Source organism: Schistocerca gregaria, chromosome X, assembly GCF_023897955.1.
Source record: "Schistocerca gregaria isolate iqSchGreg1 chromosome X, iqSchGreg1.2, whole genome shotgun sequence".
NCBI classification, from domain to species: Eukaryota; Metazoa; Arthropoda; class Insecta; order Orthoptera; family Acrididae; genus Schistocerca; species Schistocerca gregaria.
In genome coordinates, this window is record NC_064931.1 from 422,037,210 (window position 1) to 422,181,388 (window position 144,179).

General features: G+C 38.5%; 1 protein-coding gene and 1 long non-coding RNA gene across 2 annotated transcripts; one reads left to right on the plus strand and one right to left on the minus strand.

The window, feature by feature from the left end:
• Window positions 1–20,621: 20,621 nt before the first annotated feature.
• On the minus strand, window positions 20,622–21,950 carry LOC126298114 (uncharacterized protein DDB_G0287625-like). The gene is made up of 3 exons (XM_049989434.1): window positions 21,864–21,950; window positions 21,301–21,821; window positions 20,622–20,940 (listed from the first exon to the last, which is right to left on the minus strand). Exons 1-3 carry the CDS (start codon window positions 21,948–21,950, stop codon window positions 20,622–20,624), a joined length of 927 nt encoding a protein of 308 aa, XP_049845391.1.
• An 18,493-nt stretch (window positions 21,951–40,443) lies between these two features.
• On the plus strand, window positions 40,444–108,947 carry LOC126299394 (uncharacterized). Its single transcript, XR_007552795.1, has 3 exons — window positions 40,444–40,539; window positions 72,259–72,332; window positions 108,803–108,947. It is a non-coding gene; the product is annotated as an uncharacterized LOC126299394 (long non-coding RNA).
• Window positions 108,948–144,179: the final 35,232 nt, after the last annotated feature.

A 144,179-nucleotide genomic window follows, 5' to 3' on the forward strand; every position in this document is an offset into this window, starting at 1 on the left:
TCCCTACCACAGTTCTCTCGTGTTCATTCCATTTCATATCACTTTACAGTGTTATCACCAGAAATTTAAATATATATTTACTAAGATGCTAACTGTTCTTTTGGACATGTCCGAAAGAAAAGATACCATCAGTGACCAAGCAGTTCGTTAGAATGAAATTACAATGATATGAACACCCTTAGCTGCTTACAGGCATTGACATATGTCAACGGGGACAGGTGAAAATCTGTGCCCCGACCGGTACTTGAACCCGGGATCTCCTGCTTACATGGCAGACGGTCTATCCATCTGAACCACCGAGGACACAGAGGATAGCGCGACTGCAGTGGTGTATCTCTGTCACACCTCCCAGGAAACCCACATTTTCAACATGTTGTCCCGCACTACATTCATAGTGCCCCTGCCCATTATACTCATTACTTGAGGCCGCAGAGAAGAAGAAGAAGATGGTCAAGTGGCCGGTGAGCCTTAACTATATATTTACTAAGATGGTATCTGTTCTTTCAGCAAAACGTCATGAGTAATGAGTATAATGGGTGGGGGCACTACGAATGTAGTGCGGGATAATACATTGAGAATATGGGTTTCATGGTAGGCTTGCCAGAGATAAATCCCTGCAGTTGCACTATCCTCTGTGTCCTCGGTGGCTCTGATGGATAGAGCGTCTGCCATGTAAGCAGGAGATCCCAGGTTTGAGTCCCGGTCAGGGCACACATTTTAATCTTTCCCTGTTGGAATATGCCAATGCCTGTAAGCAGCTAAGGGTGTTCATTTCATGGAAATTTAAATTATGTGGCTGTGTCAAGGAGGACACTACTAATGTTGTATCTGAATATTATGGGTTTGTTTTTCCTACACATCTGCATTAACTTACATTTCTCTAGAGTTAGAGCTAGCTGCCATTTATCACACCAACTACAAATTTTGTATGGCATTTTGTATCCTCCTACAGTCACTCAACTTTGACAACTTCCCATACACCGCAACATCATTAGGAAACACCTGCAGATTACTTTCCACCCTGTCTGCCAAAACACTTATGTATACAGAAATTTATTGTGGTCCTATGACACTTCCTTGGGGCACTCCTGATGAGACATTTGTCTCTACTGGACAATTGCTGTTGAGGATTACATACTGGTGTCTGTTACTTAAGAAGTCTTTGAGCACTTGTACCTTCATTAACAGTCTACAGTGGGGCACCATGTTAAATGCTTTTTGGAACTCTAAAAATATGAAATCTGCCTGTTGTCCTTCATCCATAGTTTGCAGTATATTAGGTGAGAGAAGGCAAGCTGAGTTTCACATGAGTGATGCTTTCTAAAACCTTACTGATTCATGGACTTCTCAATCTCAAGAAATTAATTATATTAAAACTGAGGACAAGTTCAAGGATTTTCTGCAAACCAATGTTAGTGACATTGGTCTGTAATTCTGCAGGTCCGTCCTTTTACCCTTCTTACATACAGCAGTCACCCAATCTTTTTTTCCAGTGACTTGGGACTTTTCACTGGGCAAAGTGGCTAGGTAAGGACCAAAAGCCATAAAGTAAACTTTCCTTTTCAACTGCAGTGGGTTATTTATAACAGACTTTATGAGGGAATAAATATACTTAAAACTGTAGCCAGAATGCCCAACGTCTTAAACATAATGTAATTGGATAGATAAAAATCCTACTCACTAAGCAGTGACAGGAGAACATACATACAAAAATTATTACAGTTTGCAAGCCTTTGGAGCCTTTAGCTCCTTCTTCTGGTGAAAGGATTGAAGAGGAAGGAAGAGGGGTGAAGGAAAAGGACTGGTCAGGTTTATGAAAAGGGATAGAGTTCAGAAAATTTGCCCAGAACCCTGGCTCAGGTAAGACTTACTGGATGGGATGAGAAGGAAAGACTGGCTGTTGCAGACTACACTGGACAAGATTTGAAAACTTGACAGCTTAAAGGATGAAGGTTGGGTAATATACAAAACAGAGATTACTGCTAAAATATCATGTACAAGTTAATAAGAGAAAAAAGCTAAGCACATTGTATGTAATAGAGATAGGAATGGGGTAGCCATAAGCAGACAAGTTAAACAATGAAAGATATAGGAAACTAAAAGGGAGTGAAGAAAAGAATAGTTACTGTAAAGAAATGATGAGGCTGAGTAAATTAACGTAAATGGAAGACAGATGTGGGGTTGGGGGGTGAAAACCAAGGACATGTTGTAGTACTAGTTCCCACATGTGGAGTTCTGAGAAGCTGGTGTCTTTGCGAAGATTGTAGATGGTAGATGGCATGTTTGGTGAAATAGGCACCAAAGGTCATGACTTTAATGTTGTAGAGCATGCTCAGCCACAGGGTACTGTGTTATGCCAGCACACACCCCCTGCGTATGCCCATTTGTCCCAACTGACAACGTGATGGCAGTCATGCTGATGTAAAAGGCTGAACAGTGTTAACACAACTGGTATACGGCATGTGGCATGTCAGTGGTGTCTCTCCCTTTGATATTATGTATTTTACCAGTCACAGGGCTTTGAATTAGGTTGATGGGATAATAATATCCAGTCAAGGCTGAGGTGAGACTGGATCTGCATTTGAACAAGTACATTTGCCTCAAATGCGAAGGCTGTATGACAGAGAATTTTTAATATTTGAGGCAAATGTGTTTGCTCAGATGCAGACTCTTTACAGCAGTACTCCATCATTCTCACCACACCCATCACTGGATGTAACATCCAATCCTGTTACTCCTGATCCCTTCAAAACACAACAGCTGTACGCCATTTGTCACTCAGTATTGCCCTGGTCTTCAATGTGCTAATCAGCTAATTTGACAACGCTATGACTTCCTAAAATCATGAACTGAAATGAAGTCCATCCTGTCAAAGATCTTATCCACCACACCTAGAATCTCCACGATAACCTTGTCAGACCCTATACTTCTTCTGCCCCATCTCCCTACCATATGACTCTTACCCCTGGCACTGATCCCCCTGCAAGACTTGCCCAATGCACCCTCCTACCACCTATACCAGCCCTGTAACTGGTAAAACATATAATATCAAAGGGAGAGCGACCATTGACATGCCTCATGCCATACACCACTGATCAGGCTCTTATGTGGGCATGACTGCCATCAAGTGATCAGTTAGGATGAATGGGCATAAGCAGAAGGCGTGTAGTGGCAACACACAAATACTGTTGCTGAGCATGCTCTACAACATGAAAGTCATGACCTCAATGTATATTTCACCACAACCAACAACCACACGTGCCATCTAGATTCACCCCCCACACCAGCTTTTTGGAACTCCGCAGATAAGAACTAGCGCTACAACATGTCCTTGGTTCTTGCCAGCAATCTTGCCCTAATTTAAATTAATTTCTTCAGCTGCATCACTTCTTTACAGTAATTGTTCCTTTCTTCATTCCATTTCAGTTTTCTACATCTTTCATTTTTTAACTTGTTTATTTATCACTGTTCCATTCCCATCTCTATCACATACAATCCACTTAGCTTATTGCTCTTATTAATTTGAACATAATGTTTATCAATAGTCTCTGTTTTGCATATTACCCTATCTTCCACCTTTAAGCTCACAGGTTTTCAAGTCTTGTCCTGTGCATTCACCAACAATCAGTCTTTCCTTCTCATCTGATCCAGTAAGTCTCTCCTGACCTATGGTTTGGGGCAACTTTTATGAACTCAGTCCTTTTCCTTAAACTTGATCAGTCCCTGTCCTTCAACCCTCTTCCATCCCCTTAAACTCTTCTGCCAGAAGAAGGAGCTAAGGGGCCCAAAAGCTGGCAAACTGCAATACCTTCTATATGTGTGTTCTCCTACTGCCACTCGGTAAATATATCTTTTATTTATAAAATTAAATTATATTTTCTATAGCTGATTGTTTTCAACTCTTTTAATCAGTTGTCTACAACATTATCATGGATGAGCACCACATATTATAATTACAGCACATTTTTTAAACTATGAAGCCTTTCTTTCTTTAAGTTGAGCTACCCAGAACATTATTCCATAGGACATTATTAAATGAAATATGCAACATATGTCACATTACTGCTTTGTCTCTCCCCAAAATTTGCAATAATTCTAAGTGAAAATGTGGCTTAAATAGATTGTTTTAGGAGTTCCAAAATGTGCTTTTTCCAGTTCAAATTTTCATCAATTTGACCAGCTAAGAATTCTGAAATTTCTCCATATTTATCATTTCATCATCCTGTGTTACATTTATCATTACTGTAGTACCACTAGGTGTACAAACCATGTTGTGTCTTTTTAAAGTTGAGGGTGAGACCATTCATGAAAAACCAGTGAATGATACTTTTAAGAAAATTGTTTACCATTTCTTCTATTTCTGTATCTCTGCTTGAATTGGGTACAATACTAGTATCATCTACAAAAAGATCTCATTCTGCTTGCTGTGCATTAGACACAGAATCATTTACATATACACTGAGGTGACAAATGTCATCTGATATCTCCTAATATCATGGCAGACCTCCTTTTCTCTGACATATTGCAGCACTGAACATGGCATGGACTCAACAAGTTGTTGGAAATCACCTCCAAAATATTGAGCCATGTTGTCTCTTTCTGGAAAAGTGTTTGCTATTGCAGGAAATTGTGCATGAACTTACATCATGATTATGTTCCACAAACGTTCATTGGCAGCCATTTTGGGTGGCCTGGGTGACCAAGTCATTTGTTTCAACTGTCCCAAATGTTCTTAAAACCAATTGTGAACAGTTGTGGCCCAATTACAGGGCACATTTTTCTCCAAAAAAGTTCAAATGTGATTTGGGAACAAGAAGACCATGAATGTCTTTCAAGTCAATGACTAGCTCAGATGTACCAGAGGATTTAGTCCATTCCATGTAAACACAGCACCAACCATTATGGAGCCACCATCAGCTTGCACTGTGTGTTGTTGATAATGTGGGTCCATGGCTTGGGCTTCATTGGGTTTGCACCACAGTCAAACCCTAACATCAACTCTTACCAACTGAAACTGGGATTCTCCTCATGAGGCCTTGGTTGTCCAGTCATCTAGAGCCCAACTGATAAGGTCAGGAGCCCTTCTGAGGCACAGCAGTGCTGTTAGGAAAGGCACTCGCATGAGTCATCTGGTGCCATAACCCATTAAAGCCAAATTTTGCTGCACTGTCCTAACAGATATGTTCGTCGTATGTGCCACATTGATTTCTGTGGTTATTTCACACAGTAGTTCTTGTCTATTAGCATTGACAACTCTACACAAGTACCGCTGCTTTAGGTCATTAAGTGAAGGCTGTCAGCCACTTCATTCTCTATTGTCAGAGGTAATGCCTGAATTTTGGGATTCTCCACACACTCTTGACACTGTGAATCTCAGAATAACGAATTCCTTAATGGAATGTCTCATGCATCTAGCTCCAACTACCATTCCACATTCAGAGTCCTTTATCTGCTGTCATGTGGCCATAAGCACTTCAGAAACCTTTTGATATGAATCACTTGAGTACAAATGTCAGCTCAACCAATACTCTACCCTTTTACACCTTGTGTATATTATACTAGCCTCATCTGTATATTTGCAGATCACTATCCCATGACTTTTGTTACCTCAGTATATGAGGGAAAAATGTGGGCGTAAGACTGAGCGCTTGGGGAACCCCATGTCTGATTTCTCTCAAGTCAGAGTAAAGTCCCTGGACTACAATGGTTGAATTATTAAGTACAACTTTAAGCATCCTTTTGGTTAGATATGAGGTTGTCCATTGGTTGGTTATACCATTGAAGAGGGAGGTGCAATGGGGTGCTGTGAGGTGAGGTGCCACACAAACAGCAAGCAATTCCAAATTACTTTATTGCGTCTTCCCACTTTGGTTCATTACAGGCAGCATGAGTGTGGCTGCAACTTTCCATGGCCTCCTTTGTGTGTGTGTGTGTGTGTGTGTGTGTGTGTGTGTGTGTGTGTGTGTGTGTGTGTGTGTGTGTGTGCACATGGCCTCCAGCAATGCTGACAGAGGTCAACGGAGGCTGAGCAGTGGTGTGTTGGCAGCTGTGTCTGCCTGTGATGATACTGGGTTCTGGCAGGGTGGCTGTTTGTGGCAATAGGTGTGGCAGTGCATCTGGCATCTCTCGTGCTGGTCAGCAAGTGGTGGCTGGTGACTTAATGATCATGACATACAGCCTCCTGCCTCATATTGCTAGGTGAGCTGAATGTGATTGTGGCTCTGCACCCTTTGATCTCAGGGTGGCCCACACTGGTGCAGAGTGAAACCTCAGTCGTGGAACAGCATTCTGGATGGTGTCCCACTTGTCACGGTCTCTGTGATGGTAGAGCTATAATACCAACACCAGTGACTGAAGTGCAAAATGGTAAGGTATTGATATGCTTCCAGCTGCACTTGGCTGGGCTTTGCTATGCCTTGCAGCACATATTCTAAACATTTCTGTTGCTGCTGGTATGGAAAGGCTGCCACCTTCTTGTGATTATGCACTGTATTCACTGCTGTATCAACTGTTACCACACCTCATCAGGCCAGCTCACCTCACAATGCTGCAGTAGCTCTGTTATTTTTTGTAAGGCATAACGTCTGTATTGCCTGTGGCTGGTGCTGTTGCAATCTACTTCCTACTTGGTGTGTTTCTGGGCACATATGGTTGGTGCACTATATAACCCTCCTTAAGAAGACCCGACCCAGGCAATGGGCTGCTCTTAATTCAAGATTATTTTTATCATCATGTTGTCTTAAGTGCTGCTTATACAAGGTTCTATAAACACCTTTTAGTTTAAATCAGCTTGCAGTTACAGTTCATTCTTCTACTTCCTAATCTCTGGGAATCAAGTCCATTGGGATTTGAGCAGTGGGTGTTTCCAACGATCCTCTTGTGTTTTGCTTTTTGTAGATGCAAACAAGGACTACACTTAGCAAAGTATTATTAGAGCATCTTGTGTGGCAAAGGTCAGTGTTGTTTCACTCTGCTACTGATTCTCCCTGTGCTGACTCCCACACTACATCAAAATCTCCACAGAGTTTCATTCCTCCTGCTCATTACTGAGTTTGTCTGTGGTCTTAATTAACTCAGATCCTAAAATCTGGTTTGACAATTGAATTTTTGACTGCTGATACTTGCACGAGTTTCTTTGGTCAATACAGTTCAGGCTGCGAAATTCTTCTGACAAGTAGATGGAAAGTAGGACACACTATTTCACATGCTGTCCCCTTTATGAACAGTTCACTCCCATTCATCTCCAATCTTTTTGCTGTTGTGTGTGTCCCAGCTCAAGCCAGTCACTACTTCCTTGAAATCATTTCCTGTTTTCTGACCCAGCAATAACTTCACTGCACGGGGATTCTGACCTTCTCTAACTACCCTGTTCGAACAAAATGTTATGTCACTCCTGTAACAGTTAATCAACTATGCTTCATTCATTTGTGCATGCCTGGTCTTGTCTCTTGCAATCAATTACAACCTCTGTACTTTTACCCCAACAAACTTTTCCAGCATCCTGCATTTAGTCAGATACATGTGGACTACATTGGACTACATAACATTGGTACCATGCCAACTTCTCTGCTATTAGAAACGATACTGAAATGTACACCTTTGCTCCATTGGTCCTCTCTTCTTCCTTAGTTAGCTTAAAATAAAAAGGTAAGATTTTATGACTGGATTATAAGATCAACCCTAATTTTAGTGGTAGCTCCTTTTGCATTTTCTGTAGCCCCTGCAGATATTGATCAGGTGACACCAAGTTTATTCCTAGTCATCCTTGCACAGTGTGCTGCATAGGTTCCTGCAACTCTGATACGTCTCTGCATGCTTCCCTTACACTGTTTTCCAAGGACTGCAACCACTTGATTACCACTACTTCTTTGTCCAATATTTCTACTTCAGTTTGTAACCTCTGGATTTTCTGGTTCACTGATTCCTCCACAGTTTTCACATAGTTCATTACTGCCATTGTCAGCTGATGTAATAACTAAGTATTGTTTAAAATACCCTCTCCAAACTTGCAATTTGCATGGTGTGCCACTCAGTCACCACCTTGTTGCCTCTTACCTATTGTTTCATCACTTAAACCATGTCATTACCCTTCTCTAGTCCTCTTAATCAACTGTCCCCATTCATTTTCAGAAACTGGCCTCCCACTTTGTTCCATCATCTCCTCATTCTTGTATGCAGTATAATCCCCAGAACCTGCTTCATCTCATCGCTCAACGGCTTGTTATTCCCATGTATCGTAATATATGGCCATGTTGGAAACTGTCAAATGCTTACCCCACCCCTCTCACCTTGTTCTGAATCTCCCATGTATTAAATATCCCCTGTATCACCCTGTGGTAACCAGTGACTCTGCTACACTTCCTCTCTGATGATGAGCAGTAACATGCCTGTGACTCACATCGCCTTGTCTCCTGAGGCCTGGGATATCTTTTACCCTTTCCTCCCCCTCCCCCCCCCCCTCTCCCCCTCCCCCCCCTCTCCCCCCTCCCCCCTGGTGCTCCACAGCAGTTCATCTCATCTCAACTTCACTATACATCAAGCTATATATATATCTAACGTATTTTAAACATAAGTCTACTCATATCTTCTAGTTCTTAAGGTATATGAACTTATTCTTGGTCCACACACATCCTCTTGCTCACTTCTCCACACACCTTCTGTTACTTTCCCTTCCCAGCCTGAGTCCCCATCTTTTGGGATAATTTCCAGACTTCTCCACAATATTTTCAAATGTCCCACATGTAAAATTGTCATCCTTGTTGACAAATGCAACTGGAGTGTAAGAAGGTGATAACGTTACCTGTTCATTAACCATGTATTGTGGCATTCTTGCTGTACAGCTCACTGCTTCCTGTTGCTTTTCCAGTGCCCATGTATTAGCCTCACACATCCTGATCCATATTCATGGTTATTACTCTCACAAATTCTTTAACCAGTTTTTCTGTCTTAGCCATCTTGGTTTGAACATATTGAACAGTGATGGCATCTTATGGCCATGTACTACCTCATATGGTGACAGTCCTGTATTGGAATAGTGCTTTGACCTGGATAAACTGACTAAACCAGAGGTTGTACAGAGTTTCAGGAAGAGCATAAGGGAAAAAATGGCAGAAATGGGAGAAAGAAGTACAGTAGAAGAAGAATGGGTAGCATTGAGGGATGAAGTAGTGAAGGCAGCAGAAGATCAAGTAGGTAAAAAGACGAGGGCTAGTAGAAATCCTTAGGTAACAGAAGAAATATTGAATTTAAAAGATGAAAGGAGAAAATATAAAAATGCAGTAAATGAAGCAGGCAAAAAGGAATACAAACGTCTCAAAAATGAGATTGACAGGAAGTGCAAAATGGCTAAGCAGGGATGGCTAGAGGATAAATGTAAGGATGTAGAAGCTTATCTCACTAGGGGTAAGATATATACTGCCTACAGGAAAATTAAAGAGACCTTTGGAGAAAAGAGAACCACTTGCATGAATATCAAGAGCTCAGATGGAAAACCAGTTCTAAGCAAAGAAGGGAAAGCAGGAAAGGGGAAGGAGTATATAGAGGGTCTATACAAGGGCAATGTACTTTAGGACAATATTATGGAAATGGAAGAGGATGTAGATGAAGATAAAATGGGAGATACAATACTGCGTGAAGACTTTGACAGAGCGTTGAAAGACCTGAGTCGAAACAAGGCCCCCAGAGTAGACAACATTCCATTGGAACTACTGACGGCCTTGGGAGAGCCAGTCCTGACAAAACTCTACCATCTGGTGAGCAAGATGTATGAGACAGGTGAAATACCCTCAGACTTCAAGAAGAATATAATAATCCCAATCCCAAAGAAAGCAGGTGTTGACAGATGTGAAAATTACCGAACTATCAGTTTAATAAGTCACGGCTGCAAAATACTAACACAAATTCGTTACAGACGAATGGAAAAACTAGTATAAGCAGACCTTGGGGAAGATCAGTTTGGATTCCGTAGAAATATTGCAACACGGGAGGCAATACTGACCCTACGGCTTATCTTAGAAGCTAGATTAAGGAAAGGCAAACCTACGTTTCTAGCATTTGTAGACTTAGAGAAAGCTTTTGACAATGTAGACTGGAATACTCTCTTTCAAATTCTGAAGGTGGCAGGTGTAAAATATAGGGAGTGAAAGGCTATTTACAATTTGTATAGAAACCAAATGGCAGTTATAAGATTTGAGAGGTATGAAAGGGAAGCAGTGGTTGGGGAGGGAGTGAGACAGGGTTGTAGACTCTCCCCAATGTTATTCAATCTGTATATTGAGCAGGCAGTGAAGGAAACAAAAGAAAAATTCGGAGTAGGTATTAAAATCCATGGAGAAGAAATAAAAACTTTGATGTTCGCCGATGACATTGTAATTCTGTCAGAGACAACAAAGGACTTGGAAGAGCAGTTGAATGGAATGGATGGTGTCTTGAAGGGAGGATATAAGATGAACATCAACAAAAGCAAAACAAGGATAGTGGAATGTAGTCAAATTAGGTCGGGTGATGCTGACGGTATTAGATTAGGAAATGAGACACTTAAAGTAGTAAACGAGTTTTGCTATTTGGTGAGCAAAATAACTTATGACGGTCGAAGTAGAGAGGATATAAAATGTAGACTGGCAATGGCAAGGAAAGCGTTTCTGAAGAAGGTAAATTTGTAAACATCGAGTATAGATTTTAAGTGTCAGGAAGTCGTTTCTGAAAGTATTTGTATGGAGTGTAGACATGTATGGAAGTGAAACATGGACGATAAGTATTTTAGTCAAGAAGAGAATAGAAGCTTTCGAAATGTGGTGCTACAGAAGAATGCTGAAGATTAGATGGGTAGATCACTAACTAATGAGGAGGTGTTGAATAGAATTGGGGAAAAGAGAAGTTTGTGGCACAACTTGACTAGAAGAAAGGATCGGTCAGTAGGACATGTTTTGAAACATCAAGGGATCAAAAATTTAGTATTGGAGGGCAGCGTGGGGGGTAAAAATTGTAGAGGGAGACCAAGAGATGAATACACCAAGCAAATTCAGAAGGATGTAGGTTGCAGTAGGTACTGGGAGATGAAGAAGCTTGCACAGGATAGAGTAGCATGGAGATTTGTATCAAGCCAATCTCAGGAGTGACGACCACAGCAACAACAACAACAATATTAATACTTACATTGTATGCTAAACTTACTGGAAAATGGGACCTTTTAAAACTATATATTAAGTTACTCAAAATGATTGGAATTCATCGTATCAATACTGACTGGCCTTGCTCTTTTCTGGTTTATGTTTCCAGTTCAGTGTTGTTTCTTAGAAGCCTCTCTGCTTGACATATCTGGAATGTTGAGTGAAGTTAGGAATTATGTTGGTATTTTGGTTCAGATTGTGTCACTGAAATTAAATACTTTTTCTTCCCATGGTATCATATTCTGTATTGGCTGATTTGTTTGTTGAACTAACTCTTATTTTGTTAAGATATTTTCTCCACAAAAACATTATCTGTTTACATAGATTCCCTTTATAAACAGGTACACTTTTTTGATGACTAGTTTTTTTGCCTTCACTGTGTTCTACAACATTTGAATACATTCATTAACATTCAAGAATATTTGTGAAAGTATGACAACATAATAGAACAACCTATAATTTTCCCCTTGACAAATACATTGATACTAAAGAGAGAAAAGATTCTCTGGTGACCACAATGATGTAATGATGACCAATTCAGACATTTGTATCAGGTCAATCACAATGGCTACTACTGAAAAATTCCTATAGTGCACAATGGGGGGAACCAAGGAGGGCACCCGGCAGAAAAACCATTGAGTGCCAGTGGTTGGTTTTGGAGGCATCATCAACTTCACCATAATATATCATTCCTTTTTACATAGGATGTCTTTTCCAAACTGTCCCCATTTCGTAAACCTCACCAGACCTTTTCCTTCGTCCCTCTTCCTTCTTCTGCAGCTTCCACGTTTACTTTACCTTTATACATGTTTTCTCCTGTCATCATTTGGTGAGTAGATTTCTTATCTACCTATTTCCTAAAATATACAGTGCTGTAAAAAATTAGTACACCTGGAAAGACAATGGCAATTTTGCATCGATGACAGCATATGCCACCTGCTGAATAGTAGATGTAGTGATACTGGTTTTAGTGTCATCCGCCAACAGACAGTATAGTGGCATACCTACTGGAGTGCCATCTGTGTTTAACCTTTAATGGGAAATTCCCACAGTCAGGAAGCTCTGTGTGTTGCAACTGTGTGAAGCAAGCAGGCATTTGTGATTTCTACAGCCAACCAAGTGAGTTTGAAAGAGGGTCAAATTGTGACCTTCTGTGTGGTGGGATGGTCCTTTCAGAAAAACTGTCACACAAGTTGGATGTGCTGCATCAGTTATGCAATGATGCTGACATGAGTGGTCATCTGAACGTTATCACTCCCATACATGAAGTTCTGGACATCCACACAGCTCAGATGACCACCTATATTATTATACTATAAGGGCAGCAATGGCAGATTGCAAAGCTATCACAACACACACAAGAGGGCTTGTGAGCCCAGACATGTCAACACAAACTGTTGCAAACTGGGATTATGGGCACGCACACCTCTAGCCTGTCTTTCACTAACACCATAGCATCAATATCCATGGAGTGATTTATGCCATCAGAGGATCCCTTGGCAGATCGGCTGGTACACCGTGGTCTTCAGTGATGAAAGCAGATTCTGCCTGCATGCAAGTGTTGGTCATCTGCGTGTATGATGTAGACATGGTGAGCTCTGTCTCATAGAGTGGCATTCATCCAAGACACACTGGCCCCAACTCAGGCAGGAAGCCACAGCTTTCATTCACCTTTGGTGTCTCTGGAGGTGATGTTGTTCATTCTGCAATATTGCAGAAAGACTTGGCAGGAATATAGCCACTGTATATGATTGCTGGAAGCAGTGGTCAAGAGAATGTACATTCATGATCAACTGGGCTCCAGAAGGCCAGATGGCGCCACCAAGAGGGAATGCCAACATGTTCAGCATATGACTCCATGCATTGTACTGCATCTGCAGAAACAATTTGATCAGCATTTGGCACCACAGTGACACAACAGACTGTTACAAATTGGTTACTTTTTAGGACAGCTCCAAGCCACATGACCTGCAGCATGCATTCAACTGACACTAGATCACTGTCGTTTGTGACTTCAGTGGGGTCAGGTGGGAGTGCATTCGAGGGCAGGTTGGAGGTTTTTTTGTGTTTTCTGATGAAAACTGGTTCTTCCTTGGTGCCAGTGATGGCCATGTGTTGGTTAGAGAGAGGCCAATTAATGGCCTATAAACTACCTGTCTCTGTGCTAGACACATGGGGCCTACACATCAAGTTAATAACTGGGGTGCAGTTTTGTATGATAGAAGGATCACTCTCATGGTTATCTCATGCACCCTGATTGTAAATATGTATATCTTTATTGTGATTTGGCCTGTTATCTTTCCATTTACTAACAGCTTCTCAGGGGGTATTTTCCCAACAGGACAGTGCTCACTCACATGCCATTGTTCTGACCCAATAAGTTCTACAGAGTGTCAACATGTTGCCTTGGCCTGCTTGATCATCGGATCTGTCTCCAGTTCGGCACATGTATGGGGACATCATTACATGACAATGCCAGCATCAGCCACAAACAGCATTAATTTCCCTGTGTTGATTGGCTAAGTACAATAGGCATCGAACTCCATCCCATAAACTGACACCCAGCTCTTCTTGTTGAAACTGTTTATCATCTCTCAGCTGGATTTTCAGCTGGAGCCCATGGTCAAAGAATAAATAACTAAATAAATAAATCTACATTTCACTTCCATACAAGTGCTACACTACTGACAAGTTCTACACTCTAGACAAATATCTTGAGAAAAGACTTCCTAACACATATATCTGCACATATATCAGTATGGAATGTTGACAAATATCTGTTGTTCAGAAATGTATTTCCTGCCATTTCTAATCTGCATTTGACATACTCTCTAATTCAGCCACTGTCAGTTATTTTACTGCCCAACCAGAAAAATTCATCTACTACTTTCACTGTCTTATTTTCCAATCTAATTCCCTCAGCATTAGCTGATTTAATTCAACCACATTCCATTACCCTTGCTTTGTTTTTGTTGATGTTCATCTTATACCCTCCTTTCAAGACACTATCTGTTTCATTCAACTTTACTTCCAATTTCTTTGCTGTGTATAACAGAATTACAGTGTCATCAGCAAACTTTGATGTTTATATGTCTTCTCCCTTAACTTCAATTCCCTTTCCTAACTTTTCTTCAGTTACCTTCACTGCTTGCTCAATGTTATGGTCAAATAACATCGAGGATAGGCTGCAGTCCTGTCTTATTCCCATCTCCACCACTGTTTCCCGTTCATACCCCTCAATGAGAGCTAACTATCTGTAGTATCGTTCCCAGAACCGATCGCGGTCCTCTGGTTTGGAGACGAGTGGAAGGCTTAAACCAGAGGCTCAGACGATTCTGTAGACATCTGGGGTGCAAATTCCTCGACCTCCACTATCAGGTGGAGAAATGTAGGTTCCCCCTATTCAGGTCAGTTGTGCACTACATGCCGGAAGCGGCTACAAGGGTAATGGAGTATGTGTGCAGTGCCCATGGGGGTCTTTTAGTTTAGAGAATTCCCTCCCTAGGCCCGACAAGATGCCTCCTGAGATGCGGCAAGGTAGGAGTAGGCAAAATGCAACAGGAAATAACAATAGTAATGTGCTAATAGTAAACTGCAGGAGCGTCTATAGAAAAGTCCCAGAACTTCTCTCATTAATAAACGGTCACAACGCCCATGTAGAACTAGGGACAGAAAGTTGGCTGAAGCCAGACATAAACAGTAACGAAATCGTAAACTCAGATTGGAATGTATACAGCAGAGACACAGTGGACAGTGAAGGGGGAGGCATGTTTATAGCAATAAGAAGTGCAATTGTATCGAAGGAAATTGACAGAGATCCGAAATGTGAAATAATTTAGGTGAAGGTCACGGTTAAAGCAGGCTCAGACATGGTAATTGGATGTCTCTATAGGCCCCCTGGCTCAGCAGCTGTTGTGGCTGAGCACCCAAAGGACAATTTAGAAAATATTTCGAGTAGATTTCCCCACCATGTTATAGTTCTGAGTGCAGATTTTAATTTGCCGGATATAGACTGTGAGACTCAAACGTTCATAACGGGTGCCAGGGACAAAGAATCCAGTGGAAGTTTTTTAAGTGCTTTATCTGAAAACTACATTGAGTAGTTAAACAGAGAACTGACTCGTGGTGATAACATATTAGACCTTCTGGTGTCAAACAGACCCGAACTATTTGAAACAGTTAACACAGAACAGGGAATCAGCGATCATAAAGCGGTTACGCCATCGATGATTTCAGCAGTAAATAGAAATATTAAAAAAGGTAGGAAGATTTTTCTGTTTAGCAAAAGTGACAAAAAGCAGATTACAGGTGTCACGAACCTGCTCTACTGTTCAGGAAAAGTTATCTCCATAAGGACACCGTTACGGTGTGGCTAATGGCTGCATAATACTTTAGTAGAGCTGGCCATGATGCCACCTTTGTTGATGCTGCTGAGTCTGCGTTGTCCATGTGGCTTCTCGTTGTCTAGGCAATGATTCCTATGCTGCTCTAGGTCCAAGAAGAGGTGCGGGTTTTTTAATTATTACTGGACTATCGAAAAATGCCGCAGTACTCCACGGTTTCTTTGTATCCAAAATACATTTATTGGCAAAACTATATACACAACTACACTCGACCGTGGCCAACACTCAAGTGCCCGTAAACCCGTTGTAGACCAAAGATCACGGTCGTAAACTACAAATAACATACAATTCCAATATTGATTATTGATCGCAACACCTAACTTAGTATTATCTTAAGCAAAAGCTTTTTTAACATGACTTTAGTGTATAATAAAATAAAATGATGTCTATTTGTCAGTTCCATTACAATAGCCCCCCCCCCCCTCCCCCCAAGAATTTTGTAAGTATGAAAATGCGAAAAAATTCTGACATCAGAATAATGGAACTGCCAAGAATATGATTTTAAATAAATTAAAATTAATAGGATTGTTTCCTTTTAATTATGCTAACACAGAAATTACACAAATTATCAAATATCAATCAAATTGCATAAACATACAGAAATATCAAGAACATGGCAAGTGTATTACAGAGAAAATCCATTGAAAACACTTCATACAATGAATACATATTAAACAAATAATAAACATTTTAAAGGGCACAAAACTGTAACAAAATCAGACATTTTTTTGTATACAGAATTTCCAGTGAAAAACCTTTGTTGAGTTACTTTTTCACTTTCTCAGACTAGTCTTATCCCTTTTGTTTATACAATTTCAACGAGACAATATTCCTTAGCCCGAGAACTTTCCTGGATTTAGGATACACCAATCGGTATGCATTCGGGTGAGGATGTTCTACAATCTGAAATGGACCCATGTCTATATCAAAGAATTTCTTTATTTCAAAAAATAGAATTTTTGATTTCTCATGTGATTTTACTAAAACATAATCTCCAACTTTAAACTTGGTTGCTTTGATCTTGCCATCATGTTATCTTTTTCTCATTTCTCCCTGTTTTATCATGGTTTCTTTGACTATGGCTTCACGTTCTCGCATAGTCATCATTGTGCATGGTGGAAATTTTACAAGTTCATAGATAAAGTTGTTTGGTTTTAGATGAAACATAAATTTATGAGGTGAAAATCCTGTGGAAGTGTGCTGCAAGCTATTCATAACATCTTCAAAGTCTCGTAAATGGTCATACCATGTAGGATGTTTATGACTGCAATATGTACGACATAAATGATCAATCTCGCACATATACCTCTCAGCAGGGTTTGACGACGGATTATATACAGATATTTGAACATGTTTGATTCCTGATTTATCAACAAAGGCTTTCCAAACTTTTGACAAAAACTGAGAACCATTATCTGACAAGATTGCTTTTGGTTTCCCAACATTTAAGAAATAGTCTTTTTCAACTTTTGTGACTATCTCTTTACCTGTGGCTTTTTTGACAGGGTACAACTTGATTTGTTTAGAAAATACATCCACCATGACAAAAATGTAGCAGTGGCCACTCCTACTCCTTGGAAGTGGCCCATAGAAATGAACAGCGACTAAGTCTAGAGGTTGTGCAGGAATAATGTTTTGCATTTCACCTTGACATTTTCTGTTACTTACTTTGACTCGTTGGCACTTGTCACAAGTTGACAATTCTTTTCTAACTTTCTTGGCCATATTGTAGAAGTATATGTTTTCTTGTAATTTCTGCCACAATGACCATAGCTCTCATTAGTATACCTAATTAACCTCTCAGCTTCCTCCTCAGGCCAGCATAGTTTCCAATTGTCGGAGTCTTCATCAATTCTCCTAAACAGAGTACCTTTAAACACCTTATAATACTTGTCTAATTTTTCAAAGTTCTTTTTTCCTAAACAGCTCTTTACTAATTTCCAATCTGCATCAGGGTTCTGTCTCCTCCTGATTTTATCGCACATTTTTCTAACAACTTTTTCATCTGTGACCCCTTTAATATACCTCATTTTAAAATGTTTTTCTTCATTCTGATCAAAAATTTCTGTTTCCCCTCCTACTGGTAGCCTTGATAGAGCATCTGCAACTATGTTGTCAGTGCCTTTAATATACTTGATTTCAAAGTTGAATTGCTGTAAATACAATGCCCATCTTGTAAGCCTATCATGATAGAGCTTGCATTCCTGTATATAGCTTAAGACGTCATGATCAGAGTACACTATTACCTTATGTCCAAGTAAATAGGTCCTGAATTTTGAAAATGACCACTGTATAGCTAATAGCTCTTTTCCTGTTACTGTATAGTTCTTTCATGCTTCAGTAGCATTCTGCTTGCAAATTAAACTGTAGCATTAACTGTCTCCCCATTGACTTCCTTTACTTGAAATAATTCAGCGCCTAGCCCATAATCACTGCTGTCAGTATGTAAACAGAAAGGTAAATTGAAATCTGGTCTGTGTAACAGGTTCTGGTTATTCAGTTCCTTTTTTATTATGTTGAAAGCCTCTTGACAATCTTTACTCCATATCCAAACAGTGTCCTTCTTTAAAAAGTTACTTAGACAGGGTGTGTTTAAGCTTTGTTTACTTACAAATTTTCTGTAGAAGCCACATACCCCATAAAATGATTTCAGTTGTTTTCTGTTACGGGGTATAGGAAACTCTGCAATAGCTTTAATTTTCTCTGGATCAGCCAAAATTCCTTTTTCTGTTATGACATGTCCCAAAAATTTTAACTCAGGTACTGCAAATTTGCACTTTTCTAGTTTTAGTGTCATTCCCCCGCTTCTAAGTTTCTCACACGCCTGTCTTAAAAGCCCAACATGCTCATTTCAATATTGTCCAGTTACTAAAATGCCATCTACATAAATCACTAATTTGGTTACAAGTTCCTGCCCAAGCACATGGTCTAAAGCTCTAATGAATTCTGCTACCGATGAGTTCAAGCCAAACGGGACTACACAATACTGATAGCAATGGCCATTGTACAGAAAAGCAGTGTATTTCTTAGATTTGGGTGCCAGGGGTACTTGGTGAAAGCCTGAGGTTAAGTCTAGACTTGACAATAATTTTATGTCCTTGAACTTGTGCAACAGCTCATCAATGTTTTCAGGGTGGTCTGTTTCCCTGTATAAGATCTTGTTTAAAGGCCTGGAGTCAAGAACTATTCTCACTCCTCCATCCTTCTTTGACACAACTACCAGCGGGTTATTATAAGAACTGATACTCCTTTCAATAATGCCACACACTTCTATCTTATGTAATTCTTTCTCAACTGTTGTACGTTTTGCTATGGGCACACCATACAGTTTTATGAAAAATGGGTCATGTGGTCTTACTTGCAAAGTACATTCGTAACCCCTAACTTCTCTGGAATGTTGCTAAAGACATCACTGTATTCCCATAACAAAGACTCTAGTTCCTGTTTTTGCTCATTGTTTAGACAGCTAGCTTAGGAAATCCTTGCGTTTACCAGTGTGTTGAAATCTACTTCACTTAAATCCATCTCTGTTATGTGTTTGTCAACATATTTCTTCTCCTTCACAAGATTTATAGTGTTAAATTTATCATTACACAACATGTATTTGATCTGACAAACTTGGTGGAGATACACCCCCCCATTTGGTGTTGTTATGATAAGTTTTTGTCCTCCCCAGTCAAATCTTGCATCTACACTCCGAATCCATTACATCCCAAGAGTACAGTCCTCACTGAGGCCTGGTATAATTAGGCATCCATGTGTAAATGTTACTCCCTCAACTGTAAAAGATAACAAAGTTTGTCTTTTCACAGTTTTACTATGTTTTCTTGTAGCCCCTCTTATTTTCACCCCAATGACTGGCATTTCAATGTAATCTTTCTCACACTTCAGCTTTTTGCTTAGAATTTCAGATACTCCTGACACCTGACTCCCTGTGTCTATAAGGCACTTGCCTTCCCAGGTACCAACTTTTGCTCTAATGAACGGACTACCTATGTCATCACCTTTTTGAGGCTAAACATATTCATACAATAAATCATTTTGAATTTCACTGAAACAATGACTTTCTGACTTACAAGTACCTATATTACTGTCACCTTTATTATCTATGGTCATAACATTAACACACACATCATTAGCACTGTCACTTGCATTGATAATTTCATTAATAAAATATTTTCACCCATATAACATTGTTCACAACTAAGGTATTTATCCTTCAGTTGTTCAACATTAATATGTTTAGTGTTTTTCCACCAATCAGGATATAAAATTTGAGACATATTATGAATCATTTTTCTAAAATTGCTATCATTTTTAATTGCATCACTATTTAGCCACATATTATAAAGAAATAATTCACCTTTGTTCATTGCAAATGATAGCTTACTTGCATAGTCAGTTTTACTGTTCAGGGAATCTTTATCAACTGCCCAGGTTCCTTCGTAAGATGTTGGATTACAGAGCCTATCGGTTGTGACACTGGCTTTACCAACACTTAAACTCTTAATAACATCCTTGGGTACATCTACAACATGCATATCAGTTTCTCCCACAACACCTAATGCCTCCATTTCCTCCTTAAAGCAAACAAAATATTTTTCACCACCATCATGTATCATTAAATCTTCATTTTCCCAAATACTACAATCATCAACCTCTCTCTCCTGAAAACTTAAAATGTTGCTTTCACACCCAAGTGTTTTTAATTCTTTGTTCGTTAAATCAGTTCCAACCATTTGCTCACCTGGTTCCTTCATCAGGGCATTAATTCCTAAATCATTTAAACCATTAACCTGCTGGTCCTCTGACAAACTACAAGCTTCTGCCCATTCATAAGATTCAACTAAGTCAATTATTTTCTCTGGGTCTTTATTGCAACTAATGTGTTTGTTCTTAACAGGTACTGTGTTTAGAGGGTAGTACACATTCATAAGATAACTACTCATTACTTGAGATGTATCTCCTGGTGCAAAGTAGTCAGTGTTATTGGTCCATCTATTATCTATGCTTTTCGCCCCTACCTTGTAGACCGACAATGGAGTGCATGCTAGTTATTTACTTCATGACTTCCCATAGCATTCTGACTCCCAGCATCCCTATGTTCACGCCAATTCCTTTTTTCAGACTCCCTGTAATTACTTCTGTTCCAATTGTTCCCAGACTGTCCTCTTGAATGGAAATTATAGTTTTTCCTTGAATGGAAATTATTATTAATATTGTGACTATTTTGTTCCCTATGATGAAAACTATAGTTGTTGGGCCTACTGTTTTCCCTCCGGTTAAAATTAGTGTTTCCCCAACTATGATCCCCACCTCTTTGTGTGTGATTGAAATAGTTTTTTGGTTTCCTAACTTTGTCTATAATCCTGCCAAGTTTGTCCATGTAGTTTAGAAATTGTTCAATGTTGTCATCTGGTCCATACACTAGGTCCCATTGCGCATCTGTTGGCAACTTCCTCTTTAAAGCATCTATCTGTGTGAGCTCATCAAAGGGTTTACTCAAATGTACAAGTTTCTTCAGTTGAATCTTACAAAACTGTTTCATAGTCCCCTGTGTTTCTCTGTAATTTGGTCCATTCAGGAACTCACTCTTTATGCTGGCTTGTTCAGTTTCAGACCAGAACCGTTTTAAGAACTCAATTTCAAATTCGGCATAAGACATGTCCATAGAAAAATTTTGATTGGCCCATGACAAAGATTCCCCCTCCACAAAATTTTTAACAAACTTAATTTTGAAATTTTCACTCATATTGTGCAAAAAATTGTCTCTACAACTCTCCAGAAAGTCAACAGGATGCAAACTACACTCATTAGAAAAGTTTTTAACTGGAATATTGGATAATAAAGTACATGTGTTCATAGAAAAATTTCTGTTAGCTACATCATTGCTAAATATTTCAAACTTCTGGTTTAACTCTGATACTGTACTTTTTAATTCATTAACATCTGTCTTAGTTTCAATCTCGTGGAGTTTTACTGTGTTACCGACTGTTTCCACTTTATCATCCACAATGTTTACTTTCGAATATACTCTACTTTCAAGATCTACTGCCATAGCTTTTACATTTACACAAACTGTATCTATTCGACTATTAACATTATCATAACACTTTGCATTTTTCTCTCTGTCTGTGACCAGTTCATTTTTTACAGACTGAATTTTGTTACTCAGACTAGATTTTATGTCTCCCACTTTAGATTCTACCACCAAAATCTTTGTTTCTGTTTTGCTAAGTTTATTGTCTATCTTTTATATATTGTTGCGAAGTTTATTACCTCAAAGTAAGACATTATCAAATTTTTTGTTCATAGCTCCTTCTAAACGCGACACTTTCTGATTTATAACCCGAAAACTGTCCACAGCCGTCCGATTCATGTTTTTTGATCTTCATTAGCTTGTAAGCAGGCTGCTACAGTTTGATTTAAAGCTAACAATTGTTCCATCATTTTTAACAGTGATTTAATGTCCGACGTCTCATGTTCAGATGAATTAAGACTTCGATCTGCTTCTTTGACCGACTCATCTTCCATTTTTATCGGCATGTCTACGCCCACAAAGACTAACAAATTTTCACAATCCTGCTCGGATTCACTTTCCTCCTTCACAATGGTCATTTTCGTGAAATTTCACACACAAAATAATAAAAGGAATAAACAGCACTACACAAATGTACTTATCTTTTCAGTCTGGGTCCTCACTCGTGTGGTCAGTCCACTTTACTGCTTCGTTTCGTATCCCTTGATTTCCATGTATTGCACTTCTTTGTACCACGTGGTCATTAGACTTCTGCAAAACAGACTTCGTCAATCCAGTACATATAAATGTCTTAATCCCAGATGAGCCTCCAGTTCTCATGAACCCGCTCTACTGTTCAGGAAAAATTATCTCCATAAGGACACCATTACGGTGTGGCTAATGGCTGCATAATACTTCAGTAGAGCTGGCCATGATGTCTCCTTTGTTGATGCTGCTGAGTCTGCGTTGTCCATGTGGCTTCTTGTTGTCTAGATGATGATTCCTATGCAGCTCTGGGTCCAAGAAGAGGTGCGGGTTTTTTTAATTATTACTGGACTATCGAAAAATGACGCAGTACTGCACGGTTTCTTTGTATCAAAAACACATTTATTGCCAAAACTATATACACAACTACACTCAACCATGGTCAACACTCAAGTGCCCGTAAACCTGTTGTAGACCAAAGATCACGGTCGTAAACTACAAAGAACATACAATTCCAATATTGATTACTGATCGCAACACCTAACTTAGTATTATCTTAAGCAAAAGTTTTTTAACATGACTTTAGTGTATAATAAAATGAAGTTATGTCTATTTGTCAGTTCCATTACACAGAGTACCTGACGGCTCAACACAAAAGTTTTGTCTCAAGTACAGATAGTGTTGAGGATCAGTGGACAAAGTTCAAAACCATCGTACAATATGCGTTAGATGAGTATGTGCCAAGCAAGATCATAAGAGATGGAAAAGAGCCACCGTGGTACAGCAACTGAGTTAGAAAACTGCTGTGGAAGCAAAGGGAACTTCACAGCAAACATAAACATAGTCAAAGCCTTGCAGACAAACAAAAACTACACTAAGCGAAACGTAGTGTGAGGAGGGCTATGCGAGAGGTGTTCAATGAATTCAAAAGTAAAGTTCTATGTACTGACTTGGCAGGTCAGTCGATCAGTTGTAGAATTTTGGAACACATGTTATGTTAGAATATAATGACTTTTCTGGAGACTAGAAATCTACTCTGTAGGAATCAGCATGGGTTTCAAAAAAGACGGTCGTGTGAAACCCAGCTCGCGCTATTTGTCCACGAGACTCAGAGGGCCATAGACACGGGTTCCCAGGTAGATGCCGTGTTTCTTGACTTCTGCAAGGTGTTTGATACAGGTCCCCACAGTGGTTTAATGAACAAAGCAAGAGCATATGGGCTATCAGACCAATTGTGTGATTGGATTGAAGAGTTCCTAGATAATGACCTTGTGGAAGACATCGGAAGTTCACTGAGGCTTTTTGCAGATGATGCTGTGGTGTATTGAGAGGTTGTAACAATGGAAAATTGTACTGAAATGAAGGAGGATCTGCAGCAAATTGACGCATGGTGCAGGGATTGGCAATTCAATCTCAATGTAGACAAGTGTTATGTGCTGTGAATACATAGAAAGATAGATCCCTTATCATTTAGCTACAAAATAGCAGGTAAGCAACTGGAAGCAATTAATTCCATAAATTATCTGGGAGTACGCATTAGGAGTGATTTAAAATGGAATGATAATATAGAGTTGATCATCGGTAAAGCAGGTGCCAGACTGAGATTCATTGGAAGAATCCTAAGGAAATGCAATCCGAAAACAAAGGAAGTAGGTTACAGTACGCTTGTTTGCCCACTGCTTGAATACTGCTCAGCAGTGTGGGATCCATACCAGATAGGGTTGATAGAAGAGATCCAATGGAGAGCAACGCACTTTGTTACAGGATCATTTAGTATTTGTGAAAGCGTTACGCAGATGATACATAAACTCCAGTGGAAGACTGTGCAGGAGAGATGCTCAGTAGCTCAGTACAGGCTTTTGCTAAAGTTTCGAGAACATACCTTCACCGAAGAGTCAAGCAGTATATTGCTCCCTCCTACGTATTACTCGCAAAGAGACCATGAGGATAAAATCAGAGAGATTATAGCCCACACAGAAGCATACCGTCAATCCTTCTTTCCACGAACAATACGAGACTGGAATAGAAGGGAGAACCGATTGAGGTACTCAGGGTACCCTCCGCCACACACCGTCAGGTGGCTTGTGGAGTATGGATGTAGATGCAGATGTAGATCTTGATATTCATACAGCTGCTTTTCATTTCTGCAAGTGTCTCTTTACTTTTTGTGTTTCATAATCTGTCTTTCCCTTGTTTATATATGCTTCTAGCCATTCCTGCTTAGTCATTTTTCATTTCCTGTCAATCTCATTTTTTAGCAATTTGTATTTCATTTCATTTGCTTAATTTTTGCATTTTTATATTTTCTCCCTTCATCAGTTAAATTCAATATCTCTTTCAATATTTGAGGATTTCCACTAAGCCTTGTATTCTTATCTTTTTGATATTCTGCTGCCTTCAATATTTCATTACTCAGAGACCTATTGGCCTTCTATTGTACTTGTTTGCCTCATTGAAGTCAGTAATTAACTAATAACCCCTCTGAAACTCTCAAACACTTTTGATTCTTTCAACTTATCCTAGTTCCATCTAATTAATTTCCTGTTTTTTGCAGCTTTTTTCATTTTTATTCTCCAGTTCAGAGGCAATAAATTGTTTGCAGAGTCTACACATGCCCTTAGAAATGTCTTGCAGTTTCAAATTTAGTTCTGAAATCTCTGTCTTATCATTATACAAGTTATCTGAAGCCTCTTCACCTATACAACTTTCTTCCATGACCCATAATCCTTTGATTTTCAACAATATAAAAAAAATAATTTTGTAATTTTTCACAAAGTTGACCTTTATTATCACAGTAAGCAACAAATACAAGATGAAAGTGGCATAAAGTAAACAATTGATTATTTTAAGGAAGCATTTACACTTTGGAATGTAACTGAAAGTATTTTTATAGAATTAACTTTTATCATCATAGTAAGCAATGAATACAAGAAGAAATTGACAAAAAATAAAGATTCAATTTTTGTAAGGAGGTGATTTTACCATGAAACCATTAGGTCATTACAGTTTTCATTCACCAATCATTTCATGAGATATATTTTAAAGCATTTTCATGTTTCCTAAATACAATCTCACATCTCAAAACTTCAATGAACTAATAATGCCTAAAACAAATTATATTTCTAATTAAAAAGCAAAAATGGGTATAAAATTTAATAAATCCATATCAAAAGTATGTTCCGCTGCAGTGGTTTAATTTCAAAATCACCTATAGAAACAGTAATACAAACTCAAATTTACATTACACTACCTTTAATTATACTTACTTTCACTGCTATTGATCTCAATATGATCACAATAAAAATAACCATGTCACAATCTCCTACAACCACATAGCACAATCTTCATTCCAACTGTTCCTTTGAATGCTGCAAGTGACACCTACAATGCACTGCATTCAAGGAAATACCTCAGTTTACCACTAAATGTCTGTGTCTTACAATAACAATAGTTGTTTCATGTGAAAGGCACTTGCACTTCAAATAAGAGATTAGTAAAATGGTTATTTCATGACAAAACCACAGGTAATCTAGGAGTCAAAGAAAGAGTTAGCAATTATTAAATTGTGTGCTGGCAAAATTCTACCTTGTGCCTCCTTTTACCTTTCCTTTTCCTCACTCCATATTCACCTACCACTTTTCCTTCCCTTCCTTTTTCTACTATCAAGTTCCATTCCTCAGCACAGCTAAATTTTCCTCTCACTTAACTATCAGAATAATTTCTTTTACCTCATCATAATATTATTCAATCCCTTCACCATCTGCAAAGTTAGTTGGCTTGGCGACCTGTACTGCTGTGATGGGCATTGGCTTTGTGTCAGTCTTGGCTCCAGTAATGCATTCACTATGCTGTTCATAATAGCTTACCCCCATTCATATTTTCTTTTTGTTGTTAGGCTTACTCCTGCATTACCCCTATTTGATTTTGTATTTATAACCCTGTACTCACCTGACTAGAAGTGCAATTTATACTGCCATCGGAGTTCACTCATCTCCATTTTAACTGACTTCTACACATCCTTTTTTAAAAATTTTCTAATCTACCTGCCAGATTAAGAGATCTAATATTTCATGCTCTGACACATAGATTGCCATGTCCATTTTTCCTGCTGACAACATCATCTTGAGTATTCCCTGACCAGAGATCCAAATGGGGACTATTATGCCTGCAGTATATTTTACCTAAAAGGATTCCATCATTATTAAGCCATAAAATAGAGTAGCATGTCCTTGGGAAAAATAATGGTTGTAGTTTCCCCTTGCTTTCAGTTGCTCACAGTTCCAACTCAGCAAAACTCTGTCATTTGTTGTTACAAGGCCAGATCCATGAATCATCTAGAGTGTTACCCTTACAACTACTGAAAAGGTGGCAGCCCTCTTCAGGAAAAACACACTGTCCAGTCACTCAACAGATGCCCCTCTGTTGTGGTTGCACCTATGTTACGGCAGTCTGTATCACTGAGGCATGCAAGGCAATCCACCACGGCGACGTCCATGGTTCAGAGGATAGGATGTTGTGGTAGGGGGGGGGGGGGGGGGGGGGGGAGGCCATACATACTGTGCTCAACTAAAATGTATATCTTTGGTTTCTTTTGACATGGGAGAGACCCATTTTGATGGGTCCCATACAATAGGTCTAATGTAATTTTAGGTACATGAAGTACCTTGAAGTTGGAGGAAAGAGGCTGTTTCAAATCAGGAGAGTCAGATGATGGGAAAATGAACAACTAAATTTTGCCTACAGGATAGTAACAAAACTTGAGAAGAGATCTACTGCCAATAATTCACAGGTAAGGGGCAACTTAAAAGAAGCAGCATTGTTTGCAAAAAAACTTCGAACAATGGAGAAATGGGAAAAAACAAAAGCCTGAAAATAAACTGAAGATTTTCTGAAATGTGGGAGAGTTTTAAAGGTATAATATATTTATTCTAAACTAATTCAATTTTATGTATTGTAACACACATATATCATGCACAATCCTCCACAGTGATTTATGAAACTCAGCTTTATATCTGGCCCAATCTCTCAATAACTATCCAAAGTTCGGATTGCTTAGTTAGAGTATTGGTTTGCCTCTACTTGTGGACCCATTTCAGTACTCTCAACAACCCTTTCTTTCTGGCCTGGACCCTTCTGACATTTGTTGCAGGGTGTTTTCTTTCAGTCTGGTGGAGCATAGAACGTGATTTGTCTGGAAAGACCTGCTGTTGCCACTCACTGGATGTCCAGTTGGAGTATTGGTGTGCAAATCCCAACGTTTGTCACTGATGGACAATAGTCAGAATGGGTGCATGAATCATGTGCATGCTGGTGATAGCCATATGCAGCAATGTTCACTGAGTAGTTGTTGAGGAAATACTGTTGGTTCCTCTGGGAGTTTACTTGCTCAATAGTTGCAAATCTATTTGCCTGTACTATTCTCTGTAGCTGTTGTTTAAACCTGTCACCTATAGCTCACGGTGCACTGCAGGTCCCTCGGCACTGGTTTTGGATAAAGCCATTTTCCCATGCACAGTATACTTTAACCATGCAACATGTGCACAGTTTACAAACTTAGCCATTTGGGAAATATTCCCACACTTCAACTGAAAGCCAATGAATATGCACTTTTTGACATCAGACAAACTGCACCATTTCTGCATTAGAACAACTGCACTATTTTTCATATCTCCGAAGATGCATTATATATCCTCAACTGCTACTGCAGCCACCTGCTGTCTGTGAGCGGCTACCACCATCTATCAGAAGAAAAACAATCTTCTTTTAGTTGTGAACATGCTCCCCCAGGACAGATCCAATGTGCCTTCCAGAATGATGAGATCATAGAGGTAACACCACACACATTCTCCCTCCATCATCCAGCCTCGTCCCTTTTGAAGATGGCTAAATGGTATTTTGTTTCAGACTTTTTGTAGCCTACATGCCAATGGCCATCTATTTGATGGAGCATAAAAAGTGATTCATCTGAAAAGCACACCCGTCACCACTCATTGGATGGCTAGCTGTGGTATTAGCACACAAAGTTCCGCCTCCATTGCCAGTGAACAGCAATCAGCATGGGTGCACTAACCAGGCACCTGCTACAGAGGCCCGTATGCAGCAATATCTGTTGAACAGTTGTTGAGGAGACACTTTTGCTACCCGCTATGTTTATCTGGCCATTCAGTTGCTCAACAGTTGATTCTCTATCCATGTGCACTCATCTCTGTAGGAGTCATTCACCACTGTCATCTATGGCCCATTGTCAATCACAATGGACTCTGTGCTAGTTTTGGGTAGCATCATTTTGCCATGCACAGTATGCTCTAACCACAGCTCTAGCCATTTCAGAAATGCTTCCTCTCTTGGTCCAGAAGCCAACGATCATGCTCTTTTTGTGACCATATAAATTGCTTTGATTCCATAATATTACAATAACCACACTGATGCGTGTGATCCTCCAAATCTCTTTATATACCCTCCACTACTATTGATGGCAACTTCCCTCTGTGAGTGGTTATTGCATGTTGATGTCAAACATAAGTGGTTGTCCTATTAATGTGACTTGACCATGTATTTGTCTTCTCATTGCTCAACTGAAAAAAATTGGAAATTAGTGAACTGTGGTCAGGGCATGTGTTCGTCAAGCCTTCAATTTTCCACAAAATTATGTTCTGAGAGGGTTTCATGTTAATTTCAGAATGCTTGACTTCAGTAAGATCTCAACTAGTACAGCAGAAAAAGCTTATTCAGTATTACAAATGTTAGTCATGAAGTCTGTGAGGTGGTTTATTGATTGTTTATTTTATATAAAATCCTTTTTATTGCTGAAAGCTTATTGTTGTTGAATTGATAATTATTTTGGGAGTTATTTAAATTTAATTGCAAAAACATTGTTTTTTTGTACATCACATAACTGTTTGTGGTCAGAATGTTGACATATTTTCTGCTGAGAAGTGAGAAGACACACTATGATTGTAAAACTAAATCATTCAATTTCATAGTGAGAGCTCACAGTTATGATCCATGGAAGAAGGAAAAAACTAACTTAATAACATGTTTTGATATGTTATACGCAGCAAGAATGTGTGTCTGAGTAAAGATGATCACACACCACATTAAAGATATAGTGTATAACATTTATCCTTATATCTGGCTCTTGAAGTGAATGGTCTTTGAATCTACCTCTTTAATTCAGAACTCCCAGATGAAGTCATTGCCTGTAAAGTACATGATACACGTAATTAATTACATGGAACAAATAACAATTTCATGATTGCTAATCAGGTGGTTGTAGTGATTTTGAAAGCATCAGGATCATATTTTGAACTTAAAGAAATGAAGACTTCAACAATGAGAAGTCAAATCCCTTCACTAATTATCCATTCACATATTGTTGAAAACTAAGAAATTTTAACATTATGCTTCCAGTTAGGTGACATGCAGCAATTACATGTTTCATGTTATTGTTTGGTCTTCAGTCCAAATACTGGTCTGATGCAGCTCTCCACACAAGTCTGTCTTGTGCAAGGCTCTTCATCTCCTAAAAATTTTCACACTGCCCCCCCCCCCCCCCCCCCCCTTCTACCTACCAGCACACACGCACACCACACACACACACACACACACACACACACACACACACACACACACATTCCTCCATTACCAAATTTTCAATTCCTGGATGTCTCAAGCTGTGGATGTATTCTATCAACTAGTCAATGTTTTAGCAAAGATGTGCCACAAATGTCTTTTTTCTGCCAATTTAATTCATTACTTCCTCATTAGTTACTCAGTTTGCCCATCAAATCTTCAGAGTTCTCCTGCAGTACCACATTTCAAATGCTTCTAATCTACTCTTGTGCAAACTGCTTATTGTCCATGCTTCATTTCCATATGAAGCTTTACTGATACTTCTTAATATTCACATTACATGTTATCAGATTTCTCGGAAATGATTTTCTTTTATTGCCAGTATGCATAGTCTATTCTCTCTACTTTTGCCACCATCAACACATATACTACTCTAACTGTCCCATTTTTTAATCTAGTTCACTCAGAATCATCTGGTTTAATTTGACTACATTCCATCACCATTGATTCACTTTTGTTGATGTTCATGTTCATAACTGAATCGAATGTATTACTAGTTCTCTTTCATATGATTTTGTTTTCAGGACTCATTGTCATCTCAAGAATGTTTGCAAGCCATTATATTTTTTGTTGGTATTTCTGTGGGACTCTGCTATCCCGTGTATCGGCTGCTGCAGGTACAACAGGTAAGAGCATTTTCAATAGCCAGACACATGAATAACATAATATAGTTATGTTGATTCTTATGATTTTTTCTACCATGTACAAACTCTAGGGACTGATTAATGAGAGGATATGGAACAAAAAAGGTCTAATGAACATAACTCTAGAAATGCATGGTTACCATGCTGGGGACCATTTACTCAATCATATGTTGTTACAAACACAGCAGTCTAATACATGCTGTACAATGCAGCCACAGTTACAGTACGCATGGCTTCCTCCTACAGGGTAGTACGGTTCCTGCCCTCAGGACCTCTTCTGCCAAAGTAATTGGTAATGCTATGTCTGATGTACTTCTCTTGCTGACTCACCTTGTTGTGTATGTGATACAGTATTGTACACAATGGTTTTGTGTTCAAATTGAGAGCTTTCCAACATGGTGTTTACTTACAGGAAATTGCAATGGGCGTGGGCAGCAAGGATGTATCAGTAGACCAGTCCCCACTGACAAAAACCACAGCATTCAACCACTGAAAGCATTGTTTTGCCATTTTTCTGAGACAGGGTTATTTCAGAAAGCAGGAAATAATGATACACTGCGGAAGGCGACTGTCATGTCGGTACCAGGCAGTTGGCCTGCCAGAACAGGGTAAGACAGATGACTATGTGGAACATTCTCCAAGACAATTGTTACTACTCTTCTCACTTATAGCATGTGCAGGGCTTACTAGAGGCAGACTTTCCACACCAGCAGCAGTTTTGTCACTGATTTCTCCACCAGGTAACCACAATTCTGGGATTTGTGTCATCCATCCTAGTCGCAGATGAGGCCACCTTTATGCAGAGTGGTATCTTTAGCTTTCATAACAGTCATCTGCAAGGTACTACGCAGAACCCCCTTGGTACGGTGACAGCAAAACATCAGCATATGTGCAGCTGGCTTATATGAGCCAGGATAACTGGTGATCATATTTTGGGACTAATCTTCGTTCCACATTGCCTAACATGCAAGAACTATCAGCGTCTCTTGTGGATGGCTTTGCTCCCCTGCTGGAAGAAGTGCCAGTGATGATTCAAACAGTTATGTGGCTGCTATATTATGGTGCTCCAGCCCACCTCATTGTTAACAACTGGACACATCTCAGTCATGTGTTCCCAGTTGATGGATCGCACAAAATTGGCCTGTTGCATGGCCTGCTCATTCCCCGGATCTCAAATCATGCAATTTCTGGTTATGGGGCCATCTCAAAAGTATCATGTATGTAGAGCCCATTCTGGGAAGTGGGTTGGCAGCCTTTGCACAGACCACACATGTTTTAATATTGAGCTCATGAATATAAGTAGTTAATAATATAATAACTGGCAATATAGTTAATATTACACTGCAAGGAAAGTAATTACAGCCTGTTTCATATTATCTATTGAAGGTTTCGCTTGTTTCAAAGTATTCCTTGACCAAAAATAAACAAAACGTAGGGGCTGGTTTCCACATACTGTACTTTAGACATAGGCTTACATACAAATTTAAGACATTTGCGTAATTATTAAGTGAAAAATTTAGGTTCTTTTGATACACATATATTTAGTAGTGCTGTATCTACTCATGGAATTAAAGGTTCTAAGTTCTGTCTTTTATCTCTTTTGAAAACTCATAAAGTCCATATCATGCATATGCGATCTTTGGCCTAGTTTTTTGCGTATACAGGTATGAGTTTCAACATTATTTTAAGTGCAAGAAGTGTTTAAGCTGCTGTAGAAAAGTTAGTTCTGGGGTTCTATGAAGCTGTTGTGACAAGTGCATGATGTTACTGTATATTAACAGTATACACATAGAGTAGATGAAGATATGATCACAGAGATTAGGGCATATACTGTGGACAAGTGTTTTTCCCTCTCTCTAATTGGTTGAGGAACAGGAAAGGAAATGACTAGTTGTGCCACAGAGTACCCTCCATCATACACCATCCAGTGGACTGAAGAGTATGTACAAAGAAGTAGATGTAAATGTAGAATGTTGTCAAATTTCTTAGTGACCATAACCTGAAAAATACACACTTCAAAAATTGTTTTGCATCACCTTGGTTCAGAGAGTTCCAGAACCTGTAAAGAAAACTGGAATAGAGATCAACATAAAAATCATTTCTGCCCTTCGTATTGCTAATGAGAACCACACATTGCATGTTGTACCACCATACAGTGAGATCTTCAGAGGTGGTGGTCCAGATTGCTGTACGCACCAGTACCTCTAATACCCAGTAGCATGTCCTCTTGCATTGATGCATGCCTGTATTTGTCATGGAATGCTATCCACATGTTCATCAAAGCATTGTTGGTCCAGATTGTCCCACTCCTCAACGGTGATTCCATGCAGATCCCTCAGACTGATTGGTGGGTCACGTCATCCATAAACAGCCATTTTCAATCTATCCCAAGCATGTTTGATAGGGTTATTGTCTGGAGAACTTTCTGGCCACTCTAGTCAAGTGATGTCATTATCCTGAAAGAAGTCATTCACAAGACGTGCATCAAGGCAAATCCCTCGCCAATGTGCTGCTGGTATGGTTGCACTATCAGTCAGAGGGTGGCATTCACTTATTGTACAGCCATTATGGTGCCTTCTGTGAGCACCAGTGGCATATATTGGCTGCACATAATACCACTCCAAAATCTCAGGAAACCTCCACCTTGCTGCACTCACTGGACAGTGTGTCTAAGACTGACGGGTTGCCTCCAAACATGTCTCCAACGATTGTCTGGTTGAAGGCATATGTGACACTCACTGGTGAAGAGAACTTGATGGCAATCTTGAGCAGTCCATTCAACATGTTGTTGTGCCCACATGTACTGTGCTGCATGGTTTTGTGATAGCAAATATGGACCTCGCCATGTATGTCGTGAGCGAAGTTGCGCATGATGCAGCCTATTGTGCACTTTGATTCACTTCAAGATGCCTGGTAACAATACAGACATGATCAAACTGCAGTATTGATCATCTAGGCATGCTTGAACTACAGACAACATGAACTGTGTGCCTCCTTCCTGGTGGATTCACTGGAAATGATCGGCTGTCGGACCCCTTTCGTCCAATAGATGGTGTTCATGCATGGTTGTTTTCATCTTAGGGTGGGTTTATTGACATATCTGAAGACTCAAAGGGACTGTGTCTGTGACACAATATCCACAGTCAACATCTGTCTTCAGGAGTTCTGGGAACCGTGGTGATGGAAAACTTTTTTTGGTGTGTGTATGTCAAAGAAATAATGAATTTAGTACCAAAATTTCCTGCTATTGAAAGTGATACTTCAATTTAGCTGTTAACTGTTTCAGTTATAAGAGACTACTGATGGTAAATGTAGCAGATCAGTCACATAAGTTTGAAGACAGTCAGTTAGCTTAGTTTAAGCAATTTGTGTACTGTTGTGCAAAAAATTGCACCAGGTACAATGCAGCTACACTGAGTATGCTGTTCTTGGAAACTGGATGAGTTAATTGCTGTTTGTTAGCAGATGGAATGTGCCCTGACTACTGTCAAGTAATTGCAATCTGCTGCAAATAGGTGTGTTATGAGTGCACTCAAGAGTCTTATGCCAGAGATACGGAAGGTACCTCGAGTATTATCCTCTCCTGTTGATATTGCCTCATCTGCAGGGAATGCAGGCTCTGTCATTACTCATCCATTTGATTGTGAGTGGCATGTCAATGGTTGTCCTAGGTGTCCTGTGCAGTGAAGACAAGGAACATGGAGGGTTCCGACTGTTACACTCTTCCCTGTAACCAACAAGTTCAAGGTGCTGTCTGCCACTGAAACTGGAACTAAACTAGTACAACTCACTTCACCTACTGTGAAAAATGCTGAGTCCTTTGGCAAGGGGAGGCATACACAAAAGGGTAGGAGTCTATTAATCATCATCATTTCAGACATGCAGCAAATAACGATACTCCTTAGGGAAACAGCAACAATGGATGTGAAGTAACAATGTGTGCACTCAGTGTTATGCCTGGGAGCCACATTCAGCATGTTAAAGAGGCTATTCTGGCAGCCATTGAGGGAAGTGTGTGTAACCAACTGCAGATTGTACCATACATTGAGACAAACAGTTACTTTCAGCTGGGCTCTGAGGTGATACATCGATCCTTCCAGCTAGCAACATGTAAGGTGTGAAGCACAAGCCTTGCTCATGGGATTTCAACGAAGCTCACAATCTTTAGTATTGTCTTCATAACAGATGTTGGCTCTCTGGTTCTGAGTCAAGTGGAAAAATTTAACCAGAGACTGCAGACACTCTGTGACAACCTATTCTGTGGTTTCATAGACTTGCACCATAGGGTTGAGTATAGTAGTATATCCCCTACATAGTTCTAAATGCAACAATGGTTACCAAAGTACAAAGAGCATAAAAAACAAGTTGAATGATTTACATGTTCAGTAAAATAGATAAAGAAGCAGTCATGCCATATCTCAGTGAGGATCTTGAAACTTTTAGTTCAGGCTAGAAGCATATAGAGGAACTAGGGCTCAAGTCTAAAAGAATAGTTGACAACATGAACTGAATAGATATGCACCCAGTATAGCAGTTCACCATCGGAGGGAGTCACTGTAAAAGAACTTCTAAGGAAACAGACACAACGTCATAATATGTGTGAAATAAAGCATGGGGCTATAGAGAGGTGCAAAATGAAACATTTGTGGCTGTAAACAAAGCAGTGTATAAAGCCTTCAATGATTAACATGGTAGAATGCTGTTAAAACACCTTTCATAAAACCAATAGAAATTTGTAACATTTGCAGACTGTTAGCTGTACCAAAGTTAGTATCCAGTGGCTCGCAGATGAGACAGGAACCAAAACTGAAAGTAGGAAAGCCAAAGCAAAATTGTGTAACCATGACTTCAAATACTCTTCTACAAAGGAAAACCCAGAAGAACTGTCACAGAGTAATTCACGTAACACTGAAAAGATGAGTGAAGTATGTGTTAATATGTTGAAGGACAGCTGAAATCAGTAATCTTGAAGAGAGCTCAAGGGCCTGATGGAGTCCCTGTCAGAATATGTTCTAAATTTGTGGCCCCTTGTGGTTCTTATAGGTGGTAAATGTACAAGTCCAGTAAGATACCTTGAATAGCTTTCCCACATCAGGCAGTGACAGTTGCTTGTATCTCTCTGCTAGGCCAGCAGATGTCAGCCCCCAAAGTTACATGCAACAGGCTATCCTAAATCAAACGTTCACTCGTAACAACTTGCGACACAACATCCTCTTTTAATTACAATATACCACAGATCATTAAAAAAAAAAGAAAAAGAAAGAAAGAAAACATGCCCCATTGTTCGAAGAAATCAAAGTTTATACTCGCGTACAAGAATGGTAGCAGAAGTGACCTACAAAACTACTGTTCAGTGTCTTTGCCATCCACTTGTTGTAGGATCTTAGAACAAATTCTGAGCTCAAACTTAATGAGGTACCTTGAACAGAATGAACTAGTCTATGCTAACCAGCATGGATTCACAAAATAATCAGTCATGTACAACCTGTCTCTCAATTTTTTTCTCATGACGTACTGAAAGCCATGAATCAAGGTAGGCAGGTAGATCCAGTACTTTTCAGATTCAGAAAGCATTTGACTCAGTACCTCATCTATGGTTATTAATAAAAATATAATCGTATGGTCTATAAAGCAAAATTTGTGACTGGACTGACGATTTCTTTTTTTGGTAGAGAGGACGTAGAATGGTTTCTTGTATGGAGAGGCATCAACAGAAATAGAAGTAGCTTCAGGTGTGCCCCAGGGAACTGTGTAGGGGTCACTGTTTTTCATGTTGTATAATGACCTTGTGGAAAATATTAGTAGTAATCCCAGACTTTTCATAGATGATGCAGTTATCTATAATGAAATACTATCTGAAGGAAACTGCACAAATATTCAGTCAGATCTTGATAAGAGTCCAGTGAGATGCAGTAACTGACAACTTGCTTTAAATATTCATAAATGTAAAATTGTGCAATTAACAAAGAGGAAAAATGTAACATCTCATGACTGTAATATCAGTGAGTCACAGTTAGAATTGACCAACTCCTACAAATACTTTGGTGTAGCAGTTTGTAGGAATATGAACTGGAACAGTCACATACACTAAGTCTTGGGCAAAGCAATTTGCAGACTCCAATTTATTGGTAGAATAATGGAAAATACAGTGAGTCTGTCAAGTTGAATCCATACAGGACACTCATGTAATCCATCATAGATTTTCACTAAAGCTAAACAGGACTGACAGCGTATATTGAAAGGATGCAAAGAAGGGTAGTATGAATTGTTACAAGTCTTTTTGAATGATGGGAGAGTGTTTTGAAGATGCTGAAAGAACTGAGCCATATGCTTGAAGCTAGATGCAAATTATACCTTGAAAACCTACTTAGAAATATTCTACAACCAACCTTAACTGATGAATCTAGGAATATATTACAGTCCCATAAGTATTACTACAATATTGATAGTGAAGACAAGATTAGACTAATTATAACATGCACTGAGGGATTTAGTGGATAATTCTTCCTGTGTTCCATAAGTGAATGGAATGGGAAAAATACCCAATAAATTGTACATGAGATGTACCCTCTATCATACACTTCACAGCTGTTTGCAGAATATAGATGCAGACTTAGTTCTAGAAACCATTACACCCTATGAAAAAAATGATAATCAAACCAATGGGATATCTGCAGTGATCCAGAGAAGCACAAGTTATGGAATGATACTTTGCAGTACAGAATCACCTTAGACTTCATACAGAAGAGAAAAACAATTTTTGGGACAATACAACAGTGAGCAATTGGGCAGTTTTGACAGTAAATTGAAGAAAACATGACCACATTGACAGAAAAGATTATTTCTCAATAACGAAATACCAGCCAATTAATCAGGAATTGTTACTGAGAAATTGCATGATTACTGTATAAATTGATACTGGAATTCTGTATTCAGCTGATTCTCTCCCTCCCCCCCCCCCCCCTCCCTCCACGTCCCCCAACTGTTTTTTTTTCCTCAAGTACAAAGAACTGCCTAAAATATAAAAAAATCACCTACAGTCTGGTCCTCATTGAGATTATAAAGAGCTTGACTTCCAAATTGTTGGGAAGTTTGGAAAGGTATCTATCCCTTAAAAGGAAATATAATGAAAAGTATCTGTCTGATTCCATTACTAACCTTGGTATTTGTTGTACTAATATCACAATTAAGGCACAAGGAAGGTATAGAAAAAGTCTTATATTCAGGCAATTTATTGACTAAACACAGTAAGATATTTATGTATAAAAGAGTCTGGCTGTTAGACCCATTTTGGTGTGCAAACAATATTTTTCAGTATTTGGACAAACAGCAGTCCTTTGCAGTAGACACAAAGAAGAACACAGAGCAGCAAATAGACAAACCGTTACAGGCTACACCCAATTTATCTGAACTGTAATATATGTGAAGATTTCAAAAGCTGTTCCTACAAAATCCTACTGCTGGATCTCTCACAAACACAAATTTGTCCACACTTATTGATAACACAGCTGTGAGAAGTGGCATCAGAAAAACATTGAGTTCAGCATTCGTATGTTCCTCCATAAAAGAAAACCAAGGAATTCTTTTGAATCAGTACCAATATTGAAATGAACTGTTATTATTAAATGTCATTATAAGGGCAGATGGAGACCCTTCCAAATTTGATATGTAGTCAGAAAATGAAGTTACTTAACAACTAAGCATAAAATATCTGAGCTTACTTGTTGAACACAAAACTGTTTGTGATCAGAAGAGAGCACCTACAAAAATGCAACACAATCCCTACCATTATCAGAATTCTAGAACTACATAGATGTGGCCAATAACAAGGTGTCAGTTATGAGGAATCACTACTACTGAACCACCATTAATGGCAGAACATGCTGGTGAAGAAAACTTGGTAAACATCAATGGATTCCCATTTTTCCAACCTCCACTTGCAAACACACCAGATTCACTGAATTACAATCATGTTAACTGACACTCCATCTCTGTCTACAGTCATGCAGGTTCCTGGAATTAATCTCTGTCATGAATTAACCTTATCTGTTTTCCCCACTCCATTTGTGCACTGTCTTCATCCCATAGCTCCTTATTTTCTGCAACATGATGTTGGTTCATTTAATGTCTTAAAACCCCTCACCCATGTTATTTTTGTAGCAGTTGCCATCTCCTACTATTCTTTCTTGCCCTCACCCTTTTCTGTGACCTTATTGCACAGTCAGTAAAACTCTACAGTCAGCGTGTTACAGGGATAGCAATCACTAGTATGTATTTCAATCCTTTATACCTGGTATTGCTCTTTTTACCCTTCTGTCTTTCGAATATACCTTCCCTCTATCCATCTTTCCCTTTGCTACTTAGCAAAATGAGTGGGAAACCTCCTCAAAGATGAAAAATGCCCTCTATGATAAGAGTAGTTTTTACATTTAAAAAAAATTAATTGTGTCATTATGAAAGGGAAATTCTGAAACAGCAGAGTAGAAATTGTTTCAATTGTAAAATCTTCCAGGAAAAAATAAAAAGGATACTCATTTACAGTATTTCATAAACATATATTTATAGGTTTGATTTGGTTGGTTTTTAATTAATTTGATTACAGATTTGATGTTTGGTGTGTTCGTGGAAATACTGTCAAACTAAAGGCTTACAAAAAATTAGTTTACAGTTCATTTTGCGTTTACAGCATTTAGAGATCATGACTTTCATTTTATGTTATTTGTTGTTTCTTTCATCACATGAATGCCCCATTTCTATTGAAAAATACTGTGGCATGTTCTTTATTTATTTGTTGCTCTCTGGCTTTTGAATCACTTAAATATATAGAGCGTCTCTCCTCAGAGTCATTTGGCTCATTTTCTCTGGTGTTTTGGAAGATATTTGCAATTTATTTTTCCAGCATATAACTGGATTTATCCCAAACAAATACTGCTCATCACATGTTTCATGCAATGCCTTGCCTACATCGAAAGAGACACTTTGTTTCCATTGTAAACAAAACAATTGTTAAAGTGAAATTTCATGTATCCATTCAACAGAGTGGTCCCAAATTAGTGTGGTCAGATATTCCATTTATCAATATGTTTCAACAAGGACAGTAAAATTTAAGAATAATGAGTACTGTAGCAGTGACAGTGCTGCCTTGGCCTCTGCTGACTGCTACCGTCCTGCAGAAGCACTGCTCAGCCTCTGCTACAGTTCTGATTATTCTCTGTATTTTACTGTTGGTTTTAATACATACTGATAAAAAGAATAATGCACAAGACTAATTTGGGACTGCTCTATCAAATGAGTACCTAAAATTCCACATTAAAAATAATTTGGTTTGTAATGGGAAACAAACCAACACTCTCTGTCAATGCTGGGTGCCATATGGATGATATGAAGAGCAGAATTTGTTTGGACCAACTCCAGCTACATACTGCAAAAACAAAACTGTACATACCTATGGAAACTCCAAAGAAAATATATCTATATAACGTTATAATGATTTCACAGCCAACATAGCTGTGTCATATGATCTATATGCACTTCTGTGCTTTATAATTAATGTTTCATTCATCATAATGAACATGGATCTAATATCACCTCAAGACTCACCTAAAGCTTTGATTAGCTATTGGTACGAAAAATTAGGTTACATTAATATTTATAACTGTGAACTAGCATTAGTAGACAAATTGTGGGATAAAGGCATGCATTTTAGCAGCTTACTATTGGTGTGTGAAGTTTCCAGGTATTAAAAAGACATTACTTTAATTACAGTTGATGTGCCATTACAATCATTATATTTCCTTTCATATTTTGTGCCTTGAAGGTGATGGAGAGTAAACATGTTGCACAGTCTACAATACACAAAGGACACCAGACAAACCATGGTTTGACAGTTTCAGTGCGAGAAGCTAATAATAGAGACACACAAGATCATGGTATAGAAGGAAGTAATACCAAGACTGGGCCCCAATCTGGTTAGTATATTAAATTTCAGTCACTTCTTCATTCTACAGTCTGTAATTTCTGCTTCAAGGTTATGAATATTTATAACTCTATGAGAAATACTTTTTCCCTGTCTATGAGTTTTATTTCATGAATTGCTGTTTCCTCACTGAGTGTACATCATCTTGTTTCCAAGATCACTGCACTACTGTAGTTCTCTGTTTATGCTATAATCATAATTACTGTATGAAATTGACTTTTATTGGCATTGTTTAGAAACAGGGATCTAAATATAAAAGAAGATTAATGTATAAAGTAAAGCTATAATGTAAAGAGGTCATCTAAATACAAAATGAGATTAATGTGTAAAGTAAAGCTATACTGTAAAGAGTTGATACAAAATTCAGCAACACAGCAGTTATGCTATCTTAACTGTATGATGCAGAGCTTAATATTGGCCCGAACAGCATTCTGACACCTCCCAGAGACCATTTCTTTACTTCACTGAGGTATGTGGGCTGGAGATTTAAAACAGATACATGTATTAAATTGCAGGGCACTTGTAACATGCCAGCACCAGTGACCTGTGAATGTGAAACAGGTGACCAATGTGACATGATGATGGCCAGGGCCATAAGGCAAATATTCTGTGTGTGTGTGTGTGTGTGTGTGTGTGTGTGTGTGTGCATGTATGGTATACACAAGATAAGTTCATTGAGATGTTAAACTGACTGCAACTTTCAATGTTGTAGGAGTTGAAAACATGATGTCATAGTCACAAAGACTTGTGCCAATATGTATCAAACAGAACTAAAACCAAAATGACACTGTTACAGAGGCAGCTGATAGTACCTCTTGGTTATGTAGAATCTTGTCATTTTATTGTTGTGATTATAGAAAAATTATCTTTTAAAAATCTGTATTTCAAATGAGTGTTTTGTAAAAATTGATTTCTCGTTATACTTTTATCACAACTTTTCAGAAATCAAAATTTATGATTTTTATGGCTGGGAAGGACAAGGGGGTTGGGGGTCAATTTTCTGGGGGAAGGATTGTTATCTAGTACCTAAGTATTAGAACTTAAGTGTTTATTTTTTCGTAATTGAGGAATACCATGTTATTTACACACAACTATGCTAAAGTTTCAATTTTAGCAAGAGGTATATTTTTCCTTAATCATTATTAAGATTATAAGTCTAAAAAAGTATGTTTTCTAGCATTTCAACCTTCATATATTTAGAATCAGTTTCACTACCATACTGCTCTATTATTATATTATCTGACATTGTTTCATGAAACTGTTCACAGCAGGTGCTGTGTGCAAAATGCTACCAGATGTTCCAGAGTACCTGACGTTCCAGAACAAAGTTTCAATCCACCACTAAATTAATGTTCAGCCAAGGAAAAAAACGCTCCTTTTGTGATATATAGGATTATTCTTTGCAATGTGAGAGTAGTATTTGTGGTAATGCTTTTGAGCTGAAGTAGCAACAACTCTGATAACTCTTTCAACACGTAGTGTTCTGTTGTTTCCCATTTGCTGTGAAAGTGTTTTAGTACACCATCATACTTTCTCTTCAATGCTACAGAAGGACACTGTGTGATGGAGCCATTTTATTTAAACATGCTACCACTCAGGTGGCTGCATGTTGTAGATGTGTTAATATACACAACTGAATTCGTACAAAAATTTTCCAGTATCTGTTAGAATTCATAGTAAATATATTCAGTTGCTGTTGTGGCCTTTTTTTGCTGTTTTTGACTTTGCTTTGAGTCTAACTGTTTGTCATAATTGAAATAATAATATAATTCTCTTTTCTTTTCTGTTCTATCTATTCAGAGTAAATTTCATATTTGTTATGAAGTTGACACAAACTTGGGCTTACACAAATTTAGATAAGGAATTTATTCATGTGGCTGATGACTTGGAACGTGTATGCAATGTCAAGTATTGACTGATTCAATAATTGTATCTCTATATGTGATATTTCACAATAGAAGCTTGATAAATATTGGAGGAGATAACTGCCTTAGATATTATTCACACGTCATAACAGACATGACTGTTTCATTGCCCTCTCAATACCCAGACTGAAAATGTTCTGGATTCAGGAAATCACATGTGTCTATTTACAGTTATTTTGATTTTTACAGGTTGGGTGAAAAAGATTAAACTTGTTGATTACTGGACAAGATATGTTCCTTTGTAGTCTCCATCATCCAGAACTTTTTTCTGATATTGTCTGCATTACTTTGAGATTGTTTAACTTCTGTGAAAGCTCTAGCTGTTCTCAAGTAAACAGTTTATGCTAAGTTAATAAACTTAAACATCATTTCACAGTAGTTGTTATCTGTGTAAAGAACAATGCATTTTTATTGTTCTTCAAATGGTCATTATCAACGAAACAACTTGTTCCATGCAAATGAAATAGGTGTGGAATAAAACAACATATGCTTTCTGAGTGGAATGGAATGTGTACATTTACGGAAATGCTTCAATGGAAATTATGTTCCACAAATTGGAGATAAAATAGTGACACTGTAGTAATATCCAAGAAGGTATGTTTCAAGCAGGGATACACTCTCTGTCAGTAACTGGTATTGAAGTCCAGAATCCTTTCTGTGACTCCACAATAATGAGCCAAACACATCTGATAGGGCTCATCAGAACACGCTCAATATGTCATAACTGTAGCTGATATAGAAATCAAGAGAAATCCTGCTTATTGTAACTGATACAATACTTTATCAAGTGTTGTATGTAATCTAGCTGTTACATGACTTTCATGTTTTAAATGGCAAAAGACTGTGATAATAACTATAAGAAAAATGAGAAACTGCAAGATGCAGTAGCTTACAACTAGAATATAGTGGCATTTGTTCAATTGGGCAAGCTACTGAACTTACATGTGTTAGTGCATACATATTCTAAAGAGAAACCACTATCTTCTGTCATTGAATATTCATTTTAGTTCCATGTAATTGTCACATACCATCCTCTTCTCAGTGTCTTCTAAATGCTTCATCATAGATCATCCTATTCCTTTCCTTTCCCATTACCTTCCTTTCAAGAATATTAATGATGGAAGTGTTGTGTCTGATGACATGTCTAATAAATTTTATTTTTCTCATTTCTGTTTCCTTCAATAGTTTCCTCTCTTTGTTCATTTCTCTCAAGACTTCCAGGCTGGTTTTTCTTTCTGTCCAACTCATTCTTGTCACTTTCTGCCATGTCCATATTTCAACAGGTTTAAGTTGATTTATTTCCAAATCACCCAGAGTCCAGCCTTTACATCCACAGAACAGTGCACTCCATCAAAATGATTTTGGAAAGGATTCTGTGGAATCTGTATTCATATGTTTGCTGGTTAAAACGTTTTTGTTAATCGATGCCTGATTTTCCAGTACTGTCCTTCTGTTCACTTCCATTAAGCATCTATTGTCCTCTCTGATTGTACTACGAAAATAACAAATTGTGTTGCCTTCTCAGTTGAGACGGCATCAATTTTTATATTAGTTACAGTTTCTTCCAATTTTTCTGTACTACCATTACTTTTGTTTTCTATGTGTTCACTTTTAGTTTCTATAGTTAGTAGTGTCTGGTAGGATTTGCTACATTTTATTCATTTCTTTTTCAGAGGTTTCAGCTATGATGATGACATCAGCAAATATAATACAGTGCATCCATTCATCGCTGGCTTTTACTACCTTTGTTTCTCTTTCATGATCCTCAATGAACAAGTTAAATAAATATGGGGTTAAGGGACATTCTGTAATAACACAATTCAAATTTGTGTCGCACTTCACCTAGTGTAGACCGGGAACAGTCTGCTAGACCTGCCCAGTGTGAACTGGCACGGCCCATGCTGCCTGAGTTGTTGTTGTTCCGCTGGCAGAGGGCGTGTGCCCTCTGGTGGACGGGACTTTACTTGCGGCAATTACTGTCTGTGGCACACCGTGCTGATGTGTTCCCCCCTGCGATCTTTCTGGTGGCTACTGCACATTCTAGTGTAACTCCTTTTCTAATCATGGTCTTTTCTTCTACATTATTGTTGTTTGTTTTGTTACCTTTTTTGGATACTATTGATTAATCATTATTTTATTATTTTATCCTCAAGTCAAGTCTTGTTCTTTTCATAGAGCTAAAGAATAGTTTCCAGTTCTTATTCTCAAAAGCTTCTCATAGTTGACAAAGGTAAGATAAGCTCTTCTACTCACATCCATCCATCCCTCCAACAGCATTCAAAAGGCATAAATTCTTCTCTTGTTGCTCTGCCTTCTCTGAGTCAAAATTTGTCTTCTTCATTATAATTACCTACTACTACTAATTTTGCTCTAGTTTTGTTCTAAAGGGTTCTGATTTTCTTGTAAACTTGGTCCTGTTTTCCCTTTGTCTGATTCTCTCCTCTGTCTCTAACAATGCTTTTCATCCATTTCTCTTTTTCTTCTATTCATTTGGTTATGATGTGATTCGTAATTCTTATGTAATCATCTACATTGTTATTCTTCCTGAGTTCATTCCTTTTCTGAATTAGGTTTAGTATTTATTCCAACATACAAGGTTTTTTGTATTCCAGTTTTTTTTCTTAAAAACACATTTGTTGCTTCTATTATCCCCGTTGTAATATTATTCCACTGCATTGGTCCATCACTTCGATTGGATATTTTATTGGTTCTTTCCTCAAAACCTATCTTTACTACTCCTGCTTTCAATTCTTCTATTCTCCATTCATTACTGACGTATCTCTTCATGCTCTTAAAATCTAATGTTACACTTGGCTAACACTACATCTACATCTACATCTACATCCGTACTCCGCAAGCCACCTGTCTGTAGGCTATTTGTGTGTGCTCCTGGATAGCTGTGGCATGATTTTTATGTGATTCCAGTACCTTTGTTTCATTGGTATGTAATGCAACTAAAATCGTCTTTTGTCTGGTGCCTCCCATGTGCACCTTCTTCTAAGAGGATCTTCAGATTATGTATTTATAATAACCATATTATTTTGATTGCAGAAATCTATCAAATTTTCACCTCTTTCATTTGTTCCCCCAAGCCCCAATTTCTTTAGTCAGTTTTAATAGTTATTCTACATCTTCATATATGTCTCCAAGTCATGAGCAAATGTTGGGAAATATGTCTGGCATATTAACAGGTTCACAGGTCTAGTACTTATTTGTACCATCAGTAACTGGTCACAGACATTTCAAGTATTGCCAACATTATTTGATAATTTTCCTCTTATTAGAACTGCCACTTCTTGCTTTCTTCTTTTCTCATCACCACCATAAACTACTCTAAACTTACCACTTCAGAAATCTCCATTTCCCTTGCATCTTGTCTCACGTACACCTAATATAGCTATCTCATTCTCATTCATGTGATCTTTCACATCATCCAGTTTTCCAGTTTCAGTACCATTTGTACATTCCATGTCCCAATCTCCAACATAATTTTACAGGGATTTCACTCAGTGATGACCTGAAAAGCCCTCTTACATCTCCTGCCAGATCTTGGCTTCCAACATCTATAATCAGTAGGTAATATCAACTTCCTTGGTTGCATTCTACACTACTGGCCATTAAAATTGCTACACCATGAAGAAGACATGCTACAGATGTGAAATTTGACCAACAGGAAGAAGATGCTGTGATATGCAAATTATTAGCTTTTCAGAGGATTCACACAAGTTTGGTGCTGGTGGCGACACCTACAACATGCTGACATAAGGAAAGTTTCCAACCGATTTCTCATACACAACAGCAGTTGACTGGCATTGCCTGGTGAAACATTGTTATGATGCCTTGTGTAAGGAGGAGAAATGCGTACCATCACATTTCCAACTTTGATAAAGGTCGGATTGTAGCCTATCACGATTGCGGTTTATCGTATTGCGGCATTGCTGCTCACGTTGATCCAATGGCTGTTAGCAGATTATGAAATTGACAGGTTCAGGAGGGTAATACGGAATGCCGTGCTGGATCCCAATGGCCTTGTATCACTAGCAGTCGAGATGACAGGCATCTTATCTGCATGGCTACGGATCGTGCAGCCACGTCTTGATCCCTGAATCAACAGATTGGGACATTGGCAAGACAACAACCATCTGCACGAACAGTTTGACCACATTTGCAGCAGCATGGACTATCAGCTCGGAGACCATGGCTGCAGTTACAGACAGGAGCACCTGCGATGGTGTACTCAACCGCGAACCTGGGTGCATGAATGGGAAAACATCATTTTTTTCGGATGAATCCAGGTTCTGTTTACAGCATCATGATGGTCGCATCTGTGTTTGGTGACATCGTGGTGAACTCACATTGGAAGTGTGTATTTGTCATCGCCATATTGGTGTATCACCTGGCGTGATGGTGTGGGGTGCCATTAGTTACACGTCTCGGCCACCTCTTGTTTGCATTGATCACACTTAGAACAGTCGACATTACATTTCAGATGTGTTGTGACCCATTCTCTACCCTTCATTCGATCACTGTGAAACCCCACATTTCAGCAGGATAATGCACAACCGCATGTTGCAGGTCCTGTATGGGCCTTTCTGGATACAGAAAATGTTTGACTGCTGCCCTGGCCAGCACATTCTCCAGATCTCTCACCAATTGAAAACGTCTGGTCAATGGTGGTCGAGCAACTGGCTTATCACAACACGCCAGTCACTACTCTTGATGAACTGTGGTATCGTGTTGAAGCTGCATGAACAGCTGTACCTGTACACACCATCCAAGCTCTGTTTGACTCAATGCCCAGGTGTATCAAGGCCTTTATTACAGCCAGAGCTGGTTGTTCTGGGTACTGATTTATCAGGATGTATGCACCCAAATTGCGTGAAAATGTAATCACATGTCAGTTCCAGTATAATATATTTGTCTAATGAATACCCATTTATCATCTGCATTTCTTCTTGGTGTCATACTTTTAATGGCCAATACTGTACTTGGGACATATTTCAGATCTTTACTGTATTGGTATGCCATTGCTTCTGTACACTGTGCCATTGAACTAGATGTGCTGGCTCATCTGCTTTTTTTCCCATTTTTTTTAGCAATTTCTCACTCCCAAGGACAAAAGAGTGCCCTCACCTCAAAAGAATACATACTCCTTGAAAAAACTTTTTATGTCCTGAATTCATGATAATCAATGCTCTGGCTCCTCTCAGTGTGACAATTAACATGAAAAATCAGTAAAATAAGTTTTATCCGCCTATGCTAAAAGAAACTGCAGGAATGCTGAGATGCATTGTTGCATTCCATCCTGGATTTCCATTGTTTGAAATTGCATAAAGTTGGACAGAAGATTAAAAAATTCATGGTAGAGAAAGGGTATCTGTTGATAATCCTCTAATATTTGTGTAATTTTCTGTACATGGGTTACTGCACTCAAAATTAGAAGTAGCAGATGTTTTAGATGCTTTAATACGTGTGTTGTATGTGAAGCCTAAAAATTTGAAAACATATGTGCTCTGATAACAAAACAAATATTATGAAATCTATTTTTACATCACAAAATTTAATCATGAACTTACTGAAGGTTTTCAGGCACCTTGATTTTTTCACCTCATTTGTAATTGCCTAGGAGCAATGTACTGACATAATTTTCTCAAAACATATTTTTGCTCTTCCTAAAGGTGTTCTGGCTTGTAGTCACCTTGATGTTTAACATTTACAAATTATTGTACTGAGATTGATAAAGAGGAAATAGCATTGCTAAATCACAGAAAGCTCGGGACGCACCACTCATCTACCTCAAATACACAAAAGTACTTCACAACCCACTGATATGTTACTGTGTAGGACAGGCAAAGCAATGTTATAATCACTCTCTTATATACCCTCAAAATTAATATAATATAATCCTTGAACTATATCTTACAGGACAGAATATACAGTACACATTCAATAAAACAAAAGCGAAAAATTAACAATGTAGGAACAGATATATTGTTACTTACCATAAATATGCCACATTAAGTAGCAGACAGTCAAAATTAGGAGACACTTACATAAACCTTTTTGCCTCAGCCTTCATCAGCAAAAGAGAAACACACGCCACTCATACACACAAGCAAGTACACCTTCTGCATACGTGGCTGCCAACTCCGGCACCTTGGGCCTGGGTGGGGAAGGGGTGGGTGGGAGTGGGGAAGAAGGAGAGTGGGAAAGGAGAGAGGTAGAGAAGGGGAAAAAGACTAATGGCTGCTTTCAGCAAACAGAAGGTCATGTAGTGCTGGAGGAGGGAAGGAGGTAGGTTGTTAGATAACGGAGGCTAGTGAAGCTTGAGGACAGGGGGTTACAGGAACATAGGCTATACTACAGGGAGGTTTCCCACCTGCACAATTCAGAAAGGTTGGTGGTGGTAGGAAGAATTCAGGTGGTGCAGGCAGTGAAGCAGTTATTGAAGTGATGCACATCATGTCCAATTATTTGGCTAGGCAGCTTGTTAGTTGCCACTCCCCTGTAGAAAGCAACATAGTGGGTGCAGCTTAGTTTGCAGTTCATGTGGTTGCTTTCTCATGTAGCCCTGGCTTTGATGAGGTAGAAGATGGCTGTGGCCAGGGTGGAGTAGGTTGGTGGTGGGAGAATGTATGGTACATATCTTTTATCTAGGGTTTGTAATACAGGTGGATTAGGGATGGAGAAGGATATTACATACATCCTGTAGGTAGCAGAACACACCTGTGGGAGGGTCGGAGGAATAGTGGGCAGGATATTCCTCATTTCAGGGCATGAAGAAAGATAGTTGAAACCTTCTCAGAGGATGTGACTCAATTGCACCATTCCTTAGTTGTTCTGATCCACATTAGGAGTGCTCCTTTGTGACTCAGTGGTGGGAATGTGGGTTACTAAGAGAGACAAGGCATAGGAGATCTCTTTCTGTGCAAGGCTGGGAGAGTAATTTTGGTCTGGTAAAGTCTCAGTGAAACCCTTGGTATATTTGGAGAGGGGCTACATGTCACTATAGATACAATGACCATGGCTGGATAGGCTGTATGGAAAGGACTTCTTGATGCGGAATGAGTAGCAGCTATCAAAGTGGAGGTATTGATGGTAGTCAGTAGTTTTCATACAGACAACGGAACTGATGTAGCCATCCTTGAAGTGGAAGTAAACATTGAGGAAACTGACTTGTTGGCTTGAGGAGGACAAGGTGAAGCAAATGGGGGTGAAGGTGATGAAGAAGATGTCATCAATGAATCTGAACCAGGTGAAGGCTTGGGATTCTAGGTGTTCAGGAAGAATTCCTATATATGGTCAATGAATATGTAGGTATAGGATGGTGCTATGTGAGTGCCCATTGTTGTACCATGGATTTGAATGTAGTGACACTTTCGAAGTAGAAGTAATTGTGGGTGATAGTATAATAGCTCATGGTGACCAGGAGAGAGCATGTAGGTGTAGAGTCAGTTAGGCACTGGGAAAGGTAGCATTCAATAGTGGTAAAACTATGGAATTAAGGTTCGTAGTGTAAAGGGAGCTGATATCCACAACATCAACGGTGGTGAACAGGGCATCATGTGATAAAGGAACAGGAACTATGGAGAGTCAGTGAGGCAATGGTTACTGTCTTTTATATGGTAGGATGGGTTATAGGTAATAGGCTGAAGGTGTTGCTCCACAAGAGCATAGATTCTGTCTATGGGGGCTCAGTAGTGGTCATAATGAGACATCCTGGGCAGTTGGGTTTATGCACTTTAGATAGCATGTAAACACATCTACAGACAAAGTAATACCTTCTTGCTCTCAACATCTCATACAGGGTGTATACAACCTGGGAAAACTGGGAGATCCAGGAAAAACACAGGAATTTTTTCATCTGGGAGAAAACCAGAAAAAGCCAAAGAATTTTTCGTTGTTTTAGTTTTCTGTTAATTTTTTGTAATTTTGACTGGTAAGAACCAATACTCTAACAAAGGATATTACTGTATCCCACTACTGCAGAATAATGCTTCAACCATAAAACATAAATGAGAGGGAAAAAAAACAAAAATAACTTAAATTGCAAAGGAAATATACCATACACAACAACGACACACAGTATTCATGCAAGCGTCTGCCAACAGCAAAATGTGTCAAAGGCTTTAGAAAGACTATGCAATGCTTTGTAACAACAATTTGCCTCTTATGAGTGTGAAGTCACAACTGTTTAGATTAGATTCATTTTAGCAGTTACGAGCGGGCTCATACACATGCGCAACAGAGTCACGTTTGAGTAGTAGAATCTCCCACTTCTGGCTATAGGAATGTGGCAGTTAGCTGTTCAAGCAGTCGTAGCAAGCAGCTAGTTGCTACCAGGAAAAGGGGGCACCAAATTCATATTCTTGGGGAAAAAAAACCTTGTTTCACAAAGCACCTAGCATCCAGTGTAGGTTGGTCTACTGGTTATTCATATTATTTTGAAACACATCCCTGTTGGTTTTAGAAGATTCTTGAAAACTTTTTAAGTTGAATTCTGAATCATAAGTAGATTTTTGAATTCATGCATAGTGTACATGATGTTTCTGTCAGGAGAATCTCCATCCCATCTAGAAATAAACTTTCCACTGACAAAAGGGTACAGAACTATATGATCTGAACAGTGTAAAGCCGAATGGATGAATGCCAATCGCTGTCTGATTATATGGGTGATTGAGTCTGCGAATGATCAGCGTTGTTATAATTACTAGCGAAATCAATAGATTCAGATTACCAGAATGGAAATAAATGACTAACAGCAATAACAGGTGAGGAAGATTATGTATTATCTTCTCAGTGTATCCAACAAAATGATATTTGGTCAGAAAATTTCTGGCTAGATTGCTACACTAGTAAGGACCAGTTATACAGTCCCCGGCTAGCAGCCGCTTAAGCTCTATTCTGGAACTAACATGGAAAACACACTGTGCAAACATGTAACAATGCCTAACCAGAGAATAATAATGAGATAACTAAACCTGTGTTTCTGGCAGGGTTAGTGAAATTAATCGGTGAACAAATTTTGACAATGGCAGGAATAGCTACAGAATTGTTGATGACAAGATTGTTTGTTAGAATGAGGAAGGAGAAGAAACGGGGATGCCACACAAATTATGGAAGAACAGGACAACTCCAAATGTATATAAAAATTTGGTAATACTACTTTTTGATCTCATGCTTGATATATGTATGCATATGAATGAAATGTGAAACTATTTCCTAACATAAAGCTTTTTGCTTGTAGTAGACGTAATATGCATTTGATACTGGTATGTCATGAATTATATTCTGTCCTGTTATAGAAATGACCATTTGTGCCAAAACAGTCTCGTTTATTTGCTCTGTGTTACAAAATTGTTGCAATATTAGAAAAGCCTATTTTGTTTTATCTAGCAGACAGTAAAAAATAGACATAATCAGATCAAGAAACAACACCAGTCTTGCATATTATTTATAATCACAGCTCTTCCAGTAGGAGATAACAACATTTTGATTTTTCATGCAGCAAAACATTTAATGAACTTTTGCAGAAAGGAAAGCCATGTAAAGGTGTAGCAAAATTAGAGGGGAAAAAATGCTAAGAGCTAAGGATTGAAGAAATGTGTAGTTTCTTGCTTGTCTCTTGTCTTTAATGGTTTTATGTATCCTACATTTAATTTTATGTCACACAAAACAGCAAGTTATAAGCTAATAGGCAATAAAGAGTGCAAATTTTCTAAAGAGTTGTTCTCCGAATTACAAATAATCCCATATGCTATTAACTGTGAAATTTTCTTTTTAAGGAGGGGCAGGGTGTCAAACCGGCCAACTGGGAGCAGGAGAGGCACCACTGTCCTGAATCTAGTTTGATGGCATCCATTACAAAATATACACATTTCAATTCTACAAAGCAAAATACAGTGACATGTGATAGAAGAATGCTGTATGAAGACGCATGGCACTGCACTTTGTCACACTTATGACCAAATAACTTGTCTTACATTTCCTTGAACACATGTGTTTTATGTTTCAGACTTTTCAGAAAGAAGTGCACTACAAGATGAAGATAGTTTTGAAAATCTTTTTTTTTTATTTATTTATTGGCCCGGTTAACAAATATTGTAGATCAGTGGCTGATCAGCAGTTATAGTGGGTAGTCTCCATGTGATCCATGTTTACATTTAGTGACCTTGCTGTTTGCCCTTCGTTTACTCTCACTTCAAGTGAAAACAAAACCGATATGTGTGGCCGGGAGCTATCAAGTGAATTAAAACACATTCATATAATTATGGAAAGCTAACAAATCTTTTTAGTTTCATATTTTATTTTATTTCTACCTTTCTGACAGTCAAGCGTTAACCGCTTGCAGAACAATGAAGTTATTTTGCCTGTTTGCTAAACAAATTTGACTTTTATTAACTTTTTCTGCGGAGGCAGGCAATTTGTTTGAAATGATATTCCACAGTACTGGCTAGTCTCCACTGTTCACTGCATTTCAAGTGCACATTTTCATCTTTTAGCATGTATGGCATTGTTGTTGTGGTCTTCAGTCCTGAGACTGGTTTGATACAGCTCTCCATGCTACTCTATCCTGTGCAAGCTTCTTTATCTCCCAGTACTTACTGCAACCTACATCCTTCTGAATCTGCTTATTGTCTTCATCTCTTGGTCTCCCTCTACGATTTTTACCCTCCACACTGCCCTCCAATGCTAAATTTGTGATCCCTTGATGCCTCAAAACATGTCTTACCAACCGGTCCCTTCTTTTTGTCAAGTTTTGCCACAAACTCCTCTTCTCCCCAATTCTATTCAATACCTCCTCATTAGTTATGTGATCTACCCATCTAATCTTCAGCATTCTTCTGTAGCACCACATTTTGAAAGCTTCTATTCTCTTCTTGCCCAAACTATTTATCATAAATGTTTCACTTCCATACATGGCTACACTCCATACAAATACTTTCAGAAACGACATCCTGACACTTAAATCTATATTCGATGGTAACAAATTTCTCTTCTTCAGAAACGCTTTCCTTGCCATTGCCAGTCTACATTTTATATCCTCTCTACTTTGACCATCATCAGTTATTTTACTCCCTAAACAGCAAAACTCCTTTACTACTTTAAGTGTCTCATTTCCTAATCTAATTCCCTCAGCATCCCCCGATTTAATTTGACTACATTCCATTATCCTCGTTTTGCTTTTGTTGATGTTCATCTTATATCCTCCTTTCAAGACACTGTCCATGCCGTTCAACTGCTCTTCCAAGTCCTTTGCTGTCTCTGACAGAATTACAATGTCATCGGCGAACCTGAAAGTTTTTATTTCTTCTCCATGAATTTTAATACCTACTCCAAATTTTTCTTGTGCTTCCTTTACTGCTTGCTCAATATACAGATTGAATAACATCGGGGAGAGGCTACAACCCTGTCTCACTCCCTTCCCAACCACTGCTTCCCTTTCATGCCCCTCGACTCTTATAACTGCCATCTGGTTTCTGTACAAATTGTAAATAGCCTTACACTCCCTGTATTTTACCCCTGCCACCTTTAGAATTTGAAAGAGAGTCTTCGAGTCAACATTGTCAAAAGCTTTCTCTAAGCCTACAAATGTTAGAAATGTAGGTTTGCCTTTTCTTAATCTTTCTTCTAAGACAAGTCGTAAGGTTAGTATTCCCTCATGTGTTCCAACATTTCTGCAGAATCCAAACTGATTTTCCCCAAGGTCCGCTTCTACCAGTTTTTCCAGTCATCTGTAAAGAATTCGTGTTAGTATTTTGCAGCTGTGACTTATTAAACTGATAAATCAGTAATTTTCACATCTGTCAACACCTGCTTTCTTTGGGATTGGAATTACTATATTTTTCTTGAAGTCTGATGGTATTTCGCCTGTCTCGTACATCTTGCTCACCAGATGGTAGAGTTTTGTCAGGACTGGCTCTCCCATGGCCGTCAGTAGTTCTAATGGAATGTTGTCTACTCCGGGGGCCTTGTTTCGACTCAGGTCTTTCAGTGCTCTGTCAAACTCTTCACGCAGTATCGTATCTCCCATTTCATCTTCATCTGCATCCTCTTCCATTTCCAGAACATTGTCCTCAAGCACATCGCCCTTGTATAAACCCTCTATATACTCCTTCCACCTTTCTGCCTTCCCTTCTTTGCTTAGAACTGGGTTTCCATCTGAGCTCTTGATATTCATACAAGTGGCTCTCTTTTCTCCAAAGGTCTCTTTAATTTTCCTGAATGCAGTATCTATCTTACCCCTAGTGAGATAAGCCTCTACAACCTTACACTTGTCCTCTAGCCATCCCTGCTTAGCCATTTTGCACTTCCTGTCGATCTCATTTTTGAGACGTTTGTATTCCGTTTTGCCTGCTTCATTTACTGCATTTTTATATTTTCTCCTTTCATCAATTAAATTCAATATTTCTTCTGCTACCCTCGGATTTCAATTAGCCCTCGTCTTTTTATCTACTTGATCTTCTGCTGCCTACACTAACTTCATCCCTCAGAGCTACCCATTCTTCTTCTACTGTATTTCTTTATTTCTTTCCTCCATTCCTGTCAATTGTTCTGTTATGCTCTTCCTGAAACTCTCTACAACCTCTGGGTTCTTTCAGTTTATTCAGGTCCCATCTTCTTAAATTAGCACCTTTTTGTAGTTTCTTCAGTTTTAATCTACAGTTTATAGCCAATAGATTGTGGTCAGAGTCCACATCTGCCCCTGGAAATGTCTTACAATTTAAAACCTGATTCCTAAATCTCTGTCTTACCATTATATAATCTATCTGAAATTTGTCAGTATCTCCAGGCTTCTTCCATGTATACAACCTTCTTTTATGATTCTTGATCCAAGTATTAACTATGATTAAGTTATGCTATGTGCAGAATTCTACCAAACGGGTTCCTCTTTCATTTCTTCCCCCCAATCCATATTCACCTACTATGTTTTCTTCTCTCCCTTTTCCTGCTGACGAATTCCAGTCACCCATGGCTATTAAATTTTCGTCTCCCTTCACTACCTGAATAATTTCTTTTATCTCATCATACATTTCCTCAATTTCTTCATCATCTGCAGAGCTAGTTGGCATATAAACTTGTACTACTGTAGTAGGTGTGGGCTTTGTGTCTATCTTGGCCACAATAATGCGTTCACTATGCTGTTTGTAGTAGCTTACCCGCACTCCTATTTTTTTTATTCATTATTAAACCTACTCCTGCATTACCACTATTTGATTTTGTATCTATAACCCTGTATTCACCTGACCAAAAGTCTTGTTCCTCCTGCCACTGAACTTCACTAATTGCCACTATATCTAGCTTTAACCTATCCATTTCCCTTTTTAAATTTTCTAACCTACCTGCCCAATTAAGGGATCTGACATTCCACGCTCCGATCCGTAGAACGCCAGTTTTCTTTCTCCTGATAATGTGGCATTATGCCACAATAAAGAATCAAACATGATATAATACAGTACTGATGCACCAAGAAAATTTACATCCCAAAAACCACACTGAAAAGATTAATATCAGGCCAAGGTCTACTTCTTTGGGAATCTGGACATACAAATGTGCACTTTAAATGTGCACGTTTTAGTATGGTTCACAAAATTCTGATGCTCTTGGAGTACCCTCTGATGTTTTGTTTCTTTTATGACAATGTATGATCTTTCAATGTTTCACACATACGTTCATATGGGATTCTTATGTTATGGTCAGTGTGCAAACTACGTGTCGCGTTATCTGTGCTCTCAGGCAACTGCTGAAAGGAACTTATTTCTAACAGGTTGCTGGAAAATATTGCGAATGATGGTTTTAAAAGCGTTACTTTCAAAGTAAATGTCCTTTTATTCTTAAATCGCAGAGCATTTGACTCTAATTTAAAAATCAACTCTTTGATGACGAGTCATTTAGAAGAATTTCCAATCCTGAAGATAAGACATTGATGTCGTAATTAAAAATTTTACTGGCACATTTGTGTGATATATATTAAAGCGTAACACACACAAAAAAAGATTTACATTATATGCAAAAGCTTAGTATCTCTTGCAGCTTATTAACCTTAGAGACCAATATTGTATGTGAAAGCTTTACCTTTCTTAACTATTTGTTTGCATGTTTGCACTACTTAACAGTGATGTTGCTATTGGCTGACTACATCACGTGTACCATGTTCTGAACATCTGGTGTCATTGGCAGGTGAGATCAGGTGACATGAGCTATGACTGGGTTACAAAAGCTCATCGCAATCCCAATTTCAATGAGTCGGAAAGTAACATGCAGATTTTGATGGAATTCCAATGTATACTATCATGATATGTTGCTACATATCACAGATATATTTCAAAATGGGTCTTTTCCCTGAGTTTCGTTTTCTGAAGGGCTGGGAAATTCTGCACCCATGTCACAAACCATAACCATTCAAAGGATTGATATGTTTTGCAGTTCTGAGGGAAAATATACTGTCACTTAACACAGAAAAAGAGTCATCACTTAACATTTCCGGGCTGAGATGCTGTGGTCCATACATAAGACTCTCCCATAACATTTTGCCTTCGACTGCAGAAGGCATCCTCCAGAGACAATAAGCAAACTGCGACGAGAGCATGAGTGAGTGCCATATATATAAGACATCGGAAGGTGCCGCTGCCAATCACGTGACATCAGCTGTGCTATGATCTCTAATATTGCCAACTCTCTCAGTTGAAATTAATTGATTGTCACACTGTTGCTGCAATGTTGACATCCATATCTTATCCAGCTTAATGCCTTCATCTTTTCTATTACAGTTATTGCAGTGTTTGGCAGTCTCAATGGCCTCTCTGTACAATCACACATAATAATGCAACATCTTTGCTATGATGGTCATCTCACTAAACTTTATTTCATGATCACTTTCCTGAGACACGTGTTCTGCTAAAGCCAATTTATCAATATGTCCAAGGTGGGAGTTCCTTTTATGTGCATCCAGACAGGTGTTGAGGTCCTATTTGTTGTGCCTATATAGACCTTTCCACAAGTGCACAGAATTTTATAAATGCCTGGTGAAGCTAGAGGATGTTGTTTATCTTTTGCGGATCTTAAACCATCTTTTATTTTCGTGGTGGGTCTGAAGGCAGTTTCCACATCATACTTGCTTAAAATTTTTCCAATGCGGTCAGTGACCTTACTGATGAATGGTAAGAACGCTATCCCTTTGCGTTGGTGTCGATCTTCATCCATCCTGGTTGTCAGTCTAGGGCATACTGCACGATCTATCTCTCTGTTGGAATATCCATTCTTCTTGAAGGTCACTCTAAGGTGTTTAATCTCATAATCTAAGTGAACTGGTTCACATATTTTTGTGCCCAGTCTATTAATGTTTTAATTCCCCCTGTTTTATGTCTTGGGTGGTGGTTGGAATCTTTCTGCAGATAACAATCAGTGTGTGTGTGTTTTCTGAAAAACTTATGACCCAATGATCCAACCTCTCATTTGATTACGGTCACATCTAAGAAGATCAGACGACCATCAGTTTCCTTTTCCATTATGAATTGATTTCTTGGATTAATACTATTCAGATGTAACAGGAAGGCATCCAGTTCCTCTCCTCCATGGGTCCATATAACAGTTGTATCATCTACATAACAATACTATCTGGCTGGTCTTTTTCTAGCTGTTTGCAGCGCCCGTTGTTTGAAGTTCTCCTTGAACAACTTAGCCACAGCTGGACTAAGAGGACTTCCCATAGCCAGCCCATTAATCTGTTCATAAAAAGTGCTTTTATATTGAAAATAAGTTGTTGTAAAGCAATGTAAGAATAATGTAAAAATATCACTATGATTGTCCACGTACACACCCTGCCATAGCTCACAAATGTAACTTTCCAGTCAGTGGTACACCATCTCACATCTGTCCCCATGTCCACAAACGATTTTAAAGCAGAGTTAGATACAATAAAATTTATTGCCTCAACCAGTGTTTACAATCCAGTTCTGGTCGACCACATCTTCCATTGGAAACAAAAACTGAAAACTGTACCCTTCCTCTATGTCCACCTGCTGCCCCTTCCACTGCCTACAAGGAGTGGTGTACAGGAGAGGTATCACAGATTGTAGCAAAAATACTGAAACCTTGCAAGTATAGGTTCTTCTACTATATTAAGAACACCACAGCCCAGTGTGCATAGATAAGACTCAGTTATTAGATAGAAGTGGGGTATACAAAATAACCTGTTCTGATTGTTATGAGTTATATATCACTCAGTCAGACAGAGACATTGCAACTAGGCTGACTGAACATGAACATAGGAGGAGGTTGCTGAATTATGACTCCACATTTGCTGAGCACATACTGGGGGACAGCCACAACTACCAACCAGATTCCCACATCATTCACATAATAAACATAGGCCAAAAACTCAATCTTCTGGAAGGTCTGAAAATTAACAAACATCAGGTTCACAGTCCAGATCTAATCTTAGACCATCAGACTCAGCTTAATACTTCCACTCTTCTATACTTCACATAATCCTCTTAATTTTTCATTACTTCCCACACTGTCTGTTGCCTCCTATTCCCCCATTTTCTGGTATTCACCGAGTTCTTTTATTTTATCGCTATTGCATATGTAGTCCATACATTCCATGATTACAATTGAAAACTCTTTCTTTTAATTGGTTTGTGTCTCACTCATCATGTTTCATACCTCTTAAAGTAGCCTTGTCAAGTACTAATTTTATTTTATTTCATTGTTTTTGTTTGTCAGTGTTAACTCTTATGTAAGCATGCTTGTCCAGTTTTGTGTTAAGGTTTTTTTCCTGTATACTCCATTTATATTTATTTATTGTTCAACTTTTTACCTTTCACTTTTGACTACCATCACAGTGTCAAAGGTTATTTTCCATGCATTTGTGCTTCAGCCTAGATGTGTAACTTCTTTTCCCATACCGTTTACAAACATTGTAACTTTTTTGGTGATAATAGTCAGCAAATGTCTGATTATGGCCTTGTAAGCTGAAAACCAGCTAACATAATAAATTAGTACTGTAGAACAAAAGTGAACCAGTGCTTTTCATTTATTGTAATGTTGTTCTACAAAGAACTAAAGGAAGATTCAGTTAACGTGATAGAATATAAGAGTGCAGATGTGATAGGGGTAAAGAAAGAGACAGATTCAGGGGAGAGTTTCTAGTATGGGCCTGAGGATTTGAGGAGGGACTGAAGATCCTGTTGCATATTTGGAATGGGGTCACTGTGGCAGTGTTTGTAGGCAGACAAATACTACAGCTGGCAGAGTACCTCTGCCAGGTAATCCCTGAGATTCAAAACCACAGTGGTGGAGCTTTTGTTTTCAGGTAGTATTATAGTATCAGAATCATTTTTTACTTTTAAAATCTGATCAAATATAATTGAATATTTGTACAGCTTTTTTTAGACAGTATTTCATTATAGATACAGTAATGAAGCATCTACAAAAAGTCTGAGATTACTATTAATATTTCACCATGTTATTGATATACAAAATGAACAGCAAGGACCCCAACATAATTTTCTGGAACACACCAGAATTTACTTCTACATCTTTTGTTGACTCTCCATCCAAGATAACATTTTGTGTACTCCCTATAAAGAAATCTTGAATCCAGTCACAAATTTTCTATGAAAACATTTATGTCTATACTTTTCCTAATAAGGCTTCGTGATGTGCAGACACAGTGAAGAAATACTAAATTTAACTGAGTGCTATGAGTCATGGCTTCCAATGTCATGTAAAAAAGCACAAGGTAGGCTTTGCATGACCCGTGATTTTGGAAACCATGTTGGTTGGCATGGAGTTAGTCATTCTCTTTCACATACCTCAATTCCGAATAAGTCCTGAGATTCTACATCATATGGCTGTCAAAAATATTAATGGCATGCTTAAAGGTGGAGTGAGGCTTAACTTCAAAATAGAAATCAGTGGGTACTGCTATGAGAATGCTTCATTTGTAGCACATGTGTTTGTCACTAAGCTGTAAAATTGTTCAAATAAAATTTATTTTCGTAGTTGAAGTGCTTGATGTATAAGTATAAACTGAATTTATTTTGACTTTTAGTTAACACTAACTACAAATATTACTAGCAGAAATTTGCAGAGTTTAATGCATAGTGTAATTTTCCCTTTTTGCATAGGTGAATATGAAGCTGGCCAATGTAATGCCAAAGTGATTGTAATTTTCATTACATTGTAGATGTGAGTCTGTCTGACATAAAAACAAGTGTCTAAAAAGAAAGTAATTGTAACAACAATCAATTTTAATGTGAACGAAACATATGAACCCATTTAGACAATATTGTTTATTAAATTGATTCAAGAACATTTTCAATTTAAATGTTTTTGAAATCACTAGACAAAATTATTGAGCAGCAAATTGTACAGACAACATTCTGATAAATTATACATTTGATGATACAAGAAGGATTGGTTTCAATATATAAATTACATATTATTCATAATTATTTCTATAATTACCAGAATAAATGGACCATCAGTCTTCACAACAGTAATGAAAAATGAGCTTATTCTGTCATATATTGGTAGAAGTGAAGTGGGCAGATAAGTACTATAATGGAAATTCGTAAAACTTTTGTGCATTTTCTTGTATGTTCAACAAATAATTTCCACTTTCAGTCAATTAGGAAAATATGTTAATAATCTAAAGTGAATTATAGCTGGCATAAAAATAGTAAGTGTTAATAAAAGATGTAGATGTTGTAAACTATATTAAACAATTAAAAAACTTTATTTTAAAACTTTGTGGGAGGCTCATAACAAATGGCACCCACAAGATTCATTTTGTATCTTAAGAATAAGTCACAGGTAGCATGGTCAGTTACAAACTTTGAGATCACAGCTGATGATCCAGCAATGGCCATAATCTGGATGATAATTTAATTGCATATCTTTCTAAGACACTGGAATGCATCACTTAATTCTTTATAAAAGGAACAAAATGGGATGCTAAAATGAGTGGATGTAAGTAATGCTAGTCCCTTTGTTTTTAATCCAAAGGCCCAGACACGGTGGTAATGGCCTTAATGATTAAAAATAAAATGGTTGTGATGGTATACAGCTGAGAGTAATTAGAACAGCTTGCAAGGTAAAAAATCAGAACCCTTGTCCTGTATAGTTAACCAGTCATTTGGACTAGGTTACTTTTTAGATACTTTGTATTATACAGTGAATATGTCTTTAATACAGATATTTTCAAAGGATGATCTAGGAAACTACGGCCTAATTTCTATTTTTAAAATACTTTGAAATAAATGTTGGAACTTATATTCGAAACTTTATGTACACATTTAATATCAGCACAGTAAATCATTTTGCTTTCTTGAAGGGCAAGAATAAAATGTGTTTTCAGTGAATTTTAAATTAAGCCATAAACTTTGAGCAAGTCATAAAAGAGCAAAACAATATCTCTGATACTAGCCTTGAGGGAAAGACTTTTCCATGATTAAAGATCATCACATGGGATACTCTATGCTTCTAAATGTTTGCTTCTACAAGGAACTTTGCAGTTCCTGGAGCTTCAGCATTCAGCACAGTTTTGGTGACAGCATTGCAGGTGAGGCAGTCAGTGCAAACTGTTACCCGTTGATTCCCATTTGTTGACATCAAGAATCTCCCCAAGTGGTCTGTTCCACATTGATGGAATGATGCTGCACATGTGGCATTGGTATCAGGTTCTGCATTTTTTACAGTGGCTCACACAGCTTCCAATGAATTGGTAGAACCCTGATCAGTCGTATCTGCATCTGATACTGTCTAAAGTTTTTATGAATCACAGGCAACTAGATGTTGGAATATCATGCAAATCCTTCAAGATAGTTGGCTATAGATGAGCTGGGATAACAAACAACCACTTCTACTTCACTGGGCCATATGTCCTCTTATAGAATGCTCCATTTTTTAATTGGAATCCTCCTTTATCCGGTTCCTCTCTCTTCAATGCTTGTGTGGTTTACAGCAGTGCTGAATCACTGATCTGTTAAGCAGCAATGTAATTTAAAGCAGCAGTAATAGAGACCTCATCCACACTACTGAGGTTGGCCAAGGGATTCCTTGAAAGGTAGTCAACATCCTTGCATTTTCATTTACTTTTGTATACTACTTTCAGATTATACTTCTGAAGCCTCATTGGCCATATCACCAACTGACCTGTATAATCCTGCAGGAATGGTAGCCAGCACACAGAATGATGGTTCCTGACAACTGGAAATAGTTTGCCAAATAAATACTGCAGGAACTTGTGGATGGCCCAAACAATGGAATGCACTCTTTCTCCATTGTAGAATAACTCATCTCAGACCTGCAGAGTACTCTTGTAACATAAATTATTCAATTTTGAGCAACTTCCAAAATTTTTACTCAAACTGACTGTATTCAAAAATGGCTAGCATTGGTGTGATGTTCTGTCTCTGTTTTGTCACCACACAACGCCAGAACTACACAAGATGTTAGCACCTCTTTCAATGATAGAAAACTTGCTTGCTTTCAGAGTTATCATTAGATGAGCTAGTGTAAAACACACACTCACACACACACACACACACACACACACACACAAACACACATTTCCCCTACATGGTGCTGACACCATGTAGAGCATAGGTGTGTGTGTGTGTGTGTGTTTGTGTGTGTGTGTGTGTGTGTGTGTGTGTGTGTGTGTGTGTGTGTGTTTGTCTTTATTTTACTCTAGCTTGTTAAAGGATAACTCTGAAAACTAGCAAGTTTTCTTTATTTTGTGTGTGTCTACAGCTCAGTCATTGGTCCCATTAGATTATGGATGGTTGGGGAAGGAAGTCAGCCACATCCTTTCAAAGTAAGCATCCCAGCATTCACCTGAAGAGATTTAGGGAAATCACAGAAAACCTAAATCAGGATGGCCAGATGTGGGTTTGAACTGTCATCCTCCTGAATGTGAGTCCAGTGTGTACCATGAACCACCTCACTCCGTAATCCAAAAAGTTTACATTCTGCAAGAACTTTCCAACAACATACACTGAAATGCCAAAGAAACTGGTATAGGCATGCATATTCAAATACAGAGATATTTACACAGGCAGAATATGGTGTTGGGGCCAGCAACACCTATGTAAGGCAACAAGTGTCTGGCACAGTTGTTAGATGAGTTGCTGCTGCTCCAATGTCAGGTTATCAAAATTCAAGTGAGTTTGAATGTGGTGCTATATTCGGTGCACAAGTGATGGGACACAGCATCTCCAAAGTAGCAGTGAACTGGGGGTTTTCCCATACAACCATTTCATGAGTGTACCATGAATATCAGGTATTTGTTAGAACATCAAATATCCAACACTGCTATGGCCAGAAAAAGACCCTACAACACCAGAACCAATGATGACTCAAGAGAATTATTCAACATGCCAGAAGTTTAACCCTTCCCTAAAATTTCTGCAGATTTAAATACTGGGCCATCAGCAAGTGTCAGTGTGCGAACCACTCAGTGCAACATCATCAATATGGGCTTTCAGAGATAAAGGTCCTCTTGTGTACCCATGACGACTGCACATCACAAAACTATACACTTCACCTGGGCCCATCAACTCTGACATTTAACTGTTGATGACTGGAAACATGTTGCCCGATTGATCAAGTCTCGTTTCAAATTGTATCAAGAGGATGAACATGTAAGAGTATGGAGACAACCTCATGAATCCATGGACCCTGCATGTCAGCAGGGGACTGTTCAAACTGGTGTAGGCTTCATAATGGAGTGGGGCATGTGCAATTCGAGTGATTGGGATCCATGCTACGTACAGAGGCAACTCTGACAGATGACACATGTCCATTGTGCATTTCGATGTATTTGGGCTGTTCCAGCAGGACAATGGAACACCCCATGCACCCAGAAAAGCTAAAGTGTGGCTCCAGGAACACTCTCCTGAGTTTAACAGTTCTGCTGGCCACCAGACTCTCCAGACACAGACATTATTGTGTATATCTGGTATGCCTTGCTACATGCTGTTCAGAAGAGATCTGTACCCCCTCATACTCTTAAGGATGTATGGACAGCCTTGTGGGATTCATGGTGTCATTTCCCTCCAGCACTACTTCACACGTTAGTCCAGTCCATGTCACATCATGTTGCAGCACTTCTACATTCTTGTGGGGGCCCTACATGATATTAGGCAGGTGGATCAATTTCTTTGGCTCTTCAGTGTAAATACAAGGAAAGCTCTTTCTTTCTGCTTGTTTCAGGTAAATTTAGTAGTTCATTACAGCAGTTCTTGAAAGGGACATGCCATCATACAGAAGTCTTTTATGAATATCTGGTTGTATCAGCACATCCTGAGAAAACTTTTCACATCACAAATGTGCTGAGAAATCAAAAAAATTTAACTGATCTTATTTTCTCCTGATCAGAATGGAATCCATTACCATTAACTACATGCCCCAAGATTGCTATTTGTAGGGTGATGAAGATGCTTTTTTCCCAATTAAGATGAAGACTGGCAGTATGAATACACTTCAACAAAGTTGTCAGTCAGCTTACACATTCTTCAAAAGTATTAAAGAAAGGTAATGTCATCCATATAGCGTTGATATGTTGTCTGTCTTAGGTGTCAAAGTGTGTTCTCCATCACACACTCTAAGGTGGCTGTAATGATTCATAATCCAGATGGAATAGCTTTAAGCTCATAGATGCTGTTGGGAATTATGAACAAAGTCTTTTACCAGTCACTTTCATCAATCACTATTTGCCAGTAGCCTTTCTCCATGTCTGTAATTGGAGAGATACTTAGCTCCTTTGAAGCAAGCCATGGTGTCATCAATGCTTAGCAATAAAGAGACACCTTTCTTCATGATTTTGTTCAGTCATCAGTGCTCAGTGCCAGAATTCCATGTGCCATCTTTCTTTTCCATGTGGACCACCAGAGAGTACCAAGAACTCTTTGAAGGTTCAATGACATCATCTTGCAGCATTTTCTCCACTTCCTTACAGACTGTCCATCATTCAGCCAGTGACATTATATTTGATTGCAGTGCTGGTATGGTGTTTTACCATGGACTTCTTGGTCTCTCTCTCTCTCTCTCTCTCTCTCTCTCTCTCTCTCTCTCTCTCTCTCTCTCTCTCTCTCTCTCTCTCTCTTTTTTTTTTTTTTTTTTTTTTTTTAAAGAGGTGGAGTTAGTATTCACTAATGTGAGGTGTCGCAGGAAGTGGGTACTGCGATGTGTGCGGACGTCTGGTTATGGTTAACCATTAATACGCGCTCATCTGGAGATAGATCGGGTCGAAAAGTGAACGAAGGGTAGCGGTTTGATGGGCAGAGGAAAAAAAGTGCCAAGGCAAGAGCCATGGGAAAAAAACCTCTGCGATAGTTAGGTCTGGTGGTAAGAGCAGTAGCGGATGTCTTACTGCCTGCGATAGGTCGTGCAAGGGTAGGCTTTGTTAGTAGTGGGTATCATGCTTGTCGATACCTTTACATAGTGCGTTGCTGCTGCTCGGCGGCTTCCGCTGGTGGCTACGTTGGGCTCTTGCTCAGCGTCAGCAACCTGCCACAGTTAGGTTTGTCATCATTTTGTGTCCAATAGGTCATATATCGGAAGCACAGTGTTGGGTGATGTTGGCAATTGTTTGTGCGTCAGTGGGCGAGCTCGTCGGTTTCCCTGCGATAGCCTGTTTGCCGGCTTTGATAGCAGCTGGTACTTCCATTCAATGTTGCTGATAAACAGGGGCTTACCGAAGTTTTGTCGCTTGTTAGTGTAGGTTATCTTGCCATAGGTGGTTATGCCCTACCTAGGAGTGTTTTTGTCCGTTTGTGCTTCCACCTATGGTTGTGATCGTAGTTACCCAGAGTAAGGATGAAAGGATTGTTCGAGTGTCTCGAGTTCCTGTATAGTCGTGTGGTGTGTTTTTTGAATACTTCCTTGAGAGTTTCAAGGCGGTATTCATTGTGAAGGTCCACATTGTGTGTGTAGCGTGGAGCATTGCTAATGATTCGTAGTACTTTGTTCTGTATGATCTGCAGGCGGCGCAGTCGTGTAGGAGCCGCATATCCCCAGACAGGAGCTGCGTACGTCATCAGAGGTCTAATCAGTGTCATGTAGATGGACCTCGACACCCTCCTATTCAGTGTGCTTTCCTTGTTGAGCATTGGGTAGAGCTGTTTGAGCCTCGCGTGCGCTCTGTTGGCAACGTATTCAATGTGGTCCCCCCATGTAAGTTTCCGGTCCAGCCAGACACCGAGATATCTGACCTTCTCTCGGAAACGTATTGGGCGTGCATGTAGTGTTATTTGTCTACTGTGTTGGTGTTTGCGCAGTAGTTTCGGTCTGCGTGTAAACAGAACTGCTTCGCACTTGTCGACGTTTACTTTAATACGCCATCTCTCCAACCAAGGCTCAGCAGTTCTGAGTGCCGTCTGTATTCATGAATTTATGTTCGACGGTTTCCAATCTTGCGCAAGGATAGCTGTGTCATCCGCGTAGATGACTAGCGTCGTGTTATGTGTTGCTGGGAAGTCGTTAATGTACAGGTTGAACAAGATGGGCCCCAGGATGCTTCCCTGGGGTACTCCAGCTTGGATACCGTGTTGTGTTGATTGTTTGCCCTGCACATCAGTGTTGAAACATCTGTTAGTGAGGTATGAGTGTATGAGACGCACGAGTCCGTCTGGGAAACCAGCTTCACTTAGTTTGCGTATGAGGCTGTTGTGCCATAGACGATCGAAAGCCTTCTCAATGTCCAGGAACACCGCACCGGTTGCTTTGTTCATGTTGTAGCCGTGTGTTATGTGTTCGACTACACGTAGGAGTTGTTGTGTTGTCGAGTGGTGATTCCTAAAGCCGAATTGCTCCGGTCTTAGGGTGTCATTGGTGATGCAGTGCCTAGTGATGCGTTTTAAAATCACCTTCTCAACAATCTTGCTGAGCGAGCACAGCAGACTGATGGGTCGGTAATTTTGTGGGAGGGAGTGGTCTTTCCCTGGCTTCCTGAACATCAGGACCTTGGCCGCCTTCCAAAAGTCAGGGAAGTGTTGGTGTTTTAGGATGGCATTCGTTATGTGTGTAAGGTATTCTACGGCTCTATCCGTGAACTCCTGGAGGACACGGTTTTGAATGCCATCAGGCCCAGGGGCTTTCCTAGCGTTGGTATGCTTGATAGCCCATGTGACTTCGTTTGTGCTAGTGTGTCTAATGTCGTCGCGCGTGGGCTGGGCTACAAGTCGTGTAACCTCCTGGTCCGTTTCAAGTGTGAATACTGGATCTGAAGGAGCCAGATTCGGCATGAAAGTCGCTGCAAGTGTGGTGGCCATAAGCTCTGCCTTCTCCATCGCGGAGTAGGCTGGGCCGTCTGGTCCCTGTAGCGTTGGAAAGTAGTGTTTCTCCCTGGTGAAGTGTCTGGCTAGCTTCCACACGCCAGGACGTGTGGTATCTAGCCCAGCGAGTTTTTGTCCCCATTGTTCGTTTTTGGATGTTTGTATTTTACCCCGTATTACACCCTGGAGTCTGTTGACGTGCAGTTTATAGAACGGGCGCCTGGTACGCTACCAGTATCTCCAGAGGCGGTTCCTCATTGAGATAAGGCCCAGGATCTCCTGGGGCAGGGCCGTTGAGTGTTGTTTCGGTGTTGTTTGTGGAATGGCGTCGGACATTGCGTCTTGGACTGCAGCAGTGAGAGCCTCCACAGCCTCATCGATTTGTTGTGTGTTGTTAATTTCGTGGGTGTCAGGAATGCGACTATCAAGCGTTTCCTTGAACAGAGTCCAATTCGTGCGCTTGTAGTTCAGCATCCTGCGTGGTTCAGTGTCCTGCAGTGTTTCTTCCGTGTGCAGTATTACAGGCATGTGGTCTGAGTCCAGATCGTTTTCAACCGTGAGGTTGAGTGTGCATGTGATGCCCTTGATGAGGGCTATGTCTAGCACGTCTGGCCTGTGTCGGGCCTGTGTAGGCACGAACGTGGGGACGTCCGGCCCGAGTATAATGTAGTTTCGGCCTAGTGTGTGTTCGTACAGTTTTTTGCCGTTGGAGGTACGTATTCGTGAGTTCCAGTCGCTTTTCTCCACCCCTGATTTTAAAGCACTTAAAAATTCATGCTGAAAGGCCATCACTCAAAGGCCTTGTTCCTTGGCCAGGCCAGATCCTCCTGACAGTCTGAGAGTAGGCTCCTCCACTTCATTATGTCTATTGATATGGAGCATGAATCTTCATTGATGACACTAAGCTGTCTTTTGAGTTCCTCTGAGCAAATGCCTTTAAGGATGACCTGTGTATGTTTGTGACATTAGTGATACAAATTTCTCAGTAACCACTTAAAATGCTGATGATCATAACTGATATGTAGATTACTTTTGTAAACCTGAGTAGTTTTCTGCAATCAACAAAAGCTTTACAGTTTAACTGGACATTTTGATTGATGATTGGAATAGTTCTCATTGTTGATGGCTGTCTTCAATGGCAAACAACTGTCCAGAAAAATCTCTATTACAAGTGGTTGTTGAATTAGCTTCATCAGTCTGCAGCTCTGTTCTTTCACAGTCTGTGACTGTTTATAATGCCTACAACAAGTCATAAATGAGAATAACGTTATGACTATATTATGTTAAAAAGGGGTGCGTTCTGCCATTCTAGCATTATATGTTCTTGGAAGTAATTACCCTTTGTGACTTTCAGCCAAATCACTTCCATGTAATGGAACAAAGTCTTCTTTAACTAAAGGTGGTAAGCATCTTTTATGATGGATAAGGAAGTCCCTGAGTTAAATAGTGCCCAAACAAATTGACCATCAGTGATGATTCCAATGAAATTCCCTGACATCTTGGTGATTTGTCCAAGGAGAATTTATGCCTATGGATGCCTCAACTTCATAGACATTCACCTTTCTTAGTTTTCTTGAAATTGGCAGCTAGAAGCACACCTGTACTCTGATGGTGAACACCTCTCATGGTTAGAGAATGACCTTGTTTAGGGTACAGTGATGGGCTTCCTCTCTGAGTATGACAACAACTGTCAGCATTTGACTGACGTGAGTAAAGGTGTTGTTACAGTTGACATTGTGTGATGTAATAGTGTGTTCTCTCTCAGCAGCAGTGTGCAACATATCCAGGGCATGTACAGTAAAATGTTACTGGCATGTTGTTCTCTACCCTCTTAATATCTTTGTACATCCATATGTAAGCTGGATGAAGGTAGGACACAGCTGGTATAATTTCTATTAAAAATTAAATTTCTCCAGCTATACTTGAGATTATTTATTTACTTTGTTACTAGTTTTGGCGTTGCATCAATGCCATCTTCAGGCCTGTACACTACTGAAGTCAGTTGTGTGTGGCTCAGTCTAGCAGTCCACGGTGAGATCAACACATGCTCCACATGGATGGCATGCACTGCCCGCCATCCATGTGGAGCGCGTGTTACACTGATGAACTGGCCCTGTGTGCTGTCATCCAGCACCAGAGAGAGCTCTGGTGTAGTTTAGTCTTCCCAGTCTTCCCAGAGGGGGGCGTGGGGGGGGGGGGGGATAAGGAGCAGCACCAGATTTTTGTATACTGCTTCACTGGCACCACCCCTTGGGGTCCAACGATACTGATATACACTCTGGCAAGCTTTTGACACCTAGCACTAGAATGGTGTCTTACAATGAGACCACACCCCACACACCTATTTTGAAGCATTGTAAATTTCCATAGGGTTCTTTCCAAGTAGGAATTAAATTTGATATAGGGACACTGGTCATTACATGCAATCTGACCTGACTTGGTTGCAGCTTCCTTTTTAAAGTTGAATTACTCGTTACACAGACACATGAACCAGCAAACACATGCTTGACCATCATGCCTAAACTTTAACTCGCAACTGATATGAATTTCAACTTCATCATGCTATTGTTACAGTCACACATGCGCAATATGCAGATCTTTTGAAATGATCCTCATATGAAAACTTGAGCTGGAAGCTGTAACCAAATATTAATTTAAGTTAGGGATGAATGTTACAGCTGCAGTAGTTGTGTTAACAAATATTGTAAATTATCACATTACATAATTTGTCATAGCTCACAAATCTCTGTAAATTTAATTAGTGATTTGTAGGAAATTCAAATACAAGAATTTAATTAAAATCTTGGTTCAGGTTTCCATTACAAAGTTTTTTCATAATTTAACTTAAATCATACATAATCAAGTCATAATTGTAAGTACCAAAAAAATTAATTATTTATGACAGGCTACTTATGCTATAATACAATGCCTTTACAATGGAAACTGACAACAAGAAAAAATTATTGAAATTATGCCTTGTTTGTTAATATATTCATTATCAGTTGAGTAAGATACTTGGAATGAGATTCCTTAGAAACTCAAATGAAATGTTAAGTTCAGAAAATTTGGGTATTAGTATTAAAGATCATCATTTTTCAATGACATATTATTCAAATCTATGCCTTACATTATTTGTTAATTCATGTAACAATTATTAGCTTAAATATGTGTGTCTCTGGTTTTATTGATCACCATGTAAAAAGTATAAAGTTATCCAACTAACAGAAAAGAGATGCTTGTAATATAGTTAAAATATTTAATGGTGAATAAGCATATATTTCAGATTAAAAATGACAATAAATTTATGATTGAAAATATATGCAGAGAGGGAATGAGATAGGAATGTTGTATTAGAGACCTTGTTCTGTTGAAGGTGCTGTGTGTCTGCTGTTGCTTTTCAGCATATAATGATTAACCTTTAAATTGTGGCATGATGGTATTCTGTCTAGTATCACTGAAAAAAATTTGTTTGTACTGATGTTTTTCCTCTGTAGAAAGGGACACAAGTGCTCTGAATTTGTCCAGGAGATCAGCCTATTCAATAAACTAGTACTTCTATTTTAGAAGGACATAGATATGTAAAGCATAACGCTATAATAAACAAATTAATCTGTTCTAAGCTATAGGTAACTTTTGAAATTTTCACTAATTTAACAATGAATGTTCCTGAATTCTGTATCTGATGTCCATTACTCAGATGAACTATGATTTGCTTGTGTATCTCTCATCTCTCTCTCATTTACTTTTGAGGTACAATTTCGTAATTATGTAACTACAAATATATTGAATGTTCTGAGGTGAAACATGTTAAAACATTCAATAAAAAATGAAAAAGTTTATGCTCGTAACATTTTTACATGGTGAAACATGTTTGATATTTTAACTGTTGAAGCACTTTTTTAATGTCACACATTTTCCCTAGTATATAAAAGATTGCACCTTATTTGTGTAAAGTCTAATTAGAATTTGTAGAATTATTTTTATTCATTTACAGTTTAAACAGCTTACAAATATGAATATGGCACATATTTACCTTTTCTGCAATGATTCATTACCTAAGTGTTTTCTGAAAATTATTAATGGCTCATGTCACATTAATTCTGTTTAAATGAATATTTCCCCTGTTTTGTTTAAGTGCCTGGTACATCACTATTTTTGTTTGACAATAAGACTACAGTAGGGGTTGGTATGAAGTGTGCAGTTTCATTTAGTGATTATAATAGAATTTTCATCAAAATATCGTATATGTGTCCAGCCAATTGAGCACTTAGAAAACTTGCTTTGGGAAAATTATTATTTACAGCACAATTTAGGTTTTATGACCTGTGATGTGAAATTATGAAGTTGTAAACTCTGTACTTTATGCAGATATCATACCCTTGAAGATTAATGAGCAAACATTTTCAGTTAATTAATTACAAAATTTCTATTTCTTTGTAAATATTTTAAAAGAATTATGAAGTATTTCTCAGTACAGCGAATTTCTGTGTTTGTTTTCAGATTTGGTGGGCACCTCAGATGGACACTATTGCTCTCCCACTTCTGGTCATGCAATGTACCAAAGGGAACCCTTGGTAAGTCCAGACATAATTACAGGAACTACATTAATGATAATAACAAAAGGTTATCACATGTCCTCTAAATAGAAATATTTATTATTAGTAAATACTGTAAGTGAATTTAACCAATACTTGTATATGTGACTCCATTTTCTCATGTTAAGAGATCAGAAGAGGCATCTATTTTATTTGGTAAAAACTTTCTAAAAACAATATGACATAAATATTTCTTTATTTACAGCAACCAGTTTTGACAGATTTTTGAACACATTTTATAACAAAATATTTTCAAAGATGACACCAAAATCGTTGGTAGTTCTAAATAAAGAAATATTAGCTGATGTGGTCTTTAGAAAGTTTTTGCTTGTACATTTACCTACCTTTATTATGTAGAGCACAAGTGGAAAAAATTCAAAGCATCATTCAATATGCCCTAGACAAGCATGTTCCAAGTAAGATCTTAAAGGATGAGAAAGACCCACTATGGATTAACTGCTCTATAAACAAAGAGTACTTCACCTCAGATTCAAGATAAGTCAAAACCTAGCTATGAAACAAACAGTGAACAAAGTGAAAATGAGCTTAAGAAGATGAGTGAGAGAAGCATTCAGAAAAAGTAAAAGTTTGACAGCTAGTCTGAGTGAAAACCTGAAAATGTTTTGGACTGATATAAAATCAGTATACAGTACACAAATTGTGTATTCACTCACTCAGAGACCATACTGACACTGAAATTGAAAATAACAGAAAGGAGGCCGAAACACTGAATTCAATCTTCTGGAAGTGTTTCACTGCAGACTTACTTGTAGATAGAACTCAATGTGTCACAATTAATGGAACCAAATTGACAAATGTCAAGGTAATTTCCAGAGTACCCCAACAAAATGTGATAGGTCCATTATTGTTTGCACTGCATTCAAATGATGTAGTAGAAAGTATTGGAAGCTTTTTAAGACTGTTTGCAGATGATGCACTTGTTCATAAGAAAGTACTAATGCCAGAAGATCGTATTGATTTGCAGAATGACTTGCAGAGGAAAAATGAAAGCAGGTGGCTCTGGCAGATGATGCTGAATGTAAACAAATGTAACATACTGTGCATACATAGTAAGAGAAAGCCTCTACTGTACAACTACACTATGACCGAGAAGCTACTTGAAACAGTATCTACTTTAAAATAACTAGGAGGTACAATCCAGAGTAACCATAAGTGGTATGACCACATAAAAGAAATAGGAGGAAAAGCAGACTCAAGACTGGGAATAATAGAAAGACATCCAGTGAAGGACATAGCTTATAAGGTGCTTATTTGACCAATTCTGATAGAGAAGATCCAACAAATACCAGCAAGTTTTTTCACAGCATTGTTTAGTTGGTACAAGAGCATTACTGAGATGCTCACAAACTCCATTGTCCAATGTTACATGAGAGGCATTCTGCACGATCTAGAGGTTTACTGCTGAAATTTTGAGAGGGCACTTTCCAGGAATAGTTGTATGAGATATTACATCCTCCCACATACATCTTATGTAATGACTGTGATGAAAAAATCTCAGAAGTTAGAGTCAAAACAGATGCTTACCAACAATCTTTCTTACCACTCACTGCTCATGACTGGAACAGGGTAAGGGGGATCAGTGAATGGCACCAGAAGTACCGTCCACCACACATCATGATATGGCTTGAATAGTAGGATGTATATATTCACAGTAACTAAGCTTTTACAAGACCAATACACGTGTCTTTAGCACGATGAATTATACTATAAGTACGGCATGGAATACAAAGAATGGAAGTAGTAAAGGTAACAACACACCATATACTTGAGGTACTGGGAGTGTGACAGGATCTAAGTCATTATTCTTAAATTTTCCAATAATGGACTCTGCATAAATGACCTTCCTTTGTGAGAAAGTTGACTACACTGTTTTGGTGATGCAGCATGGTGGGGTGCGGTGATTTGTCAAATTAAGTTAGTGAGTGGAACAAGTTGGGAAAGGAGGGTGATGGCTGGGAGACAAACACCAAAGAATTGGAATGTGGCACAAGCAAGCATGATGTGGTGCACACAGAAATGGTGCAGCGAATATCACATTGGCGGGAAAACCCAGTCTCTTAGCATTGTGGTCATACCTTAATTCTGTTCTTGGATATAGAGGTACCAGCCTCATGACCTGCTTAGTGCACTTTTACCAATATCTGTGGGTTGCCTGGTACAAAGGCCGGGGTAATGATGTCACAGTCCAAGATGGCAAAATACAATATGGTGCTGGCAGGAAAAAAAAATGCAAGATGTGTCTAGTGGGAAATTTACAGATTTTACCAGCAATTAAAGTGAAACAGGCTTTCTCAGCCCAGTATTTCACTTTGCATTAAATAGAAACAAACATCCAGTATTGCACCATATTCAAAAGTATCTTTCTTTCTTTCTTTCTTTCTTTCTTTCTTTCTTTCTCGTGGCCTTTGTCCTGCTCCAAAGTGGGGTCGGCTTTGTTAAGATGGATTTGGCTGTGTTAATTGCAGAGGGTGGCCGGATGCCCTTCCTGACTCCACCTCGAACCCACTGGGATAGAAGTAGTGTACCCCAGCTGTCTGCATCTAGTGTAAGTCATGAAATAGTGCGAACGTTTTCAAATGTCTGTGAGTCATGTAACTGAGTAGGAAATTGGGGACAAGCCTGGTATTCACCTAGCAGGATGTGGAAAACCGCCTAAAAACTACATCCAGGATGGCCAGCACACCGGCCTTCATCGTTAATCCTCTGGGCGGATTCAATGCGGAGCCGACATGCCTACCCTAGTCCAGGAGGCAGCACATTAGCGCTCTCGGTTACCCTGGTGGATCATGTTCAAAAGTATCTGAATGATCTAAATTATTATAAAAAATATACAACTTATATTATTTCCTTGATACAAGTTTTGCATTGGGTTCAACAGTATCGGAACATTCAGAATTTTGTGCCATGTTCAAAAGTATCAAAATAATCTTTATTATTTATAAAAAAAACCTAAGCATGTACTCATGCATCTGAGAAAGATACAAACATTTCTATACTTGATTGGAACAGGTGCTTGGTGAAAGAGGAAGAAGGGAATGGCTTTGTCTAGTTCAGCATTAGATATCACATGATTCTTCAATGGTTTTATTGATCCAGCAGCTTATTGTTGGAATTATATTCTATTGTATTGATAATGGATTTGTGTTTGGGATGCATAAATACACTTCTGAGCCCAAGTTTTATTCCTTTATGTTGTATGTGTACGATGTTAGGGAGGCTGTGATAAGATTTGTATGTATGCTTAGTGAGCACCCTCAATGGCTGCAAATGCATTTTGCTTGTTGCAAGAAGTTGTGACTTGCTGACATATATAAGTCTCAAGTTGCTGAGTAATCACTTTTTCTTGTTATTACAAGTTGCAACTTGGTGAAACAGGTCACGTCTTGTGTACTGTCCTCAGCTGCTATATGATTTGAGGTTTTAATGTTGATGTAGATTCATTCACTATGTAATTGTGGAATATGATGTCCACTTTGTGTGTATAAAGATAAATAATTTGGTAACTACAAAATGTAACACCTAATATCACAAATGTTTTTGGAAATGACAGGTTGTCAAAATCAGCTATTTATGCAGTTTAAATAAAGATCATTTACTCTGAAAGCTACTATGGAACATATTTTCTTATATTAAGTATTTAGTGGCTGTGAATCCTTCTCCACTTACCTATGCCCCAATCAGACAGCACCTCATATCCTTTTTCATTACCGTGAAGAAAGATATTTTGCTGTTTTTCTTTAACTATGAAAGTAACCGGTTGTAAGCTACTCCTCTTACTCCATAATGGTGCCACTTCTGCAGTAATATTCGCTGATCAACACAATCAAAAACCTTAGTTAAATGCAAGAAGATGCCTAATGTTCAGATCTTTTTGCTTATTCCATCTAATGCATCTCAGAGAAAAGAGAATTTAGCATTTACAGTTGTTAAACCCACTTGTAAAACCAAGCTATACAATGACAGCAAATTATATGAACTGAAATGCTCAAATACCCTTACATTTACCACATTTTCCATAATTTTTCGGCACACTGATTGCATGGAAATAGGTCCAAAACTGGTTATATTATCACTTTGTCCTTTTAATAAATTGACTTCAATAATGAGTACTGTAATTACTCAGGAAACCGACCATTATTAGAGGAAGAATTACAGCTATGACTAAGTAGTGGGCTAAAGTATGCAGCTTAGTTCTTTACTATCACCTGCTAGAGATCTCATCTTATCCAAGAGATTAATCTTCAGTGATTTGATTTTTGCCTGACTCCTCCAACTCCTACCCTTCTTCGATTTCTTTATTAATCCATGTAACAATTTACATTGTGTGGATTTCATCAGCAAAATCATATACAATACAATATACCTACAATTTATACACATAAAATTAGTATTTACACACATTTTGAGGTATCTTACATTAGTTTTATATCCTTATGTAATTTTCTTATAGTACTGTACAATTTTGAATTTCATATTATAATTATTTCCTCATGTATTACAATGCAGGCTACTTTAATTACATTTATGTTTTAACTCAGATAGTCTGTTACTGTGTAATACCTTTTATTTAATAAAAAAATTTTTAGTTTTGTTTTGAACTGTCCAATTGTGTCAATATCTTTTATATTTTGGGGTAATTAATTATATAATTTAACGGCATTGTACAACAAGCTCTGCTGAGTTTTAACTTTATTTTTCCTCTCTAGATGCAGATTGTATTGGTTACTAGTTACATAGCTGTGTACTAAAGAATTTTTCATATAGCAGTTAGTATTATTTTTACATACATGATACTTTGAAAAATGTATTCACATGGGACAGTTAGTATTTCCAGCTTTTGGAAATTTTCAAGGCAGTGAGCCCCACTGCCCCACTTGGTTATTATACAAATTGCTCTTTTCTGTAATTTGAAAACTATTTTAATATTTTTACTGTTAAGTCCCCAAAATATTATTCCATAGGTAATAACAGAGTGGATATAAGAAAAATATGCAGATCTGACACATGTAGTATGACACACTGCAGTCAGAATTCTAAGAGCATAGCATGCTGTAGCGATTGTGTTACTAAGTATTTTAATATGTTCTTCCCACTTTGACTGTCATCATGCATACCAAGAAATTTTGTGTAGTCTACACATTCTATAGCTTCATTGTTTAAGTTAAAGTTGTTATAGTGTGGTTTTTTGCAGACATAGAAGTTAACAGCATTTGTTTTTTTTTTTTTTTTTAATTTTGTGTTAGTTTATTATTGGATGACCACTCATGTACTCTGTTTAGTGTTTGTTCGGCTTTTTCTTTCAGTGCATCTGGTGATTTGTCATTGATTAGAACATTTGAGTCTTCAGCAAACAATATTGTTTGTCCATGCTCGATGCTCTGTGGGAAGTCATTTATGTAAATGAGGAATAGTGATGGGCCAAGGACACTACCCTGTGGGACGCCTATATTTATATAATTTGGGTCTGATGTATACTTTACAATGTAGTTTGAGCAGCTTGAAATATGTGAGATTTCAGTTATCTGTCTTCTATTTTTTAGATATGACTGGAACCACTTTTTCTCAAGCCCCGTTATTCCCAGTTCATCTAGGCTAACTTATTTAAGAATATGTTGTGGTCTAATGTATCAAACGCTTTAGTTAGATCAAGAAATATACCTGTTGTGTAGTTCCCTTTATCTAATGCTTCTAGAATGTGTTTTGTGAGGTGTGCTGTTGCCGATTCTGTGCTTTTCCCTGATCGAAATCTAAACTGGTCAACAGACAGCAAGTTGAATTTTTTTAAATAATTCATTAGCCTATCTTTCACAGCAGTCTCTAATATTTTTGCAAAACATGAGAGTAGAGAAATTTGCCTATAATTTTCAATTTTTCCTGCATCACCTTTTTTTTAAGACAGGTAGTAATTTAGCATATTTTAAATAGTCTGGAAAGTAGCCATGCTTGAAAGATTGATTTATAATATCAACTAAAGGTGGAAGTAGGCTTTTGATACAGTCCTTAATTATAAAAATGGGGACTTCATCCAGACCAGCTGAGTTTTTGTTTTTCAATTTGCTGACTGCTTTATAGACTTCTTCCTGTGTTGTACGGAATAACACCATTGAGTGTGATACACCATTACTTGGCTTTTTGACCTGAGGGGATGTTAGAAAATTTTCCTGTAAATTTATTCCTGTGCTACTAAAATAATCATTTATATAATTTGTCAAATATATTGGGTCTTTTATTAGAGTCCCTTCCTCTTTGATTTTCAAGTTTGACAGATTCATTTTCCTGGTACCAGTTTCCTGCTTCACAGTCTTCCATGCTGCCTTATTTTTGTTTTCAGCAGAGAGCACCAGTTTGGAGTTGTGAGCTCTCTTTGCTGCAAGCAATATTTTCCTATATGTTTTCCTATATCTTTTAGAAAAGAGTGAGAAAGCAGGATTAGTTTGGCTGTGATTAATGGAGCTTAGGTACTTTAGTGTTTCAGACAATTTTTTGATGCCTTTTGTGACCCACTTGTTTTTTCCTGGACATAATACTTTAGGAAATGGTTCTTCAAAATTTAGTTTGAACAATGTCATAAAATTTTTGAATTTTTCATTTGCATATACCTCTGAGTATACTGAGTCCAATGTTTGTCCTGCTATCTCTTTGGGAATGTCATGTCTATTTTGTTTAGAAAATTTTTTTCTGTAAATATGCATTTTCTTTGTTTCTTCTGGAGCCACTTTTATATTAATGATTTGACCTGAGTGATCAGATAATCCTAGCTCTGACACCACCACCTCACAGTTTTCTTTGCCTAAATCTGTTAATACCTGATCAACAGCTGTCTTTGAGTATTTTGTTATTCTGGTTGCTCTGTTAACCATTGGAACCAGATTGAAACTTTGAGCAAGACTTTGTAATGAGTCCCATGTAGAATCAGGATTCAGTTTATCTACATTTAGGTCTCCACATATGAGAATGTGGTTCTTTGGAGTGGATGTCTTGTCAAGAACATTATTAAGTTAGGAGAAAAAGATGCTGAAGTCTCCACTAGGAGATCTGTATATACATAAGATAATCAAATTCCTACACCTGTATTGGTCCCTGATTTCAACTGCCACCAGTTCAAAATGTTGCTCTTCACTGATTACACCTAAATTGCTACTGGCCTTATACCGATAATTTTGTTTCACATAAATACAACACCCTCCACACTTCACAGAAGTTCTACAGTATGCACATGCTAAATTATAAGACTGCAAGTCTAATTGATTAATTTCAGCCTCATTGCACCAATGCTCAGTGAGACAAACAACTGAGCACTCTGTAGACTCCAGCTCCACTTCCAGCTGTTGAGTCTTATTTGCCAGGGAACATATATCTTGGTGAACAACTCTTAAGTAATTTTTCGCAAAACTATTTGCATTCCCACTTTTTTTCATTTTAATGTCATTCTTTGCTTGGTTCAACTGCTTCCTTATTACGATTACACTCATGTTTTTTGTTTGTATATGGTATTCTTGGATAGTCACCCGCTGCAGACTGTATTAGTTTCCCTTATTTTTTATAATTTTACCTGAGTCCAGGAGTATGTTGCTGAAAGTCAGTGCACCTAGTCTGTTTAGGTGCAGGCCATCCCCACCGAGACATTTGTCATTGAGAAATTTATTTGGATCAACAAATACAACACCAAGTTCATCTCACTGTTCCCTGATGCCAGTGTTTATGTTGTTTGTATACACGGTACCCACCGATCTTCTTTGTAGAATTCCATTGATAACACTTCTGGAGCTTTTAAACAAACCTTGTGTGACTGAATTACATTACGAATATCATTTATGATTTCTTCTTGTCTGCTGCTTCTGATAGAGTTTGTCCCCACGTGAATTATCATGCCTTTAAAATTTGTGTTGGAATCATTGTTGTTTTGGTTGCATTTTTCCTTGTTCCTAATGTTGTTGAAATGTTTCATAATCTGCTGTGGTCAGATTCCAGCACAAACATCTACTTTACAGTTAAGAACCCGTACATTTTTTAACATGGAAACGCCAATAACAAAGAAATCACTTTTGTCAATCTGTTTTGCAGGAATGCTTTCACATTTATCTTTTTTCTTATATGCCACAGTTTTCCACTTATATTTGCTTACAGATTTACCGCACGAATCGTTTTCCGCCACCCTTTTCCACTGGGATTTGCATATGCGAGTTTACACAGGTTTGTTTACTTCTCAGTAACGGAGTTTGCATGCAGGAGTTTACAGAATTTCCACATGTTTCACTTTCTGCCACTGTTTTTGCTGGAATATGCACATGTAAGTTTTCAGGGTTTTGTTTTTTTGCTCAGGTACTGAGTTTGCACACAAGAGCCCTCACATTTGTTTGTTTTGTTTTGTAATGTGTTTCCACATGTGCAGCTTGCCGATTCACTTTTTAGCTTTGCGTTTTCTTCTTTCAGAGACTGAATCTCTTTTTTGAGAGTTCTGATATCACTATGTAGCACTCTAATTATTTCTCCTTTTGACTTTAAGGTACTTACAAGTTCTGATGTTTCCCACTGCAAACAGTCGGTGCATGTTCACGGAACTTCGTCACTAATGAATTTCAGGTTCACTTTTGTGCACTTCTCATGAAGCCAAAAATTGCACTCTACGCATAAGACACACGTTTTCTGCATTGCTTCCATGTAGAACTGCAGTTTTTTAAAATTGGTAGAGACAGACATGTCGTTACACTTTTCATTCGGCGCCATCTTGAGAATGTCACAGAGGTGTATTTCAAGTATCAATCATGGAAAGCCATTTTGTGAGAGAGTTATGTGATTGCTGAAGAAACTAAATTTTTTATTTAATTTCCTGCTATATTCAGAAAGTGTCTGTTAAGTACTGTAAGTGTATCTGAATTATCAATAACAAAAACATTTTTAGAATGTATTAGTTTTATATCAGTGAACTTACACTGTTAGCTACACACTTCCTTCATAACTGGTCATATGGTTTTAATTTTACTCTGAGAGTTGGCTACTCTATTTGCATACCACATGCTTTTTGCCTTTCTAATGACATTATAAGAACCTTACAGTAGTGATTCTAGTTGGCTATGACAGCTGCATTCTGACAGTTGTAAACATTTTATATCATACCTCTCTGTGCGACATGATATCCTTATCCCAGTAATCAGCCACTCAGATATGTTGTTAGTGCTAACACACTGTTAGTGTTACTATTCCCCTGCATTCTGGATGAAAAGAATTAGGAGATACTCCTGCATCCTTTCACTTGCACATTCATATATAAGATTAATATTTAAGTTACGGCAACTGTCAGAAAGTGACAAGAGTGTTTTATCTGTGAACAACTTTCTTGGGAGCATATCGATGTTGGCTTTCTTAAGTGCTGTAATACTCAGGTTTTGTGCTGTATTGTATCTCATTATTCAGTGTTTAATAAATGAATTTCCACTGATATGTGTGTTATTAGTGATGCACATAACATTAACTACAGTAACAACCACAATGCTGATCCTGACAACTGTTCGTAATGTTAAAAAGCTGTGAATATTTATCACCTCTGTTTCATGTGCTTCAGTTCCCATCATTCACTACCAACTTTGACTCTTTATCCCTTTGTATTCAGACTTCTTCATGCCTACAGTGAAGTTTGACTATGAATCTGCTCTTGAACCTACCTTGCCACTCACTGCTAACGCAGAACTATGTGACTTCATTTCATGGGTTTTTGACACTCTGTAGCTAGCCTCACCTGGCACAATATCACTGACTTTGCCTGCTGCCCTGCATGCCAACCAAGCCATGCTGAGTGGCCTGCTTGTCAACCTCGGCCCTGTAAAGGATGTCTTCATGCTATTCCATACTGCATAACCAGCCCACAGACAAGTTTGGAGTTACACAGCACATTCAGTGAGTCCACAGCCAGGTGTTTTATTCCACTCAGTTCTTCATTCTATAATGTTCTCATACTTCATGTTGACTGTGCCCACCCCCTTGCTGCAGTGGGGTCCCATCACACCGTTTCATTTTTGCATGCTTACTCTTTGATGCTGGTTGCCTCTGCCACATCATTTCTTCTACATGCTCACTGGGCACCACATTTTGCCTCTTCCGCGTTGGCTCTACCACACGCTTTAGCATTTAGCATTGACAATGGTTGTCTCCACCCCATTGGACACCTGTACTTCCATGACTCTTGTGTCCCACCCACATGGATTTTTGCCCATGCCGCTCATTTCTTCCATGCCAGACGCCTTCACTCTGCCACCTTCTGAGCTGGCTCCTGTCGCACCGATCTATGGCGCCCATACTCTGCTGATGCCCACCACACTGCCGCATTCTTCATGCCCATCTAGCACAAGACCACTCCTGCTGCTACGGATTATGGCATCCTTTCCTTGTTCAAGCTTGCATCATTCACCGCTGCCTCCGACTGTGGTGCAATTACCTCATCCACACCTGCTCAGGGTCACCACTGCTGACCATGTGCCTGGTATTGTTGTTATTGAATATGCCACCCCTGCTCTGCTTGCACCTGTCACTGTTATGCCGCCCTCTGACACTCCCATCAGTGATGCACCTGTTTTGCCATGCCAGGTTTGGACATTAGCAGACTTCAACATGCATCCTACTACAAGCCTGGCTAGGCTTCCACTGCTTCAGTCACCAGTCTGATAGTGACCCTTGCACCTCTCAAACACAATTTTTCAGCACAGGCCAGTACAGCTCCCCCTGCCTCAGTGCACATTGGCTGCTGCCTCCCACACTTGCATTACTACCCCTCTGACATTTACCAAGCTGCCAGCCCTACAATAAGGCAATCCTAAGACATGGTCTCCCTAGTGGACAATATCTTCAGTTTCCATGATATCCCAGATGATTTCATGAAGTTCATTTGCATTATCAGTCATCTGCACAACCTCATTGATTCCATCACTGATGTTCTGCTTTTTCCACCTAAGGGCTGCAAATATATATCAGCTAAAAATAGCTCATCAGCCACCTCTCCCATCCTCCCACAGAGGCCATACACCACATTACTCATGATGAACTGTTGGGCAAGCCCATGCCATCCCAGTTCTGGCAGCACCTTTGCTCCCATATCGACAGTGAAGATATGCCTGATGTTGCTCTCTGGATCCTTTGGCTAGTCAAACTTTCTTACAAGCTACTGCTGCAATTTTTTTACATGTCACAGCTCCTCTGAAGTCATTCCCCTGTTTTGCTGACCAAACTTTCATTGTTATTGGCCCCCACCAGTGCACGCCTCAAGTGCAGTCACCAACCACGGTGGTGGGGGCAGTGTCCTTCCTACTACCTCCTCCCTTGTGCAGCCGCAGCTGTGCCCACTTGGGGCGGACTGTCATTGCTACACCACTGATGCCTAGTGACCTCCAGCCTGCACTACCAGTGTCAGTAACCCTATACCCACTGACTTCATCCAAAACCACACCAGAGCAACCATCTAGCACACAGCAATGACACGGCCCATTCTCTAACATTGCCTCCCTGCCTGGCCCCACCACCCTCTTCCCCCTGCCTTACCTATTGGCACTGTTGATTTCATGCAATGTTTGGTGTCACTGCTCACATCTGCAAGCCTCTTTGTAGTCACCGAAATGTCAACGGAGGGCACGTTACATGTCACGTCCTGCCTTGATCCTTGATGCTGCACTGCGCCTACCAGCCCATGTCTTACAGAGATCACCTCATTGACAGTTTCACTACCTCTACTTGTGTGATGTTGCATCTAGCTCCCACTTCCTTATGGACACAGGAGCAGAAGTCAGCATCATCCTTGTCACTGCAGCACCTATTGATCCCTCTCCAGTTTTGTTACCTCTTGCTCCTGCAAACATGTAACATATCGCTGTTCATGGCTCTGTCAGCTTATCACTGCCTTTCTCACAATACTTTTTTCCATGGGCTCCTTACATGACCCACTCTCCAAAACTTCCCCCCCCCCCCCCCCCTCATCCCCCTTGCACTCTATTCCGATAAGCACTGTCGATTTCATTCAATGTTTGGCGCCACTGCTGACAACTGCAGTCCTCTTTGTAGTCCGTGACCAATTGTGTTCATTTGCACTTGAAATGCAGAGAGATGTTCTACAACACATCAGCAGACAGTGTCTGACCAGTTGTCCCAACCAAACTGCTTTGTGACATCTTTGATGCCTTAAACACCTTGGCCCACCTAGATGTAAGAGCAGCCATCAAACTGGTAAACGAATGTTTCATCTGGCTGGGAGTCAAGCATGACTACTGTATGTGGATGTGGGCGTGCACCACCTGCTGATGTAGCAAAGTTGGCAGGCAAGATTTGCTCCCCCTCAGCACCTATGCGATTCCCCCAGCAGCCTGAGGCATGTCCATGTCGATCTCATGGGTCTGCTCCCTCTGTCCGAGGGTTTCAAATGCATACTGCCTGCAACATGGGACCCAGAGGGTTGAGACGGTTTCTCTGGAGGACATCGTGGCTGACACTGTTGCCTGTGCCTTCATCATCAAAATAAGGATCTCCCAATTTGTCTTCCCTTCATCCCTGACTATGGACCAGGGCCACCGGTTCGAGTCTAGCCTGTTTAATTATCTGTGTGCTCTGTGTGGTGTCAAAGTCCCACACCACACTCCACCACCTGCAGAGCAACGGCCTGTTCAAAATCTGGTGCAGGACACTCAAGGCTGCCCCCCTATGCTTGGTGGCCTTTGGTCCAAGGCACCTCCCTGTATACTTCGAGGCGTAAATGTGGTGCACAAGGACGACCTGGATGCATCATTCACAGAAATCCTGTATGGTTAGCCACTAATGCTGCCTGCCAAGATTGTAGACAACATCCCACCTCCCTCTTAAGACTCACTACCCGCCACGGTCGAGCGAGTTTGTGCACACATCTCTAACCTTCAGATGCCACCATGTAAGTGTCTCACCACTCCACGAATGTTCCTCCATAAGGACTTGGAAACATGCTGCTTTGTCATGTTAATGGGATATTTCATACATGCAGCTCTTCATCCCCCCTGCTTGTGGCCACATAAAGTGTTCCCATGTGGCTCCAATACTGTGCACATCATGCTCAATGGTAAACCTCAAACAGTATCAGTGCATAGTGTAAAACCTGCTTGGACACTGGAAGACTCCCACAAGGCACAAGCTCCCCAAATCACTTCAAGACAATGGCCTCTCAGGCCTCCCCTCAGTGTGTGAACACTATCGCAGTGCTCTCTCTGAACCTATTCAAGCTGATGCATCTCATGTCTTCAGAGCCAGATGCCACATTTAAGTGCCCCACTGGCATGAAGACTACTACGTTGTCTTGCTACAGCCAGCACCACCTCAGGGCATCTGGACAACTTCTCCACCATGCTCTGCACTTCCCGGGGAGGGGGTTCCTCTGATGACTAGCGATAAATGAAAAGTGTGTTCTTTTGTATCTGTGAATGACTTTCTGTGGAGCAGTTCGTTGGCGGCTTTCTCTCGTACTGTAAGACTCATGCTTTCTGCTGTAATGTGACTAGTTATTCAGTCTTTAATAATTTTATTTTCATCAAAATGTGTGTTATTAGCTAGATATGTTGCCTTAAAACATCAATAAACACAATATCACCACATACAACTAATTTTGTGGCACTTTTTTCAATGTGAACATAAAAATCTTGCTAGCTTTAGCTTGAACAGAAATATCCCAAAATCAGAGTTACGGGATCATTAGATAACTGTAAATAAAAGTTCATTTTCACTAAATTTAAATGCTCCTACACAACATTCAATGACCTGTTCGTGGCAATGCTTTTGATACATTAGCAGATTCAAACTGAATACCATTTTTAACATTCAAGTTCACTAACCCACTTTGCAAAGGGCTTCTTGAAATGTAGGCAGCTAATCAGTGTTCAGGCATAGGAAGCTTCTCAGTTCTCAACTTTTTTAAGTGGTGCTATGGTACAGTGTAACAATGATGTCAGAGTCATCATCTACAAGCAGTTTACTGACTTTTCTTCAATACCTCTTATAGTTTGATGAAATAGGCTAATTCCTTCACCACCTTGGTATCTGATCTTTTCTGGTGGTAATTCCTTTGTTAGAGAGACTGCCTTTAAGCAGGGCTACCGGTCAGTGGACAACAATCTAAAAAATATAACTTAACCTAACCTAACTTAACCTATAAATTACTACGTGAATTCTCCCATGAGTGATCCCACTTCTACCCACCACATTATCCCCTATAAGCTTCATCATCTCCTTCTACATCTACATCTACACCCACATCTACATATATACTCTGCAATCCACCTTACGGCGCATGGTAGGTGGTATCCAATACCACTGCTAATCATTTCCTTTCCTGTCCTACTCACAAATAGAGCAAGGGAAAAATGACTGTCTGTATGCCTCCATGTGGGCCCTAATATTTCATATTTTATCTTCATGATACTTACTTGCAGTGTATGTTCATTGCAGTAGAATTGTCTAGCAGTCAGCTCCAAATGCTGATTCTGTCAATTTTCTCAATAGCTTTTCTCATAACGAGTATCTCCTGCTCTCTAGGGATGCATGGATTCTCATTTGAGTTCCGAAAGCATCTCGGTAACATATATATGTTGTTCCAACCCACCGATAACAAACCTAGCAGTCCACCTCTGAACTGCTGCAATGTCTTCCTTCAATCTGCGCTGGTACAGATTCCAAACACTCAAGCAGTATTCAAGAATGTGTCACACTAGCACCCTATATGTGGTCTCCTTTACAGGTGAACCACTCTTTCATAAAATTCTCTCAATAACCCAAGTCAACCATTCATCTTGCCTACAACAGTTCTCACATGCATGTTCCATCTCATTTATCTTTGCAACATTACACCCAGATATTCAACTGAATTGAGTGTGTCAAGCAGAACACAAGTAATACTGTATTTGAACAATAGAGGTTCAATGTTTCTACTCATCTACATTAACTTACATTTTTACACATTTTGGTCCAGCTGCCATTCATTACATCAGGAATAAAAGTTCACATGGAATTGATGGCATTTCCAGCAGGATAATAAAAGCTTGTTTGAAGAAATAAGTCGTATTCTTAGCCACATATATAATAACTGTCTCAAGCAGGGTATTTTCCCAGATAGACTGAAGTATGCCATTGTTAAACCACTGCATAAAAAAGGGAATACATCTGATATCAACAACTACCGCCCAATCTCTCTTATCCAAAATTCTTGTAAAAGTAAGGTATTGTAAAGTAGCTTCACAGCTTTGTAAAAATAAACTTTTAACAAAATGTCAGTTTGGTTTCCAGAAGGGTTTTTCAATGGAAAAAGCTATATATACTTTCACTAATGAAATATCACATGCTCTGAGTAACTGGAAGTGACCCGTTGGGATTTTTAGTGAACTGTCAGAGGCTTTTGATTGTGTAAATCATGGAATACTTCTGGATAAGCTCAAGTACTGTGGTATGAATGGGGCAGTGCTCAAATGGTTTAAATCATACCTAACTGGAAGAGTGCAGAAAGTTGAAATAAGCACGTCACATTATATGCAAAAAACTAGTGATTTCTCAAACTGGGGAACAATCAAAAATGGGGTGCCGCAAGGTTCGGTCTTGGGTCCTCTGCTGTTCTTAATGTACATTGATGACTTGCCATTCTATATTCATGAAGATGCAAAGCTGCTACTTTTTGCCGATGATACAAGTATAGCTATTGCACCCAACAGACAAGAATTAACTGGTGAAATTGTAAATGACGTTTTTCAGAAAATCATTAAGTGGTTCTCTGCAAATAGGCTCTCATTAAACTTTGACAAAACACAGTATGTACAGTTCCAGACAGTAAATGGAATGACATCATTAATAAATATAAGGCTCGATCAAAAATCGGTAGCTAAGGTAGAATATTCAAAATTTCTAGGTGTATGCATTCATTCTCTGTTTTCGTATGGCAGCATGTTCTGGGGTAACTCATCACTGAGTAAAAGAGTGTTCTTTGCACAAAACCCTGTAATTACAATTATTGCTGGAGCTCATCCAAGATCATCCTGTAGGCACTTATTTAAAGAGCTTGAGATCTTCACTGTAGCCTTGCAGTATATATATTCACTTATGAAATTTGTTATTAACAATCCGAACGAATTCAAAAGTAATAGCATTTTACATGTCTACAACACTAGGAGGAAGGATGATCTGCACTACCAAAGGTTAAATCTAACTTTGGCTCAGAAGGGGGTAAATTATGCTGCCACCAAAGTCTTTGGTCACTTACCTAATAGCATCAAAAAAGTCAGACAGAAAGCCATACAGCATTTAAAAGGAAAGTAAAAGAATTTCTTAATGGTAGCTCCTTCTACTCATTAGATGAATTTTTGGATGTAGTAAAAACAAATTTAAGTGTCATGTAATATTTTGTGTAATGTAATATCTTGTATACACACCTTTTATTAACCTGACATGTTCCACATCATTACGAAGTGTCGTATTCATGATCTATGGAACAAGTACTAATCTAATCTAAACCTCTTGTATCTTCCTACAGTCACTCAACTTTGATACCTTACAACACATCACAGCATCATCAGAAAACAGCTGCATATTGCTGCCCACTCTGTCTGCCAAATCATTTATGTATATAGAGAGCAACAGCAGTCCTATTGATAAACTCAACTTGACCACTTCAAGGTGAAGCAGACCCTCCTCTATCATCAGTGCCTTCTTAAGTCTTATGTTACTACACCTAACATCTGCATTAAGATCAGGCTGATCGAGATTCTGAAACAGCTGTATGAGGAGCACATTTGGGCCACCAGACTGAATAGCTGTCTTTTCTTGTCACCATATACATCATATGCCCTGTCCCTATCAAACTATTCCCATCTCCACCCACAGTCACTAACTGATCCACATTTAGAAGATTCCTACATCACTCCCCTATGTTCTCAGCCTACTGAGCCAACTAGACTTCACAATACTGGTGACCTGTTATGTACTACCCATCACTTCCTGTAACTGTTAGCCTACACTTCTACCATAACAGCTACCTAACAGCAGAACCTTCTTCTTCCTTCTTGAATTTACAACTGTCTTAGGCTTTTCAACAGTTGAGGTCTGCTGCATGTTAGCTAGACCTTCAGCTACAAGGGCCTGCTCTTCATTTTAGTGTGAGCACTTCTCATTTTCGGATTTATTGAAAAAAGAGCCTGCTCATCATTTTAGTATGAGCATGTCTCATTTTGTAATTTATTAAAATAATGTGCATTCTGTGAATATTTTTCTTCTCTTATGAAAAATTGTTTTGTAATGTGTGCAAAGAATTTTATACCCACATTTTTTCTTATGACAGATCCTATGATAGCAGTTAGTCAAAACAGACACACATCAAAAAGAATATTGCATCACCACAGTTGCTAGAGCTCCAGAACCTGTACAGAAAATTGGAAAAGAGATCAACATAAACATCATTTCTGGCCTTTTTATTGCTCATGAAATCCACACATTGTGTATTGTATGACCATACAACAAGACCTTCAGAGGTGGTGGTCCAGATTGCTGTACACACCGGTACCTCTAATACCTAGTAGCATGTTCTCTTGCATTGACGCATGCCTGTATTCATTGTATCATACTATCCACAAGTTCATCAAGGCACTGTCGGTCCAGATAGACCCACTCTTCAATGGTGACTCACCGTAGATCTCTGAGTGGTGGCTCAAAGTTCAAATTTAACTCATTGACAAGTGCTGATTAACCTGCAAATTAAATCAGTAGTGTCAATATGTGATCTAGGTGTATTTTCTATTAATGTTATATAACAAGTGGGTTACAGCAGTAGGACCACATGTGTTTGTACTCATAATCTTACATAATTCCATAAATAATTATATTTTGAGCAAAGACACAATTTTTGTTCACACTTCTGTAGATATACTTGTGTGTTATGATGAGCGCCCTGTGTGTGTATTGTACTTGAAATCTTTATGTATTTTGAACAACATACCTCAGTGTCTGTCTTGTGATCTGTACCTATCATGTCTTGTTTGAACTTGCATAACTTAAAGAATATTCTATCTCCACGCATTGCCTAGATTATATCATATAATAACTTTAAGAGTAAAGACTGGACTGAATTCAGACAACCATGGGCAGATATGTATCAGGTTTCCTCAAAGTCAGAGAAGTTCAGACTTAAAGCTGCTCATCTTATCTTCACCAGTGATAATTAGCTTTTGATAATCACATACAGATGTTACTGACTGGCTTTCAATATGGTGCCAATTTAAGCAAAATTCATATTCTTAGCATACTTTTGAACATGGTACCAATATAGACCAAATTCAGCTCATTCAGATACTTTTGAACATGATTTAAAATTCAGATGGCTAGGGTAATTTTGACCATGCAAAATTTTCAGATAATTTTGAATGGAGCACTAAATTCAGATCATTTGAATACTTTTAAACATAGTGCCAATATATGCAAAATTCAGATCATTTGGGTATTTTGAACATTATACAAAACTGAGATCATACTGATATTCTTGAACATAACTGTGACTTAAAGTGATGCAGGATAACAATTATCATAATAACCAGTGGACCTGCATTCAGGCTGAGTGTGCTGCAGTGCTAAAATTGACATCAGGCCAGGAATGACTTAACTGCTCATATGATGCATTTCAAAATTTATCCATCATTAGCTATCTACAGAAATGCAAGTACAAAACTTTCAACAACATTATGAAAAGAACAGTTTGCTCCTCACTGTAAAGATGACACATTGAGTTACATATTGGCACAATGAAAATACTGTTACCTATAAGCTTTCAGGCAAGTCTTCTCCAGAAAAGAGAAACACACGCACATTCACACAACCAACCACATGTCACACATATATGATCACTATCTCTGGCTACTTTGGCCAGACTTCAACAGAAACACATTGAATGGGAGCAACAATCAAGAAGGAAGGGGAAAGGTGTGAGATAACAGATTACAGGAGGAGAAAGAGGAGCTGTCATTGCCTGACAGAATTCAGGAGGCTGAGGTGCCAGGACAGGGCTGACAGGCACAGTGTTCATTGTCAATGGGGCAGGGAGAGAAGGGGGAAGAAATACGGAGCAGAAAGGAGAGAAGCAGTGAAAGGGAAGGGACTGGTGGATGCTCTACTAGAGAGTAGTGCACAATGAGAGTGAGGGGAGGTGAATTGAAAGGAGATGCCAAGTCAGAGGAGGGAAAAAAGTTGGGTGGAGGGTGTGGGGACAGTACGTTACCATAAGTTCAGGCTGGGATGATTTTGGCTCTGGAGAATTAGTAGTAATGATAGCTCCCATCAGATCAGTTCAGAAAAGCTGGTGATCAAGAAAAGTCCCAAATAGCCTGAATTGTGAAGCAACCATCAAAATCAAGTACTTTATGTACAGCTGCATATTCTGCCACAGGATGATTCAATTTGCACTTGGCCACAGTTTGGTGGTGGTCATTCAACCTCATGGACAGCTGTGTGGTAGTCATACCAATATAAAAAGCTGAAAAATGTTTGCAGGAGAGCTGGTATGTAACGTGGCTACTTTACCTATAAGTTTTTGTCCAAAACCTCCTTCAGAAAAGAGAAACACACACAGATTCACACAAGCTAGAACACCTCACACACATATGTCTGCTCCCACACAGGTGACCTAGCCTCTGATGTGGCAGTGTAAGCCCATGACAGCAATGGAATAGGAAGTGCTTTGAGTGTGTATTGGGTAGGTCTTACACCTTGGTCTTCCAAAGAGATATGATCCCTGTGGCAAAGGATCGTGATTGGGAGTGGCATAGGGATGGACTAGGATGTTGTAGTGTTTGGATGGGTGACAGCAGAATACTTTAGGAGGGATGAGAAGGATCCTGAGTAGGGTGTTCCTGTATTCAGGGCATGATGATGGATAATCAAAGCTCTGATGAACGATGTGGCTCATTTGTTCCAGAATGGGGTGGTACTGGGTGATGGAGGGGACAGTCCTTCCTGGCTTGTTCTAGGGGATACTGGGAGGATTGGGGGTTTGTTGGAATATGCCATGATCTGAATTCATCATAGCTTCTCCCTTTCTGCATTTACTCTGTTCCTCCCTTGCCAACTCCTCTTCTTCGTTAAAAAATATTTGTTTATCTGTTGACTCCAAGAAAGCACATCATGCAAAAACTTAACAACAACTTTGATCTTGTTTGTGTGGCTGTGAGACCTCAAATATATGGATATATGGTGAGTGGCTATTTTTAATCCACTCATCATTGGGCATATTGATTGATTAAAGATGGATCAATGAAACTGCCAGCACAGAATTATTGTTCAGAAATGCATGAGTGGTGTCTCCTACACAAGTTTTTGGAACAGTTGGATGTGATACAACTGTATAACTGTATTCTACAAAGGCAATCATTTATTTTCAGCAACTAAATCAGTTATGGGCCCTGCCATTTGGAAAATCTAGATTTGCCAACTTCTACCATTTCAATGTAACTTCACTGGAAGCCAGTTTCTTACAAAAGACAACTTAGTTTGTTAAATAATATGTCTTACATATACTACAGTCTTTGTTCAGGGTGTTCACTTCCTTTCAGTGGGTTAAACTGTCTTGCAGTAATCAAGACTGGAGATATCTTAACAAATTTGTAATTAACTACAACTACATACTTACATTGATTCAGTGTTCCATCGGTTCTTATACATATTTTATATGTAATATAGTACAGCTGTAGAATATTATACTATTTTTGTATGGGTTTCATTCGTAATTACATGTTCATATCTCTTCAGGTTCAGGTCAAATGCCAGTGTCACTACAAAGTCAGTTTCTGTCGCTGTGTTGCATTAATAACTTTCCTTATTTTTATTTATTTATTCATTTTTAATTTGCATAATGCAGCAGCTGCTGGATAAACATATGATAATCTGTTTTGTAAAGCTAAACATTATAGACCTAGTAGAGATATTTTTACAGGGATTGGCATGTTTGTACATAATCAAATGGATCCTTAATTACTCATCCTATTTCAAAATATGACTGAGTTGGAAAAATTGTAAAAAAATGTACTAGTTTTGTGTTCTCTTTCAGAGTGACTGCTTCTCATGGTCACTCTCTCATACTGTGAAGCTTAGAGATCTATTTATAATTAAATTAAAAAAAAACTTCAGAACACCTCTTGGTACTTGCACACTCATAAATCCGTAGGCTTCACTTTTTGAGTGGTGTATTTCTAACTCTCACAATGAGGAAAAGTGCCTGAAAGGAGTGTTCACATTCATCTTTCAAAAGAGAAGATAATTAACAAAATATCTAGTCATGTAAGGTTGTTTGTCACTGTTAACTCTTTGTGACCAAAGCCATTGAGTGTTTCGAGTTCCCTTTGAGATGCAAATCAACCCAGTCCCTGTTCAGATAACACAACCCATCACATGCTTCCATTGATGGAATGACTGGACAAGCCCTTACAAAAAACTTTGAAATATTTATCAGTTCTTCTGTTATAATGTTCAGTGCATTTCACAGAAATAATGGTATAAGCACAGAGCACCATGTGTCTGGCAGACATAGTATTCTGCAGCAGGCAAAAGTTAATATGAATTAGTGCTTCTATAAAAGCTCGATGTGTTATGCATGTAACAACTGTCATAGTCATACCATAGTAAAGGACCTTGTAGATAAACCACAAAATAGCTAAGTGGGTTAAAGGCTTATATCCAGTCACTCATTGACCAGTGTAGTGTGGAATGGGAAAACAGAAGTTTCAAATTTTGCATTTAAGAAATAATTCACACAGGGGGGATTGTACATACTGTTATTTGACTGTTGCACAGACTCCATATGGAGGACATGGTACTGTGAGTCCCTGGTGTAGAGAAGTTACAGAAAGAATTGAAAACAATTGTCTCCAGGTCTGCATGGAATCCCAGTTTGGTTTTACAGAAAGTACAACATGTATTGGAACATTACTGAGCTTTCATATGTTGTGTGTCTCTCACCCAATGCAAAGTCCCATGCAACTGGAAAAAAAGTACAGTTGACTCCTATGTACAAGAAAGGTAAAAGGATGGACCTGCAAAATTACAGACAAATATTCTTAGCATTAGTTCAATCCAGAATTCTAAAGTGTGTTCACAGTTAAAATACGATAAATGTCCTTGAGACTGTCCCCATACCAGTTTGGATTTAGAAAGCACCCCTTGTGTGAAACTCGGCTTGCCGTTATCTCACTTGATATCCTGCAATCCATGGATGAAGGACAACAGGCAGAGTCCATATTCATAAATGTCCAGGAAGTGTCTGACATGGTAACCCACTGTAGACTGTTATCAAAGGTAGAGCAGAATGCATAGGTTTTCAGATATGTCAGTGGCTCAGAAGCTTCTTAGGTAATAGGACCCAGATTATTGTGCTCAGTGGCAAGTGTTTATCTCAGGCAATGGTATTGTCAGGAGTATCCCAAGGAACTGTGATAGGACTGCTCTTATTCTTTATATACATAAATGATTTGATGAAATGTTGAGCAGCAATCTGCAGCTGTTTGTTAATTATGTTGTGGTGTATGGGGAGGTGTTGTCACTGAGTGACTGTAAGAGGATACTAGATGACTTGGATTAATTTTCTTGTTGGTATGATGAGTGGAAGCTCACTCTAAATGTACAAAAATGTAACTTAATGCAGATGAATAGGAATTACAATCCAGCAATGTTTGAATACAACATCACTGCTGGACATAGTCACATTGATTAAATATCTAGGCCTAACACTGCAAATCAATATGAAATGAAATTATCACATAAGGACAGTGGTAAGGAAAGTGAATGATTGACTTTCAGCTAATTTGGAAGAATTTTAGAGAACTGTGGCTAATCTGTGGAGAAGACAGCATATGGAATACTAGTCTAACCCATTACTGAATACTGTTTGAGTGCTTGGGATCCTCACCATGTTATGTTAAAGGAATACATTGAGTCAATTGATAGGCAGGCTGCTAGATTTGTTACTAGTAGGTTCAATCAGTACATCAATATTATGGAAATGTTTCATGAACTCAAATGGGAATACCTGGAGGGAAGATGACATTCTTTTCATGAAACTCTATTGATAAAATTGAGAGAAACATCTTCTCAGGCTGGCCGCAGAATGATTCAATTGCCACCAGTGTAGATCTTGCATAAGGACCACATAAATAACAGAAGTTGAGGTTCATACAAAGGCATATAGAGTCATTTTTTTCTTGCTCTGTTTGTGAGTGGAACAGAAAAGGAAAAGCCTTATAGTGGTACAAGTTACTCTTTGCCTTGCACCATATGGTAGCTTGTGGCATATGTATGCAGATGTAGGTGTAGATCCTGTAAGTGTTAATCCACTGATTAAGGCATTGTCTGTGTGGCCATCAGTCCTGGTAGCCAGAAAAAAAATAGTGTTGTTGGATGAATAGGACTAAAAATAATAATGTGCTCATTAATGATAACACTAATAATACATACATATCACATAAATGGACTCACTCTACATCATTTTGTTAAAAGAATCATTCAAATGATCTATGGAACATGTAACTGATACAATGACACCTTACACTACCAATGGTGCGATGAGTGATGTGAAGTTGAGTGTTGTGGGGAAGGCATACACATGTTTTGTCATGCTTCTTCTTTGGTTCTGAATCTCACAATATCTTGTAGTATCTATTCTGACCTGAGGAGTCATCCAGTGAAGCTTTTGACACAGGTGATGACAAACTAGGTCGGACTGAATTTCCACATTTGTGGCAGAGAAAAATTTTACCAGTAACATAACTGTGTTTTAGTTTTAGATGTGAAATGGATTGTCCAGGTTTCATCACACTTTAGCCCTAAAACAAATTTCTTTACTGTCTATATAAATGAAAATTATTCACCAGAAGCATTAATACATTGCCACTGGTGTTCTGCTGTGAGCATTCATGGGACACATCTAGTGAAAATCTCTCAGTTTTCCATCATTTCAGTCCTATGGATGGTGCACATGGTTTCAGTGAGTTTTAAATTTAGAATATTTCATCAGAGAAAAAATTCCTCAAAAACTTAAACTATTATTATCAGTGTTGTGAATACTGTACATTGAATGATAAAGTTTATCAAAATACAGCATGGATAAGAATTTTGTACTTATAATTATTCACAGTATATCCATAATGCAGAGAATGGAAACGAAAAAAATATTTGGGGTGTGGAATTGTAGCAAGTGGAGCTATTCTACCTCACTACATTTCAACCTCACCTGAAAGTAGCAGTTCAGTTTGTTAGTCAGCTACCTCAGAAGTGCTGTCCAATATCCCCTCCCTCACAACTATATTTTGCAACATTACCAAACATAGGATATCTCCTGAACCAACACGTGCAACACAACTTCCTAACTTAATCAGCAAATTCTAGCACATCTTCCACCCAATCACAACTGTAATAAACTATAATCCTAATCAAACTCCATCATAACACCAGACTGGCCCCCATTCAGTCCTTCATATCTCATCCAGATTCCTCTCCAATCCTGAGACACCTATTCTTTCCAAAGCCCTAACCATTAGACACACAACCAAATTCAACCACACTCTCATTCTATTGACCCATAATCATTACAGGAAATATCCCCTCACCACCCAATTGCTACTTATACCCACCTAAGCAAGAATTCAACACAAATCCCAAACGTATCCTTCTCCTTACCTCAAAAGCTACCCTCTCTAGGTATTCCATGAATTCCTCACATCTGGTATTAGGTCTCAGTCTTTTCTGAAAAATATCACCTAAGCACCCAAACCCTAACAAAAGTTAATTATCATTCTCCCTGTAACCAAAGGCTCAATTACTGTAATACTTCCATTAAGGCATATGTTGCAGAGAGCCACAACATAAAAGTCCTAATGACGCTAATTCCTCCATCCAGTTTGAGCTGAGAAAATACTGAAAACATTGTGCTCCACAGAAGGCCTCACAACTGCTTCCATATAACTCGTTAACCCTCCTGATCCATGCACCTTTTCGCCCGCTTTCAAGTATACAGAACATCATCCTTCTTGGCTGTCCCATAGTACCTAGCCTAAAAGCCCTCACCAAATGCACCTCAGCTCCAGTTAAGGAGCACCTCCAATCCAATGCACACAGCCAGTCCTATATAGAAGATACTATCCACCTCTTGGTACATCTCAAAATCATTTCCACCTCTGTCTCACTGAGAAGCCTCCTTGTCGCCATCAATGTGACATCACTTTTCACAAATGTACCACATACAGATGGCTTGTTACGCTAGAACACTCATTACCAGAGGGTTACTTGAAAGCCAACCACAAAGCTTATTTCTTGTCACCCTAGTCAACTTTATTCTTATTATAACTGCTTCACTTTTTTGAGCCAGATCTATAAATGAATCAGAGGGACCCTTTTTGGGAAGGACAACCCCATCCTACACAAAGCTTATCACAGGTTGCATGGAAGAGGCATCCCTCAAGATCCAAAAACTGGGTTCTCTGGGTTGGTACAGTCTTATCAGTGACGTCTTTGTGGTCTGAAATCATTGTTAAGAACAACTCCTCTACTTCCTGCAACATCTTAACTTCTTTTCCCAATTCAGATTCACTTGATCATTTTGAAATTCCAAAACCACATTCCTTAACATTTACTTCCACCCCACCAAAGTCTGCATCTAAACATTTCCCATATAACCAACCCATGGGCAATGATACTGACATATTGATGGTTGATACACATTTTACATCAAATGCCTCATTCCCAATGGCCTATGCACTCACACCAAACATATCTGATTGACCACCAAATCCTTAACTCCTACAACAACAATTTATGCTATGCTTATCTGTCCTGCAAGTACCCCACAGATATTATTCACAAATCAATCTCTCTGTCAATATCCTTTTCTAATCCTCTAATACAATTCTTACATCTTTTTTTTTTATAAAGTTATTTGGATGTTCCTACTCAATACTAGTTTCCATTCACTCCAGAGATAGGAACTTGCTCCCCAACACATCCTTGTATTCCAGCTCACTTCTTGATTAACTGTTAATACAGCACCACTTTCTTCTCTTACAAAGTTTCACTTTGTCACAACATCATTGGCTTGCATTTCACTTTCAAAGCTAAATACCTACTCTCACTACCCCTAATGACTCACCACTACATAGAGCTTATTTAATTCCTTTCCATCTCAAAAAATATCTGAAGTGATCACTGAGAATCAAACCCCAGAGTTTTGCATCACTAGCCAGTAAAGTACATCAGTAGATCAAGAAGTTCTCCATTTATGTACTATTTCTCATGATGGTCCAGATCATTGATCAGTTGTGTACAATACTGTCTAAAGATTGTTCCATGCAGTGACTAAGTTTAATTCTGTCATGGAGTTATATGGGTTACATGGTCTTACTGCTGATAGTAAGGTCTCTAAGGCAAAGGGGTACCAAGGAAATTGTTCATGGAGTTATGGGCGACAGTGCTTGGATCCTCCCAATCTGGAAAAAAATGAGGGTAGCCCAGAAAGTAATGCACAGCATTGATTTTTTAAACAATTCTTTATTGAACATAATGGGCGTTACACACAAGAAAGAATAGTGTTTTATCTACACACCCTATTTTTCCACTCCATCCCGTTCTACGGCCTTCCTCCAAAGCGAAACAAGGGAGTGTATGCTCTATTTGTACCAATCCTTGTCCTGGTGGCAGAGGCAGTGTTTCACTATGTGAATTATCTCCTCATCATCCTCAAAATGTCTCACATGAATGGCATCTTCTAATGGCCTAAACAAATGGAAGTCTGAGGGGTCTAGTTCAGGGCTGTAGATTGGATTGGATAACACAGTCCAACCCTATTTTGTGATCTGTTCAGTAGTCCTCAGACTTGTGTAGGGCTGAGAATTATCATGTTTCAGCAAAATATATCCTGGGTTGCTGTGGTGCTGAAGTCATCAGAATTGTGCCTTGAGTTTCTTCCTCTGCAGTGAGAAATTCAATGATGGCACATTGCTTGTAACATGCATCACCTATAGATACCGATTTGAAACTGTCCTGCAGCCACGCTATAGGTTGGAAGTGACGGAAACTTGGTGCACTCACTCAGGAGACTTCAAATAATACATACATAACATTTCACATTTGAAACATTGTTTTTGGATGAGATAAAAGTGTCGTCCATTACCTTCAGGGCAACCCTCATACATCACTCATATTGCTGGGACATTCAGTTTGCTTGGCAGCTGTTGGTAATGAAGTCTCCATTTGCCACTATCCCCAGCCATGAACTTGAGCACTTATTCAGTTCTTGAATAAAATGGTGTTAAACATATTGAAATTTGTCTAACTGATGGAAATGTATGCAGAGTCATGCATAGATGTCAAAACTTCCATTAGTAGTGTACTAAGTTTACTGCTGATTGCACTGAAATTTTTTTCAATTTTTATATTCCATTTGCAATGATTGAGTACATCATACATCAAGATATGAAAATATTGATTTGTACTTGCATTGTTCAAGTTGCCATCACCCACTTAAAACCCTTGTGCACAAGGCACATACGGTGTTGGATGCAGAGAATTAGGACGGTGTTCAGAGACAATGGATGCTCGAACCGGCAAATTAACAGGGCCTTCTCAACCAGAACCAGAAAGTGGATAAAGAGGAGAATGCGCCAGTCAAGTCACTAGATTTTCTTCCCTTTGTTGGAAATATCACCTTCAAAATAGCAAGGATTCTTAATAATTTTCATATGAAAGTGATTTTTCGTCCACCTTCTAAGATTTTGGATTTGCTGGGATTGGTGAAGGATGATTTCTTACTGCAGAAGGTGGGAATTTACAAAATACCATGTCAGTGTGGTATGGCCTATATAGGACAGACAACGGGTACAGTGGAAGAGTGTTGTACAGAACATCAACGTTGCACTCACTTACTGCAATCCAGTAAGTCTGCAGTTGCGGAACATTGTATTTCTAATGGCTATTCAATTAAGTATGACAAAACTTTGAATTTGTCCACAGTAACTACTTTTTGGGACTCCATTATCAAAGAATCTGTTGACATACACATTGCAGAAAATCTAATGAACCGAGACAGTGGTTACCAATTGAATAACACATGGAATACCGTCATCTCCTAAATTTGCTTCAGACAAAGACGCCAGAAAACTTTGATAGCTGCAGCCAGTGACAATGCCGACAGCAGCTGAGTATTGCAGTTCCACCAGTGTGGGCGCTGTCATCGGGTGGTGTGGCCCTTCTGTCTCTGTGACTGCAACACATGTGCCACAGTACTATCTACATCTACATAATTACTCTAAAATTCACATTTAAGTGCTTGACAGAGGGTTCATCGAACCACAATCATACTATCTCTCTACCATTCCACTCCCGAACAGCGCGCGGGAAAAATGAACACCTAAACCTTTCTGTTTGAGCTCTGATTTCTCTTATTTTATTTTGATGATCATTCCTACCTATGTAGGTTGGGCTCAACAAAATATTTTCATATTTGGGAGAGAAAGATGGTGACTGAAATTTCGTAAATAGATCTCGCCGCTCGAAAAATGTCTTTGCTTTAATGACTTCCATCCCAACTCGCGTATCATATCTGCCACACTCTCTCCCCTAATACGTGATAATATAAAACAAGCTACCCTTTACTGCACCATTTCGATGTCCTCCGCCAATCTCACCTGGTATGGATCCCACACCGTGCAGCAATATTCTAACAGAGGACGAACGAGTGTAGTGTAAGCTGTCTCTTTAGTGGACTTGTTGCATCTTCTAAGTATCCTGCCAATGAAACGCAACCTTTGGCTCACCTTCCCCGCGATATTATCTACGTGGCCTTTCCATCTCAAGTTGTTCGTAATTTTAACACCCAGGTACTTAGTTGAATTGACAGCCTTGAGAATTGTACTATTTATCGAGTAATCGAATTCCAACAGATTTCTATTGGAACTCATGTGTATCACCTCACCCTTTTCGTTATTTAGTGTCAACTGCCACCTGCCACACCATACAGTAATCTTTTCTAAATCACTTTGCAACTGATACTGGTCTTCGGATGACCTTACTAGACGATAAATTACAGCATCATCTGCGAACAGCCTAAGGGAACTGCTCAGATTGTCACCTAGGTCATTTATATAGATCAGAAAAAGCAGATGTCCCAGGACGCTTCCCTGGGGAACACCTGATATCACTTCATTTTTACTCAATGATTTGCCGTCTATTACTACGAACTGTGACCTTCCTGACAGGAAATCACGAATCCAGTCGCACAACTGAGATGATACCCCATAGGCCCACAGCTTGATTAGAAGTTGCTTGTGATGAACAGTGTCAAAAGCTTTCCGGAGATCTAGAAATACAGAATCAACTTCAGATCCCCTGTCGATAGCGGCCATTAATTAATGCGAATAAAGAGCTAGCTGCGTTGCACAAGAACGATGTTTTCTGAAACCACGCTGATTACGTATCAATACATCGTTCCCTTCAAGGTGACTCATAATGTTTGAATACAGTATATGCTCCAAAACCTTACTGCAAACCGACATATAGGTCTGTAGTTCGATGGCTTACTCCTACTACCCTTCTTGAACACTGGTGTAACCTGCACAATTTTCCAGTCTGTAGGTACAAATCTATCAGTGAGCATGCCATTGTATATGATTGCTAAGTAGGGAGCTATTGTATCAGTGTAATCTGAAAGGAACCTAATCGGTATACAATCTGGACCTGAAGACTTGCCCGTATCAAGCGATTTGAGTTGCTTCCCAACCCCTAAGGTATCTACTTCTATGAAACTCATGCCAGCAGCTGTTCGTGTTTCAAATTCTGGAATATTCCATTCGTCTTCCCTGGTGAAGGAATTTTGGAAAACTCCGCTTTAGCGGCACAGTCGTCGGTAACAGTACCATCGGCACTGCGCAGCGAAGGTATTGACTGCGCCTTGCCGCTTGTGTACTTTATATATGAAAAGAATTTCTTCAGATTTTCTACTAAATTTCGAGACAATGTTTCATAGTGGAACCTATTAAAGGCATCTTCCATTGAAGTCCGTGCCAAATTTCGCGCGTCTGTAAATTTTATCTTTTGGAATTCGCGTTCTTCTGAACTTTGCATCCTTTTTCCATTGCCTCTGCAACAGCGTTCGGACCTGCTTTGTGTACCATGGGGGATCAGTTGCATGTCTTACCAATTTATGAGGTATGAATCTCTCAATTGCTGTTGCTACTATATCTTTGAATTTGGGTCACATCTTGTCTACATCTGCATAGTCAGTTCGGAAGGAATGGAGATTGTCTCTTAGGAAGGCTTCTAGTGACACCTTATCAGCTTTTTTAAATAAAATTATTTTGCATTTATTTCTGGTGGATTTGGAAGAAATGGTATTGAGCCTAGCTACAATGACCTTGTGACCACTAATCCCTGTATCAGTCATGATGCTCTCTATTAGTTCTGGATTGTTTGTGGCTAAGAGGTCAAGTGTGTTTTAGCATCCATTTACAATTCGCGTGGGTTTGTGCACTAACTGCTCAAAATAATTTTCAGATAAAGTATTTAGGACAATGTCAGAAGATTTTTTCTGCCTACCACCGGCTTTGAACAAGTATTTTTGCCAACATATCGAGGTAAGGTTGAAGTCCCCACCAACTATAACCGTATGAGTGGGCTATTTATTTGTTGCAAGACTCAAATTTTCTCTGAACTGTTCAGCAACTATATCATCGAAATCTTGGGGTCAGTAGAAGGAGCCAATTATTAACTTAGTTCAGCTGTTAAGTATAACCTCCACACATACCAATTTGCACGGAGTATCTACTTCTACTTCACTACAAGATAAAACACTACTGACAGACACAAACACTCCACCACCAATTCTGCCTAATCTATCTTTCCTGAACACCGTCTGAGACTTTGTAAAAATTTCTGCACAATTTATTTCAGGCTTTAGCCAGCTTTCTGTACCTATAACGATTTCAGCTTCTGTGCTTTCTGTTAGCGCTTGAAGCTCAGGTACTTTCCCAGCACAACTGCAACAGTTTACAACTACAATTCCGACTGTTCCTTGATTCAAGCACGTCCTGTATTTGCCATGCACCCTTTGAGATTGCAGCCCACCCCGTACTTTCTCGAGGCCTTCTAACATAAAAAACTGCCCAGTCCACGCCACACTGGATTTTCCCCCCTTCTTAGCCACCATATCCCTAAGGGGCCCCATTATGTGCCTGACATTGCAGCTCCCAACTACCAATAAGCCCACTCTCTGCGATTGCCTGGACCTTGAAGGCTGAGAATCATTCTCTGAAACAGGGCAGGCAGCTGCATCTGGCTCAGCCAGAGGCATTACCTGTTTGTCAGATGCACTGGGGAGGCTTTCTAAACAGCCTCCGGGGTCGTCTTTCGCTGCCTGCCACACCTTGGAATGACCTCCCAATCAACCACAGGCGAGGGCTCAGCCCCACTGTGGGCAGTAACCGGGGCAACGAGAGCAGCAGACCAATCTGGGAACAGACGGGACGAGGCTGACATCTCCGTGATACTCAAGTCTGGCTCCCCACAGTGGTGCCCATTGGCAACAGCCTCATACTGCGTGACTGAAGTCAGCACCACCTACAGCTGTGAGCGAAGGGATGCCAACTCAGCCCTCATTCGAACACAGCATTCACTGTCCCTGTCCATTCTGATCAATGTTGAACAACAGTTACTGAAACACGAGTCCGTGCCTAGATAACGCAAGGGAAACACGCAAAGAATGTATGAACTAACCTGTACCAATGCCTAACAACTGTGCTACAATCTGCCTGAATTTACTATTACAGTAACTAAAACTCAAAATTACACGTCCTGTATGAAACCCACACACAATTTAAGTTAGAATCTACAAAGTAAACACAGAAAAGAAGCTATATACGTATCTTTCTGCGCTGTCAATGTGCACCAACTGGGAGCTCAGGCCACACTGGTCTCTGAGGGCCTACTAGACAGACAAGTGCCACTGACGTACCAAAACAAAACAAATGCCTAACGACTGCACTACAATCTGCCTGAATTTGCAATTACAGTAACTAAAACTCGAAATTACACCTCCTATACGAAACTCACATGCAATTTAACTACGAATCTACGAAGTAACCACAGAAAAGAAGCTATATACGTATCTATCAGCGCACTATATAAGATGGAGCAAAGAACATCTTCATCAGTCCTTGTTCAACTCACCTGAAGATGGCTGACAGTTGTCCAGCCAAAATATCGTGCAATGAAGTTGACAACAAGCATATGCAAGCCCGAAATCTTTTTGAACTTTGATTCACCAGGAAAATCTCAAATTTTACAACATCCATGTCACTCAGTCATAGGTGAGCATTTAGTCAGCACAGTCACTATGCTATTTGCAAATTGAGGTCAAGAATTCTGAAAGTAAAAATACAATGTTATATAGTTATTCAACATCTTGTTGTTGTTGTGGTCTTCAGTCCAGAGACTGGTTTGATGCAGCTCTCCATGCTACTCTATCCTGTGCAAGCTTCTTCATCTCCCGATACCTACTGCAACCTACATCCTTCTGAATCTGCTTTGTGTATTCATCTCTTGGTCTCCCTCTCCCTCTACCCACCTAATCTTCAGCATTATTCTACAGCACCACATTTTGAAATCTTCTATTCTCTTCTTGTCCAAACTATTTATCGTCCCCGTTTCACTTCAATACATGGCCACACTCCATACAAATACTTTCAGAAATTACTTCCTGACACTTAAGTCTATACTTGATGTTAACAAATTTCTCTTCTTCAGAAACGCTTTTCTGGCCATTGCCAGTCTACATTTTATATCCTCTCTACTTCGACCATCATCAGTTATTTTGCTCCCCAAATAGCAAAACTCCTTTACTACCTTAAGTGTCTCATTTCCTAATCTAAAACCCTCAGCATCACCCTACTTAATCCGAGTACATTCCATTATCCTCATTTTGCTTTTGTTGATATTCATCTTTTAGCCTCCTTTCAAGACACTGTCCATTCTGTTCAGCTGCTCTTCCAGGTCCTTTGCTGAGTCTGACAGAATTACAATGTTATCAGCAAACCTCAAAGTTTTTATTTCTTCTCCATGTATTTTAATACCTACTCTGAACTTTTCTTTTGTTTTCTTTACTGCTTGCTCAATATACAGATTGAATAACATCAACGGCAGGCCACAACCCTGTCTCACTCCCTTCCCAACCACTGCTTCCCTTTCATGCCCCTCGACTCTTATAACTGCCTTCTGGTTATTCAATATACAAAAGTCAAAATGTGGAATTCCATATCAGTCAGTTGTGTCTGAGCCTTCAATCAGTTGTGAACTGTATGTTGTTTAGTGCCACTCTGTAATGAGTAATCATCATGCAATCTTTCATGTCAGTCAAAAAGTTCAGCTGTTATGTCAAAGAGCTTATTGATTCTGTTAGTCATCCTCTTTGAGCAGCCATTGTGTTAATTACTTATGTTGTCCCTTGTAAAAGTTTAAACGTTTGTATGGCCATTTGTAGAGTTTGTGAGTTGCTGTCCCATGCAATATTAGCTCTCAAAACTACTACTTAAAATCTGATCATCGTATGTTTAAAGTTACATAGACACATTAATTAAAAAGTAAATTTGACACAACAAGAAGTTGATAAATTTACAAAGTGTTTTGTTCTGGTTTATGACTGGTTTTGAGGAGAACAGCACTGATTGGTTTGGCACATCAAGGGGTTAAAAAGTAAAGGATTTTAATGAGAGAGACAAGCTGCTGTCCAAGTGTGTGTCTGTGTGTGTTTTCCATAGCTGGCTTTGAAAACTGACAGTGTCATTGTCTAAAGCCTTGGAAGAACTTCATGTCTTGTTTGTGTGCCAACTGATATCCCACCACCTCAACTATACAATAAGTTGTTTATCTCTTTCATTATTTGACATGGATCTTCAATATAACAGTTTATGAAACAGGCCTCCACAGCCTAACTTTACATCTTTTCTCTTGTCCCATTAGTTCATAGGTTTTAGTTTCCTTGCTGATTTTTAATCCATGACTATCATTTTTGTGAAATTTCCAAAATTTTAAATAAAGGGTTGGGTTCGGACTTTAATACTGACTTGCTTGCTATAATGTAAGTACTCATGCTGTGAATGTGTCTTTGTATAACATTGTGTATTGTCTCTTTCTTCTTTTTGTTCAGATATGCATTAGACGATTTAATTTAAAGTACAATTGTGGTAATGGGTTTAATAAAGGATTCACAACAGGGTGTAGTGCTGCTATTTCTATTGAGAAATTAGCATCAATTGGTGACTGTTATCTGTACACAAAATCCAAGATAAGAATACACAACTTGACATTAACTTCAGTTTATTCATTTAGTGCCCATTTTGACACATTCATGATAAAGGACTTACGAAAATAAAAAAAATTATTAAATGTTACAGTGGACATGAAGGGGCGCAGGTTGTCAGATAGGATGCTTACATATGTGTCACCTCTCAGAGTCATACTTAGATGTATCAGGGGTCCCATATCACTCCAACTGCACATGCCTCACACCATTACAGAGCCTCCACCAGCTTCAACGTTCCCCTGCTGACATGCAGGGTCCATGCATTCATGAGATTGTCACCATGCCCATACATGTCCATCCACTTGATGCAATATGAAATGAGGCTTGTCTGACCAGGTAACACATTTCCAGTTATCAAAAGTCCAACGTCAGTGTTGACAGGCCCAGATAAAGCATAAAGCTTTGTGTGGTACAGTCATCAGGGGCACACTAGGCCTTGAGGTCCAAGAGCCAATATTAATAATGTGTCATTGAATGGTACACACCCTGACACTTGTTGATGGTCTAGCATTGAAATCTGCAGCAATTTGAGGTAGGATTGTACTTCTGTCACAACGATCAATTCTCTTCAGTTGTCGTTTGGTCCCGTTCTTGCAGGATCTTTTTCTGGCTGCAGTGATGTTGGAGATTCGATGTTTCATAGGATTCCTGATATTCACTGTACACTCATGAAATGGTCGTACAGGAAAATACCCACTTCATCACTATGTCAGATGTGCTGTGTCTCATCACACTTGATCTGACACTAGCACCATGTTCAAATTCACTTAAATCTTGATAACCTGCCATTGTAGCAGCAATAACTGATCTAGCAACTGTGCCATACACTTGCTGTCTTACATAGGTGTTGCCGACTGCAATACCATTTTCTGCTTGTTTACATATCTCTGTATTTGAATGCACTTGCTTATAGCAATATATTTAAAGCAATATTTTGCTTTGCATACTTATGTAAAACTTTAAAGACTTTCTGATGACTTCCTGATTCCACTTACTACCTGTGCATTTGAGTTTTTTTCTTTTTTTTTTTTTTTTGTTACTTAGAAGACCTTTCCGATGAAATTAAATATCATAATAGTATTCATGGTCAAACTAGAATGTATTTAATTTTACTTCTACAGAACTATTACTTTCTTTGCCACAGTTTCCATTTTATGAAACGACAATAAATAACCTAATGGTGTATACATTACTTAATCTTCTCTTAACATATTTGTCATTGTTACATTTCTTGAGAGATTTCTTTAAAATAACATTAAATATTTGATGATCACTGAAACCTGTATCAATTACTCCAGCTTCATAACTGAATTTTAATTTATCATTGAATATTTGGTGAATTGTAGTTTCACTTTGGCTGTCATACCTGGTGGTATCTTCTACACACACTGACTTGAAATGAACTGTTCATTAATATCAATTTGTCTCTCCCTTTATTAAGGCAATTTATACCATTAAGTGCTTTTAATTCGAAAATCACCAATTCTCTTCTTGCCTTTATTGTTTGTTGATTATGGTTAACTTCTGTGTAAGGCTACAGTCCCTACAAATACTTTCAAAAACGGCTTTCTGACATCTCACTTTATATTCATTCTTAATGTATTTCTCCCTTTCAGGGAGCTTAGCTTACAGTTTCAAGCCCACATTAATTTCCACTTCATGTCTGTCATTGTCAGCCATTTTTCTGCCTAAATAGAAAAACTCAGCTATTACTTCAGTACATTTACTAATCTAATCCTTTGCATCAACAGATTTAATTTGGCTACACTTCATTACCACCATTTTACTTTTAGCTGTTCTTCTTCACCATAACTGGCAGAATAACAGTGTTATAGGCATAAAATTGTTATTTCTTCTCCCTGAACTTTAATTCAGTTCTCAGAGTTGTCTTTAGTTTCCTTTAGACTACAGCCCATTGTCATCATTTTCCCAAATGGTAGTTCCCTGAGATGTTTTTGAGTCTCTGGTTTCTATATAAGTTGTAGATAACCTTTCCCTCCTTGTAATTTATTCTGCAATTGGTTTTTTAAATGCTTTTGGAATGTGTATATTTCATGTTATGTTTTGTCCCTTGCAGGAAATGCAAAGTAACAATAATACAGAATTTACAGTCCAAGAAGAACCCCAGACAAACCAGAGTTGGACAGAGTTAGTACCAGTACCTTATAGTGAATATGGACGATATTATGATGCAGCGGGAAATCTTTCAGGTGGATATAAAACCCAATATGGTAGGTGTATTATAATATTCATAATTCTGTGAAAGAGACTTTTATTTTCATTTATTTAAGTGTATCATTTAATTAATTGTTCCTTCCTGACCAGGAGTTCACACTGTTTCCATTAAGTCTACCTTACAATTGTAGTTCCGAATGAAGGCTACAATTTTAATAAGAAGGAAAAAGTGACTTTAATCAACATTGTTTGTGAAAGTAAAGACAGACACATATCTAGAGGTTAACATGTAAATTAAGTGAACAGTATAGAAAATACATACAAAATTATCACTATCTTTAGTAAATTTACATTAGAAGAAAGTTAATGTTTGTAGTAGACTGTAAGTAGAGTGCAGGCTTTCTTTACCACAGCACTGATGGGGTAGGGTGACAGGCACATATGCCTGGCTCCCTTTAAAAGCCTGTGGAAGATCACTGTTACTCATTTGGCAGCAGGATGAGTTGATGTGGGGTCACTTGAAGAGATCTCAGCAATGAAACATCCCTATCACTTTGAACCTGGGACCTCCAGAGCAAGTGTCTATTTTCTACCCACTTTCCACTTGACATTACACTCTCATTTTTTGTGCCTTTGAACTAAAATCTGGCTCCTGTCTATGGTGTAAATACCCTTTTCCCTCTTGTAATTTCTTCTGATAACTTGCTTTTTAAATCTCCTTACAAAGTACATATTTCATGTTTTGTTTTGTCTCTTGAAAGTAGTGCAGTCTAACAGTTACACAGAATTTACACTATAACGAGAACTTCAGACATATTGAAGCTGGCAGTGTTGGTATCACTGTCTAATGATGAATATACCCTAGACCACATGGTCACATTGTGCTTTATATGGTTACATATTAGCATGTATATTTTCTTATAAATCAGGAAAACACATAAATTCTTCACATGTTAATTACAAAAATGTAGCTAATGTGTGAAAAATACATCAGGTCATGTTTTTATTTTTCATTATTAACATCATAAGTTTATAAAATTATTTTTGTAGCACTTAGATATAAAAATAAGCTCCATCATTCATACTCAACTAGTTAACCTGACAGCGCTTCACAATTGCTGAATATGTATGAGAACTGTATACAGATCCTAATCTCCTTCCCCACCCCCCACCCCCCCTCCCTGCCAAGCCAACCCTTGTCTATCTCTTTGCTCATCTACTCCTCCATTCTATCTTTCTGTCCATCACCTCCTTCCTCCTCTCTCTGTCCATCTCCTCCTCTGCCCTCTCTCCATTCACCTCTCTCTCTCTCTCTTTCTCTTCCCCCTCTCTTTCTCAATATGCCCATTTCCTCCCCCCTACCCCTTTCTCTGTCCAACTCCAGTTCCTCCTTTCTCTGAGCTTGAGTCTTGTTTAATGGTATTGCTGGCGAATCCTTGATTGTGAATTAAGATTGCTTAAAATCAATGAGTAAATTCATTGAGATCATTGGTATACATGATATGAGAGAGTCTTCTCCAGCTGCTGGATATATAGTAGCTTTAGTGACAGTATTTCACATAGCTTTATAATCTGTGATTGGGTAGGATTACAAAGTTTCAGACAATTCACATGCTATGGTAGTATTCTAACCATAAGCTGATAAACCACAATGTAACTTAGCTGCTTTCTGTTAAAACTGAATTTGAGGAACAAATCAAAACACCATATAGTTATGTATAAAAGTTTTGTTTAAAATTATGTATAAGGAAAATCCATATATGTGAGAGAAACAATTTGTCAAATGGTTTAAATGTGCTGATATCATACTTTACACTGCTGTGAGTAAGAAAAATGAAACCACACATTTTCACAGCAGAGCACAGCATTTTTTTTCTTGCATTCCCTTTTAACAGAAAACCTGTACCTTATTGTTTAAAAAAATACAGCATCTGTCTGTCTGCTAGTTTATTAGACTATTATGTAGAAATTTTAAGTAAATCAATCAAGAACTTTTGGAGATTTTCGCTGACAAGTTTTTCCTTTATATGTATATTAGCCTATGTCCAGCTGAATCTTTGTTAAAGTACCACATAAAAAATTGAAGTAAACTGCTGGAGAACTTTCAGAATTTTTGGTAACAACATTAAACATCATCTTGCCATTGTATGGTAGTGTAGACAACAACATGAGGAAGAGATAGACTGCTGTTCACCATGAAGATGACATGTTAAGTGGCAGACAGGTGCAACAAAAGGACCTTTACTCATTAGCTTTTGGCCAAAACCTGCAGTGTTTGTAAACAGTGACACAAAAAGGTACTTAGTGCAGGTCTTCACAGTGAAGATAATGAGGAAACAAGCAAAAATAACACATTGTGGAACAAAACAACTATATTAAATTAAACTGAATCCAAAAAAATCACTGATGATGCTGAAACTTCAGTGGAACATCTCTGGGGAAAAAAAAAAACAAAAAAAAAGTTGTTTTCCTTGAGGTGAACCCTCTCTAAAAATGAAACTATTTCTAACAGGTAGCTGCAAAATATTGTTAATGGTGGATTGAAACATGATACTTTTGAAGTAAATTTTAATTTTTCTCAAGATGAATTATATTATGTGTGAGAATGTGCAACAAATTCCTTAAATCAAAGAGCGTTTGACTCTCATTTAAAACTTACCACTTTCAGGAAAAGAAGAACAACTAATTATGTCATTATTTAAGATTTTACTGGCACATATGCGTAAAGTATATTCAAGGGAAACACATGCAAAAAAAGACCAATATTATATGTGAGAGCTTAGCCATAAGATATATGCATCAATTTAAACCATTAATTGGCTTATGGCTGCCTACATCACATTTTCTATGCTCTGGATATTTACTGTGATTGACTGGTGAGATTATGTGACATGAGCTATGATTAGCTTGTAAAAGTGCATCACAATCTTGTTTTCAGTGCTTCAAAAACTAACGTGCTGTGTTTGGTGACATTTTAATTTATACTTTAGTAATATGAAAATATGTGTGATACAAGTTGCTGTGCATCAATGACCTATCCAAAAGGCTTCTTCTTATTTATTTCTCCTCCCCCCCCCCCCCCCCCCTAGAAAACTTTGGCCATTGTTTTTTGACTCAAGTACGTAAATTGTTTGAATTTTTTGGTTTAGTAAAGCTGAATGACACCATTGCTATGTTTTGACTCTGAATTTACATAGGACATCCACAGCTTGTTACCCATAACACAGTGGTATAACAAATCATCTCTGTGCTATGGGTAACCATCGAAAATGATCATCCACTTGAAAATTTTTTCTCTTTGTGTTGGTCAGTGCATCCAGTAAGACAAAATTCATTCCGCTCAGGGATCAACCATCAATGAATTACAAGTAGAGCACTACTATTGGTGCACGTCTATGGTTTCACACTGGGCCATGCATACCTCTCTTCATCATGCAAATTTGTGTGACATTTTTTAATGTATCAATATCATAGTCTTCTAACCTTCTCTTCACCCATTACTGTAGGGTGCTGAACTAGGCACAGTTCCACACTTATAAGCATCTTTAAACATTACAGTTCCACCTTTCTCTACACTAGTTCTACAATAACTTGCTGCAAGTGTGTAGTCATAATCAATTTGTAGTGTTTCAGTTTCAGACCACACATGGAGCTCAGTGAAACATGATATATGAACGTAACTTATAAGGTCTCTTGTAACATATGTTAAGATTCAGAATCTGTAAATTGATTGTAAAGTTTTATCAGACTTTGATGACATTCATGCAGTGTTTTACCACTAGGAATCTCTTGTGTTGTTGAAGTTATTTGCTAGCATAAAAATTTCCAGTAAACTGGAACTGCTTTAACTCTAGCTGTAGGTAACTGAAGCAAGAGCTGTATAAATGGTTATTACTTTTCTGTTTGCCAATACTTTCACAGTGACCACAGCCTTCACTTTCGTTTTGTGCATATAATATGATAAAGATTGTCAGTCTAAACTGTGGCTCTTCTCAACTTAGAGCACTTACTTTGATGCACTGTTTCAGAACCCTGGGATACCAACATAAAAGGTAGTCCATATGATGTTATGCCAGATATACAAGTAAAAATGACTTTTTAATTCTTCACTCTGAACTGGTTGCATTCAGAGTGTTTATTTGCCTTCTTTTTAATTGCAACCATTGTGTAAATTATGATTGCCTGATGAGCTGACCTTTTAAGGTTTAAGTGGCGTTCTGTAGTCTCTGTTTTAATTTTATTTTTTTCAGTTTAAACCACTTAGTAATTTCCCTTGGTACAGTTTGTTTTTGTGACACAGTTTGAAATTCTCACCTTCTTTTATTTATGTAATTTTCAGTTTAAACCATGCAACATGTCCACAACATGCACATTCATGTGAATCAACTGGTAAACAATTTTTTAAGTTTATATGATAGCCTTCTATGTTTCATCTTAAATGTTGCTTCTACATCATAATAAAATCGTCTGAGCATGATAAAAACATAATGTTTCACTGTTATTACTTCAGTAGCTTTCATATACACCACTTCCTGTCTCTACAATGCCACATGCCTTTTATGTGCATTTTTTCCTTCACTTATATCCTAATTCATGACTGTGGCTTTCACCTCTCCCACAAAATTTTTTGTTTTTCACTTTGCACAGAATGTCTTTGTAATTCTATATATTTCCCAACTAGTAGTATTTCAGTGTGTCACACTACCCTCATTTTCCTGTCACCAGATCCACTATTAGCCTGTGTTGCATGAGGACTCCTTTTTTGCCTAACTAATTGTGACATCCTCCCCCCATGAACAATGGACCTTACCGTTGGTGGGGAGGCTTGCGTGCCTCGGCGATACAGATAGCCGTACCGTAGGTGCAACCACAACAGAGGGGTATCTGTTGAGAGGCCAGACAAATGTGTGGTTCCTGAAAAGGGGTAGCAGCCTTTTCAGTAGTTGCAGGGGCAACAGTCTGGAGGATTGACTGATCTCACCTTGTAACAAAAACCAAAACGGCCTTGCTGTGCTGGTACTGCAAATGGCTGAAAGCAAGGGGAAACTATGGCCGTAATTTTTCCCAAGGGCATGCAGCTTTACTGTATGATTAAATGATGATGGCGTTCTCTTAGGTAAAATATTCCGGAGGTAAAATAGTCCACCATTCAGATCTCCGGGCAGGGACTACTCAAGAGGATGTAATTATCAGGAGACAGAAAACTGGTGTTCTACGGATCGGAGCATGGAATGTCAGGTAAGTTAGAAAATTTAAAAAGGGAAATGGATAGGTTAAAGTTAGATATAGTGGGAATTAGTGAAGTTCGGTGGCAGGAGGAACACACTTCTGGTCTGGTGACTACAGGGTTATAAACAGAAAATCAAATAGGGGTAATGCAGGAGTAGGTTTAATAATGAATAGGAAAATAGGAATACGGGTGAGCTACTACAAACAGCATAGTGAAAGCATTATTGTGGCAAGATAGATACAAAGCCCACACCTGCTACAGTAGTACAAGTTTATATGCCAACTAGCTCTGCAGATGACGAAGAAATTGAAGAAATGCATGATCAAATAAAAGAAATTATTCAGATAGTGAAGGGAGATGAAAATTTAATAGTGATGGGTAGTAGGAAAAGGGAGAGAAGGAAACGTAGTAGGTGAATATGGACTGGAGCAAAGAAATGAAAGAGGAAGCTGCCTGGTAGAATTTTGCACAGAGCACAACTTAATCATAGGTAACACTTCAAGAATTGTAAAAGAAGGCTGTATACATGGAAGAAGCCTGGAGATACTAAAAGGTATCAGATAGATTATGTAATGGTAAGACAGAGATTTAGGAACCAGGTTTTAAATTGTAAGACAGTTCCAGGGGCAGATGTAGACTCTGACCACAACCTATTGGTTATGACCTGTAGATTAAAACTGAAGAAACTACAAAAAGGTGCTAATTTAAGGAGATGGGACCTGGATAAAGTGACTAAACCAGGGGTTGTACAGAGTTTCAGGGAGAGCATAAGGGAACAATTGACAGGAATGGGGGAAAGAAATACAGTAGAAGAAGTGTGGGTAGCTTTGATGGATGAAGTAGTGAAGGCAGCAGAGGATCAAGTAGGTAAAAAGACGAGGGCTAGTAGAACTCCTTGGGTAACCGAAGAAATATTGAACTTAATTTATGAAAGGAGAAAATATAAAAATACAGTAAATGAAACAGGCAAAAAGGAATACAGACGTCTCAAAAATGAGATCGACAGGAAGTGCAAAATGGCTAATCAGGGATGGCTAGAGGACAAATGTTAGGATGTAGAGGCTTATCTCACTAGGGGTAAGATAGATACTGCCTACAGGAAAATTAAAGAGACCTTTGGAGATAAGAGAACCACTTGTATGAACATCAAGAGCTCAGATGGAAACCCAGTTCTAAGCAAAGAAGAGAAAGCAGGAAGGTGGAAGGAGTATATAGAGGGTCTATACAAGGGCGATGTACTTGAGGACAATATTATGGAATTGGGAGAGGGTGTAGATGAAGATGAAATGGGAGATACGATACTGCGTGAAGAGTTTGAGCGAGCACTGAAAGACCTGAGCTGAAACAACCAATCCCAAAGAAAGCATGTGTTGCCTGATGTGAAAATTACTGATTTATCAGTTTAATAAGTCACAGCTGCAAAATACTAACGCGAATTCTTTACAGGTGAATGGAAAAAACTAGTAGAAGATCAGTTTGGATTCCGTAGAAATGTTGGAACACGTGAGACAATACTGTTCCTAAAACGTATCTTAGAAGCTAGATTAAGGAAGGGCAAACCTACGTTTCTAACATTTGTAGATTTAGAGAAAGCTTTTGACAATGTTTACTGGAATACTCTCTTTTAAATTCTGAAGGTGCCGGGGGTAAAATACAGAGAGCGAAAGGCTATTTACAATTTGTACAGAAACCAGATGGCAGTTATAAGGGTCAAGGGACATGAAAGGGAAGCAGTGGTTGGGAAGGGAGTGAGACAGGGTTGTAGTCTCTCCCCGATGTTATTCAGTCTGTATATTGAGCAAGCAGTAAAGGAAACAGAGAAAAATTTGGAGTAGGTATTAAAATCCGTGGAGAAGGAATAAAAACTTTGAGGTTCGCCGATGACATCGTAATTCTGTCAGAGACAGCAAAGGACTTGGAAGAGCAGTTGAATGTAATGGATAGTGTCTTGAAAGGAGGATATAAAATGAACATCAACAAAAGCAAAACGCGAATAATGGAATGTACTCGAATTAAGTCGGGTGATGCTGAAGGAATTAGACTAGGAAATGAAACACTTATAGTAGTAAAGGAGTTCTGCTATTTGGGGAGCAAAATAACTGATGATGGTCGAAGTAGAGAGGATATAAAATGTAGACTGGCAACGGCAAGGAAAGCGTTTCTGAAGAAGAGAAATCTGTTAACATCGAGTATAGATTTAAGTGTCAGGAAGTCATTTCTGAAAGTATTTGTACGGAGTGTAGCCATGTATGGAAGTGAAACATGGACAATAAATAGTTTGGACAAGAAGAAAATAGAAGCTTTCGAAATGTGGTGCTACAGAAGAATGCTGAAGATTAGATGGGTAGATCACATAACTAATGAGGAAGTATTGAATAGGATTTGGGAGAAGGGAAGTTTGTGGCACAACTTGACAAGAAGAAGGGATTGGTTGGTAGGACATGTTCTGAGGCATCAAGGGATCACCAACTTAGTATTGGAGGGCAGCGTAGAGGGTAAAAATCCTAGAGGGAGACCAAGAGATGACTACACTAAGCAGATTCTGTAGGATGTGGGTTGCAGTGGGTACTGGGAGATGAAGAAGCTAGCACAGGATAGAGTAGCATGGAGAGCTGCATCAAACCAGTCTCAGGACTGAAGACCAGAACAACAACAACAATTGTGACATTTGGTGACACTCCATTTATTTTCAGTTTTTAAAATGTAGTTCCAGAAGTATTTTCAATGTTCCACCTAGCGTCAAAACCAGCCAATCATTTTTCTGCTTTTAGGAGTTCACTTGCAACATTAACTAAACTAAACTCCACCCATGGTACCGACTGGCTGCCATGTCATCCTAGCCCACAGGCCTCACTGGATGTGAATATGGAGTGGCATGTGGTCAGCATGCCACTCTCTTGGCCATATCTCAGTTTACAAGACCAGAGAAGCTATTTCTCAATCTGGTAGCTCCTCAGTTTGCCTAACAAGGGCTGAGTGCGCCTTGCTTACCAACAGTGCCTGGCAGACCAGATGGTCAGCCCTTCAAGTGTTAGTCCAGCCTGACAACACTTAACTTCAGTGGCCTAATGAAAACTGGTGTTTCCAATGAGGAAAGGCCATTGGCTCACTTGCAACATACTAACTTATATTTTGTTTTAACTCAGTTGTTTTTACAGATCATCTTTAACTTGTTGTGAAGCTATGATTTTCTCAGTTTGTAATACTTATTCCACTATGAAACCACTTTCAACATTTGGTGCTGGAACAAATTTATGCATCTTCAGTAAAGCTGACATTCCTTTGCAATGTTTTTTTTTTTCCTTTTATAGCATATTGTAAGCTTACTGATCTGATTCTTTGCATTTGGTAGTATCATAACCTGTTTTCTTGAATCATACTCCTTGTGGTAAGGGGCTTGAGTGACATTTGCAACAGAAAATACACAACACAGCAGCACATGATTGTCAATCTCATCATATATATTAATACACAATTTCTTGTTTTGATGATCATTTTTAAATATGCAGGAGCATCAATATTAAAAACGGCTCTGTAAGTTACATTAACTAACAAACCGTTATGCAAATCATTCGTGGCAAACTAAAATCTTAATTTTTCATAACTCTGATAGGTCAAGCGTGATGATGGAGGTTGATAGTGATCATGTAAGCTTCTGTCAAAACTAGACCACAAAGACTTAATAATATTGCTATCTGGTGACTATGGTGACCAAGGTAGATGTGACAGTTCATCCTCATGCTCACATAACCAGTTCTAGTTTATGTGAGCTGTGTGAACAGGGGCCCTATTCATAGTGGAACATGGCATCGCCATTGAGGGGTAAACATTGTACCATAGGATTGATGTGATCAACGTTAATTGTCACATAATCCTAGGCAACAATGCAGCCCACCGAATACTATGATATGGCTGTCCAAACCATCAACAAATCACCTATCATGTTTCACTCTTGTAATGTTAACTTGGCCAGAAGTTGGAAACAATGTGCAACAAGACTCATCCAACCTAGTTACTTTCTTTCATTGGTCTTTAGTCCTGGTTTTATTGCTTTGGCATTATATTTTGCTGTTACGGGTATTTACATTACTGATTAGTGGTCTTGGAATTCCAGCTCACCTTGTAATTCCCAGCTTATGGAGCTCTCTTTGTATTGTTTTGCTGTTGACAGGCTTCACAACTGAGACTCTCAGTTCCACAGTGATTTATGCAGCTGTCTTTCTCAAATTTTTTGTCAAAATCCTCCTCAGTGACTGGCCATAATGATCACTCAACACACTTTCATCAACACACATTTATGACATTGGGGATAAACGTTTCCTAATTTCCCTGTATACTGTGCCTCATGAAAAATGAAACACTTCAGCTACCTTGGTGATGGAAGCACCAGTCGTATGGATGCCAACAATTTGCTTACATTTGAATTCAATTAGCTCCGGCATAATACACTCACAACTACAAAGAACACTGCCTTGATCATGCCGACACTTACAGCATAGTGAGGACATTGCACAAGTGCTGCTCATCATCAAACACAATAGCACAACCTGCAGGCTTGGCTAGCATCTGCATTTATGTTCGCCGGCCGCGGTAGCCGAGCAATTAAGGCACTTCAGTCCGGAAACACGAGGCTGCTGCGGTCGCAGGTTCAAATCCTGCCTCGGGCATGGATGTGTGTGTCGTCCTTAGGTTAGTTAGGATTAAGTAGTTTTAAGTTCTAGGGGACTGATGACCTCAGATGTTAAGTCCCATAGTGCTCAGAGCCATTTGAACCATTTTTTGGCATTTATGTTCAATAACACATTTCTTGTCGTCTTTCCATATTTTGTCCAACTCCTGCATAATTAATCACTAATATTTCTTTAAAGAAAATGAATTCATAAAAATCAAGTGTAGTATTATAACCAGTTGTCTGAAAACCATCTGTTAGTAACAGATTTTAGTGAAACGAAACATGAATAAGAAATAAGCTATTCTGTATAACTGTTGTAAGTTTACTGCTGCTGCTGACTATGGGTTTAATGCAACTAAACATCTAAGTGGCCTAGTGGCCTATCTCCTCAGGGAAATAGAGAGTGTTCCAGAACGGTCTCTGTCTAGAGGAAATTCATGTGCAAGAGTGAGAAAGTTTTTTAAATGTATTAATAGCAAGTATCTGAGGTGAGATGTAGGTGCCAGCTTGGTACTCACCTAGTAGGATGTGGGAAACTATCTAAATACCACATGCAGGCTGGCCGGCACATATGCACTTATTGTCACTCCAAAGGGTGCATTCGAACTGGTTCTCGTGCACCTCCCAATAAGTGGAAGCAGGTGCTATAATATGCACAGCTATGCATTGAGTTGTTTATGAACTACTAATGAAAACATAACAGGAAAGATAGTAAGGACAGGAGTGGTAAAAGTACAAGAAGGATACTCTTATCTTGCTCTATCATGAGTAGTACTACTTGTCATTAGTATTATTACTGTAATGACAGCAACATGCAATGAACTGTCATTTACATGGCTTTTCACAGGACCCTCTTAGCTCACTGTTGTAGAATGAAGTGGTTGATGTAAAATAATTCAGATCCACAAGAACATTGCTGCTAATGCAAATTTCTAGAACACTATCAAAAATCTGTGATTTTAGGGTTGAAAGAAATGTAGAAATTTTACAGGTTTCTGATTATTTAAGTAAGAGGAAATTGTACAGAAGATTTGTTGTGCAAATTCAGATTCTGGAGAAAATTGATGAACATTTTAAAGAATGCATTTTTTCATGGTGTGACTTGATGCTTTGTGTAAGATCTTGAGGTTAAATCTCAGAGCTCAGAATGGGTTGGTGAAATGCATATACGCTGCACAGTGGATGGATATAAACAGTTAACAGTATAGAACTGAAGTACTGCAGACACACACACACACACACACCTCCAGCTGAAACAATATTGACTGCTTCTCAGCATTTGACTAGGTGTGAGTGTAGGAGTAAGGGAAATGAGTGTGGCATCCAGAAGTGGGTAAAATGTATGTAGCAAGCGAGGCTTATGTTGGAAGGTAGGAAGGATGAGTGCTTTAGCTCTCATTGACACTGAAAAAATTAATGACAAAACAGTCATAATACTGAGAGAGTGGAACATTTGAGGAGATACTAATAAGATAAAAATAATTTCACTGTAATAACTTTTTATTAAGACCCTAATGTCATTCCATTCTTATTAGATCACTGCTTCTATTCTGTAGCAGAATTTTTAGACCACATGAAATACAGAATTTGAAAGAAAAAAGTGCAAAACACCTACTATAAGTAGTGAAAGCTCTTCTATAGATAAGCACAACATAAAAACCTTTACTTCCTGCAATAATATTATTAAATTTTATCAAACAATAGAAAATCCAGGATGGAATGTAACAATATTATGAGAAGGAAACTTGCTACTCACAATATAGTGGAGATGCTAAGTTGCAGATAGGCACAACAAAAAGATTTTCACACTTAAAGCTTTTGGCCAAAGGCCTTCGTGAACAATAGACACACATATGCACACTCACACACTCACGCAAATGCAACTCACACACACAGGCCAAAGGCCTTCGTGAACAATAGACACACATATGCACACTCACACACTCACGCAAATGCAACTCACACACACAGGCAACTGAAACCACACTCTTTTTGTCATCCTATCTAGGACACAGCATCTCTGCTACATGGAGAGTAGCAACTTTCCTTCCAATAATATTGTTATTAAATTTTATGTACTTCATGTGTGTGTGTGTGTGTGTGTGTGTGTGTGTGTGTGTGTGTGTGTGTGTGTGTGTGCATACATGTTCAAAGCCATACATCATATTTATAAAGGAATTATGTATCCTATGAGCTGGAAAATTTTTTGGATGAATAAATAAATACTGAATAACATTGAACCTGGTAGCGCATAGAAGGCAACCTTATCATTCATTGGCCATTATTCCCTGAAGTTCTCACAAAGTTGAACAAACTCACTCCTGAGAGAGAATGCTATTATGGATACATAGCATTGAATATTATAAAACATTCTTCTATTAAATTAATAAGATTGTCCAAGAATCTTTTAGAAATCATAAAGGCAAGGAGAAACAATTAATGAAACCAGAACATGAACCAGCAACAGGTGAATTTACAACATCACTCGTCTATACAATACTCTACAGCAAATTAGTGCTAAGTAAGATTAGGTTTTTAATATAATGATGTCCTGAAGGTTTTAACCAATGATAGGTCATTAACTAATATTTTATTATAACAAATTGTATCAGAAATGACGCAATTTGAGAACTTTTAGCACTCAATTACCTTGAAATGTCATACTTCCACAACACACAATTTATAACACCAGAACTAAATATGACAAATATGTATAAAATAGATGAAAGGCAACCACTCACTTATAGTAGACTGATGTGTGATGTATAGACACATTTAACAGAAAAAAGTGTTGTCTAGCTTCTGAGTTCTGCCACCTTTTTTTAGTAGAAAGTACTCACATTCATACACACAACAACATAGGTCCCCAAACACACACCTATCATGGTGGCGATGAGTGTTTCCACAGCCAGGGTAGAATGCGTTTGAGTACCCATGAGGTTGTGTATGTGAAAGTGTGTCCTTTCTCCTATAAAAAGAGCTAGTGAAATCTGTTTTCTGTTTTGCGTGTCCATATGCCACACCTCATTCTGTTACAGGCCAGTGGATGCTTTTCATATTTTATATATTGTTCCATTCAGGATTTTCCATTATTGCTGTAAATATAAAAATTCCTTAACCACAAGTATGACATTTCCCATCATTTTACAGTGACAAATAGGTCCAGTAATGATGAATGTGCTGGTCTTTCGGAAAAGCATATATTCATAGGATGTAAGCTATAACATAAAACCCACTAAATATGGAATTAAACTATAAATGCTATATTTGGCATCTCACAAGTCTTTCATTCAATTACAATGTTTCTCTGCATGAAGCAAAAATCTGACTTGCCTTATTCAGTTTTTCGCATTTCTGAATCTTGTGGAACATGAAATTCCCTGTCATGACATCACTAAACTCAACCAGCTTATCATCCATGAATAATTTCATGATTCATGTGAGCATGGCTTTAGGCTATGGGAAGTGTAAGAACAGAGAGTGCTGCATGCATGAAATTCTCCTACTAGTACATTTCAGAGGAGCCAATGCTGGAGGTGTGAGCAATATAAACATTCAGGAAGGTAATGTGTTGTGTTTTTTAGGAGCATTGTTGGTTTTGGAAACATATAGAGCCTTTGGTGTGATGTCACATGTGCTGGACTGATGTTGAAATTGCTCGTCAATATTTTATTAAGCTTTAGTCAACAGTTACTTATTTTAAACTTTATTTGTGTTAATATTTGTTGTAAAAGTAACACTATTGGGGTATTTTCATTAATCTCAGTCTTTCTTCTTGTGTTATTGACTCAAGTGGTCTGTTATTCATGAGTGTGCTTACATCGTTTGCCCAAGCCTCATGCCTCAGGAGTATGTTTATATTTTGTTTTGCGGCACAAAGTTGCAGCTGTAGTGATTATAAAGCTAAGTACTGATAAAGTTATTTGTGCACTGTTATACAGTCATCAAATTTAATAGTTTTTAGCTATGTTTCATACTGTTTGTGGCAAAATAACAATTTAATAAACTTTAGGACACATTCACTTGCTGTGTTTTTTAGAGTTTCCTGTGTTTTGAAGTCAATTAGTAAATTTCGTGCTTTTGTTTTCAACTAATATTCCTATTGTTTTATAGAGAAATATTTCAGTAAAATTTTCATTCAGTGTGTTAACTTCATTGAGTGTTCCAGTGGCCACTTGAATTTTTGGTTGTAGCTAACAATTTTATGAAGTTGTTTTGGGATTGTTATTTGCTGTGGTGTAGTAGTATTATGGTACAGGCAATACAGATAGTTGCTTTCTTAGTAGACAGAGAATTTCGAGACTGTTATTGTTAGTTCTATAAATAGTTCTGTTGGTGTAATTGAACTTAGGTAGTGTACACATATAGTTTTATTTTCATTTTTTTCAGTAACTGAGTGAGAAGTATGGGCTATGTCATAGGTTTTTGAGTAGGGGGTTACAGTGTGGGATTTATTCAAAGTATTTTCATTGGGGGGAGGGGGGGGGGGGGGGATGCAGTGAGAAAGCCAGTGGACATTCTTGCAAGATCATCTCCTGGGAGTGTAGAATCTCTAGTAGAAATAAGTTGATAGAGGAGCAGGAGCATAAGATCTGTGCCCTTCAGGTGCAGTTACAATGCACAAAGGAGGAAGTAGACAGGCTAAGGAGGGCAAATGGGAACTGGCAGTTGGCAAGAAGGCAGCTAGGAGGAGAAGGTATTCTGACAGTTATACTTTGCATATATGCAGTAGATTTGACCAACTGTCAGAGTTGAGTGGAGAGGATTCTGTTGTAGCTGTAGATGTAGGGAACATGCAGCAGTCCTCAGCAGTTAGGAGGCCTGGGTCAGTTGCAAAGTCTAACAGAAAGAAGTGGCTTCACTGCTAGGTAGTTTGCATGGTAGAGGTGTGGACCAGCAGTTGCAGGAAGTGTTGGGGAGTCAGTACCAGGTCACCAGCATTGTGAAGCCTAGTGCAGGGTTGGCTGAGGTGACTGACAGCATAGGGGAGTTTTGTAGGAATTTCACAAAGAAGGATCAGGTAGTGATAGTGGGTGGAGCAGGGAACAGTCTTGATACAGACAAGGAATATAATGTAGGTGGTGACCTGGTAATGATAGCTACTCAAACGAGAGGCACTAACGTGCATTTTGTGCAACTGTTTGAGCATCATGATTGGCCTCATCTTAATGCAGAGGATGTCATGTTTCCAAGTGGAGAAGGAATTAGCATATTACATCAAAATATAAGATAAAGAGTTTGTGAACTGCTTATAGATGTTGACTCTGAAATTATTGGTATGTCATAGCACGACTTAAATAATTTGACAATACAAACACTTCCTTTAACAGGATATAGATTAGCTGGCTGTTTTTCAAGGAGTTCCTTGTGGGGTGGGGGAGTGGCTATGTATGTAAAAACAGTATTCCATTTGAGTGCATAGACATATCACAGCACTGCACTGAAAAGATATTTGAATGTTATGCTAACAAATGTTATATATAATTACAAACTGTGTAGGAAAGTTAATCCAACAGCAATAGTGAGTTTTTTAAACCTTGTCAAGGAACAAGGGCGGCAGGATGTTTATAGTGCCGATAACATGGATGATAAATACAACACTTTCCTAAACACATTTCTCATGATCTTTGAGAACTGCTTTCCATTAGAACATTCTAAACAGGGTACTAGCAATAATACACAGCCCGGGGGGCTGACTAGTGGAAAAAGGATATCATGTAGAACAAAGCAGGAATTATATCAAAATGTTAAAAGTGGTCACAATCAAGCTACAGTAGCCCATTATAAACAATATTATAAGGCAATAAGTATGTGGTACACAAATAGAATAGCTAATTCACAGGATAAAATTAAAACATTATGGTCAGTTGTGAAGGAAGTGGCTGGTCAGCAGTGCAAGATCAATGATATAAAGTCAGTTCCTAGTAAAAATATTTCTGTTACTGATAAGTCAGATATATGAACAGTATTTAACAATAATTTTCTGAGCATTGCTGGTGAATTAAATAAAAATTTAGTTTCTCAAGGGCATGATAAAACTTTCTTGGCAAATGCCTTCCCAAGATTGATGCCTGATACTCTTCTGTGATGCAGACAAGGGGAAGATTGAGTCAATAATTAAATCAGTGAAGACTATGGACTCTCTTGGTTACAGTGGAGAGCCTAGTGGAATATTAAGGTACTGTGCTACACATGTTAGCCCTGTATTGAGCCATATTTGGAATTTTTCCTTTAGGAATAGTCAGTTACCTGAAAGATTAAAGTAGTCAGTAGTAAAGTCACTTTATAAAAAAGGAGAAAGGGATAATGTATATAATTTTAGACCTGTTTCTAAGCCATCATGGTCTGCTAAAGTTTTTGAAAAGGCTGTGTATGTAAGGATAATTGATCATTTAATATCAGACGATTTGCTCTCAAATTTACAGAAGTCATTTAAAATGGAAAATGCTATATTCTCTTTTCTCTGTGATGTAATAGATGGGCTAAATAACTTAATTAAGGCATTTGATTGTGTCGATCAAAAAATATTGCTCCAAATGTTGGACCATTACGGAATCCGGGGAGTAGCTCACAATTGGTTCACCACTTACTTTAGCAACAGACTGCAAAAGCTCATTATTCACAATATTGAGAATGGCTGTGATGTGGGGTCTGAGTGGGGTATGGTCAAGTGGGGGCTGCCCAGGGATCAGTGTTTGGGCCACTCCTGTTAGTTATTTATTTAAATGTAATGCCCTCTAGTATTATGCGTAACTCTAAAATATTTCTGTTTGCTGATGACACTAGCTTGGTAGTAAAGGATGTTGTGTGCAACATTGGCTCAGTTTCAAACAGTGCAGTTCATGACATAAGTTCATGGCTAAAACTAATCCTAAATTACAGTAAGACTCAGTTTTTACCGTTTCTAATAAACAATCAACAACACCCAACATTTTAATTTCACAGAATGGACATATGATTAGTGAAACTGAACAGTTCAAATTTCTAGATGGAAAGCACATGTTCAGGACCTTGTTCAAAGACATAATTCTGCCATTTTTATTATTTGAATGGTATCGTAAGTGATTGATCATTTGACACAAAAGTTAGACTACGTTGCTTATTTTCATTTGCTTATGTCAAATGGTATTATATTTTGGAGTAACTCTTCCCATTCTAAAAGGATATTTTTGGCTCAAAAACAAGTGGTTTGGGCAATAAGTGGTGTAAGTTCATGAACCTATTGTCGACCCCTGTTCACGAGTCTTGGTATTTTGACAGTGGCCTCTCAATATATATATTCCTTACTGTCATTTCTTGTTGACGATATTAGCTTATTCCCAAGAATAATCAGTTTTCTCTCAATTAATACTTGGCAGACATCAAACCTGCATTTGGATCAGACTTCCTTTTCTCTTGTGCAGGAAGGTGTGCAGTATACTGCTGCATCCATTTTCAGTAAGCTACCACCCAAATTCAAAATACTTAGCAATAATTCATGCACTTTCAAATTAAAACTGAAGAGTTTCCTCATGTGGCACTCCTTCTATTCTGTCAAGGTGTTCCTTGAAAAATTAAGCTGATTCTTGTTGTATTGTTGAGTGCATTTAATTGAAACTTAAGGATTGACTTTTTTGGTTTTTGCCATTTCATTAACCTTTGGGTTTGTATATGCCAATTATCTGCATCTACTGAAAGTGAAGGAAACTTTTTGAAATGTTTGCAAATCGTGTAACTGAGGTGGGACTTCTCCCATTGGGGTGTGGGAAATTGCCCAAAAATCATATATCATATCCAGGCTGGCCAGCTCATTGACCCCTCCCCCCCTCCCCCCCCCCCCCCCCCCCTGTTAACTTCCGCAGCAGAATGTACTGGTGCATCTGCTCGCCCTGGAAGTAGCACTTTAGGAGCTGCACTTATGACAGTAAAAAATATAGTTTTCACAACATTACAGTACGTAACAGATGGTTGCCTAATATAGTTTATTTTACGGGCAGCTTCATTTGTGAACATAATGTGTCTTCTTCTTTACAGTGAATCCTTTCAACAGCTGGGATGTTAAGACCCCGTAAAATCATCTAATGTGAAGACGTAATAGTTCTGTCACTACTTTTCACCTCAGATACTGAATAAAACATGAAAAAGAGAAGTGCTGGAACAAGAGAGATATGAAATCAGAATTATTTACGTTATTGCCTCCACTTTAGTTATCTTGCACCCTGCCTCCAATATGGAGCCAGAGGGGAAAAATTATGTGGGTGTTCTTCAGCCGTGAGATTATTGTATGACAAGCTATTGAACACATACTAAAATTATGTAAGAGAATGGAAAAGGAATTAGACAATCAAATGTGGTGTAGCAGGAAATAAATGGTAGTGTCTTTGGGAATATCAATAGTAGCACTTAGATAGATTTATCAGTTTCAAGAGCAAGGTCATATATTTGCAGAAATGGGGATGCTAGAAGGGATGGATGTTTTGGGCCTAGTGGTAAAAAACCAAGTAATGTCTTCATTTGTGAGTTTGGGACATAGTCTTTAAGCTGCATTGATATTTTGATGGGGTAGTAGGAAACAGCTGGTTTGAAAGAGAGTGTTGTTTCCTTACATTTGTTCTTGTAAGTTGGATAGGCTAAGTTATAAATGCAAGTGGGAGCTCGTTTTGGGGTGTGACTGGATATGCTATGGGATGATTTTGACTGTCGTGGGTTGAATACTCAAGACATACACCCAGTGTTGGTTTAAGGAGTTTCAGAACCCCTGCAAAGTTTGATTTTACAGCCCAGTAACTTTTTTTCTAGAATGTAATTTTGTTTACATTTTCTATGATGTGTGTGTGTGTGTGTGTGTGTGTGTGTGTGTGTGTGTGTGTGTGTGTGTGTTTGTGTGTGTGTGTGTGTGTGTGTGTGTGTGTGTGTAGCTCAAACACTTTTGATGAAAATGATGGATCGAGGTTTTTCTGAATTTATGTACAAAAGGGCCAGCAGTTTACTAAGTGCTATTAGAACTTGTTGGTAAAAACACATTTTAATTCAGCATTTTTTTAATATGGAGAATAAAATTTTAAGCTTGAGATGTAGGGATATGGGGTAATGTAGCTTTCATAATACCTTTGGTCCGTGCTTGATTTGTGTCAGTACACAGCGGTACTCTGTATTCGTAGCCCTGATGAAAAAAAGTCAGAACCACAGATTTTGAGATGTGGAATGATAGAACTTTATTTTTCACCACTAAAAATGTTGTATCCACACTTTTTAAATGTGTAGAAAAGTAATAAAAGTAATGTTTTAAGACGTCTAAATTTCAATAACACACACGCCCCTCCCCCCATAAGATCACAGTACCAGAATATATATTTTTTACAAATCGAGCACTGACTCTTGTTATTCTCTCCCACACCTCTTTCACCCACCCACTCTTCAAATGTAAACAAAATGGTACTGCTGTTCTGACTATACCACCAGTTGTCTTTGGTGTGTTCAATGTTAGTATTTATGTCTTAAAATATGCCCAAAGATAATAGAAATATACACCGAAACAAAGAAAATATGCACCAAAAATACAGAAATGTGCACGTAAAATGAATGAACCTGTACATAAAACCAACACAAAGTATGAAAGATAAAATAGGAACTGACAATTGAATAGGTATTTCTAACATTACAGTAATACTAAATCAGTTTTGAATTTATTTCAGTTGCATTTGCTATAGTACATTACTAAATATTTTTCCATGTCCTTGAGAAAGGCCTTCTTTACAATTGTACTAATAGTTTTCTTATTTGGTAAAGCCCTCTCTGTGTCACATTATGTTAAGAATTAGAACTCCATTGTTGCAATGCCACATGCAAAATAATCCTTATTTACTTATTTAGGCATCTGCAGTCATTTTAAAATGTATCGATGTTGTCAATTTGTGTAAATTTGCACATTTATACAATTTTTTGCTACATGTACTTAAACATTGTGAGACATAAATTATTTACTGTTAATTTTTTATCCTTATCAAAACACTACATATAGTTAAACATTGTGAGACAGAAGTTATTTACAGTCTTTTTTACTAAGGAATTCACTTACAGTGTAAAAACAGTGTTCCTGCAAATACAGTTTAAGATTTTCCCTAAGGCTGTACATGTTATTTCTTTCTTTTATTTTCTGCAGCAGTTTGTTACGCAGTTTCATACCTAGATACAAAAAAATATTTGGAGTCTTATGTTTATTTTTCCTGTCTAGGTGAAGACAGCGATTTGTTGTTGTAGTACAGTTATGAAAACTGCTATTCATACTACAATTTTCAGTATTTTTCTCGATATGAACTATTTTCCTGTCTAGGTGAAGACAGTGACTTGTTCTTGTACCACATTTATGAAAACTGCTATTCATACTATAATTTTCAGTATTTTTCTCGATATAAACTATGGTTTGGAGTATAAATTCACAAGGAACAGTTAGAATTTCTAACATTTTGATAAGTTCTCTCCAGTGGGCCCACTTACTGCTTTTTGTTATAATTGTTACTGTTCTCTTTTGCATTTTAAATACTGTTTGTTAATTCTGAGCACTGAGATCCTAGGACACATTAAGTGCATAATGTTTTGTGGGTACCTTTTTTGAGAGTTTCACAGATACTCATTCAACTTCATTTGGCTGTCAATGTGCAGCCCTGTTGTAGGTACATCACCTGAGGGGATGTTATCTAGCTTTAAATTTAAGGGGCTCTGTTTCCTAGTCATTCTAAAGCATTTTGTATTTGCTTCCTTTATGTTGAGGGTTACTTTGTCTCCCTGTGACAATTTGTAGACATCCCCAACACTTCAGTAGAATTTTCCAGCATTTGTGCTAGTGTCTTAGTGCTGATTAATATGTTGCAGTCATGAGCAAACAATATTTTCTCTCCATGGATGATTTGTTGTTGGAAATCATTTATATGTACCAGAAATAATACTGGGCCCAGTACACTTCCTTGAGGCATCTCAATATTGATATCTTGTGGATCCAGTATATGTTTCTGGATGTACATTGATCCACTGGAGACATGTAGGATCTCTACTAAATGTATTCTGTTTTCTAGATATAAACAGAAACATTTGTTACCTACTCCCATTACTCCTAGTGCAACTGACTTATGAAAGTCAGGCATGTTATTTAATAGTTTGCCTAACAATAAATAAAATGCAGAAAAGCCTACTAAATCTTGCAAACATAATTTTAAAATTTGCTCACCTAAATCTTCACTTTTCTTGCTTGTTGAACAACAAATACTTCTCCATTTCAAGCCACACACACTCAGTATTTCCACTGGTGTTAAAGCAAGACTCCTTCCACTCATTGCTCATTGAAGATCTCAAATAATTTTTAATGATCTTTAACTTGGAAAAGCTATGGTCTGTACAGGCTGCAGACATCGGCATGCACAAAAGTAGTTGTAACACATTTGTTCCACTTGGTGAAAATATCTTGTAAGTTCTTTTTGAAGATGTACTGAAGTACATCTGAACACATACTGTCAGTTTGTGAAAGCATATAGGACAATATTTCCAACTCATATCCAAGATACTGCTAACTTATGTCAACTCTCTGCATTTTATTCATTTATTTAACCTGATGCGATTAGAGCCATCAGACCCTCTCCTACGTTGGACCAGGATTTAACACATACAGTAACTTTTTTGCATCATATTTATCTAAGAAATAACAATTTTAATATGACAATTAGTATTAAAATTATTTGAGTTTCTATTCATACAATGTGAGTAAATAATAATGACTATAAACTAATTTCTCAAAGCATCTGCAACATTTTTGCATCCTGTGTTGAGATTGTATTTCCTTGAAACTTCCTGGCAGATTAAAACTGTGTGCCAGACCGAGACTCAAACTCGGGACCTTTGCCTTTCACGGGCAATTGCTCTATCACTGAGCTACCCAAGCACAATTGATGATCCATCCACACAGCTTCAATTCTGCTAGTATCTCATCTCCTACCTTGCTGTATTTTTGTATTTCTTTGTTGCAAAGTTGTTAAAGTCACAAATAACACTGAACATGTCACAGCAGTTACTGAGATACTGAAATCCTTACTTCAGAGACATAATCATGGTGTCTACCTCAGAGAATCTTGATCCTCACATATTACAGATAGAAAAGATTAATATGATTTTAGTAAACTGCAGGAGCAGCCAAGGAAAGGTCACAGAATTAGTATCGCTTATTGAAGGTTAAAATGCACAGATAGTATTTGGAACAGGAAGCTCGTTGAAGCCAGATGTCAGTGACAACGAAATCCTAATTTCAGACTGGAATATTTATCGTAAGGATAGGTTAGTCACCATTGGTGACAGTGTGTTTATTGCAGTAAAAATTTTGATAAAATCTAGCAAGGTTATCACGGATTCTAAATGTGAATTAATCTGGGTGAAACTGAGTATTAAAGAACAGTAAAAAACAGTGATTGGATTCTTTTTTAGACCACCTTGGTCAGGATCTGTAGTTGTAGAGCACTTCAGGTAGAGCTTGCAGAATATCATTAGTAATTTTCCTGTGTGTGTGTGTGTGTGTGTGTGTGTGTGTGTGTGTGTGTGTGTGTGTGAAATCTTATGGGACTTAACTGCTAAGGTCATCAGTCCCTAAGCTTACACACTACTTAACCTAAATTATCCAAGTGACAAACACACACATCCATGCCTGCAGCAGGACTCGAACCTTTGCCGGGACCAACTGCACAGTCCATGAATGCAGCGCCTTAGACCGCTCGACTAATCCTGCACGGCTAATTTTCCTGATCACACTGTTGTAATAGAGGGTGACTTCAACTTAGCAGGTATAGATTGGGAGTGTTATGCCATCAAAACTGGTGCCTTAGACAGGGAATCAGGTGGCATTGTTCTGGATGTCTTGTCCAAAAATTACCTTAAGCAGATAGTTAGAGAACCAACTCGTGATGGTATCGTCTTAGACCTGCTGGCAACAAACACACCTTAATTTGTCAATTCAGTTAATGTAGAGGAAAGTATCAGTGTTCATAAGGTTGTGACAGCATCTTTGATGACAGGTAGGAAGATATATTTGATCAGCAAGGGTGAAAAAATACAAATTTCTGAATATCTGAATATCTCAGCAGTCAGCATGAAATATTCAGTGATGAAGATGAAGATGTGGAGGACAAATGGAAAAAATTCAAAAGCTTTGCTCAATATGCCCTAAACAAGTATGTTCCAAATAAGGTTTTAAGGGATGGGAAAGATCCACCATGGTTTAATAGCCATCTTAGAGAAGCACTACGTAAACAAAGAGCACTTCATATCAGATTCAAGAGAAGTAAAAATGTAGCTGACAAACAAAAGCTGAACAAAGCTAAAATGAGCATAAAGAGAGCAATGAGAGAAGCATTCAATGATTTCAAAAGTAAGACGTCATCAACCAACCTAATTAAAAACCGTAAGAGATTTTGGTCATGTGTAAAATCAGTGAGTGCAAATCATCTGTTCTTTCTCTTAGCAAGGATGCCAGCACTGAACTGTTGATAACAGAGAGAAGGCCGAAATACTGAATTCAGTCTGTTGAAGTTGTTTCACCGTGGAAGATCATACCACTGTCCCTCTCTTGAATCGTTGTGTGAACGTCAAAATGGCAGATATTGAGATAACGTGGAATTGGGAAGGAGCTACAATTGCTTAGTAGTGGAAAGGCTTCAGGACCAGATGAGTTACCTATATTTTTCTATAAAGGTTATGCAAAAGAACTTGCTCCCCTTCTCGCAGTAACTTATCATAGATTGCTTGAGCAACAAAAGGTACCTAATAACTGGAAAAACGGGCAGGTCATACCCATTTTTAAGAAAGGCTGTAAGACAGATCCACACAATTATAGACCTATATCACTGAAGTCATCTATTGTAGAATTATGCAACGTGTTTTATGCTCAAGAATTATGACATTCTTGGAAAATGAACAGCTCCTGCATAAAAATCAACATGGATTCCGAAAACAGAGATCCTGCAAAACTCAGCTCACTCTGTTCCTCCATGAGATCCACAGTGGACAGTGGACAGTGGTGCTCAGGTTGTACCTTGATTTCAGAAAGGCATTTCACACCATCCTGCATTGCTGTTTAATGAAAAAAATACAAGCTTACGGAGTATCAGAGCAGACCTGCAACTGGATTCAAGACGTTCTTGCAGATAGAACTCAACACATCACTCTTAACAGAACTATATCAACAGATGTAAAGGTAATATCTGGAGTACCACAGGGAAGTGTCATAGGACTGTTGCTGTTCACAATATATATAAATGATCTAGTACAAAGTGTCGGATGCTCTTTCTGGCTATTCACAGATGATGCAGTCGTTTATACCAAAGCAGCAATGCCAGAAGATAGAAAGAATTTTCATAACAACCTGCAGAGAATTGATAAATGGTGCAGGCTCTGACAGTTGATCCTGAATGTAAATAAATGTAACATATTGTGCATACATAGGAAAAGTAATCCACTAGTGTACAGCTACACCATTGATGACAAACAGCTGCAGACAGCATCTGCTGTAAAATATCTTGGAGTAACTATCCAGAGCAACAGTAAGTGGAATGACATTATAAAACAGATAGTGGGAAAAGCGGACACAAGACTAAGATTCATAGTAAGAATCTTAAGGAAATGTAACTCACCCATGAAGGAAGTGGCTTATAAGGCGCTTCTTCGCCCCATTCTTGAGTATTGTTCATCTATCTGGGACCCCTATCAGGTAGGACTGATAGAGGAGATAGAGAAGATCGAATGAAGAGCAGTGTGTTTTGTCACAAGATTGTTTAGCTAGCAAGAGGGCATTATGGAGATGCTAAACAAACTCCACTGGAAGACATTACAAGAGGGACGTTGTGCACTCACGGAGAGATTTACTACTGAAATTTTGGGACAGTACTTTTCAGGAGGAGTCAAACAATGTGTTACTTCCCCCCACATACATATTGTATATTGACCATGAGGAGAAAATTCGAGAAATTAGAGCCAATAAAGAGGCTTACGGACAATCATTCTTCCCACGGACTGTTGGTGAATGGAACAGGGTTGGAGGGATCAGATAGTGGTACCGAAAGTACCGTCGACCACACTCCATTAGGTGGCATGCGAAGTGTTATGTAGAAGTAGATGTAGAACATACAAGAATTTTGTCATTAAGTAGTTCTCTCCATTGGAATGAATTCTTCTGTATTTTCTTAGAAAATTGCCTTTTAACAGTTGCAGATCTGGATTCTATGAACTCAGGAACATTTCCTAAAGCTGTTAACAATTCTTCCACTCCTTTCTTAGCGTATTTCAAAATCATTATCTCTAATTCATCAATAACATTAAGTGATGACTTTATTAATTTGCCTGTAGCATCAATAGCATACTTCCTTGCAGAACTACTTTATTGACTCTGTTGACATGGAAAATGACACTATGCCATATCACAGCACACAGAGATATCCTAAATTTTGTGATTCCTTTAAAGAGACTAGATTCCTTACTGAAACCCATTGGATAATTTTTGCAAGTGTTCTCTAATTCTGTTAATGCAAGTCTTACGTGCTTCACAGAGGCCGAAAATAATGAGAACAATCTTTAAACTACACCAAAAGAATGTTGTGCAATTGCAGAGGGCTTAACTTCACCACTGACAGCGAAGTTCAAGCAACAAGCACAATAGGAGATATAATGAGCTCACGGATTATCTTTGACGATAAGAGCTTGAGTACCACTCTTCTTGTCCTTCATATTTTTTTCCATTGGTGTAAGATTGTCTTCAACAATGTGCAAGTATTATCCAAAGGTTATGTAGTATCCAAGGAAACAATTCTGTGAGATCATTTCCAGTAGTGTCATTTGCCTGAAAATAAATGAATAAAATAAAATAAAAAAACTATGTTTCATGGTCACTTCATAATGGAACGTGTCTTTTTGGCAAGGAAACATACTATGGGAAATTAACCTTAACAAAACTGATCTGCACCTCTTTTCGTCCTGATCAGTTTTTCTTTCCTTGTTCACTTACCAATACTATGGTTGCATGGCAGTTCATGGTTGGAGAGCTTTGCCAATCTGCTAAACCATTTCTTAGAAGAGAAGCAGCACTAGAACTGAGCAACTGGCAATAGAATCAGTAGACAGCATTTTTTGTTCAAGAATAAAGCCGTGCTTGCTCAGATTTTCCATCATTTGAAAGATAATGGAAGCAATGAGAAACAGTAAAATATCTTCTTGTCTTGCTATCAACAGGAAGTTTTATATTGTTCTCACTAATGTGTTTGCAAACCTTCCTTAGTAGTTCCTATACTAAAATTACGATTTGCATTATCCACCCAGGTTCCTGGATCACTAAGATCATTGACAACTTGAAGGCTGTTACTTCACGTAGCTGCTTTTCTTTCTTCAAGGTGATGTTGGCCTGATGTAGCTTCTTCTGCAGTAATATTGTCACAAGTTATGTGCCAGAGTTTCATCAACCGCTAGTTCTCGCTAGAATGAAACAGATGATTCTTCAGCATTATCAATTGATGAAGCTTTAGTAACACTACATTACTTCACATGATACTGAATATTCACAGAAACACTGTCAGATCAGTTTAAAAATTTATTTAATGAACTTATTTACTGAATATGATCTTTTAGGGTGATACACCTATGTTTTACCTGAAATTATTTACGAACCATTCTACACTTTTGCATAAATCAAGTCACAGGCTCTGACAGCACCAGACATAGGCACACAGTCTGTTTGTAGTAGATGCCTTACTGGATTGCTGAACCAAGACACCAAAAACATTACAGCACTTTACTCAAATGTGCCCAACCCACAGATTATCATTGTTAATTCTACAGAGTGGCAAGGGTTGAGTGCTGTCACTGTGGGAGAATGTGCATTTTAACCTACACTCTGCACTTTGTCTAGCATTGTAGGTAAAAAGGCATACCATGCCAGCCAGTGACATTAAAGATTTATTGCTTTTCTGGACAAGCCAAGAGACAAATGGAAATATATATTATTATCAGTTTAGGTGGATAATGATTGCTGCAGTATTCATCAAACCTGTCTGGTTTAAGAAACAGTAGAATCAAAAATGAACGAGCTCTGGATAGTGGGACTAGGATTAATGCAACCTATTAACATTCAAAATTTCTTTTCTTTTATCAGAAAACCAGGCTGTTTGATAAGTAAGGACAGAATTTGACAGGGGTCATTGGAGGGTCCCATCAAGCTTGGTTACAGCAATTCTTGCAGTAGCCATATACTGGCCCAGCATATAATGCATTCCTGCCAGTACTATGTATAGGTTTGTGACTAGCAGGGTTCAATACAATGTCTATAGTGGTAGGTGAAGATTCTATTGGCAACAAGTTGATCTGACAGTGATTAGTCTCCAGAGAAATTATGGACAAAGATTTTAGGGCCTGAGTTGTTGCTGATGCCGAGAGACATTACTTTCTCTACCTCAGAGTTGCATTGCTTAGCTCTCACTTAAACTCCATCAGAGTGCTTCCAGGACTTTGTACTTTTGGCATCATGGCAGGCATGTTTTGTAAGTGAGAATAGGTGGTGGTGGTGGTGGTTAGTGTTTAACGTCCCGTCGCCAACGAAGTCATTAGAGACGGAGCGCAAGCTCGGGTTAGGAAAGGAGTGGGAAGGAAATCGGCTGTGCCCTTTCAAAGGAGCCATCCCAGCATTTGCCTGAAACAATTTAGGGAAATCACGGAAAACCTAAATCAGGATGGCTGGAGATGGAATTGAACCGTCGTCCTCCCGAATGCGAGTCCAGTGTGCGTGACAATAGGGTTTGAGTTGTCAGAGACATGGCAGCAGGATAATAAGAGATTATGGTGATGGGTTTGGGCAACTAGAGGAATTCAAAATCATGATTTGATGGTGAGGTGGTGCCAGTAGACTTTTTTGGGGAAATGTCTTTGACAATGTTGACAGTTCGTTGAGAAGGGACTAGCAGTGACATTATATCATCTGAGTATTGTCAGTTTGCTGATATCAGAAATGAGTGCTGTTATTGATATCAATGGCATGATAGATGGAAATTTTCAGAAAAATATATGGGGATAATGAATGATGGGTAAAAGTAAATATACCTGTAGGAATGGAACACAGGTGAGTGTAGCAGTATTTTGATGTTGTGGTGGTAGGTGGTCCATCTCCTACCACAGTAATGAGCGGTTGTAGGAAACACCAAGAGCAACTGGTGACAAGAAGTCATGGTTAAAGTCATAGTGAATGACACAGATGTTGCTAGTAACAAACAGTTTGTGAGTAGCAAACGTGCCTTGCTGCTCATGATAGATAATAAGTAATGACAAAACTTATTTAATGACACTATATGACAAAGGAGATGATACAAGTAGCTGATGACAGAGGGGACTGTTAAAGGTTGTGATTATGCAAGTGACTGGCATTGACATCATTGTCATTACAGAAGTTGGTACCAACAAGCACAGGGAGAAAGTGACAGCTGGAAATCATATCAGAAAGCTTTAATTAGAAAATTACCCTTAGCCTACTAGCCCTGACAAACCATTTTATGTGTGAATGAGAGGGTCCAGTTGTTAGATGATTTAATTACTTAAGATGCTTTATAAATTTCGTAGTTGTGTTTAGAGTTGTACAGAATCTGTGTCTGTCTGAATAAGAGGGCTGTTCAAAATGCATCCAAATTTTATTTATAAAATCAATATTTATTCAAATACAAATATTTGACACTAGTCACCTTGAAAGTAGTACCCTTCAGCTTCTTTAAACGTCTTCCAATGCTGTTATCGCTGCTAGCAGCATCACTGGAAAGCCTCTTTTGGTATGGCATGTAGCTGCTCTGTATAATTCTGCATAAATTATTCCTTGTTCTGCAATCGGGTCTCTTTAAAATTTGTTTTCAGTTTAGGGTAAAGCCAGAAGTCACTTAGTGTTAGGTCAGGGAAATAGGGAGGCTGAAAAACCACAGCCAAGTTGTGTTCGACCAAAAGACTCTGAATTAATCAGAATGATAAGCAGGTGCATTATTTTGGTGAAAGGCTGGCTATCTGCATCTCACTGCTCCACAAAGTCAACACTGAACCTCTTGGCAGTACTCGTTATTGACTTTAGTACCTTCTGGGACATATTCATGATGTACCATGACATTGGTACTGAAAAAGGTGGTCAGAATTAATTTCACATTGCTGCAGATATGCCTCACAGTTTTGGGTCTCACGGATGATGGGTTCTTCCATTGAAATAACTGGGACTTCATTTCTAAGCCATACGTATAAACCCAGGACTCGTCGCCAGTGATCATTGCATTACGAAAGTTGGGCTTACTGCTCACAGTATGTAGCATATTCTGTGTGAGCTCAGAACAAAGTTGCTTCTGCTCAGTTGTTAGCATCTTTGTCACAAGTTTTGCTTAGATCTTCCTTAGGTCCAAATTTTCTGTTAAAATGGAGTTAATGGATCCAATAGTAATTTTAACTGTGCGTGCAAGTTCTCTAATAGTGAGTTGTCTCTTCTGCATCACCAGGGTCCTTAAATGATCAATAACAATCTCATTTGGGGATGTTGAAGACCTACCTAAATGTGCTTCACTTTTTACTAAGTACCCATATTTGAAGTGGTTCTACCACACCTTTGTTTCTGTAGTACCCATTGCTTTATTCCCAAACACTTATCAAATCTTGCAGATGTTTCAACTTGAGAATTGCCAATCATTAAAACAAAATTTGATGCCATAATTTTGTTCCATGTTTTCTGTCTTTTTGTCCACAGCGCAAAATCTTAAGACTAAAACTTACACATGTTCACTTTTCAACAGCTAGTCAGCGACTAGCAGTCATGAAAAAATTAGGTATGTGCACTATGTATGCCCAAAAACATAGAAAGCATGCTTGTCCCAATACCATTGCTGGTTTCAACAATAAAATATAAGGTCGGATACTTTTTCAACAGCCCTCATCCTTCTACAGTTGGTCTCACACAGAGGTTATGTTTGTTTAACCAATTGCTAACTCTGAATGAGAGGAAATTTTACCAGTTTTCTCCCTATTCATCTTTTTTGTATGTACTTTGAAGCTTTGGATCATGTTCAATAGCTGAGTGGTCTGAGCTGCCTTTTAAGGTCCGCGCAACTTCCCCCGTCAGAGGTTCGAGTCCTCCCGTGGCCGTGAGTGTGTGTGTTGTCCTTAGCGTAAGTTAGTTTAAGTCAGGTTAAGAAGTGTGTTAGGTTAGGAACCAATGATCTCAGCAGTTTAGTCCCATAAGACATTACTACAAATTTCCAGTTTTTTTCATGTTCAGTACATTTTTTACTTATTGTTTTTCATGTCATATTTTTTTTCACAGTACATGTTTTGACAATTTAATGACACACCATGAAATTTTAAAATCTCTCTTGCAGTTTAATTAATATACCTTAGTTTAGTTAGTACATTTGTGGCACATCACAGGACATTCATTCTTTAATATAATTTGTGGTAGACCTGATGTTCACCATCCCTAATGGTAAAACTGACATCAAACTTGTAGAAAAATATATTCAAGAGCTTATCAGTTTTATCTTCAAACTATCATCAATTATATAATATTGTTCCAGTTGCAGGGTATTTCTATTTATTTGGATGTGTTACGCTTTCTCATTTCTTGGATAACAAACTTGAAAGCAGTGAATTACTAATACCTGATTAACAGTTTATGAAACTACAATTTGAATGTCATGATCAGAAAGGATATTTGTAACCTAAAAAATTGGTATGAAAAAAAGATTATCTGTGGCAGTCTTACAAGAGGTTTAATCTCTGGTGAGAATGTTTCTGTGGAGTATAAGTTAAATTCTTGAATGAAGAGGTTTCCAGCAGCTTTTTGTACCCATTACCTGTAAAAAATTAATGCTGTAGCACCATATGTACATCTTACCTTTGTTATTATAGATTTTACAGTAACTTGGAGCTTTCCAAGTACTAACATCAGAAAACAGTTTTTCAGTTCTTCCCTAAACATATTAGGAATGAAAAGTTCTGAATTAATAGGCACATTCTCTTTGCAAACATGCACAACATTTTAACATCAGACTGAGAGGTTATCAGCAGATGTGCTGATAGACTGATCATTGAGTATAATCAATCCATTGGTTTGATGATGACACCTCAGCTTTCATCAAAGTAATACAGATGTATGCTATGATGATCCACTCAAATGTCAAAGAATTTCTCATTCATAGTATGTATGGAAAAAAGTGAAGAATCACATAAGCTAACTCTGCAAGGAGGAGATGCACTGCAGCATGAAGGAACTTGACAAGTTTTGCCACAAGAAATGATGACTTCTTGGTGGGTGCATCTTTCTCATATATAATTATAATCAGTCCATCAGTGCTCCACATGATAACAATTTAATTGCTTCCAAAATATTGTGCCTCTTGTCACACTGATTCGACCATTGAGTCAATAAGTCCCCATGACAATCTCAAATAATATCTACGAATAGCCTGTGTTTTATTATTACTATTATTATTATTATTTACCTTTGATTGTTCAGTTCATTATGACTATGGCATAAATGTTTTCTGTACAGCAATTGCTACATGTTATTTTCATTTAAATTAGTGTGGTAGTCATAGCCATGGAGAAGGTACACTGTCTGTATCTGTTAAATTTAAATGATATTTCAGTTATGGTCAAAACAACCATGTAATTCATTTAGCAGCAATATTTATAATACAGAAAGTAAAACATTTTCTTTTTGACTAAGTGTTTCAAACAGTTACATAAAGAACAAGCAAGTTGTATTGAATGTGTAAAATGTACTACACTTTGTCTTCCCATTACAGGCTTTACAATAACTATTTATTACTCTTTGTCTTTATTCTCTAAGAGTTATACTGTGAATGTAGATAACTAAGAAATTATGTAATTGGATAGATAAAAAATCTACTCACCAAGTGGTGGCAGAACACTCACATAAAAGATGGTTGTAATTGGTGAGGTTTAGCCAGTGGCCCCTTCTTCAGGCAGAAGGGTTGAAGGAGTAGGAATAAGGCTGATGGAAAAGGACTGGAGAGGTTTTGGAAAAGGGGTAGATTTAAGGACAGTCACCAAGATCGACTGGTCAGGACATATTATCAAACTGTAAATCTCTTTCACCCCCATTCCTTCCCCTTCAACCCTTCTGCCTGAAGCAGGTGCCAATGGCTTTGAAAGCTTGCAAATTACATCTGTCTTGGATGTGTGTGTTATGCCGCCACTTGGTGAGTAGATTTTTTACTTATCCAATTAAATAATTTTGTCAGTAATTGATTGTTTTTGTTGTTATAACTAAGAAATTAGGCAGAGTTTATCCTTTTTGCATATGATAGACAGTTGTGCAACTAGTTTGACCTTGTTGAATTCTCAGTTAATATTATTTTCTCTTATGTTCTTATTACAGTGAGGAAAGGGGATCAAGGCACAAACTAAGTTTACAAGGAGCTTTTCCTTCTTGATCTGCATCCTTAAATACGTAGATTGGACTATGTTTCACTGCTATCACTACATACTTTTGACCACATATCTATAAGAGGTTTTATTTCTTCCACAAAATATTTCTTGTCATGACGATGACATGGTGAGTTGCAGACAGGCAAAATGAAAAGACTATTATACACTGAGCTTTTAGCCAAACCCTTCTTCAGAAAGAAAACACACATACACACACACACACACATACATTCACACAAGCAAGAACACCTCATGCATACATGACTGCTATCTCCAACTAATCTGGCCATAATGTAACTGGAAGCAGCAATCTGGAGTGGGGTGGTAGAGAAGGAAGGGTGGCAGGGAATTGGGGTTGGGGGTGGGAGTGAATGTTCCCTGGCAGAGAAGCATGCAGCGACTAGACGGTGGCAAGAGAAGGCTGCCAGGTGTGGAATTTGTTGGCTGTGGGGCAGAGGGGACAGGGAGTGGAAAAGGAGAGGAGTAGGGAAGGGGGAAACACCAGTGGGTACATTGGCTGAGAGCAGTGCACAGTGAAGGTGAGGGTATGTGAAAGTGGAGGAGGTGATAGGACAGAGGGGCAGAAACTGTTGTTTAGAGGGTGTGCGGAAAGTAGGTTACTGTTTGTCAAGGCCAGGATGATTTAGGGAAAGAAGAATGTGTTGTAAGGAGAACTCCCATTAGCACAATTCAGAAAAGCTGGTGGTAGAGGTTAGCATCCAGATGGCCAGGGTAACCAGGCAGCCACTATAACCAAGCACACTATGTTCAGCTGCATGTTTTGGCACAGGGTGGTCGACTTTGCTCTTGGTCGTACTTGGCGGTGTCCATCCATCCTTGTGGACAGCTGTTTGGTAATCGTATCAATATAGAAAACTGTACAATGATTGCAGCAGAGCTGGTATTTGACATGGCTGCTTTGATGGGTGGCCTGGCCTCTGAATACTATTGATATTCGAACCTGGACTTTCCACTGTTTAATATTTCTTGTCATGTAGTCATGTCATTTCTTCAGTGCCTTACAGCTCTTATCTTGAATGCTCCAATGCCACATGTTTTATGTTCTTTCTTATTCAACTTGCATGAGTGATTTTATTTTTACGCCATAAATATTTTCTTAACAACAGATATTTTAGTATCATCAACTCAGTTAAAAAGCATAAATTTAATTGCCTCTGTTATCTACTGTCTTCCCATTCTTTAATGTATATAGCAGTGTCTTGTCTACATCAGTTTGCTTATAGTGCTGTGTATTTTTTTTTCTATCTTTGTTCAGAAGTAAACAGTAGTGACAAAACTGATAACATCACTACACTTTTTAAATCCTTTAGAAAAACTGAAATTCTTATTTTCAAATTACAGTTTTTAGGAAAACATTCACATTATAAAGAGAATTCCATTCAGAGTCAATTGTATAATGTCTAATATGTCATCAATATGTATTTTGATGTAAATGTATTAATTGGGAGGAGGGGGTTGTTAATGAAATACTATATTGAGAGTTGAGAATATGTATGTTACACTGACATTGTTTGACTTGACACATCTTCTGTATCCACTCTCACACCATACATGTCTTCCTGAGAAAGATGTCTGCATACAGTTTTCACTATCTCTCACATAGATGGACTTGTGCACCCCATGAACAACATCCCTGAGCCCACTACTCCAACGATATTGAACTAGGTCTCATTTGAGAACTTGCCTACATTTTAACATGAATATTTATAGCTGGTTGCAATGTTTTTCAGTCACCTTTATTACATTGTAGCACTCAAGTACAAAAAGATCCACAACATATATAACACCATTAAATTATCAACACACTTGTATTAGGAATAGTATAAGCTACACTTACATTACAGAAACATTTGGGATTCTTAAATCTTTACCACTATACCACAGACTAACCCAGACAATCATTCCATTTAAGGCATTAGAACAGTTGAACTGTTGTGCTAAGTTGTAAATTGCAATAACTGAACAAAAAATGTATGTTGCAGGTTCAGAGCAGCTACAACAAGGATCTCTGATGCCCATTCAGAATGATGGACAGGAAGCTGAGGCTGTAGCAACAAAAAATCATGTGGTCAGTTAATGTGTATTAACTTACAGCAGAGTAATTACTAATAATTTTAGCATAGGTTTGGCATAATATGTTTATTGTCATTAACAGAAAAATATGCATGATGAGTGTTTTAGTTCTGGGTGTATCCTTGTGCCTATGTTTACACTTAAAAGTATCTGATGCCCTACACTTATTGAATTTTACCCTCATAGAAAATATTACCTCAGTTTGGATGAATCTAAAATATGTTTTACCATGTTTGCAGATAATGAATAGCATTTCCCATTCTTTGTCCTAATCATCAGTGGCTGTATCAGTACAAGTGAATCACAGAATAATTAAATGGATCACAGAATAATTAAATGCTTCCTCTATCTGTCCTCATAATACAGTTGCCCAAGATGATGTCAGTGATCTCATCAAGTAACCCCCGAGCAGTTTTATCAGTATGGGGATTTCATTAACACAATGTGCTCGGTAGTTCTACTACCATCTGCCCAAAAAATAGAGCTGTTAGATTCTTATTTTGGAAGCTTGATGTCTCTTGAACATAGGAAAGAGCAACCATGTGCTGCAGACAGATTATGGTTCATAAATTGCTCTCCAGTGACTTATTCTCAATCATCTGCAAAACTTGGTGTCACCTCATTGTACTTGAATGGTGTATTGGCTTCTTTGCTTGATCTGTCTGAAGAATCTCGTTGCAGTTCCAATAATGGTTTTAGACTGGACATGCGCATTTGACACAATTTTTCAAGTATTTTCATTTGACCTTCATGTTTTCCACTTCTGAAATGACAGATGTGCAGTGTACCATAATAATTAGAAGACCATTTTTCTATGATGGGTTG

Bases quoted from the DNA above. Each gene is read 5' to 3' on its own strand.
- LOC126298114 (XM_049989434.1), bottom strand. From the start codon at position 21,950: ATGAATCGGACGGCTGTGGACAGTTTTCGGGTTATAAATCAGAAAGTG. The intron at 21,822-21,863 runs GTCTTACTTTGA...AATATATAAAAG, and splicing joins TGAACAAAAAATTTGATAAT to ATAGACAATAAACTTAGCAA. The intron at 20,941-21,300 runs GTTTGTTAAAAA...CAAACTTGGCAG, and splicing joins AGTGAAAATTTCAAAATTAA to GATTATAGACAAAGTTAGGA.